Source organism: Ascaphus truei, chromosome 5 (assembly GCF_040206685.1).
Source record: "Ascaphus truei isolate aAscTru1 chromosome 5, aAscTru1.hap1, whole genome shotgun sequence".
Classification (NCBI taxonomy): domain Eukaryota; kingdom Metazoa; phylum Chordata; class Amphibia; order Anura; family Ascaphidae; genus Ascaphus; species Ascaphus truei.
The window spans coordinates 189028208-189172386 of NC_134487.1; the positions used below are offsets into that span (position 1 = coordinate 189028208).

Sequence of the window (144179 nt, forward strand, 5' to 3'; positions counted from 1 at the left end):
GCTTGGATGTCCGGTGTCCCTAGGGGAAATCTCATTGGTCCCTTGGCCCGCCCCCGCACACCTCTCATTGGCCTGAGGCGGAGTGACGGGCCAAAGGACACACAGGGACACACACACACACACACAGGGACACACACACACACACACGGGGACACACACACACAATCCCCTCCCGGTGCCCCTCACTCTCCCCCGTCAGCTGGACCGCACCTCAACTTCCACACCCCCCCCCCCCACCCTCCCTGTGCCCGAACTTACTCGGAGTCCCGTGTACACACACACACACACACACATTCCCACACCCCCCAAGCTCACACATACCTCACCCCCCCCCCCAAGCTCATCCCCCCCCAAGCTCACACCCCCTCCACCCCCCCAAGCTCACACCCCGGCGCCGCTACAGTCAGCGGGGGAGCGGATCGAGCGCCCGGGACACACGCGGGGGAGCGGCCACAACACGCGGCCTCCCGCCTCACATCCACGTGGGAGCGGCCGGATGAGTTGTGTATGTGTGTGTGTGCAGTGTGAGCAGTGAGCAGTGTGTGTGCAGTGTGCAGTGTGTGTCAGTGTGACCAGTGTGTGTGCAGTGTGCAGTGTGTGTCACTGTGAGCTGTGTGTGCGCAGTGTGCGTCAGTGCGACCAATGAGCAGTGTGTGTGCAGTGTGTGTGTGCAGTGTGCAGTGTGCAGTGTGAACAATGAGCAGTGTGTGTCAGTGTGAGCACGGTTCACATCCCGGGCAACGCCGGGTCTCTCAGCTAGTAAACAATATTTACAACTGCAAGAAACCTGTGTGGAACAATGATTATTGGCACAAAGAATCTATATTTTCACACACTATAAGTGTTTATTTTCACATTCCCACAGACAGCTTCGGTTATAGAGTTCACGGTCATATGATAAAGGATCCATACAGGGCGAAAGCATCATCACTACAAATTGCGAACTAAAGCAAGGAACCCTTCACGAAAACATTAAAATTGAGAGAAACACATGCGTTCCCCTAGGTGTGCTTCATGGCCTTCAGGATCACAGAATATGAACAGTATATTCACTGTAACATGATACTGTATTTGTAATACATTACTGTGTTCTTGGTGATCATTGATGGTGACCGTTTTCCAAGGCCGTACCTAACCCCCCGCCCCAACTACCTTTTTATTTTTTTCTGTTCCCCTTCCCTACAAACATTTTCAATAACAATTAAGTGAAAAATAAAAAAGTAAATGATGTCTCCTAAATAACCAAAAACAAATATTGGGTAAAAACTATGGGGCCTATTCACTAAACTTTGATTTGTGCATAAATGCTGGTTAAGTGCCCCCTTTTCAAGCAATATTGCATGTGTAGCTATTCACAAAGCTTCGATAACATGGCAATATCGTAATAAGACAGCTTTTTTTTTTTACAGAAACTGCTATTCGCTAAACTCCGATATGCATATCGTGCTATTCATTCTCACATTCTTTTCTCGCAATCTAAAGGGTGGTGAGATCGGAGTCGCGATTTGCATATCACAGAGTTTATTCTATTTTTACTGTATATGATTAAATCTGGGGTCCCCGGATCTGACCCGCATTCATTTCAGCTCTGGATAACCCCAGATTCCATCCTAAGTAATAAAAATAAAATTACAGCCAGCTCTATTACCTTAGCGGCTAACCGCTAAGGTAATGAAGGGGTTAAATAGCAAGCACTGCTTTGTTGTTGGTAGAGGGGTGGTGAACCTTGTAATTGTCCCATGGTGGGTGTTTAGGTCTCCTGGGAAGGTTACCATTGGAGTTTACCCCTTCATTACCTTAGCGGTTACAACATCTGAGGTAATTAAGGGGTTAACCCCTCACGCTACTACTGAAATCATAATATTGGAATGGACATATTATTGAAAAGGACTGAGGGAGTCTATGGAGAGGAAATTGTTAGAAGTGTTTGGAATCCACTTGTCTGTTTTGTTGTGTCTCATATGCATTTCTTCATGCTGTGTTCCAGAACTCATTACAGGCATACCCCGCATTAACGTACGCAATGGGACCGGAGCATGTATGTAAAGTGAAAATGTACTTAAAGTGAAGCACTACCTTTTTTCCACTTATCGATGCTTGTACTGTACTGCAATCATCATATACGTGCATAACTGAAGTAAATAACGCATTTGTAACAGGCTCTATAGTCTCCCCGCTTGCGCACAGCTTCGGTACAGGTAGGGAGCCAGTATTGCTGTACAGGATGTGCTGACAGGTGCATGCGCGAGCTGCCGTTTGCCTATTGGGCGATATGTACTTATTCGCGAGTGTACTAAAAGTGAGTGTCCTTAAACCGGGGTATGCCTGTATCTGCGTGTGGAAGAATGTGCTTGTTGTGAGTTTCGTAATCAGTTAGACCCATAAGGCCAGGTGTTTGGCTCAACGCCCAGAAGTACCAAGCCTCCAAATATACAAAATAATTGAATAAAATGTATCTTTTATATCTTATGTTTTTTATTATAATTTGTGATTTCTACTGAGCTGTTTTAACCCATTTTTTTATTTGTTTAGTGACCTCTCAGATGATAGGCTTTAGAATAGGGAGCAGCCATTTATATTCTGCCTAGCAGAATATAACCCATATTTGTGAGTTTGCAAACAACGACAGTTTTGACTACGAGGGATAGGATTCCAAAATCTCCGACACATGGACCAGAGGAGACAGATGGCTCGCAATGGAACACTCAACGCTATGATCATTTGTTTGACAAGGTACACGCCTTTTGAAATGCCTTTAGTTTAATATTTGGAGTGTTTCATGGGGCCACAATGTCTCTGAAGTCTTGCCTGGGTGACGGAATTCAGATAATGAGTATATTATTGTAAGAATCAATTTAAATAATCTGTGGGGTTTTAGTGGTTCTTGGTGAGGTAACATAATTCTATAGTTTTTATAATCTGTGTGTGATGGTGAGGGGTAACCAGGCCATCAATAAAGGTATAATGCCCAGCTGGTTACCTCTGAGACATATTTTGGAGTTTAGAGTGTCAGCTCTTGGACCCATTTGTCGTACATGAAATGTATTTGGTTGTGTGACAATAAAACATGTAGATGTGTTTTACCTTTCTAGGGGTGCCAGCAAGAAGAGATTGCTGGGCTATGAGTTTCAGGGGGGATTTTGCGGAGCAAGTCTTATCAGATTGTGCCTAGATAGTCGAGGGCCAGAATTGCTGGGCACCCCAAAAATGTACCCGGAAGTCAGGTCAGGCAGCCCGGCTACATGTAGGCACGTCTCTGGTCAAAATTTTTCTCTGGGAATGCTTTTGCGTCTCACCACTAGGACTCCCTGCTTCAGCACAGACCAGAAAGGTAAGCGGGGCATGGGGGTGTAAAGTATCCCCAGAATAGTACCGGGGTCCCCCCGTAACAGAGGGATCCCCAGTTCAGTGCCCTGTTCACCCGGAACCAGGATAGAGGTTCTATGGGTACTCCGACCATATATGAGGTTCCAAGAGTTTTTATGAAACCTAAGTCCGGTTTTCAAAGGGATTGAGATACAGCCCTGAGAATGAACCTAAGCATTTTTTCATTCTACTCATAGTGGAAAAAATGAGACTCATAGTGGAAAAAAAGTGGAATAAACCTCAAAGAACCGATGCTCCGTCAATAGCCATGATGAAATAAAGAAATGTTGTAAAGCAAATGTCTCTGATTCCTTCTGTTGTGTCAGTGTGTGTGGCGGGATTAAATAAATAAGCAAAGTGTCCTCGGTGTGTTGAGAGTGGACTCAGCCAGGGTGGGGGGTTAATAAGCTTAGTGAATCCACATAACAAGAAATTTCAATGCCATGCAGGCAATGGGATACTCACAGTGTCCTCAGATAGCTTCCCTTACCGCACCCTGTGTCCCACACCATATATCAGCCGGCCGGTAATCACGCTGAGCTGCCCATGTCCGCCTGTTGTCGCTGAAGTTTGATGAAGGACCCCCACACGAAATCTGATCACTGTGCGTGCTCCAGCCGGTAGATAGTGTAGCAAAAAAGGGTAGAAATGGTGGTCACTGCTTCCCCGAATCCTCGGAATCAACCAAGCGCTAAGTAACTAAAAATATTATTTATTCATGAAATAACGAGAAAGCATACAAGATGTACAGCTCTAACGCGTTTCGTCTCCACAGAGACTTCAGATAAAGATAAAGTCTCTGTGGAGACGAAACGCGTTAGAGCTGTACACCTTGTATGCTTTCTCGTTATTTCATGAATAAATAATATTTTTAGTTACTTAGCGCTTGGTTGATTCCGAGGATTCGGGGAAGCAGTGACCACCATTTCTACCCTTTTTTGCATTCTACTCATAGGACTCTAGCACTGAAAATGAACCTAAGCATTTTCCATTCTACCTTGGAACTTAGAAAAAAAATGGGAAAGTATATTTTGTTTCAGAATGTTTTAATAGTACATATGCTTGTGTACGGTATTATGAGCTGGGGACTTCCAGATCCGTGGTTCCGAGAGACCATGTGGCTACCAAGCTTGGTGCCACCAAGTCTACTCGGGTCCCGTACATAAAAGCCTCAGAGGTTGCCAAGGTGTGAAAGCCATTTGGGCACCGGGGCTGGGCTCAAGTACTCATGTCCTGGGATGAATGAGAGTCCTCGGACCACAATTTGCCCCAAGCTAGAATGTGAGGAGCCTAACTCAGTGGGTGGCTTCTGACTGACAAGTGGTAGAGGTGCCAGGTTGGCACATGCCCTTGTCAGATTCCGAATCCGGCTTTGATAGATTGGCAAAGCTCTGATTGGCTGGTAAGATTTCTTACACGCTCGGATTGGATGGAGTATTTCATGAATGAAGCTGAAATACTATAAGAAATCCAGCAGCCAATCCGGTCGAGAGATTCACTCAGATTCGAAGTGCCAAGACAGCAGCGGCAAATTAGAAATCACTAAAAGATGCTCTGAGAGAAATACCAGTGTACCGGTGTGATGGTGAGGGGGTAACTGGGCTCAATAATAAAGGTCAAGCCCATCTGGTTACCCCTGGTCCATATTTTGGGGTTCTAGAGAGTCAGCTCTTAGACCCAGGGTCTGCATATGTATTACCAAGTGTAAATGTAAAATATGCGACATTAGAGATTATTTGTGTTTTTACCTTTCCAGGGGTGCTGGGACAGGAGATTGCTGGGTTATGAGTTTTAGGGTGGGGTTTGCGGAGAAAGTCTTTGTCAGATTGTGACTAAGTAGTGGGGTCCCCGAGTTATGGGATACCCCAAAGATGTACCTGGGAATCAGGTAGGATTCCTGGGTGCATTGAAGCACAGTGCTCAGGTCAAAATCTTACCCTGGAAACGTTCTTGCCACTCACCGCCAGGGTTTCCTGCTTCAGCACAAACGGGAAAGGTAAAAAGGGGCATAGGGGATAAAGGTATCCCTGCAACATACACAGGGTCCCTAGTCTAAGGGGGATGCCAATTATATGCCCAGGTCACCCTGTTTCTGCAATAGTTGTTCAGGGGGTGCCCCAGCTATGTGATAAAGCTGTGAGGCTTTATTTGTGTGATAAATGTAAATTCAGGTTTCTACATTATGGCAGGGATAAGGCCATTAAGTGTAGAGAGTGTGACGGGAGATTTGTGACAGGCTATTAATAATACACCACCAAAGATATAACTCGGTTGAACCGGACGAGACTTAGATATGATAAAATATAATTTATTCCTTGATAAAGGTGAACACACGAGATATACAAATAACAAGCAAAATATGGACACTTACTTAAAGATTAGGACAAGAAAGCCATCAGGATACAGGATGGGCCATTTCTTCCATAATTCAGTTTCAGATGTTGACATCACAGCAATACATGCAGATCATGAAGCACATGAAGACATTTGAGTAAGGGTTGACTCTGACTTAAATACCATGTCAAACTCATCTCTTAACCCTAGATGCCGAGTTGGCTAGAAAAAATCTCTTTGAAGCAGATTTTAGCTTCCATTGTAAGTGTGAAGTATCACACTTACAAACACTCAGTTGCTTGGTTCCTACCCCCAGTATAAACAATTAGGGCAGTTACCTTTTTGACCACTGGCCTATGCTAATTCTGGCAGGATGCTCTCCCTGCCCTATTAGCATAGTAGATGGGGGTCTGCATTTTCAGAGCAGAACCAAAATTCTATATACACTGTAAATAACTTCATAACTTCAGTTAAGTGATACTTACTGGCACGCGAGCCATATTAATACATTCCGTCACGCATGACGCTCCCAATGAGACTAAATATTACCGTGTAATACTAAAATTAAGAGAGATATTAATATCTGTCTGTTAGGACCGGCTAAACCTCAGGTGTCTGTAACCGTTAGTTGCGGATCAGTCCCACGAATACACATATGTAGCTTTTAGCACGTTCAGCCGGGGACATCTCATAATATTCTTATATTTAATAAGGTCACTCATTCTGTAGCCCCACTCCTAAATCAGAGGCATTTGGCCAGTCTACCAAATGGAGTGTCTGGCAGGATACTATGGTTTGTAAGTGTGAGTTATAACGCTCACAACCCACTCCAGCTTCATGCAAACAGGTAGAGTGGCTGAGCCTTTGATCAGGGGTCTGCTTCCTAAACATTTGGTCACTCTCCTGACCATTTGCATTCCTTAGTAGGCAGGCATCTTTGAGGGTAACTTAAACAAAGGGCTAGAATCACTGTTTTAACATTAACCCTTTCCCTCCCGCATCAACCCTAGTGTATGTGTGGGTGCAAACACCAGGATAACACAATACATTTACACAGGGGAATAAACATTTGGATATTGAAGCAAGGCAAAACACATTACTGGACCTCAGTCATGTTAACCCCTTGCTTCCCTGATGAGAGTAGAGGATGGCCAAATGGGGGTGAAACCCCTTAAATCCCGGGCCAAATCATCTTGATCGTGACACCTCCCCTGCTCAATGGGTGCCTGGTGCCCCAGCTGCCTTCCCTGGCACTGGGACACCACTGGCACCCTTGAAGCACTCAATAAGTCCTGAGGGGTTGGCCTGGCAAAATTGTCCTCCGGCATTGTCCAGTACATTGTCCTGGCCACAGTGGATAGTGAAGTCGAGATCCTGCGGAGCAGTGCTCCACCGTGGCCTCCGGGCATTCTGCTTGCCTCCCTCTGCCCCCCACCCAGTGCCTGGTGAACCAAGTCCATGGTGAAGGGGCCCCTTTGCAGACCAGGCTGCACACTGCCCAGAGACTGGCATGTCTCTGCACCCGCAAGAGACCAGCTATCAAGCACAGACCGTCGCTTTCCTGTCAACCAAGTCTGGGAAAGAGCTATATCACTATCCTGTAGGGACCCTACCTGCCCTGGCCCTTTGCCCACCTGTAGCTGCTCTGCTATACCCCTGACTCTGCTCCCTGGTTGCCTATCTACCCACAGCCCCTCCTCTGGGAACCCAGGGGAATCTGTCAGGGGGGTCACTCCTGGCCAGTCAGAACAAGGGACCTCCTGCCTACCTAGCCCATCCCTAGCTTCTGCCAGCTGCCTGACACCCCACTGACCTCCTATCTCCCCCTGCTCCCCAGTTTCTCCCTGCCTAGCCTCCCCTAGGCCCAGCACATCAGCCCCTGTTGATGACTCCTGCTGCTTAACTCCCTGCAGACCACCTGCACTCCTCTCCCACCTGGGCAATCCTAACCCAGACCCTGGAACTACCTGAGTGCACCTACCTCCATGACCTTGTCTCCCCCTTACCAGGGATGAGCTCAGGGGCATCTCTCCCGATGCAACCACCTTAGCTCTTGGCTGGCAGGTATCCCTGGGGTGGCACAAGCTTGCCACTGCCCAGGATACCCCCAGCCCATAGCTATGATGCAACAGGGGGTTGCTGATCTGAAAACCCCCCTGAGGCTCTGCCAGGGTAATGGGGGACTCTAGCTGCCATATCTGCTGCTTTCCCTCCCCGGCTACCACTAGCCCTTCTTCTCCCACTGAGATCTGATGCTGGCTACCTACCTGCAGCCTCCCCTCACTCCGCTTCTCCCTAGCTAATCCTAACCTGGATCCTAGGGACACCTGAGTGAAGCCATCTCCCTGACACTGCCTCCCCATTACCGGGGATGAGCTCAGGGTTGCTGGTGCAGATGCACCCACCTTAGCTCCTGGCTGGCAGGTAATCTGGGGGTGGTCTAGCTTTGCCACAACCCCTGATACCTCCAGCCCATAGCAAGGCTGCAACAGTGGGGCTCTTAACTGAGAGTCCCCTTGCTGCTCTGCCAGGGTAATGGGAAAGCCTGGCTGCAATACAAGCTGCCCTCCCTTCCCCTCCTCCTAGTCACCCCTATAGTGAAACAACGTGGTACAGTCATAGGGAAAAATAAGTCAGGGTCAGTCTGCGACTTGGTCTGGCTTACCTCGCTGTTCCCCGCAGAGACCGCCGCCTTCGTTGGTCCTGATTGCAGGGGGACTGGAGTGGCCGCCACCGGCACCATCTGGGCTGGGCAGCAACGGGCCACTGCCGCGACAGCGCCCGGGTTGGGTACAGATACAACGGTGCAGGACAAGGGTCCCAGGTTTTGTGGAGGAACACGGCTCCATGCAAACTTGGTAAAATAACCCCCTCCCGCAAACCCTGTCCCTCCCCCCACTCAGAAAGGGCTCCGGCACTTTGCTGGAATCGCGGCTCTTCCGCCGCCGTCGCCGCCATGGGCGAGCCCCGGGTAGCTGCCACAGCAGTACCTGGCTTTGATGCAGGGTCGCCGACGTGGATTGTGGGGCTCTGGTCATCGCTGGGAATCGCCGACTCCGCCAAACAATGTGAAACACCCACCTCCCGCACACCCCAACCCTCCCCCCAAATAAAATTGCCACCGGCAGGATGCCGGAGTGGCGGCTTCTTCTCATCCGCCGCCGGTTCTCCGCTGGGATCAGGTGGATGGCCGCTGCACTCCGCCGCTGTTGCCGATGCAGCCCGTCCAGGTTCTCCAGGAGGCGTCCCGAGGAGGGTTGTCGCCCCGGCTGGGCGAGAGCCATCAGAGGATGCCGCTAACTGGGTCATCTTTTCCGCAGCTCGTGAGCGTTCGCCCTGAGGGGCTTCTTCGCCCGACCTCGCACGGTCCGGGCACCGGGCATTATTGTGGCCCGTTTGTTGGCAGGGCCGCAGCGCCTGCCGGAGCTTCTCCGCCACCGGTGGACTAACCAGCAAGGAGCAACAGAGTCCAGAGTGGAGTTGCTCGAGCGCCGGGCTCATTCCGGAGCTTCTTCGCCACCGGTGGACTAACCCCAGCAAGGGGCAACGGAGTCCAGAGCGGAGTTGCTTGAGCGCTGTGCTCTGGGAGGGGGTAAGTGGGTCGGGACAACGCCAGCCTCAGGAGCTCATTCCGCTCCGCCTGGGACCACATCCCTCCCCACGCAGACAACAGTGAAAGCTCTTCCAGGGAAAATGGGCTTCCCGCCGCAGTGGCCGTTACCTCTCCGGCTGTAAAACTTTCGGGGTCTCCGCGATCGCCTGCTCCCTCCACAAGTCTCTGCCGTCCCGTAGCTGGGTTCCTTCCATGCTCTCCGGGTGGTTTGGTGGTTACAGCGGCTGCAGCTGTGGATCTTTGCTCAGCCTGCCGGGTTTCATGCTCACCGATCGCTGACTCTCTCTCAGCCTTGCCGGCTGCTGGTCCCCGCGCCGACTTGATGCACTCCTCCGGTCTCGGTGCCCGGCTCCAGTCAGACGGATGGCCGGCACTTTGGTTCTGGAGGCAATGCTTCTCACAAGTAGGGGAACAGTGAGGAGGTGCCATATCTTGTGTTAAATGTTGTACACTGTGTGTTCAATATCTTTAGTCCCAGGAACTCGCAATTACCATCGAGTTCCCACTATATTACAGTATCCCGCAGTACACTGTAATACAGGTCCAGTTCAATCCCGCCGCTTGCCACCAGTTTTATTAATAAGCCTGTGACGGGAGCTTTGTGACAGGCTATTAATAATACACCACCAAAGATATAACTGGGTTGAACCGGACGAGACTTAGATATGATAAAATATAATTTATTCCTTGATAAAGGTGAACACACGAGATATACAAATAACAGGCAAAATATGGACACTTACTTAAAGGTTAGGACAAGAAAGCCATCAGGATACAGGATGGGCCATTTCTTCCATAATTCAGTTTCAGATGTTGACATCCCAGCAATACATGCAGATCATGAAGCACATGAAGACATTTGAGTAAGGGTTGACTCTGACTTAAATACCATGTCAAACTCATCTCTTAACCCTAGATGCCGAGTTGGCTAGAAAAAATCTCTTTGAAGCAGATTTTAGCTTCCGTTGTAAGTGTGAAGTATCACACTTACAAACACTCAGTTGCTTGGTTCCTACCCCCAGTATAAACAATTAGGGCAGTTACCTTTTTGATCACTGGCCTATGCTACTTCTGGCAGGATGCTCTCCCTGTCCTATTAGCATAGTAGATGGGGGTCTGCATTTTCAGAGCAGAACCAAAATTCTATATACACTGTAAATAACTTCATAACTTCAGTTAAGTGATACTTACTGGCACGCGAGCCATATTAATACATTCCGTCACGCATGACGCTCCCAATGAGACTAAATATTACCGTGTAATACTAAAATTAAGAGAGATATTAATATCTGTCTGTTAGGACCGGCTAAACCTCAGGTGTCTGTAACCGTTAGTTGCGGATCAGTCCCACGAATACACATATGTAGCTTTTAGCACGTTCAGCCGGGGACATCTCATAATATTCTTATATTTAATAAGGTTACTCATTCTGTAGCCCCACTCCTAAATCAGAGGCGTTTGGCCAGTCTACCAAATGGAGTGTCTGGCAGGATACTATGGTTTGTAAGTGTGAGTTATAACGCTCACAACCCACTCCAGCTTCATGCAAACAGGTAGAGTGGCTGAGCCTTTGATCAGGGGTCTGCTTCCTAAACATTTGGTCACTCTCCTGACCATTTGCATTCCTTAGTAGGCAGGCATCTTTGAGGGTAACTTAAACAAAGGGCTAGAATCACTGTTTTAACATTAACCCTTTCCCTCCCGCATCAACCCTAGTGTATGTGTGGGTGCAAACACCAGGATAACACAATACATTTACACAGGGGAATAAACATTTGGATATTGAAGCAAGGCAAAACACATTACTGGACCTCAGTCATGTTAACCCCTTGCTTCCCTGATGAGAGTAGAGGGTGGCCAAATGGGGGTGTAACCCCTTAAATCCTGGGCCAAATCCTCTCGATCGTGACAGAGAGGATATATTCTTATTCTATCCCTGACACCAGAAAGGGGGACTTAGACATTTTAACACAAAACACAGTGTAAAAGTGTATTTTATTTAAGGGTATATTTAATAAAGGTATACAGTATATGCTTTGTGCACAGTAAAATGAGGCACAGGGATGGAAAGTGTCCCTGTAGCTGCCGGGATCCCTAGGTAACATAGGGGTGTATGGTATCCCAAGAACAGTACCAGACTCTGTAGTATGAGGGGTCAGGGGGTACTCCAGCTAGGTGATAAAGCTGAGAGGTTTTTATTAAAATGTAGGTCAGGTTTTGCAGAGTGTAAGGAATTGTCACGGTATCAAGCTTCATTCCTGTAGCCTCTTGCTGTTGGAATCTGTTCACTTATCCTCTGAGAAATTTAGACTATTTACTCAGAGCTGGAACTTCTCAAATGGGACTGAATCTCAGGTGAATCACACAAGATGGAACTGATGGATCTCTTTGATGGAACGCTTAGATGGAACTGATGGAACTGACTTCCCCACTGACTGCACAAACTTTTAAAAACTTCACAGGTCCTATTTTCATAATGTACAGCCAATCTCTGGTGTGGGAATGTTATCCCTGGCCACTCACATGCTTTGCCAGGTGGATAACTCCTGGCATCCTTGGATTCAGAAACGTGACAGAGCATGTGCACGAAGCACCATTTTGCTCACTCACTATTCGAAGAAAAAAAATGCCTGTCACTGGACATATGGCATCTTGCTTCCCTAATGAATGCCCATCAGTCTGTCTCACTCCTGCATGTGAACAAAAGGTTTAACACCTCTCAAACAAATGTCCCTTTGAACAGAGGACACAGCCTTTCCTGCTAAAACAACAGATCGCACCTCTGGGACAAATGTCTCTTTCATCTATTAGCCATAAGCCCCCACTGGGTTATTGCAGACTAAAGATCCTGTCTAATTTAAAGTATCAAGGTTAACCATATCTTAAAACACTGTTGCTTAAACATATACTGGTTTCAATAACATATACTTTTCTACAATTCTGAATTAACATGCACTAACAGTGATGATCCAGCGAAGGGAAGCGGAGCACAGCCGTGGAACAGTGGGGTCACACACCAACAGAATGGGTTAAAATGAGACTTTAATTAATGAAATAGTCATGGGGGGTACACGGAGGTAACTCTGACGCGTTTCAGCCACAAGGGCCTTTGACAAAGGCCTTTGAAAATGAACCTAACCATTATTTTGTAGTGCAACAGGAGGAAGCCACAACCTCCATATTAATGAACAATTGTTAAACTGAGGAAGTTCATAAGCGGCTTGAAAAAATTAAAGTAAATAAGGCACCTGGCCATGATGGCATACATCCAAGACTTCTCAAGGAGTTAAGTTCAGTAATAGCCAAACCATTATATTTAATATTCAAGGACTCAATTTCCACAGGCTCAGTACCACAAGATTGGCGTAAAGCAGATATGGTGCCTATATTTAAAAAGGGAGCTAAATCACAGGTCATTTCAGACCTGTAAGCCTGACTTCAATTGTGCGGAAACTACTTGAAGGTTTAATATGGGATAATTTTCAGGAATGGAAAACAAAATTCTTAGTAATAGTCAGAATGGATTTATGAAGGATAGATCATGCCAAACTAACCTTATTTGTTTCTTTGAGGAGGTAAGTAGGAATTTAGACCAGGGTAATGAAGTTGATGTGGTCTACTTAGATTTTGCAAAGGCTTTTGATACGGTTCCACACAAGGGTTTGGTGTACAAAATAAAGCAAATTGGACTCAGTAATAATATATGCACCTGGAATAAAAACTGGTTGAAGGATAGACAACAGAATTGTCAGAAATTGAACTTTTTCAGGTTGGGCTAAGGTCATGAGTGGTTTACCTCAGGGATCGGTACTGGGACCCCTGCTTTTTAACTTGTGTATTAATGACCTTGAGGTTGCCATTGAGAGCAAAGTCTCCATCTTGGCTGATGATACTAACTTGTGTAAGGTAGTAGAATCAGAGCAGGATGTAATTTCTCTCCAGAAGGATTTGGAGAGACTAGAAACTTGGGCAGGTAAATGGCAGATGAGGTTTAATACAGATACTTGTAAGGTTATGCATTTGGGAAACAAGAGTAAACAGGCAACTTACAAATTAAATGGGGATAAATTAGGGGAATCCTTGATGGAGAAGGATTTAGGAGTGCTTGTAGACAGCAGGCTTAGCAATAGTGCCCAAAGTCATGCAGTAGCTGCAAAGGCAAACAAGATCTTATCTTGCATTAAACGGGCAATGGATGGAAGGGAAGTAAACATAATTATGCCCCTTTATAAAGCATTAGTAAGACCACACCTTGAATATGGAGTACAATTTTGGGCAGCACTCCTTAGAAAAGACATTATGGAACTAGAGAGAGTGCAGAGAAGAGCCACCAAATTAATAAAGCGAATGGACAATCTAACTCATGAGGAGAGGCTAACTAAATTAGATTTATTTACATTATAACAGAGGCGTCTAAGAGGGGATATGATAACTATTGTGATACCATCACTGTCCTCTAGGTGCTGGAATAGGGCAGCAATGGGACCTTTCCAGCTCTCAGAGTGTTAATCCCCTAGAGTAGCTAGCAGCAGCTGCTGCCTAATTAATCAGGCTGGACTCCTGAGTGAATGAGGAAGTGTTTTAAAAGACACAGGAAGCTGCCAGATAGTGAGGCAGAGAGAGACTTTTTTTCCCCAGAGAAGGGGGGGTCATAGAAAGTGCTCCCCAGCTGTAGAAGATGTTGGCACAGTCCCCTAGACCCGCTGGACGGTGGTCGCAGAGTCTGCTGGGATTGCTTGGTCGTTAATCCAAGGAAGAAGAAGGAAGGACGACAGACTATGCTGAAGCGGGGATGACCTATCCTTAATATTGGACCTTCAGAGGAGAGATTCTCTGAGCTCTCGTGGGGACGTGCTGAAGCGAGGACGTCTGTTCAAAACCTGGACTAACAGATAAGCAAACCCCTTTATTGCTGTGTACAGAAACTGTGTATGTTAAACATAAAAGTACCTATTTTGGCGTTGGAACCAGCTTAGCTGGCCATCCAGTTAGTATGGGCTAAAGCTACGGTGTAGATAGTTGTACCTAAAGGGAATAAGTGTTAATTTTATGTGTTGTTTTGACGTAAAGGGACGGTGGGTCTGTTGGTGTATGATTTTAACCCTGTAAATAAACCCCCTGCATAAGAGAAATACAAGGTTTCTGGCCTTATTCTGGGACTAAAAGAGACTGCAAAGTGGTGTGGGCATCACACTAGATATACATATATATTCAGGAACAGAACAAGAAGGTTTCAAAAGAACTATTCATCCCAAGAGTAGTACAAAGGACTCGGGCTATCCCTTAAGGTTGGAGGATAGGAGATTTCACCAGCAACAAAGGAAAGGGTTCTTTACAGTAAGGGCAGTTAAAATGTGGAATTCATTACCCATGGAGACTGTGATGGTAGATATAATAGATTTGTTAAAAAAATGTTGGACATCTTTTTAGAAAGGAAAGGTATACAGGGATAAACCAAATAAGGAAACATGGGAAGGATGTTGATCCAGGAAGTAATCTGATTGCCAATTCTTGGAGTCAGGTAGGAATTTATTTTTCCCTTATGAGATATCATTGGATGATATGTCACTGGGTTTTTTGTTTGCTTTCCTCTGGATCAATATGTAAGTACAGATATAGGATAAAGTATCTGTTGTCTAAATTTAGCATAGGTTGAACTCAATGGGCGCATGTCTTTTTGAAGTGAAACTTCTTTAGTGGCACCTACCACATGAGAAAAATTCAGTGGCAGTGAATGGAGTTGATGGGAACGTAAGTAAGTGGTGACGGAAGTGACGTCACTGCTGGCAGAAGAGGCCATCAGTAACATTCACTGCCACTGAATATTGCCAGCTTCCACCAGCAGGGGTCAGGACACATACCCCTCCCGCGCCCCCCTTCAACAGCCGCCGATTAACCCTCCCAGCCCCCGTGAACTGCCGCCTCCGATTAACCCTCCCGCCCCCCGTGAACCGCCGCCATGAGCACACGCTCCCTGTGAACCGTCGCCAATGCCAATGAACCCTCCCGCCGCCCCCGCGAGCCCCCGCCACCGATTAACCCGCCCACCCCTCGTGAGTCCCCCAGTGAGTGATCACCGATTAACCCACCCCTGTGAGTCCCCGCTGCCATTAGTCGCTGCCGCCAATTAACCAGCCCCCCCTGTGAGTCACCGCCGCCCCCCTGTGAGTCGCCACCAATGAACCCTCCCACCTGGCCTCCCCGTGAGCCGCCGCTGCTCCCCCCATGAGCCGTCGGCTCCCTCCCTCATCCCCTGATCCCCTCTGTCCCTACTGCATCCATTGACCCCCTCTCCTGCACCCACTGATTCCCTCTCCCTCTACTGCACCCACTGTTCCACTCTCCCCCTCTACTGCACCCACTGATCCCTGCTCCCCCTCTACTGCATCCACTGATCCATTCTCCCCCTCTACCGCACCCACTGATCTCCTCTCCCCCTCTACTGCATCCACTGATCCCCTCTCCTGCACCCACTAATTCCCTCCCCCTCTCCTGAACCCATTGATCCCCTCTCCTGCACCTACTGATCTTCTCCCCCCCACTCTCCCCCCCACCCCCCACACACACACACACACAAGGAATTCAGCTACTATAAATATAGAAGTGCAAATAGCTAAAACACACGTTCTAAGTCAAACGTCTTTGCGTTTTGGCACTGAAATTGTGTTTAGATTATTAATTAAAAACATCACCATTACAAATACAATTTCTGTGACAAAACAGTGACAAAAGACAAAGAAGTTTCACTTAAAATGTGCGTGATTAGCACACACACAATTTTTTTCAACCTCATCTACTATGTTACTATGTAACTATTAGGGATTCATGCCCCCACCTGAGCACTAGCTATAAGTCTGAGAACAAAAAAGGGAGGGTTTATGTTATGTGGATGCATGAAATGATCCTTCGGTTAAGAATCATAACGTACCCGAGTGTCCATTGATACATACTTTATAAATATTGTTGTGCTATAAACATTACTGTAGTCTGCTTCCTTTTGTCTGACCTAAAGCCACAGGTGGAACATCACATAAAGAAGGAGGACCCAGGGCCCCACCACAACAGTAGGTGTTAGTCTGAGGCAAATAAGAGGTGGTTAATAGAGCAATGCTCTGATGGTCTCTAAGGCCTCGGCCATGTTACGTGCTTGCTGGCGGAAGCGCGCTGAGGCGCGCTCCCGCTCAGCACTGAGCCCCTACAGCCGCAATTAGAGCGGCTTTAGTAGGGGCTCACCTGCGCTTACGCGCGCTTGCGGAAGCGCAGGTCTTGGGGGAATTTAAAATTCCCCCGCTTGCCGGCGAGACAGGCCGGTCACGTGAGCGGTTCGCCCAATGAGGGCGAACCAGCTCCGTGACGTCACTGGCCCGCCCCCGGCCAGTGACGCGCCCGCCCCCGGACCGCCCCCGGACCGCCCCCTGACGGCTGCTGAGAGCGCTTGCGGTAAGCAACCGCAAGGCCAGGGAAAGCACCCGTTTTCCCTGCGCCTCAGCGCGCCTCAGCACGCCAGCAGGGACCGTGGACTCGGCCTAATAGGAAAGCGGTAAGTGAAGCGACACACTACAGATTTGTAGGGGGGAGGGTTTATGTAAAGCAATGCTCTGCTTCTGGCAGTGGAGGTGTTAATTGATTGATGCTATGCATGTCGTTGGCAGGGAAACGTTTGATGGAGCCACACTGCAGACATTTGTCCGGAGTTAATGGAGCGATGCTCTGCAGATCTATGGCAGCGAAGTGGTTAATGTAGTGATGTTCTGCAGGGGTTTAACAGGGTAGGTGTTCATGATGCAATGTTCTGCAAGTCTGTATCAGAGAATGGATTAACTGAGGCATGTTCTGTGGTTCTCGTTCAGGAGGGGATAATGAAGTAATGCTCTGCAGGTCTCTGGCAGGGAAAGGGTTAATAAAGCAATGTCCTGCAGGTCTGGAGTAGTGATGCTTTGCCGATCCCTGTAGCTCCTGCATATCCATGGTATACGCGATGTATGCAGCTCCTCAGTGTAGGTGCCCCTTGGTCCTGTTGGAGTGGCCGCTAGTCTCCTCATCACTGTGGTCTGAGAGGGGCAGATCTTGGAGGCTGGCCTGATTCATGTAAGACTTGGTCTGCAGTGAGCTGTCCTGGGGCAGAATAACCTGAAAGATGCAACAGTCTGAACGTCAGAGCAGGGATCATATCTTTGTTTATATTTTATTTATTTATTTATAAAAATGTTTTACATATAGCACCATTAATGCAGCGGTGCGCAAATTTGTGGGCGCGATATTAACTGCAGGGGGTGCAGGGTTTACAGAGGCCCCACGCGCTTCCCAAAGTCACTTAAATTAAGTGCCAGGGAAGCGGCGAAGGCCTCTGTAAACCTTACTTACCGTGGTTCAGTCGGCATCTGGAGCGGGGTCGCCATGGCAACGCGGCATCAAATGACGCCGCGGGGTCACGTGACATCACGTTGCTATGGCCTTGGCATAAGCAGTGGGTTGTGGGTATGAATTTGTCTTTTCTGAAGAAGTACATTGTGGGTAGAAATTAACTTTGTATGTGATTAAAATAATTTCTGTTAAATTGCATAGAATGCTGTTTTTTTGTTCTCTGTCTCTCCCTGGGCTCCTCACTTCCTTATCTATTTACTCCCTCTTGTAGGGTTAGAAATGTGCAGCTGTTGGCTTTTGGAGGAGAGGGGGGAAGATGAGTCTGCCATGTATCATATCTTTTCTTTTTCTGCTTAGACTGCTAGAATATATGACAATTTGTATAACAAGGAACTATATAAATGCCGGACCAGCAAGTAAACGCTGTGTTGTAAGACATTATGACATTGTGAAATTATGCATTCACGCATCCTTGCTTAGGGTATAAAACAGACTTTTTAGGGCTAGGACAGCACTGTGCATTATATTCAGACTCAGGTTTGATTATTATATGTACTCTTGCGATAGCTACACAATATGTAATGAAAATTTTCTGACAGACGGTTACCCTAAAGTCTTGAGAGTGGGGTTTTATTTCTTCCACAGCACCCGGGTGTTTCTATGGAGTCACGTGAGTGCACCTTTCTCCCAATTACTACTGAGTAGGTAAGAAGACCAGCACTCACAGTTTGATTAACAATTATTTAATTTAAAAAAAAATAGCTTACTAAGCAAATGATCAACGTATCGTTCTCCTACAGACCTTTAGAAAGGGTCAGTAGAGAATCAATAGAAAGGTCCTTCACCGTTCATTAAATCCGGTGAATGCTGGCCTTCTTATCTACTTTGTGTACACACACATACATATATCCTGTATAAAAAGGTGCTCCTCATGTAATTTCCCCCAATATAAGGTAAGTATTAATGAGGCTTCTCACCATCTTCTCCTCTTTTGCTGGCGGGTTGCGTAAAATGATGCAGAGAGGTGCGTATATAATGTTTAACACACCGATGATCACCATTAACCAGAAGAATCCAATAGTACTGACGATTGCTCCACCAGTGGAAGGGCCTGAGGGGGGAGAATTGAAAACCATGAGGTCAGGACACAGCTTGTCTGCCTCGTAACCACAAGTGGTCAGCTCTTAGATGCAAAGTGGGGCTACTATGACAGCAAGCAGACTCCGAAAAATACCTATTATATAAATGAATCTACAATGGACACTCACGCTCCGTCCTATAAACTGAGACAGAATAGAGAAAAGTCCTATTGTATAAATGGAATACATATTTAAATACACTTTTTTTCAAAATAACTTTTTTCAAGATAAGGTGCATGGTGTCTACTATTACATAAACCATTATAGTGTGATACAAGTAAGTAATAAAGGTGACAAGGAGCCTGCATCTCAATCGGTTAGTGTTGGCAAGTGTAACTGGTGCTCGCCGCAAACTGGACGGAAACGCCGGACCGAGGTGGGGATATTGAAACATTGACCTGAAGCTGCGCCCGGTTTGCAGGTTCGTAGTTGTGTAGCCGGGTCAGGGATGGAGAGGTACTCCCTTGGCTGTGCACTGCTTTTCCCATTTTTCTCTCACAGGGATGTAGAGGTACGGATCGTAGGGATCACTAGCCGTGGTCGAGGATTGGAGAAATCAGTGGTGTCAAAAAGCAGGATAAGGCGAGGCAATACAAACAAGGCAAGGCAGAGTGCTTGCGACCAGCACAACGTCACAAGAAGATTATGCTCAGCCAACTTCCTGGTCGAAGAGGCTGAGCCTAAATAGCAGGAGTGACGAATCAGATGCAGGATTACTCCTGCAGGCAGAAGAGAAGCTGGATTCAATCAGGCGACTGGAGCTTGACGGCGGAGCCTGTGCCCGATCCTCACAGTAAGCATCTGTTGCTGGGAGTGAGTAAAGACACAAAGGGGGGGGGGGGAGGTGGGTGAAATAACAGGGAAAAACAAACATATCAGAAACATACCCAATAAAATATACAAATCAAAGCATTAAAACGAATGGGTGTAGGACTGAGATGGAGTACGTGAGCTTAGGATGGCAAACCTAGGGAGTCTGGGGGGGAGGCAAACATAGGGAGTCTGGGAGGGAGGCAAACATAGGGAGTCTGGGGGGGAGGCAAACATAGGGAGTCTGGGAGGGAGGCAAACATAGGGAGTCTGGGGGGGAGGCAAACATAGGGAGTCTGGGGGGGAGGCAAACATAGGGAGTCTGGGAGGGAGGCAAACATAGGGAGTCTGGGGGGGAGGCAAACATAGGGAGTCTGGGGGGGAGGCAAACATAGGGAGTCTGGGAGGGAGGCAAACATAGGGAGTCTGGGGGGGAGGCAAACATAGGGAGTCTGGGGGGGAGGCATTCATAGGGAGTCTGGGAGGGCGGCAAACATAGGGAGTCTGGGAGGGAGGCAAACATAGGGAGTCTGGGGGGGAGGCAAACATAGGGAGTCTGGGGGGGAGGCAAACATAGGGAGTCTGGGAGGGAGGCAAACATAGGGAGTCTGGGGGGGAGGCAAACATAGGGAGTCTGGGGGGGAGGCATTCATAGGGAGTCTGGGAGGGCGGCAAACATAGGGAGTCTGGGAGGGAGGCAAACATAGGGAGTCTGGGGGGGAGGCAAACATAGGGAGTCTGGGGGGGAGGCAAACATAGGGAGTCTGGGAGGGAGGCAAACATAGGGAGTCTGGGGGGGAGGCAAACATAAGCACTAAGGCCCAGATTCTCTAAACTCCATGAGGCTATTTAACATTACAATTACCGTTATGCTGTAGTCACTAAAGAAAGTAACTTATGTTAACATTACATGAAATCTTAGCATTACATGTAAATAAGGAGCTAGCATAAGAATACACTACTCAAGAAGATCCGTTAATGTTAACGGCAAAAAATGATGTTACATTTTTTTGTCATACCTTAAACTGCCGTTACTTGTAGACATTTAAATTGGGCAAAAGCAATGGGCAAAATCCTATTTCGGTTTCTGGATGGAAGTAATGCCAGGTTTAGGTGTAACTTAAATAAAATAGTGTTATTTCCCTCTCCTCCAAAAGCTCTCTTTCAGTGTCAGGCTTAGCGTAACGGCGAGACTGAAATAACGCCACATTATTTAAAGATAACATCGTGTGATACTGAAACAACATGACATTAGCCTGGTGCTAAATTTGCATATCATTTGTTTTGTGAGTATGCCGTAAATCTCAGAGCAAATAACGTCTGGTCCTGATTTACGTGAGGTCAAGTTGGCCTGAATTTAGGGGGCTGAACCTAAACATTAAATTGGGAATCCTAGGTACCGACATGTAAAACATTTACACAGCCAGTAAGAAAAAGTTCACAAATACTATATGAAACTTTCCCATAAAGCGCTTGCACAGGTAAAGAGAAAAGGGGGGGGGGGGGAGAACCCTCACAACAGCTAAACAAATAATATTTAGGGAGGTGATACAATCAGGGGAATTAATGGGTACACGAACTGAAAAGGATCCCCACTAGTGAGAGCACTCTGATTCCCAAGTGATGATGAGCTAAACTCAAAAGATGAAAAATAGGGGACGCAGAAGGCGACTCAATGAGTAATATATGCTTATAGAGGGTTAATAAACATATATTACTCATTGAATTGCCTTCTGCATATTCTATTTTTTATCTTTTGAGTTTAGCTCTAATAAAGGTTCAATGTTTTTAAATACACCCACTTACTTCATCATCACTTGGGAATCAGAGTTTCCCATAAAGCAACCATCAATATGAGCTAAGACACTCCAACTCCTGATCCAATGTGAGAAAAGTTAATACAGGGAGCAGAAACTTGATGTGAAATTGGGGGAACCCAGATAACATATTTTCATAGTCGGGGTGGAGAGAAGAAGAAGCTGACATAATGTATGTATGTCCCTCTTCGAGCTAGCACAAAAAGGAACAAAGATCCCAGGATTGTGCTGTCTTTATAGAGACTATACATATGTCAGCTTCTTTTTATTTACAGTATGAATCTCTTCACATCGATTTCAGATCCAGTGCCTGCTTCACTTTACAGCTTCTCTCGCACTGGACCTAGGCGTCCTCCTTTTTCATACTTATGTTTGCTTCAGACAGACATTTCTTGTGTCATCTCATCACCTTCATAGTTATTAGTTTTTTGTGGTTTTGTAAATATGTTACGGCGCTATCTGGTTTCCCCGATGTCATAATTAGTGCTTATGATTCCCTTCCAGACACAATATTTGTGCTATTCCAAGCTCACATATTACATCTCGGCCTCCCACCCCCATTGTTTATTTTACATTTATATTCATTTTTTATTGAGTATGATTCAATTCCACTGTCTGATTATATATAATATAAAAACATATATATTTATTTATTTGACTCATTAGCTTAGCACCACTACCAGACTGGGACACCACAATTTGTATCTCACTCAGAGCTTATAATAATCGTAGACACCGTGCACTCCCCTTTAACTTTAAAAAGGTCCCAAGGAAGAACTGAACTGTTGATGGAGTATTAATATAAGCATTGAAATACACTCAAACATTGATAGATGACAAATAAATGCACAGATAGGTACAGATGTTGCAAGAAAACAGTTTTCGTCACCACGGGATTAACATTGTGGAGGATCCAATCTAGAACCATGGACCCCCCACAGCGCGTCTGCAGCAGACAACAGTCTCCTGAACCGTGTATTTATTGCTTTTCCAGCTGTGGCTCCAAACACAGTACTGTAAGTCTACCAACATCTGTAGATAGAAGATACAGATGATATATAGAAGCTAAAGAAGATAGATAGATAGATAGATAGATAGATAGATAGATAGATAGATAGATAGATAGATAGATAGATAGATGATATAGAAGATAGATAGAAGATTGATAGATAGATAGAAGACAAATGTATACGAAGATTGTGCCCTGCAAAAATGGCTGCACATGCAACTACTGTAGATCAGTGGTTGGCCACATGATGTACCCCAAGGGCTACAAGTGCAGCACTTAATCCCTCAAAAGGGTCGGATATATATATGGTGCACAGGCAGAAGATGTTGCAGCTGTGAGTAGGAGCTTCTCCCCTCGGACAGCTTCTTAATGCCGGCACACTGGTGAATGCTGTCTCAAGAAACTATGATCCACGCCAGCAACTTCACAGCTCCCTTTGCACTGGGGAGGAGGGAGAACAACTGCTGTGGTGGCCAGTGGTTGGGGGCCGCATTATCTAGATATATTGCTTACCCACTGCATAGCCCAAGCAGAAAGCAATGTCAGAGATGGCATAAACCCCACCATAAACAGATGTGTGGCGCAGGTCCACCAGATATCCCATTATGGGCATTATAGAGCCGTTCACCATGCCAAGGCCGATGCCTATCCCAGCGACAGGAACAATTAGTTTGTATATATTGTTAGCCAGAGGTATCTGCAGAAGGGATAGAGAGGGTGAGAGGGGTAAAGGGGATCAGTGGGGTAGATATTATGAGAAAGGAGGAAAGATGAGGGGGAGAGCCTAGGAGGGGTATAAGAGAAACAACAGAGTGGAAAATGGGGCAGTGAGAGGCTGAGTGGAGAGATATGTGGGTGAAGCAGGGTGTATTATAAAAGAGGGAAGCGGCATAAATTCCTGCTGTGGTTTATAGTACAAAGAGGAGCGCATAGATTGTGAGCTCCTTGTGACGGTGAACGGGTTAACCAGGCTCACTAAAAAAAGTAAAGTCCACATGGTTACACCTGGTTACCAGTATCCATATGTTGAGGTCCTAGAGTGTCAATTCTTGGACCCAGTTGCAAGAAATGCATTACTGTGACTGTGTGCAAATTATGCGACATTAAAGATTTCTGTGTCTTTTGCCTTTCCTGGGATGCTGGGACCGGGAGATTTCTATGCTGTAAGTTTCAGGGTGGGTTTGCCGGAGAAAGTCTTTACAGAATGTGTCTATGTATCTGGGTTCCGGAGTTCTGGGATACCCCAAGAGTTGGATCCGGGAACCGAGTAAGATTCTCGGATACAGACAAGCACATCAAACTCTGACTCTGAAAACGTTCTTACGACTCACCACCAGGATTCCTGCTGCAGCATCATCCAGACAAGGTAAACGGGAATGAAGGGGTTAATGTACATACCTGCAATCATACACGGATCCCTAGTATAAAGAGGGGTCCCTAGAAAAAGGAGAGGTGCCCAGATACATGTCCAGGTACCCTGAACCTGGTAAAGGGGTTCAGGGGGTGCTCCAGCTATGTGATAAAGCTGAGAGTGATTTCTGTGTGTAGAAATGTTAAACGTTATTTCTAAAGAGTGCCAAGTATGAGGCTAGTGAGTGTAGGCAACATATACTCTCACTCCATCCCTGACACCAGAATAGGGACTTATATATTTTTATCACACAACAGACAGGACACAGTATATTTTATTATAGCGTTATATTTAATAGGTATATCTACTGATAACCAGTAAATGAAGAGTGGGATTTCTAAGTCATGGATTCCGAGAGATCAGATGGCTACCAAGCTTGGTGGCTATGGGTCTATGCGGAGTCCGGACTTGAAAGCCTCAGGGATGCCAAGGTGTTAGAACAGGAGGGGTACTGAAGTTCTGATTGAGTACCCGCATCCTGGGCTACCACAGGGCTATCCGGCCACCATTTGCCCGATCCCAGACTCTGTGGAGCCTGGACAGCGGGGGAGCTCAGTATGCAAAGAGGAAGAGGTGCCAGGTTGGCGCATGCCTCTTTGCAGAAAATGGCAGAATGGCTGGCAGGGAAATTCCCACGCTCTGATAGGCTGTAGAGTTTTGTGAATGGGACACTGAAACCCAGAAGGAGCCTTGCAGCCAATCAGGAGTGGAGATTCCAAGCGCCAAACAGCGGCAAATTCAAAGATGCTCTGTACTAAATAGATGTGAGCCGGCTTCAAAGATTTTGACTTAAGAATTCTTCTAAGTCCCTCTTCTGAAGAGCGTAGTGGACGCATCTTGCATTGCATGCCGAAATCAGTTCCAGGACTTTCGTGAGTACTTACCGGTCATTGGAAAGGGCTCCAACAGAGGTCATTTTTGTGAATTTCTTTTAAGGATAGATTTATTTGTTAGCCCCATTCACAGCACGTGTTTTAACCCTGTAAATTGTGTTAAATTGTGTGTATGTCTTTTCCTGAAATAAAAGACAATTTATTTTACCTCCTTGCTTTGCACAATCAATGATCCCTGTAACGCTTGTACTCACCACGAACAAGGCAGGACCTTGGTACTGAGGTGGGAAAGTATAGAACTGCGCACCCACAGCAGCGGAGGCACGCCTGGAGGGTGGATAGTCAAGATCGCTGGGTCTGGGTTGGAGAGAGTGGGTTAGTATTGATACTTGCCGAGGTCGTAGGTACAGTAGGTGCCACGAGAATAGTCGGAGTCCAAGGTGCCGAGGATAAGGGTTGGAGCCAGTAGAGATGTAGATTGTCCATTTGCCGTGGTAAGGGTTGGAGAAGGTCGGAAGGTCTGATCTAAGCCAGGGTCGATAATCCAGAGCAGAGTCCAAAGTCTAGCCGGGACGGTACACAGAGAGGCAAGCAGCAAGAAGGTTAAAGGAACAGAGAACACAAGGCAGAGACAAGGATGTGGAGGACATGGGAAAACAAGGCTACCAATTACTATGCTCAGCCAAAGAGGAAGTGACAGAGCTGAGCATATATAGTAACAGGAGTCCAATGAGAGAAGGGGGTGGAGCAGAGGTGCGGCCTCTGCGGAGGCAGGGATAAGCTGAGAGAAGCAGGAGACAGGTGAGGAACATGTTAGTGTTGACGAGCAGCTGGGGAGCTTTGCATGCGCATCTCGTGTGCGCCCTGCGTGTGGCGGCCGCACGTCACAAGCGGAGGGGCGGAGCCAAGCTCCGTGGGAATCCTGAAAGCCCTCCATGGATGCGCGCCCTCTGTAAGGTGCGTGGGAGACTGTACAGCAGGAGCCAAGGGGGAAGCGTGCCGCGAGGGACGCGCTCTCTAACCGCTTGCAGCAGAATGCTGTGCAGCAGGAGCTAAGGAGGGAACACGTCGCAGGGGCTGTGTTCCCAGATTCCTTACAATCCCGGCATAAAAAGGTGTTGATAAACCTGGTATCCCATGACACTCCCAAAACAAGTAGTACACGTACACACAATTTACAGAGGGCAGGAGAAAGTACACTGTTCTTTGTCGCAAAAGTTTAGTGCCCAACGGCGAAGATGTCTTAATGGTCAGGATGGTTTCGGTCCTGGGATCGCCTGAGAATCGTGACTCTGTGTGAGAGTTACGGGCTACCAACAGACAGTCGGGCTAAGACGCAACTCAAGGAGGATCTGGAAATTCACGAAGCCGGACTGGCTTGCCCTCTGGATATGGAGGCTACCGTGGCTACTCCAGCCCAGGATGCAGCCATAGATAGAGGAGCTTTCAGAGGACACAGAGTAAACAGAGGGTGAGGATGAGGGCGAAAATGAGCCTGCTGTCCCACCTGCAGTAGCCCCGGTGGCTGCTGCTGTCCCTGCTGCAGATCTTACAGCTCTCATTACAGCTATGGCTGTCGGGTCTACTTTGAGCAAAAATTGCAGCTGATCACAGCTGCCCAAGGTGCTCAGGTGGCTCGTCCCAGTCGTGACCCCAACCAGCCCAGACCCACGGGGGTGTCTCATCACAGTTTTGACAAATTTGTGGATGGCACCTACTGTAGTGCCGATGAGTATTCTAAAACAAATATGGGGCAATCACCAACAAGACCCAGGTACATGCTGGGTACATGCTGCAACATTTCAGTGACATTTCTGCAGACAGACTAATGGCCCATAGGATTAACAGTGGGGGTCCCTGGCAGTTCCATTCAAACTGAATGGGACTGCCAGGGACCCTTGCTGTGTTAATCCGATGGGCCATAAGTCTCTGCAGAAATGTCAATGAAATGTTGCAGCATGTACCCAGCATGTATCCACCATGTACCCAGCATGTACCTGGATCATGTTGGTGATAGCGCGAGATTTTCCAAGGCAAGTTTTAGGCAAGTTTTAGAATACTCGTCGGTGCACCTGTAAAACATCGATGGCTAGCTTAAGGTTTTTGAGGACCAGTGCGGACGGTTCAATCTTCCACCCCGAGACTGGTTGGTACAACTGTTCCCCCTGCTAACCATCTAGGCGATTTTGCTTGATCGGAATGCCCTCAATTCGGAGGCTTATCGGGGTCTGTTCCGATCGGGAAAAAAGACTGGCCTGGACACCCGCTTGGAATTTGGTGGCCCAGCACGGTACCCAGTGGATCAAAGGGTGCGAGGCCACCAAATACCGGGGACTGCTGGATCTCATGTTCATGGAGCAGTTTCTGCAGAAGTGTACACCTGATATCTGAGAGTGGGTCATTGACAAAATACCCGTGACCTACATTGCGGCTGCCAGGCTGGTGGACGAGTATGTGACTACTCGCATACAACTTGCCAAGCGGGCACTCCTCCGAAAAGAAAAGAGAAGAGGTCACAGGACAGAGCACTGGGGTACCCCCACAGAGAGATTGATAGAGGAAGACATGTTAGCTGAAGAGACACTGAAAGTATGATGGGAGAGGTAAGAGGAGATCAAGGATAGAGCTTTGTTACGTTAATATATAAATGGTGTAAAAAGTGTTTGGTCTCCCGTGACATAGGTATCAGGGAGCATCGTACAGTATGCAGGTATCAGGGAGCATGATTTGCAGGTATCAGGGAGCACTGTGTGTAGGTATTAGGGAGCACCGTGTGCAGGTATCAGGGAGGAACGTGTACACGTATCAGGGAGCACCGTGTGTAGGTATTAGGGAGCACCGTGTGCAGGTATCAGGGAGCACTGTGTGTAGGTATTAGGGAGCACCGTGTGCAGGTATCAGGGAGGAACGTGTACACGTATTAGGGAGCACCGTGTGCAGGTATCAGGGAGCACCGTGTGTAGGTATCAGGGAGCACCGTGTGTAGGTATCAGGGAGCACCGTGTGTAGGTATCAGGGAGCACCGTGTGTAGGAATCAGGGAGCACCGTGTGTAGGAATCAGGGAGCACCGTGTGTAGGTGTCAGGGAGCACTGTGTGTAGGTATCAGGGAGCACCGTGTGTAGGTATCAGGGAGCACCGTGTGTAGGTATCAGGGAGCACCGTGTGTAGGTATCAGGGAGCACCGTGTGTAGGAATCAGGGAGCACTGTGTGCAGGTATCAGGGAGCACCGTGTGTAGGTATCAGGGAGCACCATGTGCAGGTATCAGGGAGCACCGTGTGCAGGAATCAGGGAGCACCGTGTAAAGGAATCAGGGAGCACCGTGTGTAGTAATCAGGGAGGAACGTGTACACGTATCAGGGAGCACCGTGTGTAGGTATCAGGGAGCACCGTGTGCAGGAATCAGGGAGCACTGTGTGTAGGAATCAGGGAGCACCGTGTGTAGGTATCAGGGGGCACCGTGTGTAGGTATCAGGGAGCACCGGGTGCAGGAATCAGGGAGGAACGTGTACACGTATCAGGGAGCACCGTGTGTAGGTATCAGGGAGCACCGTGTGCAGGAATCAGGGAGCACCGGGTTCAGGAATCAGGGAGGAACGTGTACACGTATTAGGGAGCACCGTGTGTAGGTATCAGGGAGCACCGTGTGTAGGTATCATGGGGGGCACCGTGTGCAGGTATCAGGGAGCACCGTGTGTAGATATCAGGGAGCAACGTGTGTAGGTATCAGGGTGCACCGTGTGTAGGTATCAGGGAGGAACGTGTGCAGGTATCAGGGAGCACCTTGTGTAGGTATCAGGGAGCACCGTGTGCAGGAATCAGGGAGCACCGTGTGTAGGTGTCAGGGAGCACCGTGTGTAGGTATCAGGGAGCACCGTGTGTAGGTATCAGGGAGCACCGTGTGTAGGTATCAGGGAGCACCGTGTGTAGGTATCAGGGAGCACCGTGTGCAGGAATCAGGGAGCACCGTGTGCATGTATCAGGGAGAACGGTGTGTAGGTATCAAGGAGCACTGTGTGCAGGTATCAGGGAGAATGGTGTGTAGGTATCAAGGAGCACCGTGTGTAGGTATCAGGGAGCACCGTGTGTAGGTATCAGGGAGCACCGTGTGCAGGAATCAGGGAGCACCGTGTGTAGGTATCAGGGAGCACCGTGTGCAGGAATCAGGGAGGAACGTGTACACGTATCAGGGAGCACCGTGTGTAGGTATCAGGGAGCACCGTGTGTAGGAATCAGGGAGCACCATGTGCAGGAATCAGGGAGCACCGTGTGTAGGTATCAGGGAGCACCGTGTGTAGGTATCAGGGAGCCCCGTGTGTAGGTATCAGGGTGCACCGTGTGCATGTATCAGGGAGCACCATGTGCAGGTATCAGGGAGAACGGTGTGTAGGTATTAAGGAGCACCGTGTGTAGGTATCAGGGAGCACCGTGTGTAGGTATCAGGGAGCACCGTGTGTAGGTATCAGGGAGAACGGTGTGTAGGTATCAAGGAGTACCGTGTGTAGGTATCAGGGAGCACCGTGTGTAGATATCAGGGAGCACCGTGTGTAGATATCAGGGAGCAACGTGTGTAGGTATCAGGGTGCACCGTGTGTAGGTATCAGGGAGCACCGTGTGCAGGAATCAGGGAGCACCGTTTGTAGGTGTCAGGGAGCACTGTGTGTAGGTATCAGGGAGCACCGTGTGTAGGTATCAGGGAGCACCGTGTGTAGGTTTCAGGGAGCACCGTGTGTAGGTATCAGGGTGCACCGTGTGCATGTATCAGGGAGCACCATGTGCAGGTATCAGGGAGAACGGTGTGTAGGTATCAAGGAGCACCGTGTGTAGGTATCAGGGAGCACCGTGTGTAGGTATCAGGGAGCACCGTGTGTAGGTATCAGGGAGCACTGTGTGTAGGTATCAGGGAGCACCGTGTGTAGGTATCAGGGAGCACCGTGTGTAGGTATCAGGGAGCACTGTGTGCAGGTATCAGGGAGCACCGTGTGTAGGTATCAGGGAGCACCGTGTGCAGGTATCAGGGAGCACAGTGTGTAGGTATCAGGGAGCACCGTGTGTAGGTATCAGGGAGCACCGTGTGCAGGTATCAGGGAGAACGGTGTGTAGGTATCAAGGAGCACCGTGTGTAGGTATCAGGGAGCACCGTGTGTAGGTATCAGGGAGCACCGTGTGCAGGAATCAGGGAGCACCGTGTGCATGTATCAGGGAGAACGGTGTGTAGGTATCAGGGAGCACCGTGTGTAGGTATCAGGGAGCACCGTGTGTAGGTATCAGGGAGCACCGTGTGTAGGTATCAGGGAGCACCGTGTGCAGGTATCAGGGAGAACGGTGTGTAGGTATCAGGGAGCACCGTGTGTAGGTATCAGGGAGCACCGTGTGTAGGTATCAGGGAGCACCGTGTGCAGGAATCAGGGAGCACCGTGTGTAGGTATCAGGGAGCACCGTGTGCAGGAATCAGGGAGGAACGTGTACACGTATCAGGGAGCACCGTGTGTAGGTATCAGGGAGCACCGTGTGTAGGAATCAGGGAGCACCGTGTGCAGGAATCAGGGAGCACCGTGTGTAGGTATCAGGGAGCACCGTGTGTAGGTATCAGGGAGCACCGTGTGCAGGAATCAGGGAGCACCATGTGTAGGTATCAGGGAGCAGCGTGTGTAGGTATCAGGGAGCACCGTGTGCAGGAATCAGGGAGCACCGTGTGTAGGTATCAGGGAGCACCGTGTGCAGGAATCAGGGAGCACCGTGTGTAGGTATCAGGGAGCACCATGTGTAGGTATCAGGGAGCACCGTGTGTAGGTATCAGGGAGCACCGTGTGTAGGTATCAGGGAGCACCGTGTGTAGGTATCAGGGAGCACCGTGTGTAGGTATCAGGGAGCACCGTGTGTAGGAATCAGGGAGCACCGTGTGTAGGTATCAGGGAGCACCGTGTGCAGGAATCAGGGAGGAACGTGTGTAGGTATCAGGGAGCACTGTGTGCATGTATCAGGGAGCACCATGTGCAGGTATCAGGGAGAACGGTGTGTAGGTATCAAGGAGCACCGTGTGTAGGTATCAGGGAGCACCGTGTGTAGGTATCAGGGAGCACCATGTGCAGGTATCAGGGAGAACGGTGTGTAGGTATCAAGGAGCACCGTGTGTAGGTATTAGGGAGCACCGTGTGTAGGTATCAGGGAGCACCGTGTGTAGGTATCAGGGAGCACCGTGTGCAGGTATCAGGGAGCACCGTGTGTAGGTATCAGGGAGCACCGTGTGCAGGAATCAGGGAGGAACGTGTACACGTATCAGGGAGCACCGTGTGTAGGTATCAGGGAGCACCGTGTGTAGGAATCAGGGAGCACCGTGTGCAGGAATCAGGGAGCACCGTGTGTAGGTATCAGGGAGCACCGTGTGTAGGTATCAGGGAGCACCGTGTGTAGGTATCAGGGAGCACCGTGTGTAGGTATCAGGGAGCACCGTGTGCAGGTATCAGGGAGGAACGTGTGCAGGAATCAGGGAGGAACGTGTGTAGGTATCAGGGAGCACCGTGTACACGTATCAGGGAGCACCGTGTGTAGGTATCAGGGAGCACCGTGTGCAGGAATCAGGGAGCACCGTGTGTAGGTATCAGGGAGCACCGTGTGCAGGAATCAGGGAGCACCGTGTGCAGGAATCAGGGAGCACCGTGTGTAGGTATCAGGGAGCACCATGTGTAGGTATTAGGGAGCACCGTGTGTAGGTATCAGGGAGCACCGTGTGTAGGTATCAGGGAGCACCGTGTGCAGGTATCAGGGAGGAACGTGTGCAGGAATCAGGGAGGAACGTGTGTAGGTATCAGGGAGCACCGTGTACACGTATCAGGGAGCACCGTGTGTAGGTATCAGGGAGGAACGTGTGCAGGAATCAGGGAGCACCGTGTGCAGGAATCAGGGAGGAACGTGTGCAGGAATCAGGGAGCACCGTGTGTAGGTATCAGGAAGGAACGTGTGCAGGAATCAGGGAGCACCGTGTGCAGGAATCAGGGAGGAACGTGTGCAGGAATCAGGGAGCACCGTGTGCAGGAATCAGAGAGCACCGTGTGTAGGTATCAGGGAGGAACGTGTTCACATATCAGGGAGCACTGTGTGTAGGTATCAGGGAGCACAGTGTGCAGGTATCAGGGAGGACCGTGTGCAGGAATCAGGGAGGACCATGTTCACGTATCAGGGAGCACCGTGTGTAGGTATCAGGGAGCACCATGTGCAGGAATCAGGGAGCACCGTGTGTAGGTATCAGGGAGCACTGTGTGTAGGTATCAGGGAGCACCATGTGTAGGTATCAGGGAGCACCGTGTGTAGGTATCAGGGAGCACCGTGTGCAGGTATCAGGGAGCACCGTGTGCAGGAATCAGGGAGGAACGTGTAAACGTATCAGGGAGCACCGTGTGTAGATATCAGGGAGCACCGTGTGTAGGTATCAGGGAGCACCGTGTGTAGGTATCAGGGAGCACCGTGTGTAGGTATCAGGGAGCACCGTGTGTAGGAATCAGGGAGCACCGTGTGCAGGTATCAGGGAGCACCGTGTGCAGGAATCAGGGAGGAACGTGTACACGTATCAGGGAGCACCGTGTGTAGGTATCAGGGAGCACCGTGTGTAGGTATCAGGGAGCACCGTGTACACGTATCAGGGAGCACCGTGTGTAGGTATCAGGGAGCACCGTGGGCAGGTATCAGGGAGCACAGTGTGCAGGCATCAGGGAGGACCGTGTACACGTATCAGGGAGCACCGTGTGCAGATATCAGGGAGCACCGTGTGTAGGTATCAGGGAGCACCGTGTGCAGATATCAGGGAGCACCGTGTGTAGGTATCAGGGAGCACCGTGTGCAGGAATCAGGGAGGACCGTGTTCACGTATCAGGGAACACCGTGTGTAGGTATCAGGGAGCACCGTGGGCAGGTATCAGGGAGCACAGTGTGCAGGTATCAGGGAGCACCGTGTGCAGATATCAGGGAGCACCGTGTGTAGGTATCAGGGAGCACAGTGTGCAGATATCAGGGAGCACCGTGTGTAGGTATCAGGGAGCACCGTGTGTAGTTATCAGGGAGCACCGTGTGTAGGTATCAGGGAGCACCGTGTGTAGGTATCAGGGAGCACCGTGTGTAGGTATCAGGGAGCACCGTGTGTAGGTATCAGGGAGCACCGTGTGTAGGTATCAGGGAGCACCGTGTGTAGGTATCAGGGAGCACTGTGTGTAGGTATCAGGGAGCACAGTGTGTAGGTATCAGGGAGCACCGTGTGTAGGTATCAGGGAGCACCGTGTGTAGGTATCAGGGAGGAACGTGTAAACGTATCAGGGAGCACCGTGTGTAGATATCAGGGAGCACCGTGTGCAGGTATCAGGGAGCACCGTGTGTAGGTATCAGGGAGCACCGTATGTAGGTATCAGGGAGCACCGTGTGTAGGTATCAGGGAGCACCGTGTGTAGGTATCAGGGAGCACCGTGTGTAGGTATCAGGGAGCACCGTGTGTAGGAATCAGGGAGCACCGTGTGCAGGTATCAGGGAGCACCGTGTGCAGGAATCAGGGAGGAACGTGTACACGTATCAGGGAGCACCGTGTGTAGGTATCAGGGAGCACCGTGTGTAGGTATCAGGGAGCACCGTGTGCAGGTATCAGGGAGGAACGTGTGCAGGAATCAGGGAGGAACGTGTGTAGGTATCAGGGAGCACCGTGTGTAGGTATCAGGGAGCACCGTGTGTAGGTATCAGGGAGCACCGTTTGTAGGTATCAGGGAGCACCGTGTGTAGGTATCAGGGAGCACCGTGTGTAGGAATCAGGGAGCACCGTGTGCAGGTATCAGGGAGCACCGTGTGCAGGAATCAGGGAGGAACGTGTACACGTATCAGGGAGCACCGTGTGTAGGTATCAGGGAGCACCGTGTGTAGGTATCAGGGAGCACCGTGTGTAGGTATCAGGGAGCACCGTGTGCAGGTATCAGGGAGGAACGTGTGCAGGAATCAGGGAGGAACGTGTGTAGGTATCAGGGAGCACCGTGTGTAGGTATCAGGGAGCACCGTGTACACGTATCAGGGAGCACCGTGTGTAGGTATCAGGAAGGAACGTGTGCAGGAATCAGGGAGCACCGTGTGCAGGAATCAGGGAGGAACGTGTGCAGGAATCAGGGAGCACCGTGTGTAGGTATCAGGGAGGAACGTGTGCAGGAATCAGGGAGCACCGTGTGCAGGAATCAGGGAGGAACGTGTGCAGGAATCAGGGAGCACCGTGTGTAGGTATCAGGGAGCACCGTGTGCAGGTATCAGGGAGCACCGTGTGCAGGAATCAGGGAGCACTGTGTGTAGGTATCAGGGAGGAACGTGTTCACGTATCAGGGAGCACCGTGTGTAGGTATCAGGGAGCACCGTGTGCAGGTATCAGGGAGCACAGTGTGCAGGTATCAGGGAGGACCGTGTGCATGTATCAGGGAGCACTGTGTGCAGGTATCAGGGAGCAACTTGTGCAGGTATCAGGGAGCACCGTGTGCAGGTATCAGGGAGCACCGTGTGCAGGAATCAGGGAGGACCGTGTTCACGTATCAGGGAGGACCGTGTTCACGTATCAGGGAGCACCGTGTGTAGGTATCAGGGAGCACCGTGTGTAGGTATCAGGGAGCACCGTGTGTAGGTATCAGGGAGCACCGTGTGTAGGTATCAGGGAGCACCGTGTGTAGGAATCAGGGAGCACCGTGTGCAGGTATCAGGGAGCACCGTGTGCAGGAATCAGGGAGGAACGTGTACACATATCAGGGAGCACCGTGTGTAGGTATCAGGGAGCACCGTGTGTAGGTATCAGGGAGCACCGTGTGTAGGTATCAGGGAGCACCGTGTGCAGGTATCAGGGAGGAACGTGTGCAGGAATCAGGGAGGAACGTGTGTAGGTATCAGGGAGCACCGTGTGTAGGTATCAGGGAGCACCGTGTACACGTATCTGGGAGCATCGTGTGTAGGTATCAGGAAGGAACGTGTGCAGGAATCAGGGAGCACCGTGTGCAGGAATCAGGGAGGAACGTGTGCAGGAATCAGGGAGCACCGTGTGTAGGTATCAGGGAGGAACGTGTGCAGGAATCAGGGAGCACCGTGTGCAGGAATCAGGGAGGAACGTGTGCAGGAATCAGGGAGCACCGTGTGCAGGAATCAGGGAGCACTGTGTGTAGGTATCAGGGAGGAACGTGTTCACGTATCAGGGAGCACCGTGTGTAGGTATCAGGGAGCACCGTGTGTAGGTATCAGGGAGCACCGTGTGCAGGTATCAGGGAGCACAGTGTGCAGGTATCAGGGAGGACCGTGTGCATGTATCAGGGAGCACTGTGTGCAGGTATCAGGGAGCAACTTGTGCAGGTATCAGGGAGCACCGTGTGCAGGTATCAGGGAGCACCGTGTGCAGGAATCAGGGAGGACCGTGTTCACGTATCAGGGAGGAACGTGTGCAGGAATCAGGGAGCACCGTGTGTAGGTATCAGGGAGCACCGTGTGCAGGTATCAGGGAGCACAGTGTGCAGGTATCAGGGAGGACCGTGTGCATGTATCAGGGAGCACTGTGTGCAGGTATCAGGGAGCACCGTGTGTAGGTATCAGGGAGCACCGTGTGTAGGTATCAGGGAGCACCGTGTGTAGGTATCAGGGAGCACCGTGTGCAGGTATCAGGGAGGAACGTGTGCAGGAATCAGGGAGGAACGTGTGTAGGTATCAGGGAGCACCGTGTGTAGGTATCAGGGAGCACCGTGTACACGTATCAGGGAGCACCGTGTGTAGGTATCAGGAAGGAACGTGTGCAGGAATCAGGGAGCACCGTGTGCAGGAATCAGGGAGGAACGTGTGCAGGAATCAGGGAGCACCGTGTGTAGGTATCAGGGAGGAACGTGTGCAGGAATCAGGGAGCACCGTGTGCAGGAATCAGGGAGGAACGTGTGCAGGAATCAGGGAGCACCGTGTGTAGGTATCAGGGAGCACCGTGTGCAGGTATCAGGGAGCACCGTGTGCAGGAATCAGGGAGCACTGTGTGTAGGTATCAGGGAGGAACGTGTTCACGTATCAGGGAGCACCGTGTGTAGGTATCAGGGAGCACCGTGTGCAGGTATCAGGGAGCACAGTGTGCAGGTATCAGGGAGGACCGTGTGCATGTATCAGGGAGCACTGTGTGCAGGTATCAGGGAGCAACTTGTGCAGGTATCAGGGAGCACCGTGTGCAGGTATCAGGGAGCACCGTGTGCAGGAATCAGGGAGGACCGTGTTCACGTATCAGGGAGGACCGTGTTCACGTATCAGGGAGCACCGTGTGTAGGTATCAGGGAGCACCGTGTGTAGGTATCAGGGAGCACCGTGTGTAGGTATCAGGGAGCACCGTGTGTAGGTATCAGGGAGCACCGTGTGTAGGAATCAGGGAGCACCGTGTGCAGGTATCAGGGAGCACCGTGTGCAGGAATCAGGGAGGAACGTGTACACATATCAGGGAGCACCGTGTGTAGGTATCAGGGAGCACCGTGTGTAGGTATCAGGGAGCACCGTGTGTAGGTATCAGGGAGCACCGTGTGCAGGTATCAGGGAGGAACGTGTGCAGGAATCAGGGAGGAACGTGTGTAGGTATCAGGGAGCACCGTGTGTAGGTATCAGGGAGCACCGTGTACACGTATCTGGGAGCATCGTGTGTAGGTATCAGGAAGGAACGTGTGCAGGAATCAGGGAGCACCGTGTGCAGGAATCAGGGAGGAACGTGTGCAGGAATCAGGGAGCACCGTGTGTAGGTATCAGGGAGGAACGTGTGCAGGAATCAGGGAGCACCGTGTGCAGGAATCAGGGAGGAACGTGTGCAGGAATCAGGGAGCACCGTGTGCAGGAATCAGGGAGCACTGTGTGTAGGTATCAGGGAGGAACGTGTTCACGTATCAGGGAGCACCGTGTGTAGGTATCAGGGAGCACCGTGTGTAGGTATCAGGGAGCACCGTGTGCAGGTATCAGGGAGCACAGTGTGCAGGTATCAGGGAGGACCGTGTGCATGTATCAGGGAGCACTGTGTGCAGGTATCAGGGAGCAACTTGTGCAGGTATCAGGGAGCACCGTGTGCAGGTATCAGGGAGCACCGTGTGCAGGAATCAGGGAGGACCGTGTTCACGTATCAGGGAGGACCGTGTTCACGTATCAGGGAGCACCGTGTGTAGGTATCAGGGAGCACCGTGTGTAGGTATCAGGGAGCACCGTGTGTAGGTATCAGGGAGCACCGTGTGTAGGAATCAGGGAGCACCGTGTGCAGGTATCAGGGAGCACCGTGTGCAGGAATCAGGGAGGAACGTGTACACGTATCAGGGAGCACCGTGTGTAGGTATCAGGGAGCACCGTGTGTAGGTATCAGGGAGCACCGTGTGTAGGTATCAGGGAGCACCGTGTGCAGGTATCAGGGAGGAATGTGTGCAGGAATCAGGGAGGAACGTGTGTAGGTATCAGGGAGCACCGTGTGTAGGTATCAGGGAGCACCGTGTGCAGGAATCAGGGAGCACCGTGTACACGTATCAGGGAGCACCGTGTGTAGGTATCAGGGAGCACCGTGGGCAGGTATCAGGGAGCACAGTGTGCAGGTATCAGGGAGGACCATGTACACGTATCAGGGAGCACCGTGTGCAGATATCAGGGAGCACCGTGTGTAGGTATCAGGGAGCACCGTGTGCAGATATCAGGGAGCACCGTGTGTAGGTATCAGGGAGCACCGTGTGCAGGTATCAGGGAGCACCGTGTGTAGGTATCAGGGAGCACCGTGTGCAGGTATCAGGGAGCACCGTGTGTAGGTATCAGGGAGCACCGTGTGTAGGTATCAGGGAGCACCGTGTGTAGGTATCAGGGAGCACCATGTGCAGGAATCAGGGAGCACCGTGTGTAGGTATCAGGGAGCACCGTGGGCAGGTATCAGGGAGCACAGTGTGCAGGCATCAGGGAGGACCGTGTGTAGGTATCAGGGAGCACCGTGTGTACTGTAGGTATCAGGGAGCACCGTGTGTAGGTATCAGGGAGCACTGTGTGTAGGTATCAGGGAGCACCGTGTGTAGGTATCAGGGAGCACCGTGTGTACTGTAGGTATCAGGGAGCACCGTGTGCAGGAATCAGGGAGGAACGTGTAAACGTATCAGGGAGCACCGTGTGTAGATATCAGGGAGCACCGTGTGCAGGTATCAGGGAGCACCGTGTGTAGGTATTAGGGAGCACCGTATGTAGGTATCAGGGAGCACCGTGTGTAGGTATCAGGGAGCACCGTGTGTAGGTATCAGGGAGCACCGTGTGTAGGTATCAGGGAGCACCGTGTGTAGGAATCAGGGAGCACCGTGTGCAGGTATCAGGGAGCACCGTGTGCAGGAATCAGGGAGGAACGTGTACACGTATCAGGGAGCACCGTGTGTAGGTATCAGGGAGCACCGTGTGTAGGTATCAGGGAGCACCGTGTGTTGGAATCAGGGAGCACCGTGTGCAGGTATCAGGGAGGAACGTGTGCAGGAATCAGGGAGGAACGTGTGTAGGTATCAGGGAGCACCGTGTGTAGGTATCAGGGAGCACCGTGTGCAGGTATCAGGGAGCACCGTGTGTAGGTATCAGGAAGGAACGTGTGCAGGAATCAGGGAGGAACGTGTGCAGGAATCAGGGTGCACCGTGTGTAGGTATCAGGGAGGAACGTGTGCAGGAATCAGGGAGCACCGTGTGCAGGAATCAGGGAGGAACGTGTGCAGGAATCAGGGAGCACCGTGTGTAGGTATCAGGGAGCACCGTGTGCAGGTATCAGGGAGCACCGTGTGCAGGAATCAGGGAGCACTGTGTGTAGGTATCAGGGAGGAACGTGTTCACGTATCAGGGAGCACCGTGTGTAGGTATCAGGGAGCACTGTGTGCAGGTATCAGGGAGCACAGTGTGCAGGTATCAGGGAGGACCGTGTGCATGTATCAGGGAGCACTGTGTGCAGGTATCAGGGAGCACCGTGTGCAGGAATCAGGGAGGACCGTGTTCACGTATCAGGGAGCACCGTGTGTAGGTATCAGGGAGCACCGTTTGTAGGTATCAGGGAGCACCGTGTGTAGGTATCAGGGAGCACCATGTGTAGGTATCAGGGAGCACCGTGTACACGTATCAGGGAGCACCGTGTGTAGGAATCAGGGAGCACCGTGTGTTGGAATCAGGGAGCACCGTGTGCAGGAATCAGGGAGGAACGTGTGCAGGAATCAGGGATGAACGTGTGTAGGTATCAGGGAGCACCGTGTGTAGGTATCAGGGAGCACCGTGTGCAGGTATCAGGGAGCACCGTGTGTAGGTATCAGGAAGGAACGTGTGCAGGAATCAGGGAGGAACGTGTGCAGGAATCAGGGAGCACCGTGTGTAGGTATCAGGGAGGAACGTGTGCAGGAATCAGGGAGCACCGTGTGCAGGAATCAGGGAGGAACGTGTGCAGGAATCAGGGAGCACCATGTGCAGGAATCAGGGAGCACCGTGTGTAGGTATCAGGAAGGAACGTGTGCAGGAATCAGGGAGGAACGTGTGCAGGAATCAGGGAGCACCGTGTGTAGGTATCAGGGAGGAACGTGTGCAGGAATCAGGGAGCACCGTGTGCAGGAATCAGGGAGGAACGTGTGCAGGAATCAGGGAGCACCATGTGCAGGAATCAGGGAGCACCGTGTGTAGGTATCAGGGAGCACCGTGGGCAGGTATCAGGGAGCACAGTGTGCAGGCATCAGGGAGGACCGTGTGTAGGTATCAGGGAGCACCGTGTGTACTGTAGGTATCAGGGAGCACCGTGTGTAGGTATCAGGGAGCACTGTGTGTAGGTATCAGGGAGCACCGTGTGTAGGTATCAGGGAGCACCGTGTGTACTGTAGGTATCAGGGAGCACCGTGTGCAGGAATCAGGGAGGAACGTGTAAACGTATCAGGGAGCACCGTGTGTAGATATCAGGGAGCACCGTGTGCAGGTATCAGGGAGCACCGTGTGTAGGTATTAGGGAGCACCGTATGTAGGTATCAGGGAGCACCGTGTGTAGGTATCAGGGAGCACCGTGTGTAGGTATCAGGGAGCACCGTGTGTAGGTATCAGGGAGCACCGTGTGTAGGAATCAGGGAGCACCGTGTGCAGGTATCAGGGAGCACCGTGTGCAGGAATCAGGGAGGAACGTGTACACGTATCAGGGAGCACCGTGTGTAGGTATCAGGGAGCACCGTGTGTAGGTATCAGGGAGCACCGTGTGTTGGAATCAGGGAGCACCGTGTGCAGGTATCAGGGAGGAACGTGTGCAGGAATCAGGGAGGAACGTGTGTAGGTATCAGGGAGCACCGTGTGTAGGTATCAGGGAGCACCGTGTGCAGGTATCAGGGAGCACCGTGTGTAGGTATCAGGAAGGAACGTGTGCAGGAATCAGGGAGGAACGTGTGCAGGAATCAGGGTGCACCGTGTGTAGGTATCAGGGAGGAACGTGTGCAGGAATCAGGGAGCACCGTGTGCAGGAATCAGGGAGGAACGTGTGCAGGAATCAGGGAGCACCGTGTGTAGGTATCAGGGAGCACCGTGTGCAGGTATCAGGGAGCACCGTGTGCAGGAATCAGGGAGCACTGTGTGTAGGTATCAGGGAGGAACGTGTTCACGTATCAGGGAGCACCGTGTGTAGGTATCAGGGAGCACTGTGTGCAGGTATCAGGGAGCACAGTGTGCAGGTATCAGGGAGGACCGTGTGCATGTATCAGGGAGCACTGTGTGCAGGTATCAGGGAGCACCGTGTGCAGGAATCAGGGAGGACCGTGTTCACGTATCAGGGAGCACCGTGTGTAGGTATCAGGGAGCACCGTTTGTAGGTATCAGGGAGCACCGTGTGTAGGTATCAGGGAGCACCATGTGTAGGTATCAGGGAGCACCGTGTACACGTATCAGGGAGCACCGTGTGTAGGAATCAGGGAGCACCGTGTGTTGGAATCAGGGAGCACCGTGTGCAGGAATCAGGGAGGAACGTGTGCAGGAATCAGGGATGAACGTGTGTAGGTATCAGGGAGCACCGTGTGTAGGTATCAGGGAGCACCGTGTGCAGGTATCAGGGAGCACCGTGTGTAGGTATCAGGAAGGAACGTGTGCAGGAATCAGGGAGGAACGTGTGCAGGAATCAGGGAGCACCGTGTGTAGGTATCAGGGAGGAACGTGTGCAGGAATCAGGGAGCACCGTGTGCAGGAATCAGGGAGGAACGTGTGCAGGAATCAGGGAGCACCGTGTGTAGGTATCAGGGAGCACCGTGTGCAGGTATCAGGGAGCACCGTGTGCAGGTATCAGGGAGCACAGTGTGCAGGTATCAGGGAGGACCGTGTGCATGTATCAGGGAGCACTGTGTGCAGGTATCAGGGAGCACCGTGTGCAGGAATCAGGGAGGACCGTGTTCACGTATCAGGGAGCACCGTGTGTAGGTATCAGGGAGCACCGTGGGCAGGTATCAGGGAGCACAGTGTGCAGGTATCAGGGAGGACCGTGTACACGTATCAGGGAGCACCGTGTGTAGTATCAGGGAGCACCGTGTGCAGGAATCAGGGAGCACTGTGTGTAGGTATCAGGGAGCACTGTGTGCAGGAATCAGGGAGCAACGTGTGTAGGTTCAGGGAGCACCGTGTGTAGGTATCAGGGAGCACCGTGTGCAGGAATCAGGGAGCACCGTGTGTAGGTTCAGGGAGCACCGTGTGCAGGAATCAGGGAGCACCGTGTGTAGGTTCAGGGAGCACTGTGTGTAGGTATCAGAGAGCACTGTGTGCAGGAATCAAGGAGCACCGTGTGCAGTAATCAGGGAGCACCGTGTGTAGGTTCAGGGAGCACCGTGTGTAGGTATCAGGGAGCACCATGTGCAGGTATCAGGGAGCACCGTGTGTAGGTATCAGGGAGCACCGTGTGTAGGTATCAGGGAGCACCGTGTGTAGGTATCAGGGAGCACCGTTGTAAGGTCAGGGGGAACACCTCTCTCTAAGGGGGTTCCTTCCGCGACTTTACCTGCCTCCGCTCCAGCTCTGCCTCCTTGCCACCGCAGGCGGGATCTTCCTTCTCCTCCGCTTCCCGCGGCGGCTACTGAACGCACGCATGCGCGCGCATGGCCGAGGACCTTTACGTCCTCCCTCAGGAGGAGTTCCCGCCCCCAGCTGAGGCCGCGCGCGTGCACCGCTCACAAGCTGCACATCTAGCGCAGCTGTGGTAAGTTTCTCCCTACCAATCCCTATCTTCCCTGGGGCCGCTCCCTCGTTACTCCCCCTCTCCCTATTGGTCCTTCCTCCTACTTATACCTTTCTCAGCCATTCATTCTTTGGCTGAGCATAGCTTTGTATGACCTGTGTTAACCACGGTCGTGCCTGCCTCAGTTCCTGTCTCTTTGTCTCCTTAGTGATCCCTTGTGTACCGAACCGGCCTGGCTGCGAATCCGCTCTGGAATTCTACCCTTGGTTTGTATCCTGACCTCCTGGACTCCCCGACCCCTTTACCTCGGTTTACGGATTCCGACCTACCTCCTGGATCTGGACCCCAGGCTCTCGGTACCAACTATATTCTGGAACCTCCCTTCTCGTCTGGCGAGTATCTTACTTTATCTTATACTCCCAGAAGGTTCCAGACGCCTATTTTCCACTTCCCAGGCGTGTCCCCGTAGCTGTGGGTGCAGTTTGTTACCCATTTCACCTCAGTTTCAGGGTCCCTCCTTGTCCGTGGTGAGCACAGCGTAACATTATGCTCAGCCCAACGGACATGGACCCTGAAGAGATTGAGCAACCAAGCCCCATGCAGCGACTTCTCCAGCTAGAGGCGCAGCTTGCCTCCATGACACAGGAGCTCTCTAGACTCTCCTCGTTGCAGCATTCCCCAGGCTCCTCTGCCATGGCAGCTGTGGCGTTTTCAGCCCTGGGTCTTCCCGTGGTTGTGGATCCTCGTCTCCCGGCTCCCAACCGCTATGCAGGGGATCCCAACGACTGCAGAGGGTTTCTTAATCAGTGCGAGATGCAATTTGAATTATCTCCTTCGCGCTTCCCCACTGCACGTTCAAAGGTGGCCTATATTATGTCTCTCTTGAACGGAAAGGCCCTAGCCTGGGCATCCCCCATCTGGGAGCGGGAGCCTGCCATGACGCGTGACTATTCTCGCTTTCTTTGAGAATTCAGGCAAGTATTTGATACAAAAAAACAAAACAAAACAGCTGCTGAACCTGGCTGCATGAAGGGAAATCCCCTTGGGAGTGAAAAGACTGACGTCCTGCCCCAGAATCAACTGAGCTGCAGCAGCAGAGGGAAGCAAGCACCTGAATCTACAGCTAACAGCCGAGTGGTAAACAGTGTGATACACACTACATGCCTTTTACCAACCTTTTTTTATGTACGCAGATATATTACCCCCTTTTTAATTCCATAATATATTGTTGAATTTGCTTCACTATTTGGCGTTGTGCGCTGTTTTCTTTTGTTTCCAAAGTATTTGATACGCCTGGTCGCCATATTACGGCAGATTCTTCTCTCTTCCATATTTCCCAGGGTACTCGTCCTGTCGCCGAGTATGCTTTGGACTTCCGGACCATCGCGGCGGAGACCTCCTGGAACGATGGCTCACTATCAGCAGCTTTTTGGCAGGGTCTGTCGGATGCCATCAAGGACCAGCTGGCCACTATGGAGAGACCCACCAGATTGGAGGATTTCATTGCGGTCTGCATCCGCGTGGACCAGCGGCTACGAGACAGAAGACTTGAACACGCTCTTCCTCGTACCACCTCCTCCCGGTCTTCCAGCCGCAGTCTCGTTCATACTTTCCCCAACCTGTGAATGAGCCCGAACCTATACAGCTCGGAGGTGATCGGCTATCCGCTTCTGAGAGACAGTGCCGACGAGATGGTGGACTGTGCCATTACTGCGGTCATCCCGGTCATCTGCTGGTAAGCTGCCCTCTGCGACCGGGAAACGCCAGGACCCAAGGTAAGCTGCCCTCTGCGACCAGGAAACACCAGGACCCAATAAGGTATGAGAGGGTCTCGTTGGGTGTAATCGCTTCTCCTCTTTCTTCTTCTAAAGTACTTCCCACTCGTATAATGCTGCCTATTTCTCTGGCCTGGAATAACTCCCTGATCACCGCTTCTGCATTTATAGATTCTGGGTCTCAGGGAAACTTTATTGATCAGAGTTTTGCCTATAGGAATGGGATTCCCTTCCGATCTAAGGCTGTTCCAGTTGGTCTGGAGGCCATAGACGGGCGTCCACTCCAACCAGCCTTTATTTCCCTGGAGACTTGTTCTCTATCCCTCTCCACGGAGGATGGTCACCAAGAGAAGATTATCTTGGATGTGATCCACACTCCATCGGTAGATGTGATTCTGGGACTCCCCTGGATGCAACTTCATAACCCACAATTAGATTGGGTTAATAAAGAACCCATACGATGGAGCCCCCAGTGCCTTAAGACCTGTCTTCCCCCCAAACGGATGTTAGCCGGAGTGGAATTACCCGCAGAGTATAAAACTTCCCTTCCAACGGTCTACTGGGACCTGGCGGACGTTTTTGATAAGGTACGTTCTGAAGTGTTACCTCCCCATATAGACTTTGACTGTCCTACTGAGCTCCTTCCCGGTGCTACCTTACCCAAGAGCCGTTCTTACCCCGTATCCATACCCGAGACCAAGGCCATGACCGAGTATATTCAGGATAATTTGAGGAAGGGTTTCATCCGCAATTCTTCATCTCCAGCTGGAGCTGGATTTTTTTTGTTAAGAAAAAGGATGGTTCCTTGCACCCCTGTATTGACTACAGAGGTCTTAACAAAATTACGATCAAGAACCTTTACCCCCTGCCACTTATTTCCGAACTCTTCGATCATCTACAGGGGGCAGCAATTTTTTCCAAACTTGATCTCCGCGGAGCCTATAACCTTGTCCGCATTCGTCAGGGCGACGAATAGAAGACAGCCTTTAATACCCGGGATGGGCATTATGAATATCTAGTCATACCTTTCGGCCTGTGCAATGCCCCGGCGGTCTTCCAGGAGCTTGTCAATGAGATCTTCCGTGATCTCCTCGACAGCTTCGTTATCGTATACCTTGACGATATCCTTATTTTTTCCAAATCCCTCTCTGACCACATTCAACACACCAAATTAGTCCTGTCCCGCCTTCAGGAGAACAATCTCTATGCTAAGCTAGAGAAATGTTCTTTTCATCTTTCTTCCATTCCCTTTCTTGGATATATCATTTCTAGCACTGGCTTCTCTATGGACCCAGTCAAACTCAAGGCCGTCTTAGAATGGCCACAACCCACTTCCCTGAAAGCCATACAGCGATTCTTGGGATTTGCGAATTACTATCGTAAATTCATCAAGAATTTTTCTTCTACCGTGGCCCCCATTACTGCCCTCACCAAAAAGGGAGCTAACACAGCAGTCTGGTCTCCTGCAGCTCTCAAGCTTTCGACTCCCTCAAAAAATCTTTCAATTCTGCTCCTATTTTGCGTCACCCTGACCCCGGGCTTCCCTTTACCCTAGAGGTAGACGCATCCGACATCGGTGCTGGTGCCATTCTCTCTCAGAGACAGTCCCCACAGGCCAAACTTCATCCCTGTGGGTTCTTTAAAAAAAAAAATTCTTCGGCAGAACGGAACTATGACGTCGGAAACATAGAGCTCCTGGCTATTAAACTCGCCCTTCAGGAATGAAGACATCTTATGGAGGGAACGGAGACCCCAATTTCGATCTTTACTGATCATAAAAACTTACTTTACATTGAGAGTGCACGTCGACTTGGGGCGCGTCAGGTTCTATGGTCTCTTTTTTTTCTCGAGATTTAATTATCTCATATCTTACATTCCTGGTTCAAAGAATCAAAAGGCAGACGCACTTTCACGACAATTCTTGTTTGAGGACAATTCCGAAGTTATCTCCGAAACAATCTTACCCTCCAAATATATTGTTTCGGCCAACTCTTTTGATATCCTGGATCAGGTCATGGCAGCACAATCTAATCTCCCGAGGGGCCTTAAGGTGCCGGTCGGCCGTCTGTATGCAGCTCCACGCTTCCTTAAGAAGATTCTTGAGTGGGGTCATTCTTCTAGGTCAGCCGGTCATCCAGGTATTAGCAGGACTTCTGACCTCATTGGTCGTACCTTTTGGTGGCCAACCATGTTGCAGGACATTTCGGAGTACGTAAAAACTTGTCCAATCTGCGCCCAGGATAAGACCGCTCATAAAAAGCCGTACGGCCTTCTACAACCCCTCCCTATACCAGAACGCCCATGGAGTCATCTGTCCATGGACTTTGTGGTGGAACTTCCAACCTCTAAAGGGATGAACACCATTTTGGTTGTCGTGGATCGTTTTTCCAAGCAGGCCCATTTCATTTCTCTCAAAGGCCTCCCCAATTCCCCTACCCTGGCAGACATTTTTGTTAAGGAAATATTCCGCATTCACGGAGTTCCTCTTTCCATCGTATCCAATCGAGGTACACAATTTGTCTCAAAATTTTGGCGGGCCTTCGCTCGCAGGATGGATATCACCCTCCATTTTTCATCCGGGTATCATCCCCAAACTAATGGGCAAACCGAGAGAACGAACCAGACTTTGGAGCAATACCTGCGATGCTTCATCGCAGACAGCCAAGACAATTGGGTAGATTTACTTCCGTGGGCAGAGTTCTCCCATAACTCTTTAAAGAACAGCTCCACGTTGAAATCCCCTTTTTTCATTAATTATGGTTTTCACCCGGGTCAGCTGCCCATCACCTCAGTTCCTTCCGGGGTTCCAGCGACCGATGACCGAATCAAGGATCTTCAGGAATCCTGGAAAAGGATCCAAGAGGCTTTGAGAAACGCAACCCATAGACAAAAGGTACAGGCAGATCGTCACCGTCGTCAGGCACCCGTCTTCAAACCAGTGGATAAGGTCTGGCTCTCCTCCAAGAACATTAGACTGAAGACTCCAAGCCAAAAGCTGGCCACCAGGTTCTTGGGTCCATTCTCAGTAATAGAACGGATCAATCCTGTGGCATATCGTCTGGAACTTCCTCCATCCATGAGGATACCCTCCGTGTTCCACGTGTCACTGCTGAAACCTGTGTCCCAGAGTCCACGGTTCCATAGGACACTGATTGACCCTAAACCAGTCATAGTTCAGGGGCAGGAAGAGTTCGAAATTCAGTCTATTCTGGATTCCAGGAGGACGAGGGGTTCGGTACAATACCTGGTTCACTGGAAGGGCTTTGGTCCAGAGGAAAGATCTTGGGTACCCTACCATCAAATACATGCCCCCAGACTGCTGAGACTCTTTCACTCTAAATTTCCCCAAAAGCCATATTGGAGTCGTCCTGAGGCCGCTCCTCAAGGGGGGGTACTGTAAGGTCCGGCGGAATACCTCTCTCTAAGGGTGTTCCTCCCGCTACTTTACCTGCCTCCGCTCCAGCTCTGCCTCCTCGCCGCCGCGGGCGGGATCTTCCTTCTCCTCCGTTTCCCGCAGCGGCTACTGAACGCGCGCATGCGCGCGAACGGCCGAGGACCTTTACGTCCTCCCTCAGGAGGAGTTCCCGCCCCCAGCTAAGCCCGCGCACGCCTCTCCCGCGCGGCGCACACACCTGATGTGCGTCCACCGCTCACAAGCTGCACATCTAGCGCAGCTGTGGTAAGTTTCTCCCTACCAATCCCTATCTTCCCTGGGGCCGCTCCCTCTTTACTCCCCCTCTCCCTATTGGTCCTTCCTCCTACTTATACCTTGCTCAGCCATTCATTCTTTGGCTGAGCATAGTTTTGTATGACCTGCGTTAACCACGGTCGTGCCTGCCTCAGTTCCTGTCTCTTTGTCTCCTTAGTGATCCCTTGTGTACCGAACCGGCCTGGCTGCGGATCCGCTCTGGAATTCTACCCTTGATTTGTATCCTGACCTCCTGGACTCCCCGACCACTTTACCTCGGTTTACGGATTCCGACCTACCTCCTGGCTCTGGACCCCAGGCTCTCGGTACCAACTATCTTCTGGAACCTCCCTTCTCGTCTGGCGAGTATCTTACTTTATCTTTTACTCCCAGACGGTTCCAGACGCCTATTTTCCACTTTCCAGGCGTGTCCCCATAGCTGTGGGTGCAGTTTGTTACCCATCCCACCTCAGTTTCGGGGTCCCTCCTTGTCCGTGGTGAGCACCTTGTAATAACCGTGTGCAGGTATCAGGGAGCACCGTGTGTAGGTATCAGGGAGCACCGTGTGCAGTTATCAGGGTGCACCGTGTGCATGTATCACAGAGAACCAAGTGTAGGTATCAGGTAGCATCATGTACGTATCAGGGAGCACCCTGTGTGCATTAGGGGGGACTATATATATGTGTGTATTGGATGGAGGGCTATATGTGTGTGTATTGGGCGGACTATACAGTATGTGTGTGCATTGGGGGGACTATATGTGTGTGTATTGGGGGACTATATGTGTGTATCAGGAAGACACTGTGTGTATGTGCTACATTTGTGTGTATTGGGGGGGCTACATTTGTGTGTATTGGAAGGACTATGTGTGTGTGTGTATTGGGGGGACTATATGTGCGTTTATTGGGGGGGACTATGTGTGTGTGTATCTGGGGACTAGGTGTGTTTGTATCGGGGGTCTGCATATCAGGGGGACACGGTATGTGGGTATCAGGGGGACACGGTATGTGAATATCAGGGGGACACGGTATGTGAATATCAGGGGGACACGGTATGTGAATATCAGGGGGACACGGTATGTGAATATCAGGGGGACACGGTATGTGGATATCAGGGGGACATGGTATGTGGGTATCAGGGGGACACGGTATGTGGGTATCAGGGGGACACATGTATATCAGGGGGTACTGTGTATGTGTATTGGGGTACTGTGTGTGTCAAGGGGCACCTTGTGGGTGAGTGTCGGAGGGGGCACTGTGTGTGTCAGGGGGGCACTGTGTGCATGTGTCAGGGGCACTGTGTGTGTCAGGGGGGCACTGTGTGCATGTGTCCAGAGCACTGTGTGTGCATGCGTGTGTCAGGGGGCACTGTGTGTGCGTGTGTCAGGGGGGCACTGTGTGTGCGTGTGTCAGGGGGGCACAGTGTTAGTGTGTGTCATTAGACACTGTGTGTGCGCATACATTATGCATTGGAGGGGCACTCTGTGTGTGTATTAGGGGGGACTGTGTGTGTGTCTGTGCATTAGGGGGAACTATATGTGTGTCTATTGGGGGACTGTGTGTGTCAGGTGGGAATGGTGTGTGTATGTCACAAGCATTGATTTGCACTCACACAAACGAGGCTGATCCCCATCACGATCATTCCCAGCAGACAGCAGAGCCACCTGAAGCCAAAACAGCAAACTGAGGTCACAAGGACAGCCCCTGATCACCGCTAAATAAGCCTCATCAGCATCTTCCCCTCCATAAGCCTCTGATCCCTTGGCCTGTGCAGGACGGACTCACCGCCCTATCTTGTGTGACAGGATCCCAAAGAGGTTAGTGCATACAAGGAATGCGATGCTGGCAGGCAGGAAAGCCACACCTGGGAAAAAGAGTCAGAAAGAGACTGAAACCCACGATTATACAGTGCAGGGTATTACTGTATATATGCTCTCAATACACTGGCGACACACTTTATTCGAGCTCGGCTAGTCCCACGAATTCGGGTATACCCGGGTGTATTGAGGTTTGTGACTGTTTTCTGCCCGAGTGCATTGAGGTATTTTCCAGGCAGGGATTGAAGCATTTTATTCCCGCTGGCTGCAATACTGCACAGTATATATATATATACTGCATTACAATTCATGAATTTATGCCATCTGGTAGACACGCGAAGCATTGCAGCCTATTAAATCCTAATCATTATCATTTAACAGATCAGCCGCCCGTCAGCCAGGCATGAACCCAGGCTGGGAAGGCAAACGCAACGGGGCTTGTCAGAGGTGAGGAGCGGCGCATTCCAGGTATCTGCCAGGTACATACTGGGTATTTGCTCGAATAAAGTGTGTCGGTGCAGTATATATACTCACAAACATGTGAGGTTTTGCAGGCACATAAAGGTATCTTTTAAGGCGTTCTTATTAGTCACTCAGTCACCAGGAGATGCAGAAATCAATGTAGCCCCGTATAGATGGACTCCCAGGAACCTTATTAAAAGATACAACTGGACATAGTGCAGACCGTATGTATAATTTATAGAAGGTAAGTAAAACAAGTTTACACTCACATGGTTTCAAATATAGGTAAGCATTTAGATCTCAATGGATCTCTCCGGCCGGGTGGATGGTATCTCCGCTTCCCCTCTCTCGTGGCGTGCGTTCCACCGGTGCGTTCCAAACACCGGAAGTGATGTCATCTGCCGCGTCCACTTCCTGGGGTTCTGGCCATCTCAGGGATAGAGCGTCACTCTACGCGTTTCACCACATAGGTTTCATCGGTCTGCACTATGTCCAGTTGTATCTTTTAATAATGTTCCTGGGAGTCCATCTATACGGGGCTACATTGATTTCTGCATCTCCTGGTGACTGAGTGACTAATAAGAACGCCTTAAAAGATACCTTTATGTGCCTGCAAAACCTCACATGTTTGTGAGTATATATATTGAGAGCAGTGTCATCTTTATTTGAGTTTATCCATTTTACCTTAACAATATTGCACTATCACCATTGTATTCTTTTTTACATATATTGCGCTTCCCGGAGACTTCATCGCTACTATACTTCATGAGGATTGACTGAGCAAACCTCAACTGGGTCACAGCTGCATCTTCTAATATGTTTGCATAAGTATCACTGTATTTTTTACACCATTACTAATGGTTAATATCTGAATATTTAGAGCGCCACATTTTGATAAGTTTCCTTTTGTATTACTGTATATACAAAGCAATATATCACTCCCTTCTTGTTATAATGAGCGTTCCCATTCAGAGCCACAGCTCCTGTGGAATGCAAGACCAGCACATACCAAGCTGCCAGTTGGGTGCGCACATGATTTCCATCATCCTAATGGGTAGGGTGGCTTCCAGCATTCCAATACCCATATTCGAAAAGCAGAGAGACCCTGAAAGGATAGAAGAAGGTGAATGACAAGGCTCACCCTGACTCACGATACAGCCGAAGAGTTTCCCACTAGCCACAACTCCCCCACTGGCCAATGCCAAACTGTAGAGTCTTGCTATTGGTCAGCAGACCCATCCTATTGGCTTGTCCAACATTGTCAAAACCTCCTATTGTTCAGTGCAGCATGGCCTCCTATTGGTAAATGCCTCCTGCAAAATCCTCACATTGGTCAATGCCCTCTTGTAATCCCCTACAATAGGTCAATTTCCTCCTGTAGACTCATCCCATTAATTAATGAGCCACCAGCATACTTTATAACTGGTTAGTGCCTCCCTACAGACTTTGGTCAGTGCATCCTGCAGACAGATTCCATCTTACCAGCAGCCACCAGAATATAGGGATCCTTGAGTAGATTAAAGAAAGATGTTGGAGCAGCACTCTGGGGAAACATGACACGATGGATCAGCACCATTAGCAAAGATCACATCTTTTGTCTCTGTCCTTGTGACATCTCAGACATCTCAGAGCACTTACCCCTCGGGAAAATGTTCCTGGCCTAAGAATAAACAGCTGGAGAGCTGAGGACACAGAAGAGAAAGTGACATTAGTGTGACAATATGAGAGAGCCGAAGAGAGGCTTTGACATTAACGTCACAATATGATGCTGAGCTGAGAAGAGGTCGTGACATGAATGTGTTGGTGTGACAGAGCTGAGAAGAGGCTGTGACATTAATGTCACAATATGATGCAGAGTTTACGAGAGGCTGTGACATTAATGTGTTAGTATAACAGAGCTGAGAAGAGGCTGTAACATTAATGTGTTAGTAAAAGTAAATGAGTACCTGCAGAACACAGAAACAGCTGTGACACCAATTAAGGTGAAACAGAAAGCAATTTAATGCAAAGAGAGAATAAATATGATTAAGCAGAGCATGCTAAACAGGGTATTGTCGGAAGGCAGCTACCCAGACAAATACTCCCCCATAGAGGGGTATACCCAGTAGGCCTGAGAAAGGGGACAAGGGGGACAAACATCACACTAATCTACATACTATAAAACATGTAAACAACACAATAAAGTGCAACAAAGTGCTACACAATGCCAGAAGGCAAAAACACAAAAAATAAAAAAGGAAAACACAGTCCAAAGGCGGGGGTGCTACATCTCGGTCACTCAGCCCTTATTGTTCTTGGCCCATTCCCACAAAAACGTGGTACTTGTCTTCAGGAGGAAAAAAGAGTCCCATAGCTACAATGCAACATATGAATACTTAATCTGTAGGAAAGTGATGCAGAAAGGATCCAAAGATCATCGCATCAACTGCTAGCTGCTCTGCATCGCATCACAACACTATCTACTGTAGCATACTGGACAGTGTGGTGATGTGATGATCTTTGGATCCTTCCTTAACCTATTGTGTGCGGCCATGTTGTTCTATATATATCTATCTATGTATCTATAACAACATGGCCAATTGCTCTCTCTGCTATGTATATCGGAGAGAGTCATTGGATGCGCAATAAACAGTTAATGTATAGCTATGTCTGGTATATGCTGCCACTATGTATAGGGTTTACACATAAATTCACAAATGCATATAGAGAAAATATAACATTGAGCACAAACCTAGACAATATAACTAATAAATAGCCCCAGTATATTGGTGTGAAATATGTTGGAATAGGCAATCTTGGTAGATTCTGAAATAAAGGAAAGAATCCAATATAGTGAAGTACTGTTGGTATATTAGTATCACGCAATAGTGGAATGCTACTAGTATAGATTGGATAGTATAGATTTAGGGTATGGGTAGGCAAGAACACCTTACATGTTTAACTTAATTTAGACTTCTTCAAAGGTATATACATGTGTAGCTGTAGCCTACTATACTGTCTATAGGTACACATGTACTTTGATAGGTTAATTGCTAACCCATGTTGCACCAATCATATGGTCTAGATAGGATTCAATCAATTTACCAAATTGCAGGGCATGATCTGGAGTTAACCATTGTGTCCACAAAAATAAAGCAGTACATTTAATAAACTATATTTAAGCTAACTTTATAAATAAACAATTGTAATAAAATAATACCAACAGTATTAGCATAAAAATAGGGCACTTTAAGTGACCTTTATACTCACAATAAAAGACAGATATAGAAAATCTATACCTACAACATTGTATCAAAGCTGAATACTGGTATAATATATTTGTCAGCATGCATATAGAATATTATATAACATAACATGTGAGTTAGTGTTGCAATAGTATAGTGATATTAACTGAATGTTTTATGAATACGAGACAGATAGAAAGGTATGAGAACTGTGCAATATAGGGGCCTATGCAGAGAGCAGCGAATTTTAAAATTGGCGAATTTATTAAAAAGTAGCTTTTTTGGAGAGTTTTAATCTCCATATGCAGAAAAGTGCGAATTCTGCTATGTTTAACATGGATGCGTGTGGCGAGTTTAAATTGGCGAGATGCGCGCTTCAGAAATGTGTTAAAACAAATTCGCGGCTTTTTTTTTCCCTTTGCAATGGCCGCGAGCGGCAGTTTTTTCTGGCGAGTTAAAACTGAGACAATCGCGCCATTTTATTGGCGCGAACAGCCGCTAGATGCTGTTCGCGCCTCTCTGCATACGGATATTTTTAAAACTGGCGAGATTGAGGTTCTCGCCAGCCGCGAGGCGAGTTTTATAACTAGAAAAGAAAAATTGGCGCGTTTTTCGGAACTCGCCATTTTCTGCTGCTTTCTGCGCGATTTTCTCCAAAAAATGGCGAATTTCGAAATAGCGCTGCTCTCTGCATATGCCCCATAGTATGTGTGGGAACTGAGCTTGTCAGATTGAAGGCAGTGAGGCAATAGAGGGCAAGAGAGACATGGTAATGATATTTAATTGGTGAGAGAAGCTCCCAAATCAATGTCTACATTTAACCCCTGTGGAACAAGTGTCTTAAGGGTGTGAATACACCTGGTTTCTAATTTCGAAATGTTATTTACTATATCTCCTGCCCTCTAATCAGATTGTAATAGTTCTATTCCCACACATGTAATCCCTGTGGGGCTTTGATTATGAAATTCTTTGAAATGCTTAGATAAACTGTGTTGCATAAAACCTTTTTGTATATTGGTGATATGCGCTGCAAATCTAAGTTTTAGTTTTCTGGTATTGCAACCAATATATTGTTTTTAACATGGGCATTGTCATGGGAGACCAGGTACTTTATACACCATTTATATATTACCGGGATCATTCATTAAACAAAACCAGATAGTAAAAGAAATTGCGTTTATTTTGGTAAACCCACGTAGACCAAGAAGAGATATACAAGAAACAGTTAAAAAAAACACTTGCTGAGGGTCAGGGGGAAAATCTAGGCTTTCCTAGTTGCAGGACGCCCGCTTGGATGAGCTTACCCTGACCGGGATATACACCCATGGTGACGGTGAGGGTGTAACCAGGCCATCAATAAAGGTATTATGCTCGGCTGGTTACCTCTGAGCCATATTGTGGGGTTTAGAGTGTCAGCTCTTGGACTCATTTGTTGTACATGAAATGCATGCGATTGTATGACAAAGAATTTATGTGTGTTTTACCTTTCCAGGAGTGCTAACCAGTGGAGATTGAGAGGCTATAAGTTTCAATGGGGGTTTTGCGGTAAAAGTGTTGTCAGATTGTGTCTAGGTAATCGGGGTCCAGAGTTGCTGGCCACCCCAAAAATGAATCCAGGAATCAGGTCAGATTCCCGGGGACATATAGACACACCACCCCGGACAAAATCCTACCTTGAAAACAGTTACGTGACTCACCGCCAGGTTTCCCTGCTTCAGCACAGACCAGAAAGATAAATAGGGGCATAAGGATATGGGTATCCCTTGTACAGTCAGGGGTCCCTAAGTTAGTGGGGGTCCCCCAGTATATGCCCAGATCACCAGAACCGGTATAGGTGTTCTGGGGTGCTCCAACCATCCATAAGGTTGCGAGGATGTTTTTAAGTCTAAGTCCAGTTTTCAATGTATTTTGAATCTAGCCCTGAAAATGAACCAAAGCGTTACAGTATTTCATTCTACTTAGAAACAGTTTTCACTATAGGAAGTTGCTTGGAGATGAGGAGGAGCGCAGGCAGGTGTAGCAAAATATGCAAGAAAGAATAACATATATAGTGCAGATGGTAAACACTGTGCAGATAGATGTAATCTATAGAATAGAACTCACATAAATCGCAGAAAATATCGCGTGTCAGAGATCCTTCTCTCTCTGACTGGAGCCCTTTGAGTGGTGACAGGGAGATCCCTCAAGGAATGGGTATATATGGATAAGAAGAAAAGCCACAATAGTGCATACTATTCCAATATTGTATTATTCAAACAATTAACACGAGTATATTACACTCACATTCGCCATGTACAAATCAGGTGGAGGAGAAAACCGTAGCTCCTGACGAAGCATCTGGCGAAACGCGTAGAGTTTGCAGTGAGGGAACAAGCTCTGAAGGACTGGCAGAATTCGGGCAAAGGTCTCGTCTATTGGGAACTTCCGCCCTCAGCCGTGATGCGACAGCGGAAGTGACGCGACGGCTGTGACAAACGCGGAAGAGAATCCTAAATGCTGTGAAGCTGCCTATACCTGCACAGCCATACAACGAGCTACGGTTCTCTCCTCCACCTGATTTGTACATGGCGAATGTGAGTGTAATATATTCGTGTTAATTGTTTGAATAATACAATATTGGAATAGTACTGCTGCGGCACAGTTTATTCGAGCATTTGCCCGTTCTGTGCCGCAGCAGTAGCCTGGCGCGCGCCCAAGTGTGACGGGCGCACGCCGAAGCAGCGGAAGAGCGCCCTCCGATCGGGGCGCTCTCCCTACCGCTGCCGGGTCCGCCGGGTCCCCCGGAACCCCCTGCCGCTGTCCCGCGATCGCGGGACACCAGGGCTCCCTCGGGGAGCCCCTGGACACGCGTGCAGCGGGCGCACGCTCCCGATGACGCGTGACCGCGCGTCTATGACGCGCGGCACGCCGAGGGGCGGCCACTAGCAAGCCGGGAGATTTCCCGGCTTGCGGTACCGACCACACTTCAATAAAGTGTGTCGGTAGTGTATGCACTATTGTGGCTTTTCTTCTTATCCATATATACCCATTCCTTGAGGGATCTCCCTGTCACCACTCAAAGGGCTCCAGTCAGAGAGAGAAGGATCTCTGACACGCGATATTTTCTGCGATTTATGTGAGTTCTATTCTATAGATTACATCTATCTGCACAGTGTTTACCATCTGCACTATATATGTTATTCTTTCTTGCATATTTTGCTACACCTGCCTGCGCTCCTCCTCATCTCCAAGCAACAAATCTACCCTTCTGGGACCTGGAACTGTCCCATCAGAGGAAGTTGAGCTGCCTTTTACACTTATATTTTTTTCACTATTGGTGTTATATTGTGTGTATATAAGTTGTATTCTTAACAACATTATTGGTCCACCTGGGAGCGCCCAATCCATTTCCCCACCCCTTCCCTTCCCCTTCCCTCACATCCCTATATTTCTGCATTCACTATAGGAAGGGCTGCTTAAAATGAATGTGCACATCTTTTCAGTCAACCCCTGTAACTAAAGGACTTAGAAGAAAAATTTGAAAATATTTTTATTAACATTGTTTTTAAGGGGAAATGCTTATGCATAGTAAATGAACTGGGGACTTCCAGGTCCGTGGTTCCGAGAGACCATGTTGCTACCAAGCTTGGTGCCACCAAGTCTGCTCGGGTCCCGAACATGAAAGACTCAGAGGTTGCGAAGGTGTGAAAGCCATTTGGGCACCGGAGCTATGCTCAAGTACTCACGTCCTGGGATGAATGGCGGTCCCGGACCACCATTTGCCCTAAGCCAGACTGTGAGGAGCCTAACTCAGTGGGTGGCTTATGACAGACAAGTGGCAGAGGTGCCAAGTTGGCGCATGCCCTTGTCAGAATTCGAATCTATGCTTGCCCAGCTTAGATAGACTGACAATGCTTGGATTGACTGATAAGGATTTCTCCCACGCTCGGATTTGCTGGAGCATTTCATGAATGAAGTTGAAATACTATAAGAAAGCCAGCAGCCAATCGGTTCGCGAGATTCACTGAGATTCTAAGTGCTAAGACAGCAGCGGCAAATTCGAAATCACCAAAAGATGCTCTGAGAGAAATACCAGCGAGCCGGCTTCAGAAATTTCAAGACGAGAAATTTTCGACATTTCGGGATAAGTCCCGGTCAACCTAAAGACTTTGTTTTATGGACTGCTTCACCTAGGAAATGCTAGTTTTGCAGCCCAGACCCCCAGTAAGTGTGTTTTCTCTTGTATTTCGTAATCCACTGTGTGTACATCTGTTTCTATAGAATAAATGACAATTTGTTTTACTATTTGGTTTTGCTCAGTGATAGGATCTCGGTATAAAAGAGCAGACAATTGGAGCGTGGGAATTCCTCCCGCCAGCCAATAGAAAGAGGGGCTCGACACTCGGCTGACGTCAGGGGAGTAGGTGTGCCAAGCAGGCTCGAAAAGCTGGGTGAGCGGGAAATATAATTTTAGCCAAGAGAACCAGACTCTATGGCTGCATCCTCTCTGGCTTACTAATTGCCACCTGCGGGGCGGCACCATCAAGTCTGGAAACTACAAAAGGTGTCCCCATGGGGTGCCCTCTGTAGTCTGAACCTGACCTTTCGCCCTTCCCTCGCCCACCAAACATTTTCACACCTCTGGACATCCTCTCCCCTTTGAACTACGGACTCTATGCAGACCTGCTGGCACCTTAATGGGATGCCCAGGTAGACTGTATAGAGTCTTATACTAAATGTATCAAACATTGGAAAACATATTTTAATATTGAGACCTTGGGGAGACTCATGACTGTTATGGATATAAGACTGGGATATCGGGGCTCGAAACGTAGGAGTCCAGGGGACACGGGGCAGCCCCGGTGTAATTCTACTCGCGTACTGGTAAATCATGCCTGCTCGCCAGGTAGAATTAAGATACTGCCAGTAGTCCCGGGCCCCGAACTCCTGCAAACAAAATAATTGCATTCTTACCCAAATATCCCACATAAAACTTACACACAACAAGTTTTATGAGTCTGCGGTAAAGGGAACATGGACAGTGGAAAAGCAGGGCTCACTTTAACTTTTCATGTAAAGATACCTGGCCCCTGGCTTATAGTGCTGGGTAGCTGCCATGGACCCATGGGACACCAGGGCAACCAGAGGGCTTAACCTTTATTATGAAGCCTGGTTACCCTTGCCCGTCACAGGCATTGTATCAGATATACCACATTTATTGAATCGGTTAATGAAATCATTAATGATGTATTCTTTTTTTGTTCGAGTTGAGCTAAATTCTTTAGTTTGTTTCTGTTCTTGTGCGTTTCATTAACACATGTTACATCTAAGACACTTAAAGAATCCTTTGATGTTTAGAATTGACTGAGGTTTGATGTTATTTGACGTTAAACGGTTCGGAACCATCTTAGTTTTCAATGTGTCTGCTTTTATTAACAGAATTCTGGGAATATTTGGAAGATGAGATTTTAATATAGGGTCTTTAGTATAGGCTACAAATACACATGTATATACCTCTGAAGAAGTCTGAATTAAGACGAACCGTGTAAGATGTTCTTGCCTACCCATACCCTAAATCTACACTATTATAGATAGTAAGTAATTCTAATAGAAAGTTATTTCCATATGCGGACTCTCAGCTACATTATTGCCCTGTATCTTGCCTGAACCTCCTGTACCTCTGTGATGTCAGTAACAGCTGATGGGAGGACTGGAGAGGAACCAGTGTAAAAATCAGATCTAAATGCATGAACAGATGACGCACACTGCTCTAACGCAGAGGCAGAGACGCCGATATCTGTGGGCTTCATCACAGTTCAAACAGCTGATCTACACTGCTTCAATACCAAAACAAAGATACCGGTACCTGTGGTTTCCATCGCAGCTTACTGTACAGCTGATTCACACCGCTTCAACACCTGGACAGAAACACCAGCTCCTTTGTTTTTTTCATTGCAGGTAACAGCTGATCTATTGCAGCATTAAGACAGAGACGCTGACATCTGCGGCTTCCACTGCAGCTCTTGGATTATTATCAGACATGACTATAACTTCTGCTATACCCTAAGTAGCATTCCACCATTGCATGATACTAATATACCAACAGTACTTCACTATATTGATCTCTTTCCTTTATTTCACAAGTCTACCAAGATTGCCTATTCCAACATATTTCACACTAATATACTGGGACTATTTATTAGTTATATTGTCTAGGTTTGCACCCAATGTTATTATATATATATATATATATATATATATATATATATATATATATATATATATATATATATATATATATATATATATATATATAATACTGAGTTAAGTTATGGTGAGTAAAAAAAGTGACAAAAACCAGTTGTATTTGCATATATATATATATATATATATATATATATATATATATATATATATAAACACACACACCACTCCTCACCTCCATCCAGCAAAGTCAGGACTGCCAAGATCAAGAATGGAGATGTCTTCCCAACAAACTCATACATGACCGATCCGAAGGGAGCTCCCACTGCAAAAACCGAGATACTTGGGGTGAGAGAATCCCTAGAGGTGGAGAGGGAGTGGGAGAGAGAAAGAGGGAGATAGAGAGAAAGACACTAAGAGAGAGACAGAGACGTGGAGGGAGACCCAGACAGAAAAATGGAAAACCTCAAAGAAATACAGAGAGAGACCCTTAGTGGAAGACAGAGAGGGAGACACGAGAAAGACAGAAAGATTGAAACTCTGAAAGAGAGATCATCAGAGATAGATCTGCAGTGTGAAACCAACACAGAGACAGGTCCTCAGAATAGAAACTATCAAATCTCATGTGGGATCCTTCATGGAGTTGTACTTACAGAGGATCCCCACTGCCAGACCTCCCAATGCTATTCCCATAGCTTGTCCTCTTTCAATGTCATCTGGATACACACTTGCCAGCATGCCCAGACCTGTAGCGACATGAATACTGATGCACGTGTATATGTAAAGAGAGAGTGAAGGAGGAAGAGAATGAGGTGGAGGGAGATACAGTAGAACAGGGGGTGATGGATGGAGAAAGAGGGGATGAAATGGACAGGAGATTAACAATGGAATTTGTGAAGTAGAGATCTGATGGTAAAAGGAGTGGGACTAGTGAGAAGATGTTACCTGCCACACAAGAGAAGGACGATCCAACACCCTGCAGACACCTTGCCAAAAAGAGAAGAGCGTATGTGCCAGAGAAAGCAAACACTGCAAGAGAGAGTGAGAGATACCTCATCACTGGGAGACAGAGCATGAGAGAAAGAGAGAGAGCGATTCACCAAGTGAGAATGAGAGCAGAGACCCTCACTGAGGGGGAGAGACCCCATCACAGAGAAAAAGACTCAGAGAGAGACACCTCATCACTGGGAGAAACAGACCATCACTGAGAATGAGACACCCTATAACTGAGAGACCTTCACTGAGTCAGAATGAGAGAGTAGAGACACCCTTACTGAGAGAGATCCTCACTGAGAGAAAGACGCCCCATCACCGAGAGAAAGACCCTATCACAGAGATAGAGAAAGACATTCAATCATTGAAAGATAAATACAAAATCACTGAGATTGAAAGGGAAGAGCACACAATCACTGAAGGAGAAAGACACAAAGTCCTCTTAGTTCTGGAACAAAGGTGTTTCTTTTCCACAATTAAGCAATTTTGAAATAGACTTGCAGGCTCACGTCCAGGCACGGGAAACACACAGCCTTTACCCAGGCTGTATGTATGCAGGTAACCTGATCACACGGGGCACAGGACTGAGTTACAGGAACTCAAGGAGCAGAGAGAGGCCTTGGAATAAAGGGCAGTTATACCCTGTCCTAATTAGCAGGATGCCAAGCAGTCTGGGCAACAAAAAGGCGTTCACATCCGCCAAGGTTCCTAAGTGTGAAAGGTGTTTCACCCGGCCTGGAAAGGCCAAAGCAACATGCTCATACAGTACATGGGGATCATATTTATAACATGGCGATTTCAGAGACACACAGGAACTGCAGGACACATACTGTAGGAGTGCATTGTACACATTGTATAGGGAATAGATTAACAATATAGGAACTACAGCACAAGCAGGGGCAATGCATTACAGTACAAATATGGGGAACACATTACAAGCATCCAGAACCTAAGGGTCAGTGGATGAGGAGGAGCGCTATTGGATGCAGAGGATGCGGAGGAGGGCTAGTGGATGTGGAGGATGCGGAGGAGGGCTAGTGGATGCGGAGGAGGGCTAGTGGATGCGGAGGAGGGCTAGTGGATACGGAGGAGGGCTAGTGGATGCAGAGGATGCGGAGGAGGGCTAGTGGATGCGGAGGAGGGCTAGTGGATGCGGAGGAGGGCTAGTGGATGCGGAGGAGGGCTAGTGGATACGGAGGAGGGCTAGTGGATGCGGAGGAGGGCTAGTGGATACGGAGGAGGGCTAGTGGATGCGGAGGAGGGCTAGTGGATGCGGAGGAGGGCTAGTGGATGCGGAGGAGGGCTAGTGGATACGGAGGAGGGCTAGTGGATGCGGAGGAGGGCTAGTGGATACGGAGGAGGGCAGTGGATGCGGAGGGGGGCAGTGGATGCAGAGGGGGCAGTGGATGAGGAGGAGGGCTAGTGGATGCGGAGGAGGGCTCGTAGATGCGGAGGAGGGCTAGTGGATGCGGAGGAGGGCTCGTGGATGAGGAGGAGGGCTAATGGATGCAGAAGAGGGCTAGTGGATGCCGAGGAGGGCTAGTGGATGCGGAGGGGGGTAGTGGATGCGGAGGGGAGGCAGTGGATGCGGAGAGGGGGGCAGTGGATGTGGAGGAGGGCTAGTGGATGCGGAGGAGGGCTAGTGGATGCGGAGGAGGGCTAGTGGATGCGGAGGAGGGCTAGTGGATGCAGAGGAGGGCTAGTGGATGCGGAGCGGGCAGCGGATGCAAAGGGGGAGCAGAGGGGAGGCAGTGGATGTGGAGGGGGCAGTGGATGCGGAGGGGTGCAGTGGATGTGGAGGGGGGCTAGTAGATGCAGAGGGAGGGCAGTGGATGAGGAGGAAGGCTAGTGGATGAGGAGGAGGGCTAGTGAATGAGGAGGTGGGCTAGTGAATGCAGAGGAGGGCTAGTGGATGCGGAGGAGGGCTAGTGGATGCGGAGGAGGGCTAGTGGATGCGGAGGTGGCAGTGGATGCGGAGGGGGCAGTGGATGTGGAGGAGGGCTAGTGGATGCGGTGGGGGGCAGTGGATGCGGAGGGGGGCAGCGGATGCCGAGGGGGAGCGGAGGGGGGGCAGTGGATGTGGAGGGGGGCAGTGGATGTGGATGGGGGCTAGTTGATGCAGAGGGGGGGCAGTGGATGAGGAGGAGGGCTAGTGGATGCGGAGGAGGGCTAGTGGATGCGGAGGGGGCAGTGGATGTGGAGGGGGGCTAGTGGATGCGGAGGAGGGCTAGTGGATGCGGAGGAGGGCTAGTGGATACGGAGGAGGGCTAGTGGATGCGGAGGAGGGCTAGTGGATACGGAGGAGGGCTAGTGGATGCGGAGGAGGGCTAGTGGATGCGGAGGAGGGCTAGTGGATGCGGAGGAGGGCTCGTAGATGCGGAGGAGGGCTAGTGGATGCGGAGGAGGGCTCGTGGATGAGGAGGAGGGCTAATGGATGCAGAAGAGGGCTAGTGGATGCCGAGGAGGGCTAGTGGATGCGGAGGGGGGTAGTGGATGCGGAGGGGAGGCAGTGGATGCGGAGAGGGGGGCAGTGGATGTGGAGGAGGGCTAGTGGATGCGGAGGAGGGCTAGTGGATGCGGAGGAGGGCTAGTGGATGCGGAGGAGGGCTAGTGGATGCAGAGGAGGGCTAGTGGATGCGGAGCGGGCAGCGGATGCAAAGGGGGAGCAGAGGGGAGGCAGTGGATGTGGAGGGGGCAGTGGATGCGGAGGGGTGCAGTGGATGTGGAGGGGGGCTAGTACATGCAGAGGGAGGGCAGTGGATGAGGAGGAAGGCTAGTGGATGAGGAGGAGGGCTAGTGAATGAGGAGGTGGGCTAGTGAATGCAGAGGAGGGCTAGTGGATGCGGAGGAGGGCTAGTGGATGCGGAGGAGGGCTAGTGGATGCGGAGGTGGCAGTGGATGCGGAGGGGGCAGTGGATGTGGAGGAGGGCTAGTGGATGCGGTGGGGGGCAGTGGATGCGGAGGGGGGCAGCGGATGCCGAGGGGGAGCGGAGGGGGGGCAGTGGATGTGGAGGGGGGCAGTGGATGTGGATGGGGGCTAGTTGATGCAGAGGGGGGGCAGTGGATGAGGAGGAGGGCTAGTGGATGCGGAGGAGGGCTAGTGGATGCGGAGGGGGCAGTGGATGTGGAGGGGGGCTAGTAGATGCGGAGGGAGGGCAGTGGATGAGGAAGAGGGCTAGTGAGGGGGGAAGTAGACGCAGGGGGGCAGTTTACGCAGAGGGGGGGCAGTGGATGTAGAGGGGGCAGTGGACGCAGAGGGGGGCAGTGGACACAGAGGTGGGGCAGTGGATGCAGAGGGAGAGAAGTGAACGCAGAGTGGGGCAGTGGACGCAGAGAGGGGTAGTGGACGCAGAGAGGGGCAGTGGATGCAGAGGGGGACAGTGGATGCAGAGTGGAAGGCAGTGGATGCAGAGGGGGGGTCCAGTGGATGCGGAGGGGGCAGTGAATGCGGAGGGGGCAGTGGATGCTGAGGGGGCAGTGGATGTAGAGGGGGACTAGACGAGGCGGAGAGGGGGCAGTGGATGCGGAGGGGGGCTAGTGGATGCGGAGTGGGGCAGTGTATGCGGAGGGGGCAGTGGATGCGGAGGGGGCAGTGGATGCGGAGGGGGGCCATGGATCTGGAGGGGGGGGCAGTGGATGCGGAGGGGGCAGTGGATGTGGAGGGGGCAGTGGATGCGGGGGGCAGTGGATGCGGAGGGGGCAGTGGATGCAGAGGGGGCAGTGGATGCGGAGGGGGCAGTGGATGCGGAGGGGGCAGTGTATGCGGAGGGGGCAGTGGATGCGGAGCGGGCAGTGGATGCGGAGGGGGCAGTGGATGCAGAGGGGGGGCAATGGATGCGGAGGGGGAGCAGTGGATGCGGAGGGGACAGTGGATGCAGAGGGGGGACAGTGGATGCAGTGGGGGGGCAGTGGATGCAGAGGGGGCAGTGGATGCGGAGGGGGCAGTGTATGCGGAGGGGGCAGTGGATGCGGAGCGGGCAGTGGATGCGGAGGGGGCAGTGGATGCAGAGGGGGAGCAGTGGATGCGGAGGGGACAGTGGATGCAGAGGGGGGACAGTGGATGCAGTGGGGGGGCAGTGGATGCAGAGGGGGCAGTGGATGCAGAGGGGGCAGTAGTTGCAGAGGAGGGGCAATGGATGCGGAGGGGGCAGTGGATGCGGAGGGGGCAGTGGATGCAGAGGGGGACTAGAGGAGGCGGAGAGGGGGCAGTGGATGCGGAGGGGGGCTAGTGGATGCGGAGTGGGGCAGTGGATGCGGAGGGGGGCTAGTGGATGCGGAGTGGGGCAGTGGATGCGGAGGGGGCAGTGGATGCGGAGGGGAGGCTGTGGATGCGGAGGGGGCAGTGGATGCGGAGGGGGGCAGTGGATGCGGAGGGGGGCCGTGGATGCGGAGTGGGGCCGTGGATCCGGAGGGGGGGGGGGCAGTGGATGCGGAGGGGCAGTGGATGTGGAGGGGGGCTAGTGGATACAGAGAAGGGCTAGTGGATGCGGATGGGGGCAGTGGATGCGGAGGGGGGCAGTGGATGCAGAGGGGGGCTGTGGATGCGGAGGGGAGGCAGTGGATGCAGAGGGGGGCAGTGGATGCGGAGGGGGGCAGTGGATTTGGAGGGGGGCCGTGGATGCGGAGGGGGGGCAGTGGATGCGGAGGGGAGCCGTGGATGCGGAGGGGGGGCAATCAATGCAGAGGGGGCAGTGGATGCAGAGGGGGGGACAGTGGATGCAGAGGGGGGCAGTGGATGCAGAGGGGGCAGTGGATGCAGAGGGGGGGCAGTGGATGCGGAGGGGGGCAGTGGATGCAGAGGGAGGCAGTGGATGCAGAGGGGGCAGTGGATGCAGAGGTGGCAGTGGATGCAGAGGGGGCAGTGGATGCGGAGGGGGCAGTGGATGCGGAGGGGGCAGTGTATGCGGAGGGGGCAGTGGATGCGGAGCGGGCAGTGGATGCGGAGGGGGCAGTGGATGCAGAGGGGGGGCAATGGATGCGGAGGGGGAGCAGTGGATGCGGAGGGGACAGTGGATGCAGAGGGGGGACAGTGGATGCAGTGGGGGGGCAGTGGATGCAGAGGGGGCAGTGGATGCAGAGGGGGCAGTAGTTGCAGAGGAGGGGCAATGGATGCGGAGGGGGCAGTGGATGCGGAGGGGGCAGTGGATGCAGAGGGGGACTAGAGGAGGCGGAGAGGGGGCAGTGGATGCGGAGGGGGCAGTGGATGCGGAGGGGGGCAGTGGATGCGGAGGGGGCAGTGGATGCGGAGGTTGCAGTGGATGCGGAGGGGAGGCTGTGGATGCGGAGGGGGCAGTGGATGCGGAGGGGGGCAGTGGATGCGGAGGGGGGCCGTGGATGCGGAGTGGGGCCGTGGATCCGGAGGGGGGGGGCAGTGGATGCGGAGGGGCAGTGGATGTGGAGGGGGGCTAGTGGATACAGAGAAGGGCTAGTGGATGCGGATGGGGGCAGTGGATGCGGAGGGGGGCAGTGGATGCAGAGGGGGGCTGTGGATGCGGAGGGGGGCAGTGGATTTGGAGGGGGGCCGTGGATGCGGAGGGGGGGCAGTGGATGCGGAGGGGAGCCGTGGATGCGGAGGGGGGGCAATCAATGCAGAGGGGGCAGTGGATGCAGAGGGGGGGACAGTGGATGCAGAGGGGGGCAGTGGATGCAGAGGGGGCAGTGGATGCAGAGGGGGGGCAGTGGATGCGGAGGGGGGCAGTGGATGCAGAGGGAGGCAGTGGATGCAGAGGGGGCAGTGGATGCAGAGGTGGCAGTGGATGCAGAGGGGGGGCAGTGGATGCGGAGGGGGGCAGTGGATGCAGAGGGAGGCAGTGGATGCGGAGGGGGCAGTGGATGCAGAGGGGGGCAGTGGATGCGGAGGGGGCAGTGGATGCAGAGGGGGGGCAGTGGATGCGGAGGGGGCAGTGGATGCGGAGGGGGGCTAGAGGATGCGGAAAGGGGGCAGTGGATGTGGAGGGGGGCTAATGGATACGGAGGAGGGCTAGTGGATGCGGAGGGGGGCAGTGGATGCAGAGGGGGCAGTGGATGTGGAGGGGGGCTAGTAGATGTGGAGGGAGGGCAGTGGATGAGGAGGAGGGCTAGTGAGGGGGGAAGTGGACGCAGAGGGGGCAGTTTACGCAGAGGGGGGGCAGTGGATGTAGAGGGGGCAGTGGACGCAGAGGGGGCAGTTTACGCAGAGGGGGGGCAGTGGATGTAGAGGGGGCAGTGGACGCAGAGGGGGGCAGTGGACACAGAGGTGGGGCAGTGGATGCAGAGGGAGAGAAGTGAATGCAGAGGAGGGCAGTGGACGCAGAGAGGGGTAGTGGACGCAGAGGGGGGCAGTGGATGCAGATGGGGGCAGTGGATGCAGAATGGAAGGCAGTGGATGCAGAGGGGGGGGTCCAGTGGATGCAGAGGGGGCAGTGAATGCGGAGGGGGCAGTGGATGCGGAGGGGGCAGTTGATGCAGAGGGGGCAGTAGATGCTGAGGGGGCAGTAGTTGCAGAGGAGGGGCAATGGATGCGGAGGGGGCAGTGGATGCAGAGGGGGGGCAGTGGATGCGGAGGGGGCAGTGGATGCAGAGGGGGACTAGAGGAGGCGGAGAGGGGGCAGTGGATGCGGAGGGGGGCTAGTGGATGCGGAGTGGGGCAGTGGATGCGGAGGGGGCAGTGGATGCGGAGGGGGCAGTGGATGCGGAGGGGGCAGTGGATGCGGAGGGGAGGCAGTGGATGCAGAGGGGAGGCAGTGGATGCGGAGGGGGCAGTGGATGCGGAGGGGGGCCGTGGATGCGGAGGGGGGCATTGGATGCGGAGGGGGGCCGTGGATGCGGAGGGGGGCCGTGGATCCGGAGGGGGGGGCAGTGGATGCGGAGGGGGCAGTGGATGTGGAGGGGGGCTAGTGGATACAGAGAAGGGCTAGTAGATGCGGATGGGGGCTGTGGATGCGGAGGGAAGGCAGTGGATGCGGAGGGGGGCAGTGGATGCGGAGGGGGGCAGTGGATTCGGAGAGGGGCCGTGGATGCGGAGGGGGGGAAATCAATGCAGAGGGGGCAGTGGATGCAGAGGGGGGGCAGTGGATGCAGAGGGGGGCAGTGGATGCGGAGGGGGCAGTGGAGGCAGAGGGGGGCAGTGGATGCGGAGGGGGCAGTGGATGCAGAGGGGGGCAGTGGATGCGGAGGGGGCAGTGGACGCGGAGGGGAGCTAGAGGATGCGGAAAGGGGGCAGTGGATGTGGAGGGGGGCTAGTGGATACGGAGGAGGGCTAGTGGATGCGGAGGGGGGCAGTGGATGCGGAGGGGGCAGTGGATGCGGAGGGGGCAGTGGATGCAGAGGGGGGGCAATCAATGCAGAGGGGGCAGTGGATGCAGAGGGGGGAAGTGGATGCAGAGGGGGGCAGTGGATGCAGAGGGGGCACTGGATGCAGAGGGGGCAGTGGATGCAGAGGGGGGGCAGTGGATGCGGAGGGGGGGCAGTGGATGCAGAGGGAGGCAGTGGATGCGGAGGGGGCAGTGGATGCAGAGGGGGGCAGTGGATGCGGAGGGGGCAGTGGATGCAGAGGGGGGGCAGTGGATGCGGAGGGGGCAGTGGATTCGGAGGGGGGCTAGAGGATGCGGAAAGGGGGCCGTGGATGTGGAGGGGGGCTAGTGGATACGGAGGAGGGCTAGTGGATGCGGAGGGGGCAGTGGATGCGGAGGGGGCAGTGGATGCGGAGGGGGCAGTGGATGCAGAGGCGGGGCAGTGGATGCGGAGGGGGCAGTGGATGCAGAGGAGGGCTAGAGGATGCGGAGAGGGGGCAGTGGATGTAGAGGGGGCCTAGTGGATATGGAGGAGGGCTAGAGGATGCGTAGGGGAGCAGTGGATGCGGAGGGGTCAGTGGATGCGGAGGGGGGCCGTGGATGCAGAGGGGAGGCAGTGGAAGTGGAGGGGGGCTGTGGATGTGCAAGGGAGGCAGTGAATACAGAGGGAAGCAGTGGCACCCCCAACATCCCCCCCCTTCCACTCAAACAGCCACTAGCGGGTGGCAGCGGCAACCGGGGAAGCGCTGAGAGAGAACCGCACCTGCCTGACCCACTTGTCCGATCCAAGAGGGAAGCACACGAGGAGAGCGGGAAGTCCCGTGCATGCCAACCCCCGGACTCGCTCCACCCCTCCGGTTCCATCTCCAAACATGCCAGACACCCCCCCTCTGCGTGCACCTGCCTGATGGAGCGGCAAAGCACCTGACTGAACCCTGACTACCTCTGGCCCAGCTACAACCAGCAGAAGGGCCTGGCCAGAGGTAGGGGAACGGCCGGCTCCCTCCAGCCAGTGGGCCTGGGACACCAACCCCAGGAGACCACCCCTGTTGGTGGGCCTGCTTGTCAAAGCCACTAGATGCATGTTTGTTATGGTACACCATTTTTGGTTCAGTAGATTTTGGGAGGGGAGGGGGAGTCAGTAAGTTTGGGGCATCACTAGATCATTAGGGTTAATAGGTTTGGGAGAAAGTAGGCATAAGGGATCACCAGGTTTTAGGGGTCAGTTGGTTTGCGAGGTCATGAAATTTGGTGTTAGTAGGTTTGAGGATCGGGCAGGTTTGAGAAGCCAATAAGTTGGAGGAGTCTGTAGATTTGAGGGGACATTATGTTTGGTGGGACAGTATATTTGAGGAAGCAGCACATTTGAGGGGTTAATATATACAAAATCAGAATGCTACTTACTGACAGTGGATAGGAACAGGATGATAAACCCACAAAACATAGGGGTGTCATATCCAACCCTGAGGAAAGAAGAGGTGGATTATACAAAGAGCAGCATATAGAAACGGCCCTGTAGGGAGATATCCTTTACTTGATAGAGATAGCTGTATTTAGAGGGACACAATCTTATGAAGAGGGAGTAATCTCTGCACATACTGTAGCCTTATACAGAGCGAGTTATTCCTGTACACAGCTTGATACGAAAAGAGCTCTACTCCTAAACACAGACGTATACAAAAGGAGTTATTGCTACACCGAGCCTTATACGAAGGGTGGTACAACTGCACACAACTTTATACAGACAGTGTTTCCCATGCATACAGCTTTATACAGAGGGAGTTATCCCTGAACACATCTTTAAACAGGCTAAGTTATCCTTATGTAGAGCCTAATACAGAGGTCTCACCTGTTAGTGAGCAGACCCACAAAGGGACTGGTCAGGAGCTCAAATACGGCTTTGGATGCGAAGAGCAGGCCCACTCGTAAGTTCTCATCCCGTAAGAAGCCTTTCCCTTTATAGCAGCTCCCCTCCTCCTTCTGAGGGACCTGGGTCACATTCCAGCCCACGCTGGGAAGAGGATCCCCGCTGAATATTGTGGCGTTATCATACAACGAGGGGATGGAGGAGAAAGCAGAAACAGAGGGAGAAGGAGAGAGCTGGGGTACAGACGTATTGCCGTTCTTATACTCTGTGTCATACAGGAAACTGGGGATGATTGGAACTAGGGAGAGAAACAAATGTCAGCCAGAGACCTCCTCATGTCTGTGTGTCCCTCTACATCACATGTTCCTGATTGTCACCTATGCTTCATCATATCTCCTCCATTATATATCATAATTTGTCACCTGTTCCTCCTTGTCTCCTGTTCCTCATTGTCACCTGTGTCTCATCACCTATAACTTCTTATTATCTGTCCCTCATTGTCACCTGTGCATTGGGACTTGTCCCTCATTGTCATTTGTCTACAACTTGAGTTAGCTTCTCAAATTCCCCATTCAGCTACACATCCTGCCAGAAAACATGCAAACATACCAACGACTGTAACAAGCATGCTATCCAGCAGCAGAGCAATGGAAACCACCACTAGGACCAGTTTACGGGACCCCCGTCTCTCCTTCAGCCATTTACAGGGGCAACACTCCATCATAGGGAGAGAGCGGGCTAATTTCTAGAATGTGAGGAGAAAAAAAGATGTGTAAGGATCCAAAGAAAGGTATCCACATCCCTGTACAGTATATAAAAGACAAAAAGCCCCAGCACTCCCTCCAATATGACAAATTATGTAGTTAAATACTTATCTGTTTATCTTCTCATAAGCAAGAGTCTTTAGTTTAATTCTGTGGCCAAGGTATTTTAAGCCTACAACCTCATCACAGTACGGCCCATCTGTAGGTCCTAACACTACTTGCAAACATTCACTTTACCTATCTATTGGAGGAACAAGTCTTAATAGAATAGTCATTCACAGGATGCATCACCAGACCTACCATTTAAAAGTCGGCCGGGTGAGCTTAAAATCAGGAAGGAGGGGTTACAAACCTCCAAACAGTTAATACCAACTGAGATTGATAAACATTATACCTATAAACTCAGAACCAAAACCCACCACGCATATATATGTGCCAAGAGGAGGTAAACAGAATGTTTGTGAGTAGTGTTAGGACCTACAGAAGGGAAAACACTAACTTTTTGCCTGTACTCTCCAATAAATACATACAATACCAAGACAGTGCGTTACTTCAGCAATAAATACAAATAGAAAGAGACTGATGAATAAGCTTCATGTATAAATATAAAAATATTATTACATTACGTATATATATATATATCCCACATTCAAATAAAAATAGTCACAAGTACCAGAAAACATCCAGAGTGATTTTATCTGACACAATACACAAGGGTTATATGAACAGTTTCAATTCTGCTGTTATAGTGGTAAAGAACTCCAAAAAGTACTTATCTTTGTAAAGTATTTAATGGATGGGGAGAAATTATAAACTGTGAGGACTCTTTGTTGCTTTTTCTTTTTCCAATAAATAATGTATTTGTAACACATATTCCCCCCCAATCGCAGATAGAGTGCATGTGAAGGGGAACCTATATGAATGTTACCAGGTGTGTGGTGCTTTTACACATCAGGTTCACAAGAGGCCTGAACCTCTGCCAGTGAGAGCCTGGCTGGAACGATCTTACATAAACAGCGCCTCCACCTGTGTAGGATTCTAAGGGTAGAATGACCCCTAGCACAGGACCCACATATATAAACCACATACACCAAAGGTATATATAAAACAGGTTTACTATAGGGGCAGATAAACACAATACAGCATACATCAACAATAAGACAGTGTCCCTTTATAACACTACTAGGCACAACTACCTGGTCACCTTGCAGGGCTTTAACCCACACACCCTGTGTACTCAGGAGTCCCCAAAAGTCACCAATAGTCCCACATCCCACCCAAGTGTGCAACAGCGCTGCCCACTAAGATGAAGTGTATAGGTGGTGCACTTGGTGATTTGAATGATACCTGCCCGGTGCTCCTGCACCCGGGTACCGCAGAACAATGGAAGAGGACCCGTCTGTATCCAGCGCCAAAGCCTCAGCGATGGCGTCCTCCTCCTGGTGGATGGTCTCCCCCTGATGACCTCACCACTCAGACAGTCTCTGTCTCTGCTACTGCAGAGAATGATTCACTGTGTAGCCATGTGTAAAATTGGTGTACATATCTCTTTCTCATGCTGGCAGTAAACCTGGTAAGTATGCAGGAATGCCAGTAGTTATCATGGAGGTTTGCCCTCACACCCTGGTGAGGTGTCATATGTCCCATAGGAAGTGACAACATGCTGGTGTCCACGGTTAGTGACATCAGAGATGTGCCTGTTCCTAGGTGATATAAGACACAGCACTGTCTAAAGTTAGTTCAGTTCCTGTTGTTGGGCTGCCTCTGTTCAGTAAGAGGCACATGGAGGTCTGCAATATTGTTGCAGTAGTCTGATGCAGAGCTGTGAGTCTGGCAGCACAAGGCAGACAGAGAAGCTGGTGAATCTCCCTTAGGGGAGAGGTGGAAGCATCTCTATTAGAAACGGAGGAACCTTTCAGAGGGAAGCAGCTGAACAATGGAGGGCTGATTACACCCATTGTGGAGGGCAGCTGGCCCACCGTACAAATAAAGATGTCCTTGATTAACAACACTCTCGTGTGCAAGTGTGGAGTTATTGCACGGAGAGGGGCACCACAGAGGAGTTCCTCGCCAGGACCATCCCCGAGTGACCGAAGGGACCCTGATGAGGTGGAGGCGCTGCACTGGATATAGGTAGGACTCAGCACACTACCTCAGCTGCCTGTCTGGGTTGGCAAATCCCCACACACCATCATGCGGGAGACTCAGGAGTCCTGTAGCCAACAGGTGCACCACCAGACACTACACCATAATGGGGAATGGTTAGACCACAGGGGCCAATATGAGATTGGGGGGGTCAGACCGGTTCACAAAACCCGTTACAACTGCAACACTGACCCTTCTTGTCAGAGCACGCAGCACTGCAGCTGTGTCCCTGACTAAACTGACTGCTAACAGGGCAAAGTCCCTAACTGCAGGGGCCTTCCCTAGAGCCGCCACAAACTGAAGGGAGTTGGGCCTAGCTGGGGCCTAGGGGGTAACCTGCCCTAGTGCAAGAGCCACTTGCTCCCTCACCCCCCGCAGCATCCCCTACCTGAACGAGGGTGAGTGAGGGAGAAAGGGGAAACAGGGGAGTCAGAGGGGACCTGGCTACATATTTGTTAAATTGTGGTGTAACCCCATTGTAAGTGCATGCAGCAGACGCACATACACTGCCCCTGGCTGCAATAGGACCACGACAACTCCCAGCATGCTGTGCTGCATCAGGCAGTCACTTATGAGGCAGAAGGATGTGGCCCATGATAGACAGATAAGCATCCAATAGGAAAGGCTGTGGACGAAGGGAGGATTTTTTAAGGGGCTGCAACAGCACATGGAGGCAGTCCTCCAGGGAGCCTGAGTGATCTCAGGATGGACTTCTTAAGACTCTGAGTCAGCCCTTCCGGCAAGGAGGCCCAGCAGCATGTGCATAAGCAGAGAGATGCCAAGAGACGTGAGCAATAGCAGTCACACAGGGGCTCATTCTCTAAACTTCAATAAGTGACTTATAGCACTATAAATGCCCTTATAGTGCGATATTGCCTGTGTTGCTATTCAGAAAGCTCCAATAGCAGGGCAGAATTTCACTAAAACGGCTTTTTGAAGTACTATAACACTCTGGAAAAACAAGATGTGCGTAAAGCCAAACAAATCCCAAAATCGCATTTTTTGCCAGAAACTGCTATTCACTAAACTGTGATATGCATATAGTACTATAACAATATACAGGCTGGCGCTAAAGGAATTGTAAGATGCATATGTGGCCAAGTCTCCTGGGACATCTGATTTCCTGGCCTCATAACAATGTACAGTAAGTCCCCTTTATTATATGGGTAGTGTTAGCAGTAAACTATGCTGAGTATGTTATATTGTTCATTTTGCATGTTCAATAAAGTTCAGGGCTTGCCTGTGTTTGTAAGGGGGGACTATGACCGTGAATAGGCCGGCTTACAAGCCACTCCCCAGGAAAGGAAGGGGGTTCTTCAATATAGTGTAGAGTTGAGTAAGGGATTGTGCTATTATGCTTGGAGACTACTGAGTGTGCAGACCCTGCTGAGGCGGAAGCACCGGAGTCGCGGATCATCATTGGGTTTGTGTACCCCACCGAAAGATGCAGCGCGCCCGGGGGCGGACACTCCCGGCTGGTACCCCATGCACAAGTGCACAACACACACTATAGTTAGGTTGACCATTTGTCCCGGTTTTGCCGGGACAGTCCCGTTTTTTTCATTCCTGTCCCGGTTGCCGGTCCGTCCCGGTAATGTCCCGGTTTTTGGCCCTGGTCCCGCTTCTTGTAGCAGGATGCAGTGGCGAGCGATGCGGGGGCGCTGCGCGAGGTGGCGGGGACAGCGCGCGGGCGGTGAGGAGAAGATGCGGTAGCAGGTGAGGATTTGCAGAATGCCGGGGGGTTGGGCTTTTGGAGAATGCCGGCCGGGCCGCAGGGGATTGGTTGAAGGTTGCCGGGGGCGGGTGTTTGTAGGATGCCAGGCCGCAGGGGATTGGTTGGAGGAAGCCGGGGCGGGGCTTTGGAGGATGCCGGGCCGCAGGGGACTGGTTGGAGGACAGAGAACACTGAGCTGCTTCCTTCTCAGAGCAGGTAGAGGTGTGTGTATGTGTGTCTCTCTGTCTCTGTCTGTGTGTGTGTGTGTCTCTGTGTGTATATGTGAGTGTGTGGCTCTGTGTGAGTGTGTGGCTCTATGTGTGAGTGTGTGGCTCTGCGTGTGTGTGGGTGTGTGGCTCTGTGGCTCTGTGTGTGTGTGGCTCTGTGTGTGAGCGTATGGCTCTGTGTGTGAGTGTGTGGCTCTGTGTGTGAGTGTGCGGCTCTGTGTGTGAACGTGTGGCTCTGTGTGTGAGCTTGTGGCTCTGTGTGTGAGCATGTAGCTCTGTGTGTGAGTGTGTGGCTCTGTGTGTGAGTGTGGCACTGTGAGTGTATGTGTGGCTCTGTGAGTGTGTGTGTGGCTGTGTGTGTGTGTGTGTGTGTGTGTGTGTGTGTGTGTGTGTGTGTGTGTGTGTGTGTGTGTGTGTGTGTGTGTGTGTGTGTGTGTGTGTGTGTGTGTGTGTGTGTGTGTGTGTGTGTGTGTGGTGCTCTGTGAGTGTGTGTGGGTTTGTGTGTGTGTGTGTGTGTGGCTCTGTTATTGTGTGTGTGGCTCTGTGAGTGTGTTTGTGTGTGGCTCTGTGAGTGTGTGACCCCACGCACAAGTGCACAACACACACTATAGTTAGGTTGACCATTTGTCCCGGTTTTGCCGGGACAGTCCCGTTTTTTTCATTCCTGTCCCGGTTGCCGGTCCGTCCCGGTAATGTCCCGGTTTTTGGCCCTGGTCCCGCTTCTTGTAGCAGGATGCAGTGGCGAGCGATGCGGGGGCGCTGCGCGAGGTGGCGGGGACAGCGCGCGGGCGGTGAGGAGAAGATGCGGTAGCAGGTGAGGATTTGCAGAATGCCGGGGGGTTGGGCTTTTGGAGAATGCCGGCCGGGCCGCAGGGGATTGGTTGAAGGTTGCCGGGGGCGGGTGTTTGTAGGATGCCAGGCCGCAGGGGATTGGTTGGAGGAAGCCGGGGCGGGGCTTTGCAGGATGCCGGGCCGCAGGGGACTGGTTGGAGGACAGAGAACACTGAGCTGCTTCCTTCTCAGAGCAGGTAGAGGTGTGTGTATGTGTGTCTCTCTGTCTCTGTCTGTGTGTGTGTCTCTGTGTGTGAGTGTGGCTCTGTGAGTGTATGTGTGGCTCTGTGAGTGTGTGTGTGTGTGTGTGTGTGTGTGTGTGTGTGTGTGTGTGTGTGTGTGTGTGTGTGTGTGTGTGTGTGTGTGTGTGTGTGTGTGTGTGTGTGTGTGTGTGTGTGTGTGTGTGTGTGTGTGTGTGTGGCTCTGTGTGTGTGTGTGTGTGTGTGTGTGTGGCTCTGTGAGTGTGTGTGTGGCTCTGTGAGTGTGTGTGTGGCTCTGTGTGTGAGTGTGTGTGGCTCTGTGAGTGTGTGTGTGTGTGGCTCTGTGAGTGTGTGTGTGTGTGGCTCTGTGAGTGTGTGTGTGTGGCTCTGTGAGTGTGTGTGGCGCGCTCTGTGTGTGTGTGGCGCTCTGTGAGTGTGTGTGTGGCACTCTGTGAGTGTGTGTGGCACTCTGTGAGTGTGTGTGTGGTGCTGTGTGTGTGTGTGTGTGTGTGTGTGTGTGTGTGTGTGTGTGTGTGTGTGTGTGTGTGTGTGTGTGTGTGTGTGTGTGTGTGTGTGTGTGTGTGTGTGTGTGTGTGTGTGTGTGTGTGTGTGTGTGTTGCTCTGTGAGTGTGTGTGTGGTGCTCTGTGAGTGTGTGTGGGTCTGTGTGTGTGTGTGTGTGTGTGTGTGTGTGTGTGTGTGGCTCTGTTATTTTGTGTGTGGCTCTATGAGTGTGTTTGTGTGTGGCTCTGTGAGTGTGTGTGGCTCTGTGAGTGTGTATGTGGCTCTGTGTGTGAGTGTGTGGCTCTGTGAGTGTGTGTGTGGCTCTGTGAGTGTGTGTGTGGCTCTGTGAGTGTGTTTGTGTGTGTGTGTGGCTCTGTGTGTGTGTGTGGCTCTGTGAGTGTGTGTGTGTGTGTGTGTGTGGCTCTGTGAGTGTGTGTGGCGCTCTGTGAGAGTGTGTGGTGCTCTGTGAGTGTGTGTGGCACTCTGTGAGTGTGTGTGGGTCTGTGTGTGGGTCAGTGGGTCAGTGGCTCTCTGTGTGGGTGTCTCTGTGTGTGGCTCTGTGTGTGGGTCAGTGGCTCTGTGTGTGTCTCTGTGTGTGTCTCTGTGTGTGGGTCAGTGGTTCTGTGTGTGTGTGGGTCAGTGGTTCTGTGTGTGTGTGGGTCAGTGGTTCTGTGTGGGTCAGTGGTTCTGTGTGTGTGTGGCTCTGTGTGTGTGGCTCTGTGTGTGTGGCTGTGTGTGTGTGTGTGTGTGTGTGTGTGTGTGTGTGTGTGTGTGTGTGTGTGTGTGTGTGTGTGTGTGTGTGTGTGTGTGTGTGTGTGTGTGTGTGTGTGTGTGTGTGTGTGTGTGTGTGTGTGTGTGTGTCTGTGAGTTTGTGGCTCTGAGTGTGTGCCTCTGTGAGTGTGTGCCTCTGTGAGTGTGTGTGGCTCTGTGAGTGTGTGTGGCTCTGTGAGTGTGTGTGTGTGGCGCTCTGTGAGTGTGGGGGTCTGTGTGTGTGTCAGTGGCTCTGTGTGTGGCTCTGTGTGTGGCTCTGTGTGGGTCAGTGGTTCTTTGTGTGTGGGTCAGTGGTTCTGTGTGTGTGTGGGTCAGTGGTTCTATGTGTGTGTGGGTCAGTGGTTCTGTGTGTGGCTGGCTCTGTGTGTGTGTTTGGCTCTGTGTGTGGCTGTGTGTGTGTGTGTGGCTCTGTGTGTGTGTTTGGCTCTGTGTGTGGCTGTGTGTGTGTGTGTGGCTCTGTGTGTGGCTCTGTGTGTGTGTGTGTGGCTCTGTGTGTGTCGGTCAGTGGCTCTAAGTGTGTGTGGGTCATGACAACAGGACGCATTATGGCGCCGAGGCATCATGTGATGCCACATTGTCATGGCAACATGTCACCGCCTTATGTCAGTGTCTCGTTGTCATGGCAATGGGGTGCGTCACGTGATGTTATTTGTTTTATAAATAATTTTTTAATGTGTCCCGGTTTTTCATTTTTGAAAATCTGGTCACCCTAACTATAGTGGCAGCGCTGACCACATATAAGGGTGAGGGGTTATCTCCTTGTGGACACCAGGGTGGTTGGGTGCCCGAGGGCCCCGTCAGGTACTGTGGGGACTGTGGACAGGAGTGTGGGACAATTGGCGGGTGGTTACGGCCGTGCGAGGCCTGGCGGGTAGGCGGTAACCAGTAGATATACTCTCGTTCTGTAGTAAAGCTGTTATTTTATCTTTTACCCAGTGTGTGGTTATTGTATAAGTATATATATATATAGGTCCTGTAACGGGTAATTCCACACAGTAGAATCAGTTACAGATGGAGGCGCTGAAGAACACTGTACCAGTATACACCCCAGGCTCCCTGCAGCGGAGGCTCAGACCTCCTGTGAGCCACAGGTATTACACCACACACACACCGTAGCCACACATCCTCCAAGGGGGTGGGGGAAAGTGCATTACATACAGTATATATATATATATATATATATACACACACACACACACATATCATGTGAAAAAGAAAGTACACCCTCTTTGAATTCCATGGTTTTACATATCAGGACATAATAACAATCAACTGTTCTTTCGCAGGTCTAAAAATTAGATAAATACAACCTCAGATGAAAAACAACACATGACATGTTGCACTGTGTCATGATTTATTTAACGAAAATAAAGCCAAAATGGAGAAGCTATGTGTGAAAAACTAAGAATACCCTTACTGCTTCCATAGGAATTAAGATGCTAAGTAGCAGACAGGTGCTGCTAATCAAATGCCCTTGATTAATTGATCATCAGCAAGTGTGACCACCTCCATAAAAGCCAAAGTTTTAGCAGTTTACTGGTCTGGAGCATTCAGGTGTGTGTTAACACAATGCCACGGAGGAAATACATCAGCAATGATCTTAGAGAAGCAATTGTTGCTGCCCATAAATCTGGGAATGGTTATAAGGCCATTTCCAAACAATTTAAAGTCCATCATTCTACATTGAGAAAGATTATTCAAAAGTGGAAAACATTCAAGACAATTGCCAATCTTCCCAGGAGTGGACATCCCAGCAAATTCACCCCAAGGTCAGACCGTGCAATGCTCAGAGAAATTGCAAAAAAACCAAGAGTTAAATCTCAGACTCTACAGGCCTCAGTTAGCATGTTAAATGTTAAAGTTCATGACAGTACAATTAGAAAAAGACATAACAAATGCACAGCGCCACGTTTGTCGAAAACCAAACACAGCATATCAGCACAAACACCTCATACCAACTGTCAACTACAGTGGTGGAGGGGTGATGATTTGGGCTTGTTTTTGCAGCCACAGGACCTGGGAACCTTGCAGTCATTGAGTCGACCATGAACTCCTCTGTATATCAAAGTATTCTAGAGTCAAATGTGAGGCCATCTGTCCGACAGCTAAAGCTTGGCCGAAATTGGGTCATGCAACAGGACAATGATCCCAAGCACACCAGCAAATCTACAACAGAATGGCTGAAAAAGAAAAGAATCAAGGTGTTGCAATGGCCCAGTCAAAGTCCAGACCTCAACCCGATTGAAATGCTGTGGCTGGACCTTAAGAGAGCTGTGCATAAACAAATGCCCGTAAACCTCAATGAACTGAAGCAACGTTGCAAAGAAGAGTGGGCCAAAATTCCTAACTACGATGTGTGAGACTGATAAAGTCATACAGAAAATGATTACTTCAAGTCATTGCTGCTATAGGTGGTTCTACAAGCTATTGAATCATAAGGTGTACTTAGTTTTTCACACATGGCTTCTCCATTTTGGCTTTATTTTGTTAAATAAATCATGACACAGTGTAATATGTCATTTGTTGTTGTTCATCTGACGTTGTATTTACCTAATTTTAAGACCTGCTAAGGAACAGATGATTGTGATTATTTCCTGATATGTAAACCATGGAATTTAAAGCGGGTGTACTTTCTTTTTCACATGACTATATATATATATACATATATATATATATATATATATATATATATATATATATATATATATATATATATATACATATATCCAGAAAAGAGATGAATATAGTAGCGCCACTTATAAACCAGTGAACAATTGAATAACCTTTAAAAATTACTATGCTCAATGATAAAAAACAATCCTATAGTACATATAATTGATAATAATATTAACTAGATAGAACACTCTATTACAAAAATATACAATAGTATTGAAATATTAAATGAATAAAATGTCCAATTGTAATAGTCCAAACCCCAAATATGATCCTGATTGGTTATACAGGAACTGATTGCAGGATCCAGGGGTCCACGGCTGCTCTCACATGGAAGAACCACTTCCAAGGCAAATTCTATAGAAACAAAAACAAAACAGAGAGCGCACGCCCCATAGTGTGATCCTGTACAGTTTAATGGGGAGGGGTTGGTGAGGGGGATTAAAAACACTTACAAAGTATAAGTGAAAAATGAGCAATTTGTGACAATATCACCACTGATGCAGGCCGTCCCGTGATGTCTTGGAATCCAACTGGAACCCTTGTGCTGTGCATCCGACAGTGTCCGTTCTTTTCCGCGATCAAATGAAGTCCTCCACGCAATGTGTCATCAGAGTAGGCCTCAATTCTGATCCTGCATGCTCCGGTCGTAAGCACGCAGACAACGTGGTGACGTAATGTCGTCATTTTACGTCCCTGACGCGTTTCGTCACAATACTGCAACTTTATCAAAGGGATTTGTACACGAACAGTAGTGGCTGGATGTCAGGATGAGCTCACCACAAACGAGGCGGGACCGCGGTGCTGAGGTGGGATAGGATATAACGCCACCCACAGCCACGAGGGCACGTCTTGAGAGTAGAGTGGTCCGGGGGTCCGAGTCGGGCAGGAGAGGTACGGATGGTAGAGGGTGCTGTTCGCCAAGTCCGGGGTGCCAGAGGTGCGGGTAGTCGTAGAGGAAGCCGGTTCGCTACACGAGGAAGACTGCAAAACAAGACAGGATAGGACAGAACTAGGGAGGCAGAGAGTGATGAGACCAACTGGTTCTATGCTCAGCCGATGAGTTAATGAAGCTGCAGGGTATATATAGGCAAGAGGGTCCAATGCCCGAGAAGCAAGGTGGGGGTGTGTGAATGGGCCAGACTGAGGCAGGGATAGGTCCAGAGGAACTCCTGGAGGAGGGAGTAGACGAACAGATGCATTTGATTGCAGCATTACAAATGGGAGATATGCCTTTAAGAGGCTGGCGCTCCTCTATGTGGGCGCGCCCCCATGTGGCCGTCCCTGCAGGCGCGTGACCAGACACACGCCCAGACCCGACACTAGAAGGGAAGTGCTGGCGCGCGTCTAGGCAAGATTGCGACCGGCGTCCTGGAGGGAGGATCGCTACAAGGCGCAGGAGAGCCCGGCGGGACCGCGGGTAAGTGAGGAGCACGCCGAGGGCGGCGTGACTCCCAGGTCGTGACAGTACCCCCCCTTCAGGGGCGACCTCCGGGCGTCCATGACATGGCTTGGAGGGATTCTTACGATGGAAAGCCTGGACGAGTCGAGGTGCGTGAAGATCCCGGTGGGGAATCCATGAACGTTCTTCTGGTCCGAACCCCCTCCAGTGGACCAGGTATTGTACTCCTCCTCTGGAAATCCTAGAATCCAGGATATACTGAACCTCGTACTCCTGTTGACCTTGGATCAGAAGGGGAAGTGGAGGAGAAGTCGTCTTAGAAAAGCGAGGACTCTGAAATGCTGGTTTAAGCAAAGATACATGGAAGACTGAAGGCATCTTCATCGAGGGTGGAAGGCGCAAGCGATAAGCCACAGGATTAATCCTTCTGACCACGGGAAAGGGACCAAGGAACTTGGGTGCTAGCTTCATGGTAGGAACCTTTAGTCGGATATTCCTGGAAGAAAGCCAAACCCTGTCTCCTGGGGCGTACTCCGGAACCTGGCGTCGAAGGCGATCTGCCTGGAGTTTCTGTCTCCCTGTGGCCATAAGTCTTTCAGCCGGGAGATACGCTTGTCAACCGCTGGTACTCCTGAGGATAGAGAGGAGAAAGGTAAACGGGAAGGATGAAAGCCACAATTTATGAAGAAGGGAGATTCCTGAGTGGAGTCATTGCGAAGGGAGTTAAGAGCAAACTCGGCCCAAGGAAGCAGATCCACCCAGTCATCCTGTGTATCGGTTATAAAACATCGCAGGTATTGTTCCAGGTTTTGGTTGGCCCTCTTCGTCTGCCCATTGGTCTGTGGGTGGTATCCCGAGGAGAATTGTAGTGAAATACCCAATTTTCGGGAAAAAGCTCGCCAAAATCTTTACACAAATTGGGACCCCCGATCAGAGACGATGGTTGCAGGCACTCCGTGAAGACGAAAAATTTCCTGAACGAAAACATCCGCAAGCCTGGAGGAATTCGGAAGACCCCTCAAGGGAACAAGGTGCGTCTGTTTGGAAAAACGATCAATTACCACAAGAATCGTATTCATCCCTTTGGAGTTTGGGAGCTCTACGATGAAGTCCATAGAAATATGGTTCCAGGGCCGGTCTGGAATGGGTAAAGGAATGAGAAGGCCTGCTGGTCTGACCCGGGGTACTTTGTTGCGAGCGCATGTGCCACACGCTTTTACAAACTCCTCCACATCCTTAGCCCTCTCTGGCCACCAGAAGGTACGTTGAACAAGGTCGTTGGTTTTCCGTATCCCTGGATGTCATGCCGATTTAGAGGAATGGCACCACTCGAGAACTCTCTTGCGGTGTTGGGGTGCTGTGTAGAGTCTTCCCTCCGGAACCTTGAACCCCATCGGAGCCTGTGATTTCTCGGATTGAATCTTGTCCATGATGTCAAAGGAGTTGGCGGACAGAATACATCTAGAGGGAATAATCGTCTCTAGCTGCTCTTCAGACTTGTCCTCTGCAAGGAACTGTCGAGACAGGGCGTCCGCCTTCAGATTCTTGGAGCCAGGAATGAAGGAGATGAGGAAATTGAACCGTGAAAAGAATAGTGCCCAGCGGGCTTGACGAGAGCTCAAACGACGTGCCCCTTTTAAGTAGAGAAGGTTCTTATGGTCTGTGAGTATGGTTATGGGTGTCTCCGTACCTTCTAAGAGGTGTCTCCACTCCTCTAATGCCAACTTGATAGCCAAAAGCTCCCGGTTCCCGACATCGTAATTCCGTTCTGCGGACGAGAATTTCTTTGAAAAGAAGGCACATGGGTGTAGTCTGGCTAAGGGAGAAGTCCTTTGGGACAGGACAGCCCCAGCCCCGATGTCAGAGGCATCTACCTCCAGGGTAAATGGAAGTTTAGGGTCTGGGTGGATGAGGATAGGGGCAGACACAAAAGTCTCTTTTAGAAGATTAAACGCCCGTATGGCGGTCTCAGACCATGATGAAGGATCTGCACCCTTCTTGGTTAGAGCAGTTATGGCAGATACCGTAGAAGAAAAATTGCGAATAAAGCGCCGGTAGTAGTTTGCATAACCTAGAAAGTGTTGCACGGCTTTCAGGGTGGTCGGGCGGGGCCAGTCCGAAATGGCCTTAAGTTTTTCTGGATCCATATTGAAGCCGGAGTCAGAGATAACGTATCCCAAAAATGCCACGGACGTCAGATGGAACTGGCATTTCTCCAATTTCGCAAAGAGATGGTTCTCCCGGAGGCGTAACAGCACTTTTTGCACGTGTTTGATGTGTTTTAGAGTGGATTTAGAAAAAATTAGGATGTCATCTAGGTAGACGATAAGGAATTTGTTAAGAATGTCCCGAAAAATCTCATTGACGAAATCCTGAAAGACTGCTGGTGCATTGCACAGACCGAACGGCATGACCAGGTATTCATAGTGGCCGTCATGGGTGTTAAAAGCAGTCTTCCACTCGTCCCCCTCACGTATCCTTACTAACTTGTAGGCACCTATAAAATCCAGCTTAGAAAAGATAGTAGCTCCCTGAAGACGGTCGAAGAGTTCCGGTATCAAGGGCAGCAGGTAGCGGTTCTTGCGTGTGATGTTATTCAAACCCCGGTAGTCGATGCACGGACGAAGAGCATCGTCCTTCTTTTTTACGAAAAAGAAGCCTGCTCCGACTGGGGAGGAAGACTTTCGGATGAAACCCCTCTCTAAATTCTCTGCAATGTAAGTGTTCATAGCTTTAGTCTCTGGGAGAGAGAGAGGATAGGACCGTCCTCTAGGAAGAGGTGCCCCGGGCAGTAGGTCAATCGGGCAGTCGAAAGGACGGTGCGGAGGTAGAACCTCGGAACGTGCTTTGTCGAACACATCGCGGAATTCCAAATACACAGATGGTAGGGAGTCAACCTTCTCTGGCAGGGTAGTCAACCCACCAACCTTCTGGAAAATCCTAGTACACGTCTTGGCACATGGAACACCCCACTGGATGGGTTCCCGATCCGTCCAGTCGATGCAAGGATTATGGACTTGGAGCCAAGGAAGACCCAAAATTAGCTCAACAGAGGGAGTGTGGATAGCATCGAGGGTAATGATCTCCATATGAAGGTCAACGAACTGCAGTAGGAGAGGCACCATCTGTAGCGTGATGAATGCCGGCTGTAGGGGTCGACCGTCAATGGCCTCCAAACCTACTGGCGTCCTTTTACTGATAAGTTGAATATTGTTCCGTCTTGCAAAGCTTTGATCGATGAAATTGCCTGCGGAACCGGAGTCTATAAATGCCCGTGCTTGAGTCTGAAACCCCTCTCCAGACAGTGTTACTGGCAACAGTATCCTGGTTGGAAGGACGTCTTTGATGATGGGAGAAAGGGTCAGTATTCCCAACGAGACTCTCCGGGATCTCATTGGGAGTTGGCGTTTCCCGGTTTGTGGGGACACTGGATTACTATGTGACCGGAATTGTCACAATACATGCAGAGGCCAGCATTGCGCCGACGTTGTTTCTCGGCAGAAGACAGCTTGTTACCTCCCAACTGCATTGGTTCTGGAGCGTCCCAGGAAGGAGGTGTTGGAGAGACGAACGATGGGGCAAGAGACCTTGAAACCCGTTGACGGTAACGAGAACGTTCAGTCCTCCACTCCTGCAGATGCTGGTCCACCCGAACACACAGATCGATCAAATCCTCTAGGTCAGTGGGACGTTCCCGCGCCGCGAGCTCATCCTTTAGGGATTCGGACAGACCTTGCCAAAACGCTGAAGATAGTGCTTCATTGTTCCATCCCGTCTCAGCAGCAAGTGTGCGGAACTCCACAGCGTACCGGGCTACGGAACGATCTGCCTGGGTTATGTGATGAAGAGAAGATGCTGCCATTAATTGCCGTGCAGGGGTGTCGAAGACTCTTCGGAACTCATGGGCGAAGAGGTCGATGTCCTGTGTGATGGGCCCTTGTTGTTCCCAGATGGGAGAAGCCCAGGCCAGCGCCTCATTGGAAAGAAGAGCCACGATATAGCCGACCTTAGAGACGGAAGAGACGAAACGAGAGGGCGAGAGTCGGAATTGGATGAGGCATTGATTAAGGAAGCCCCTACATCCTTGGGGATCCCCAGCGTAGTGTTTGGGAGCAGGAATACGGGGTTCCAAAGCAAACGGAGGTGCTGGAAAGGCTGTTGCAGCGGCTGTGGGTGAAGGTTCCCGACTGGAAGCTCGGACTTGAATGGTAAGGGAATGAAGATTCTGCTGAAACATATCCATCCGCCTATCAGCTTGTTGCAGATAAGTCTCTAGCCTGGTGAAAAGATTTGTGTGGGAATTTAAAGTACGCTCCACCTCAGCGGAGTACATGTTTGTAGGGCTGAGCATAATGTCAGGACGAGCTCACCACAAACGAGGCGGGACCGCGGTGCTGAGGTGGGATAGGATATAACGCCACCCACAGCAACGAGGGCACGTCTTGAGAGTAGAGTGGTCCGGGGGTTCGAGTCGGGCAGGAGAGGTACGGATGGTAAAGGGTGCTGTTCGCCAAGTCCGGGGTGCCAGAGGTGCGGGTAGTCGTAGTGGAAGCCGGTTCGGTACACGAGGAAGACTTCAAAACAAGACAGGATAGGACAGAACTAGGGAGGCAGAGAGTGATGAGACCAACTGGTTCTATGCTCAGCCGATGAGTTAATGAAGCTGCAGGGTATATATAGGCAAGAGGGTCCAATGGCCGAGTAGCAACGTTGGGGTGTGTGAATGGGCCAGACTGAGGCAGGGATTTGTCCAGAGGAACTCCTGGAGGAGGGAGTAGACGAATGGATGCATTTGATTGCAGCATTACAAATGGGAGATATGCCTTTAAGAGGCTGGCGCTCCTCTATGTGGGCGCGCCCCCGTGTGGCCGTCCCTGCGGGCGCGTGACCGGACACACGCCCAGACCCGACACTAGAAGGGAAGTGCTGGCATGCGCGCGTGCGTCTAGGCAAGATGGCGACCGGTGTCCTGGAGGGAGAATCGCTACAAGGCGCGGGAGAGCCCGGCGGGACCGCGGGTAAGTGAGGAGCACGCACAGCAGATGCTAATGCCAATTATTTACTATGGAGACATAGTATATGGCTCGGCACCTCAAACCCACCTTAGCAAACTTGACACCCTCTACAATTCAATTTGTCGTTTTCTTCTCCAATGCAACTACAACACACATCACTACGAAATGCTCAAAGAACTAGATTGGTCATCACTAGAGTCTAGGCGCAAAGTTCACCTTTCCTGTCTTGCCTTTAAATTCTTTATGGGCAAGCTACCCAGCTATCTGAACAAGCTCCTCACCCCTACTACATGCAGCACTTATCACCTGAGATCAGACTCCAAAAGACTGTTCATGGTCCCAAGGCTCAACAAAGTATCCGGACGTTCCTCCTTCTCTTACCGTGCACCCCAAAACTGGAACAACCTACCAGAGACTCTCTGTAACAGGGGACTTATCCCTGTTCAGTAATGTGCCTTTAATCTAGCAGTGTGGTAGTTAATTACTAAACACCACCTGCCTGATTAGATTGCTTACAAAAACCTGTCTGTTCAGACAGGAAGTAACTCCTCCCTAGCTCTAACTGAGAGCTGACCTTTGGAGAGACAGAGCAGAGGTTCTTGAGTCCCAGGAGAGACTGACCAAAAGAAACCCAGATCTCTTGAGCTGACGGGTCTTGAGCTCTGCACAGCAGAGCTGAATTCAAGACACAGGGAAAACTACTACACCTGAAGCTGAACCAGGAAGTGAGATTTTCCCTTCAAGAAACAGATAAGACTTTTAAGTCTTTAAGAGACTGCTTATATCTGCTTATTTCATGTTATATGTTTTGGGGCTGCGAGAACTGCTTGACTAAGGGAGATGTGAATTATTGCATAGTGTTTCACTAGAAATACTCCCAATTGAATGGAAGCTTTGTCCCCCCCCCTGTGTTTGGATAATTTTCCTGATGAAAAGGAACAGGCACAATAAAGCCTAATATAATTTCACATTATAAAGCCTCCTAATTGTGTACCTCTGTGAACGTCCTTCTACATATGGTGTCCGAGGTGGTACAAGAGGTGTCTTTGTAGTTAAAAAGGACCAGAGATTTTTATGTGAAATTTTTCTTATGCTTTTTGCCTACAAGCAACTTAGAAAGAAAAAAAAAAACACCTCTCCTCATGCAGCAGAGGCAGAGTTAAAGGGACACACAACTGAAACCACACTGCACTGAAACTTACAAAAACCACGGATGGACTCTTTTCCCCAATCCCAAGAGAATGCTGAAGCAGGTAAACCTTTAATTGCCTATCACAAAGTGTAATACGGTCATTGAAATAGGGGTTTTGCCTTCCAGCCATAGTCAGGGTTCAAGAAGTGAGTCAGCCCTTGAAAAGGGATAGGTGTTTGTTGTTTTCAAAAGTTTCGCTGAAGCAGTGAATACAGATGGTGACCCATGAGGGGTACTGATTTTGCAAATAAAGGTTGCCACACCGCATAGGGCTACCAGCTGTGAATGGAGTATATGCAGAAAAGTGTGAAAATTGATACAAAGACTGTGCTGAAGCAGGGGAATTTTTAGCAAACAAATGCTGAGTGTAAAATTGGCCTATAAAGGAAAAAGGGTTTTCAAAGCCAATTGCTGAGTGTTGAGTCACCCTGCCGGGAATGAAAGAAATAGTCCACTGCAAAGAATGTTTTTTTTCTGCAAGTAAAAAAGTCTGCCTATATATATCTCGGGAGCAAAAACAGACACCCAAAGTGTGAAGTGTGAATGCCATAATACCCAAAGATGAGACTGAAAATTACTGAACTCAGGCAGAAAACCAAATTCTGTTGCTGAAGCGGGGAGATTGCACCCTGCAAGAAAATGGTGTAAAGCAAATATACTTTTTTACCTAGCAACTGCACAACTTGTATACCTGATAAAAGATAATGCATGCACAGTACTGCTGATATTAAAAAAAATTTTATCCAAGAAAGAAAAGTCTACAGAGATGCCTGTGAGAGCTACGACCTCTACAAGCAAAATATGCCCATCTGTAGGACTACCACAATTGGGGGTTCTAGCAAATACAGTGGCAACAGCTGCAATAGCGCCTCCTGAGGTCAGGAAGAAAATGACACCTGATAGCCTAAAAATGGAGGACAAGATGCAGCGTTCCTGTAATGAACCCTACCCCACGGAAGAGTGGCCCTTCCAGTCCAATAAAGAGGAAGACATCCCTTACGGGGAACCCGAACCGAGTCACACCCACAAAACACCCCAAGAATGGTGGGGTGCCTGAACTCGGCACGAACAGAAAAGACCGCTCCCTTTGATGACGAATATGATCAGCAGGAGACAGAGCGGGAGCAGTGGATCACCGAATATTTCTGTCAGCTAAAGCAGCTGCAAGAAAAGCCTGGCATATATAATGAAGCTGCTAAAACTTCAAATGAAGATGGAGACCCCAGTATCCCTGAAGGGACGGTGTCATCCAAATCAAAAAGGAAGAAAAAGAAAAGCAGATCTTCACTTACCGTGGAAGGAACAGACACGTCCGCAGATCCTGTGGAGGAAAAGGGGGACCGAGTTGCTCTGCAGCCTAGAGAAAATGGAGAATTCGTCCCACGGTTAACCGAATATCCAGAGGGCCCAAGGCAGAAGTCGTGTACCCCGAAGAAGTGTCTGTCCGATGCTAACAGTGAGGAACCCTCAACTAGTCATCCCAGGGAAGCGGAGCCGGAACCAGTGAGTGACGATCCCTTGACCAGCCCTGAAGACGCCCTGAAAATTGCCAGGCATGACTGTGATCTGCTCTTTGAAGAATTGGGAAGAGAGAGAAAAAATAATGCTGAGCTACAGAAGACTGTGCTCGCAATTTACTCTGCGGCCAAGACCGAATTGGAGGATCTCAAGACTGAGCTAGATACTGCAAAGGCTACTATTTCCGCCATGGATGAAAAGCAGAGCCAATCTGATAAAATGGTGGCTACGCTAAAGCAGAAGTATGAGGAGGCACTGAAGCAGATGACAGTCTTCCAGCAAGAGGTTCACACTCTTCGTATAGAGCTTGATGCCTCACATCATGAGACCAACAGCTGCCGCACAAACCTGGATGTTTCCAGAAGGGAACTACACAGTCTCACTGAGGAGCTGGACATTGCTAAAGAAACTACTGTCAATCTTGATACAGATCTCAAAGTCTCTCAGAAGGAGCTTCAGACCCTCAACCTAGAGAAAGAAGTCTCACGCCAGGAGATTGTCATTCTCAAAGCAGATGTGCGTATATGGAAGGAGGACTGCAAAGAAGCCCTGAAGAATACAGAGACTGAAAAAAGAGAAAATTCAAGATTAAAAAGAGAAAACTTAAAACTGAAAGAAGAAAATTTTCAGTTGACAGAAGAAGTCAAGGAAAAGTTTGACGCAGAGCACCGACTGCAGAACCAACTGCAAGGTCTGCGTACACACCTCCAGTATGCTGAGGAGAAGCAGCAAACGCTACAGGAAGAAAAACTGCAGGCTGCTAAAGAGGTACAAGCTCTGCAGGAACGTCTGAATACAGGCATACCCCGGTTTAAGGACACTCACTTTAAGTACACTCGCGAGTAAGTACATATCGCCCAATAGGCCAACTGCATCTCATGCATGCGCCTGTCGTCACGTCCTGAACAGCAATACCAGCTCCCTACCTGTACCGAAGCTGTGCACAAGCGGAGAGACTATAGAGCCTGTTACAAATGCGTTATTTACATCAGTTATGCATGTATATGACGATTGCAGTACAGTACATGCATCGATAAGTGGGAAAAAGGGAGTGCTTCACTTTAAGTACATTTTCACTTTACATACATGCTTCGGTCCCATTGCGTACGCTAATGCGGGGTATGCCTGTACCCAGTACGTCCCCACAGAGCAGTATGAGGAGCTAAAGGCCACGCTGCATGTCTTCAGAGCATCGTTGGAAGCAGAGCTTCGATACCAGGTGACTCTGTATGAGAGGGAGCGTGAGAAGGCTCAGAAACTGGAGCAAGAGCTGGAGAGACTGTTCCATTCCCTTTAGTCAGTACACCAAGGAGAAAACAGATGCAGCGGCAACCTTGAAGACAAAAATTACAGAGCTCCAGAATATGAAGGAGACTCTGATACAGATTCCTCCAATACGGAAAAAGGTATTGGCTCTGCCCAAGCACCAGTATCCCACATTAACTAATGCCCATAAGGACAAGGGTACAGTGAGAGTTGGGGACTCCATGCAACTTCAAAACAAAATTACGAAGTTTGAGCCACCAAAGAAAGCACTAGCCAAACCTACAGCTGCCCAACAGGCAACAAACAGAGGTAGGAGTGCAGAATCAAAGCCAGAAAAATCCTTTGCTGAAGAAGCTGAACTGGCGACTCCGTGGTGTGGAGAAGCTGCAGAAAGACCACTTCAAGAGCAGAAAACTCTAAGGGCTATTCCTAACTGCTCTACAACTGTTGCCATACACTTTGTCTACAAAAAGAGGAGTGCCCGACGCAACAGAAATCTCAAAACCGCGCACGCGATAAAAAGACTTTACGTGGACAAAGTCCTCCTCGAGCGACTGAGGAGTGCTGATCTCAAGCATCTTCGGGAGGAGACAAAAATAAACTGGAGAAAGGGCTCCAATCCCAGCGGGACAGAGGGTTCTCTTCCTCCATCCACTCTCATTCAAGTCACAGAGATATCTAGAATGAGAGTGGAAGGATGGGCTTTGGCCGTGGTAAGCCCGAGCTTCCCACAAACAGGGGAGGTATGTAACAGGGGACTTATCCCTGTTCAGTAATGTGCCTTTAATCTAGCAGTGTGGTAGTTAATTACTAAACACCACCTGCCTGATTAGATTGCTTACAAAAACGTATCTGTTCAGACAGGAAGTAACTCCTCCCTAGCTCTGACTGAGAGCTGACCTTTGCAGAGACAGAGCAGAGGTTCTTGAGTCCCAGGAGAGACTGACCAAAAGAAACCCAGATCTCTGGAGCTGACGGGACATGAGCTCTGCACAGCAGAGCTGAATTCAAGACACAGGGAAAACTACTACACCTGAAGCTGAACCAGGAAGTGAGATTTTCCCTCCAAGAAACAGATAAGACTTTTATTCTTAAGAGACTGCTTATATCTGCTTATTTCATGTTATATGTTTTGGGGCTGCGAGAACTGCTTGACTAAGGGAGATGTGAATTATTGCATAGTGTTTCACTAGAAATACTCCCAAGTGAATGAAAGCTTTGTTCCCCCCCCCCCCCCCCCCCTGTGTTTGGATAATTTTCCTGATGAAAAGGAACAGGCACAATAAAGCCTATTATAATTTCACATTATAAAGCCTCCTAATTGTGTACCTCTGTGAACGTCCGTCTACACTCTCACATCCACCACCAGTTTAAGTTCTTTCAAATCTAAGGCTGTCTCACATTTTTATCTGGTCTGTAACTGTTTCATTCGCCCATAACATATATTTTCTTTAACTGTGCATGCAATGTCTTGTACTGTATATAATGTATACCCTGTTCATTTATGTAACTATATTTGTAAGCATGTATTATTTGTCTTAACTCTGTGCCCAGGACATACTTGAAAACGAGAGGTAACTCTCAATGTATTACTTTCTGGTAAAATATTTTATAAATAAATAAAATAGATGATCATACTCGCCTCTATACACTCATAGAACCCCTTTGGTGACAAGGTGCCCAGAGTGTAGATCCAGAATGTTTCCTTGGCACACAGCCAATCTCCCCCTAAACCTATCTCCCCCTAAAATTGAAGGTGGGATAGCCTCCAGACCCATAATGGTCATAGTCTTTGGGTATTTTTGATGTTTTTCCAGAAAGTGTCTGGAAGCCCCTTATAACATTACGACGGTGTTCAAGAAACTGTGTTGCCAGTGTACGCATTGTCCTACCAATGTATTGTGGTCGCTACAAGAGATTGCATAGACAACATATGTATATAGCCCCGGTCCCCTATGGCTCCCAGAGACTCCCCTCCTTGCGCCGAGGGGTCGCGGGCGCCGCCGGGGGCAGCGAGGGACCCGCCGGCATACAGCAAAGGTGGGGGCCGGAGCAGGGAGCGTTCCGAGCCTCAGGAGGCTCGGCGGCGCACCCGGCTAGCGGGGGCCGCCATTGTGGTTGCGCGCGCATGCGCCGTGATCACGCATGTGCGGGTGAGGCTAGGGAGCTGCGGTGGCCATTTGACAGTTGCGCATGCGCAGTGGAATCGCGCACGTGGCCCCAAGTGTATAGAGGCCTCCACGGGACTACAATTCCCATGAGGCTAAGGGAGGAAGGCACCAGGTGTCCCTGAGTGGCCAATAGGGCTGAAGGATTGTCCTTCAGGGAGAATGGATACATTTTACGGGGTTTGGAGCAGAGAGTCAGTCGGCGCCAGGAGAAGCTAGGGGAAGGAGGTAGGGTGTAGGAGTCAGTGACTCCCTGCACTAGGCCAGCAGCCCCCAAGGCCCCAGGTAGCCCTGAGCCACCCAGTAGTGTGAGTTGTGTCAGGGACAGGCCCCAGGTTAGGGACCCTGCCCCTTACTATCCAGAGCCAGATAGAGCCAGCGGGAGGAGGAAGGAGACGGAGCTCCATATTTAGGGATTGGCCCCAGCCAGGTTCCAGTTCCCCGTACTGTGCATCTACAGATTATAAGTTCAGAGACAGTTTCAGGTTGAGCAGAGGTCTGGGCTCAGACCCCGCTACCGTTGCTGCAGCCATCCTGGTGGATCGGCCCGGACGGTAGTTCCTGTATTCAGCCATCATCAGGATCCTTTGTGTAGTTCCTTGGCAGGCTCGGGCACTGGAGTGCTCGGCAGGTAACCATCAAGTGCACCAACTATACCACCTATTCATACAGGACATAGTGGCTGCGCAGTCACACATACATATCTCACTTGAAGGGTGGGGGAAACACTTGTGTGGTTACTGGACACGGGGTGGGAGCACCCGGTGAAGGAGGTAGCGTCCTTCGAGACGCAGTAGTTAGTGTCTCCTCTAGGGAGGGACACCTGTTGATATATGCATACTTATGGTTGTGTCAGTAAAGTCCTTGGTTATTTTACATGCTGTGTGTGGAGTGATATATATTTGTCCTACGAGGAACCACTCCCCCTATGGTGGGAGCCATCGCAGGTGGAGGCACTGCACCAATAAAGAGGTTATCAATATTCCTACAAGTGCCCCAGGCTCTCTGTGGCGGAGGCTTTGGCCTCCTGTGAGCCTAACAGGTAAAGCACCACACTGGGTAATACACATAGATCCCCTCACATGCACCCTATCTGCGATTGGGGGGGGGGAATATAGGTTACATTTGGAGGCGCTGCTGAGATCAGACCTGGTGTGCCCTATTCTATTTTTTTGTCAAATTGTCCACCATGGTTGTAAAGTCTGGACACGAGGTCCTTGCCTGGGCCTTGAGGCAATATCTGGGACTCCGCCAGGTGGTGGCGGTAGGAGGCCTTCCCAAAACTATACCTGCTGCAAGGGTCAGGTATTATATGTGTAAAATTCCTGGGTGGCCGCACGCCTGTGTCTTAGATGAAGAACACGATCCCACGTCCACATGGAAAATGATACTTTTCGTGGCAAGCCACACTGAGGATATATGCCTGTCAGAGGCACCGTCCGCACTGATTATGCCAGAGGGCCCGCCTTAGGGCTACCCCCTTGTATATGCAAAGAGTCATAGTGCAGTTGATAGGACTGTGATCAAAATGGAGTCTCCCTCATCCAGTGGGTCCCACCCAAAATGGTGTCCCCCGCCAAGTCAGGACATGTGGCTGACCATCAGTCTGCACCAAAATGTTCTGCAAAGACCTGTCCGGGTTTGGCGCGAAAGCCAGAGTCCCGCTCCCGCAATGTGAGTGGCGCAGCGCAGAGCCAGAACCAATCCTTGAAAGAGCGTGCCCCTTCTCTAGAGTCCACCAGGGGGAGTGAACACAGTGAGCCTCAGTCAGTAACTTCTGTTCCCCCTAGGAAAGGTAAAAAGGAGACCAAAAGCGCACCAGCCCAAACGGAGCAGGAAGGACCCAAAACGGAAAATAATTAAAAGGGCACTTTAATGTGACAAAAGACCCATCCAACGCGTTTCGAATGTCACAGCGTTCTTTTTCAAGGATAAAACACAATGTAATGACATCCATTATATACCCTCTTACCTGTGGGCCGTTTCGCGCCAAAAATCGGAACCTGATGACGTGATGACGTTGCGCGCGTCATCGCGCATGTGCAGAGTGACTCAGTGCCGATCTAAGGGCAAAAGGAAGTCCCACAGACAGTGTGGCCATTTTGGATAAGGGCAAGTATAGGAAAACACTGCCTAGCCAATACTAAACATCCCTACAAGACATATGTATAGTGCTACTCACTGGGCATGCGCATTACGAGGGAATGAATCTAAACAAAGCTAAGATACAATTGCTAAGGAATACAAATGATAACAAAAGGGAAAAGCATAAGAAAAATTGAAGAAAACCTATTGAATTACAACTTAAACTACACATAAGGGAAAAATAAGAATATAGAAGACATATGAAAATAGTTTGAAGAATAATATGTGACAACAAAATAACTTAAAAACATGTTAAAACATACATACTGCATAACACAGATTGTAAGCCTAAATCCTAGGAACCAGGGAAATACAACAATTATCATATATAAAACACATTGTATAGAGTATTATCAACACAATACATCAAAGAACCGATTTTATAAAAAACTTTATGAGATTTATTTATAACATTTTATTTATAAAGCTTGAGTTTCAAGGGCTATTTTTGATCAAACCTTATTGTCTGAAATCTTATCAGCTGATCGTGATTGACCTAAGGTACAATCGATAGTTAACAAATTGTAAAACATTACAAGAAATGGGTTAACTGCCAGTCAATATTCAGACCCATAGGGAAGCGTGTTTGGAGAATAAAGTAAATATGATCGGGACAGATGACTATGAAAAGAACCAAGTTTACAATTGGCAGAGGATAAATTCCATTCAAGATAGATCAAATAAGAAAGATAAATCATTTATTCAGTTCAAGTCTACTCCCAATAAGTCTATTTTAAAGTCTAAGAATGTGGATTATCAGAGTGGCGAATCTGATGTTTCAGATGCAGAGACTGCTTCTACCTCTCATTCTGTATCTTTTGTCAATACATTTGAGAATGATGATCATCGTGGTCTGGGAGCTCCCTCTAGAGGGCGGGGGAGGGGTGGTCGTACCTTTTGGGGCCAGCCACCTAGGTCTGATTCTGGTCAGGACCAGTCCCATGATACTTTTTCTTATCAAAATGTTAATCAACAGAGACAGCAACAACAACAAAAATCTTTCCCTTTATTTCAAAAGGACACAAGAGAATCAGAAGAGGGAAGAGGGGGGGGAGGAGGAGGGGGCTACAGGTCCGCCTCCAAAAGGAAGAAGTTTTGAATGATGTATCAAATGTTATAAATATATCAGGAACTGCTCTCTCCCCTATAGAGTTGTCACTACTGGATAAAGGCCTGAAATTTTCACCTTCAATGAACTTTAATTTGTTTGAAACCACTATTGATGTGTATAAGTTTGTTCGGAAATTATCCTTGAAAAAGTTTTTTGACAATTTTATTCCAAATGTTTCTGGGTCGACCGGAGATGGGGACTTGGATGGGGGGCCACCACTCGCTATCGAGAGTGATGTCCCCTCATCTGACTCTGTTCCTCCGGTATCTATTGCTTTACATACATTCAATGATTTCTGTACCCTGCAAGATATGAATGATCTTTTGTCTGAACAGACTTCTGATGATATTAGTATTCCTACCTTTTCAGAATGGAATTCGGCCTAAAAAAGAGCTCTATCTTCTACCCCACTCATGTTAAGGGTCAATTTCTAACTATGTTTGAAAATTTGGTTATTAGGGACCTTCGTCTTCTAGCTCAGGGATTTTCCCTATCACGTATAGATCATGACAATTTGAATCAAAGTGAACGTTTAGCTTTAAAATCTTTGAAAAATAACCATGCTTTGGTCATTAAGAGTGCGGACAAGGGGGGTGCGGTGGTGGTGCAGGGTAGAGATGGTTACATCAGGGAGGCTTTACGCCAACTGGATGATGGCCGGTCCTATCGTGTACTACCCGCCGATCCCACTCCTCACTTCTTGGAGGTCCTTGCAGAACTGGTTGACTCAGGTGTTATTATGGAAGTTTTATCCAAGGAAGAGGTTAAATATATTATACCATCTCATCCCATTATTCTTATCTTCCACCATCTCCCAAAGATCCATAAGACATTGGTCGACCCTCCAGGTCGTCCAATTGTCGCTAGCATTGGATCTTTGGGAGATGGTCTGTCAAGATATGTAAATGGTTTTCTTCAGCCATTTGTTAGGAAGTTGCCCTCATTTATACGGGACTCTGGTGATCTTATTGATCAGATCAAAAATGTCAAATGGGGCAATCATTACTTGTGGGTAACACTTGATGTTACCTCTCTGTATTCAGTTATACAACATGATCATGGGATGGCAGCTGTCCGCCAATTTATTGAGATACCAGAAATTTCAATTTTTCAGTCGGCTTTTATTTTGGACGCGATTCACTTTTTACTCACGCACAATTTCTTCACATTTAATAATAAGTTTTATTTGCAACTAATTGGCACAGCTATGGGCACACGTTTTGCTCCTTCTTTTGCTAACTTATTCATGGGGTGGTGGGAAGCACTCTTTATTTATTCAAGCACTAATTCTTTCCGTTTCAATATTGTTTTTTATAAAAGGTTTGTGGATGACTTAATTATTATTTGGAGAGGGGATGTCACTACACTTCACGCTTTTGTATCTTATCTTAATGACAATATTTACAACTTAAAATTTACATTAAATTTTCATTTTCATCACATTGAATTTCTGGATCTACAATGATTTGTGGATATAGACAAAAAAAATCCAAACGGATGTTTATAGGAAGTTAAACGCTAGAAATAAATTTCTTAGGGCGGACAGCTGCCATCCATCTCATATCATAAAAGCCATACCTAGGGGACAGTTCCTCAGACTGAGAAGGAATTGTTCCACATTCAGTGGTTTCCTTTCTCAGTCTGAGGATCTTACGAAGAGGTTTTTGGAAAGGGGATACCCTAAATCCCATATAGCAATTGCTTTCAATAATGCAGTACAAACAGAGAGGGCATCATTGTTGCCCACACATTCAATTGGGGATTCTCGCCTTGTCAATAATAATGAGACAATTGTTATCAAACAGGACACACATGAATTGGTAAAATCAAAAAATAAATGTCCTCTTTTTATTTCACAGTTTAATAAACAAAGTGGAAAGATTAACTCCATAATCTCAAAACATTGGAATATCTTATCCATGGACCCTGTCCTTAAAAAATATGTTGAACCTGGTCCTACTTTTGTATGTCGTAGAGCGAGAACAATTGGATCTTATATCTCACCAAGTGAACTTAATACTTCTGGGTCTACAAGACCTTTTATCACTAGGGGTTCCTTTAAATGTGGCTCTTGTAGTGTATGCAAAAACATGAAGCCGGCAAAAAGTTTTCTACAATATGCCTTGCCACTGCCACATGGTGTGAATAAATTAAAGAATAAGGAATATAAGATCAATAGTTTTATAAATTGCAATAATCAATTTGTGGTTTATCTCATAACATGTGGTTGCGGCAAGAGGTACGTGGGGAGGACGACTAGGGCCCTTAAGGTCAGGATGTTAGAGCACTTGAGGCTCATAAGATTGAAAGATACCAATCATCCTGTTTCTAAACATTTCACGGAATGTGGTCAGGGAGGAACTAGCAATTTTTCCTTCCTGGGGATTGAATCAGTTAATTGTAAATCTAGAGGAGGTGATCATGTCAACCTTCTGGACCGTAGGGAGGCGTATTGGATCTTTATTCTCCAAACACGCTTCCCTATGGGTCTGAATATTGACTGGCAGTTAACCCATTTCTTGTAATGTTTTACAATTTGTTAACTATCGATTGTACCTTAGGTCAATCACGATCAGCTGATAAGATTTCAGACAATAAGGTTTGATCAAAAATAGCCCTTGAAACTCAAGCTTTATAAATAAAATGTTATAAATAAATCTCATAAAGTTTTTTATAAAATCGGTTCTTTGATGTATTGTGTTGATAATACTCTATACAATGTGTTTTATATATGATAATTGTTGTATTTCCCTGGTTCCTAGGATTTAGGCTTACAATCTGTGTTATGCAGTATGTATGTTTTAACATGTTTTTAAGTTATTTTGTTGTCACATATTATTCTTCAAACTATTTTCATATGTCTTCTATATTCTTATTTTTCCCTTATGTGTAGTTTAAGTTGTAATTCAATAGGTTTTCTTCAATTTTTCTTATGCTTTTCCCTTTTGTTATCATTTGTATTCCTTAGCAATTGTATCTTAGCTTTGTTTAGATTCATTCCCTCGTAATGCGCATGCCCAGTGAGTAGCACTATACATATGCCTTGTAGGGATGTTTAGTATTGGCTAGGCAGTGTTTTCCTATACTTGCCCTTATCCAAAATGGCCACACTGTCTGTGGGACTTCCTTTTGCCCTTAGATCGGCACTGAGTCACTCTGCACATGCGCGATGACGCGCGCAACGTCATCACGTCATCAGGTTCCGATTTTTGGCGCGAAACGGCCCACAGGTAAGAGGGTATATAATGGATGTCATTACATTGTGTTTTATCCTTGAAAAAGAACGCTGTGACGTTCGAAACGCGTTGGATGGGTCTTTTGTCACATTAAAGTGCCCTTTTAATTATTTTCCGTTTTGGGTCCTTCCTGCTCCGTTTGTGCTGGTGCGCTTTTGGTCTCCTTTTTCCCTGTATTGAATATTACAGCTGCACAGCCTGCCTGCCTACCTACTACCAGGATGTGAGTATTGCATATTTCCAGGGGAACTTGCCGATGAGACTGAGGGTGAGTGGGCTTGTACCATCTACCACCTGTCTTCAGGAGGATAGTACCCATACTATTACACATTAAGTACTATGTCATTTATTAGTACCCTGGTTTAGTGGTTTGGCTTATTTTTGTTCAGTACACCTACATTTGAGCGCTTCAGCTATTTTCTACACCCCCTAGGAAAGGTAAAAGATGTAGTAAACAGCATCCTCGGTTGTATGGAGCCTGGCTGATGAAAGGAGGGGACGTATCCTTTCTGCAAAAGGACTTAAAATTGTCTGGTGGTATGGACTTTGACCCCTTTAAGCTACTAATATAATATCAGGCGGCAGAGGTGGATGAAGAGGGATGCATACGAGGTGTCTGTAACAAATGTAACTTCCCAGGTGGCAAATTGACCTGGCGACCCAAATGTGCCTGCTGCGGGGCACAGTTCCTGAAGCCCGTGCTGCTGTGGCCTACGAAACTCGCCAAGAAAGGAGTGGTCAACTTCAATACTAGGCCAGTCAATGCAGGTAACCGATCTACCTCCCTCACAGACATTTCGGAGGACTCTTGCACTCTAACCGTGGTTCCAGATCCGGTTCCAGAGTCGGTCCCAGAGCCAGAACCCGCAGAGGAAGATGCGAATGACCTCTCTACTGGGGTAATCGATGCTGTTAACCCCTCTACCTCAACCACGGAAGTTTCGGAGGGCCCACGTGCTATAACCACGGTTCTAGACTCGGATCTAAAACCACAAGAGTTTAAAGCTACATTGCCCAAAATGGACAGCTGCAACGCGGTGGTCGCACCGAGTCAGTGTGCTGTAGCAGATGTTCCAGGGGGTTCGTGCACCCCGGTTCTAGACTCAGTTCCACACTCAGGACTGCAGATTCCTGAACCACAGATTCCGGAATCACAGGGTAAGGTGTCTCTACCCCCATCCTCTCTTAGTGATTTCAGCTACCAACAATCAGCCGTGGTGATGCGCCCGCTGGCGGACCACCCAAGGGAAGCTGAAGCATCTGTGGCGGACCCTGCTGTGGGCCCGCTGCACATCAAGGATGGCCACTACTTAGACCTGGTTTTCACTAAAAACTTCTCTCTCTCTGATTTCTCCATTTCCCCTTTTCCTCTCTCTGACCATCATCTCATCTCATTCTCTTTATCTCGCTTCTCCCCTTCTCCACCTCCATCTACACCCCGGTTCTGCAGAAACCTGCGCTCTATTCACTTACCTGACTTTGAGTCCACTTTACACTCCTCCCTCTCCTCTCTCAGCTCTGCTACAGACCCTGACAACCTGGTCAGAAAGTACAACTCTGTCTTGTCCTCGTCTCTTGATCTACATGCCCCGCTTTCTCTCTGCCGCCCTCGCCCTTCTAACCCTAGACCCTGGCTAAATTCCCACACGCGCATGCTGCGTTCCTCCACTCGTTCCTCTGAACGCCTATGGAGGAAGTCTCACACTCTCGCAGACTTCCTTCACTACAAATTTATGCTATCCTGTTTCAACTCTGCCCTCTCGCAAGCTAAACAAGCCTACTTTTCTGCACTAATCAACATGCACAAGTCTAACCCACGCCGACTGTTCTCTGTCTTTGATACTCTACTCAAACCACCCTCAGCTGCCTCTCCTTCCTCCATCTCCGCTCAGGACTTTGCTGACTATTTTAAGGAAAAGGTGGAATCTATACGGCAGAACATCCCCTCTGTTTCTTCCCCCCATCCTACACCTCTTCCTAACTCTCCTCCTGCCTTCCTTGAGTCTTTTTCCACTGTCTCAGAGGAGGATGTGTCGCTGTTGATCTCCTCTTCTCCCTCTACCACTTGCCCTCTTGACCCCATTCCCTCCCATCTCCTAAAACCTCTAGCTCCTACTATAATCCCTACGCTTACACACATTTTTAACTCCTCCCTCTGCTCTGGAACCTTTCCATCCTCCTTCAAACATGCAACAGTCATACCATTACTCAAAAACAGCAAGCTTGACCCTACCTGTCTTTCTAACTATCGACCTGTCTCCCTCCTGCCTTTTGCCTCTAAACTACTTGAACGTCTTGTATTCTCTCGCTTGCTCCATTTTCTCAACACCTATTCTCTCCTAGACCCTCTACAATCTGGCTTCCGCACTGCTCACTCCACGGAAACAGCCCTCACTAAAATAACTGACGACCTCCATGCTGCCAAAGACAGAGGTCATTACACTCTGCTCATATTACTCGACCTCTCTGCAGCATTTGACACCGTGGACCACCCTCTTCTCCTCCACATTCTCCATACTCTAGGTATTCGGAACAAAGCTCTATCCTGGATCTCATCCTACCTCTCCCATCGTACTTTTAGTGTCTCTTCTGCTAACACCTCCTCCTCCTCTATTGATCTCTCTGTGGGGGTACCCCAGGGCTCTGTCCTGGGACCTCTTCTCTTTTCTCTGTACACACTCTCTCTAGGTGACCTAATAACATCTTTTGGGTTTAATTATCACCTCTATGCCGACGACACACAAATATACTTTTCAACACCCGACCTTACACCTGCTGTACAAACCAAAGTTTCTGAATGTCTCTCTGCTATATCATCCTGGATGGCCCTCCGACGCCTTAAACTCAACATGGCTAAAACAGAGCTCCTCATACTTCCTCCCAAACCTGGCCCTACTACCTCCTTCCACATTACTGTTGGAACTACAATCATTCACCCAGTAGCCCAAGCACGCTGCCTAGGAGTCACACTCGACTCCTCTCTCACATTCGCCCCTCACATTCAAAACATTTCTAAAACTTGTCGCTTTTTCCTCCGCAATATAACTAAGATACGCCCTTTCCTCTGTTGTTCGACTGCTAAAACTCTGACTCAGGCCCTCATTCTCTCCCGTCTTGATTACTGTAACCTCCTGCTGTCTGGCCTTCCTGCCTCTCACCTGTCTCCCCTACAATCTATCCTAAATGCTGCTGCCAGAATCACTCTACTCTTTCCTAGATCTGTCTCAGCATCTCCCCTCATGAAATCCCTCTCCTGGCTTCCGATCAAATCCCGCATCTCACACTCCATTCTTCTCCTCACTTTTAAAGCATTACACTCTTCTGCTCCTCCTTACATCTCAGCCCTAATTTCTCGCTATGCACCATCCCGACTCTCGCGTTCTGCTCAAGGATGTCTACTTTCTACTCCCTTTGTATCTAAAGCCCTCTCCCGCCTTAAACCTTTTTCACTGACTGCCCCACACCTCTGGAATGCCCTTCCCCTCAGTACCCGACTAGCACCCTCTCTATCCACCTTTAAGACCCACCTTAAGACACACTTGCTTAAAGAAGCATATGAATAGCACTGTGGATATTCTGAACACAGGATACATAAAGATTGGCCCCCTGCAGACGCACTTACCAGAACTCCCTCCTACTGTCTCTGTACGTTCTCCCTACCTACCAATTAGAATGTAAGCTCCTCAGGGCAGGGACTCCTCTTCCGAAATGTTACTTTTATGTCTAAAGCACTTATTCCCATGATCTGTTATTTATATTATCTGTTATTTATTTGATTACCACATGTATTACTACTGTGAAGCGCTATGTACACTAATGGCGCTATATAAATAAAGACATACAATACAATACAATACAATACAATACATCGACACCCCTCCGCAGCAAGTGCTGGTGCGGCCGGAGCCGCGGAAGAGTCCCATGGCCGTGGCGTTGCCTACTTTTCTTGATTGTGTGCTCTTGCTGCTGGAGGCCCCCCCCCCTCTTCCTCGACTCCGGCATTAAATTACCATGCGGGGTTACGTGACATTGCGTTGCCATGGCGACATGATGTCACATGACCCGGCGGGGTCACTTTACGCCAGAGCCGAGGGGAGGGGCGGGGGGCGCCGGCAGCAAGAGCACAGAATCAAGAAAAGTAGGCAAAACGGAATTAAGAAAGGTAGGAGATCTTCTGCTTTTTGGCTTTTGAAATCGAGAGCCACGCTCAAACTGCGTTATAAGCGGATATGCGTTGTAGCAGATCGCGCTATAACAGGGTTGAGCTGTATTGTGTTTTCTGTGTAATATGCCTGGCCACACGAAGCAGTGCCCTTTGAGGAAGGAGCGTACCTGCGTGGCCCCCCAAAAGGAACCGCAGATGTGGTCATGGTGTAAAGCAGCGTTTCCCAGATGGTGGGTCGCGACCCAGCACCGGGCCACGAAAGCAAAATGCCGGGTCGCCTAAAAAAAACTCTCGAAAACCTAGGTGTTTCGTTTTTGGGTTTTCGTTTTTTCACGATACTCTAAAATACGAGTAAATAACGTTGAATCGGGACTATTGAATAAATAATTCAATTAATCGAGATAAACAACGCGCTCCATCCGCGTCCACGCCACCTCCGCGCCACACCATTTTGGAGTCTCGTTGTTCGCAGCAAAGTAGCCCAACCAATGACGAGGCTGCGCGGCGGCGTTAGAGACACACGACCGCGCTTCGGCGCCACCACGCGAATCGTCTGGCTTTTGTTTGACCACTCCCTTATGACACACCAATTCCTAATCACAAAATAATGTGTAGGTCTTAAAAAATACCTAAAGAAGACAGAAATCTCATAAATCTCCAATAGCTACTATACTATCAAATGAAGTAATACAGCTCCAAGGATATGGGTATTGTCACTGTAGTGCTAATAATATTTACTAAAAACAGGAAAGGTTACATGATACCTATTACCAGTACTGATTCCTTGATACTTGATTGAGCTGTATATGATGTATCTCAATTATAGCCAAATAAAATAAAAACTGTTCTATCTGCTAGGTATATATTGGTAGACGTATTTATAACGGAGTAATTAGCCGTTATAAAATCACTATGCGAACACAGTACATAAGGGAGTGGTCAAGGACATTTAAACCATATCCCTCTGTATAACATATTTTAGTACATATTTTATTAAAGTGTATTTTTAACTCATTCATCATTTCTCACATTTTGATCTGAGTGCATTCATTGGGGAATCTGTGTTTATTTTTTTAATATTACCCCTATCCCTATTTGCACCTCATCATTATCTTTACTTTTCAGAGTTTACTACTGATTATTGTTCTGTAATTTAAGCTGATGCGGAAGCTTCCCTCTCTTTTCCCTCCCTTTTGGTTCGCTCATAGATATAATCAACCCTTGATGCACCGGTCACCTACCTTTTTTAACATATGCAAAAAGCCCAGGAAGCGCACAAAAATAGCTATAACCGTAATGCTAGGATCAGAGTGTTTCAACCTAATGATAGGGTATTAGTGCTGGTACCTTTCAGAAACACATCAAAAACTATAGTATGGTTTTTAGTGATTACAGTGATATGTTTGTGTGATCTAATATGGTATATACTGTAATCATGACTGTATTAAGTACAGGCATACCTCGCTTTAAGGACACTCACATTAAGTACACTCGTGAGTAAGTACATATCGCCCAATAGGCAAACGGCAGCTCGCGCATGCGCCTGTCAGCCCGTCCTGAACAGCAATACCGGCTCCCTACCTGTACCGAAGCTGTGCGCAAGCGGGGAGACTATAGAGCCTGTTACAAATGCGTTATTTACATCCGTTATGCACGTATATGACGATTGCCGTACTGTACATGCATCGATAAGTGGGGAAAAGTAGTGCTTCACTTTAAGTACATTTTCGCTTTACATACATGCTCCGGTCCCATTGCGTATGTTAATGCGGGGTATGCCTGTATAGGTGTACAATAATGTATATTCATACATACCTGAACAATAATAATTAATAATTAATTTGTATTAATGTGCAATTAAAATAAATCAAGGAAGGACACAAAAAATAATGAAAAAGGTTAAGTGTAAAAATCTAACATTCTCAATATATAATAAGATTTGCATTAGCTTTTGGTTTCTCATGTATCTCGAGCTTAATAACATACATTAAAGTTTGACCAATGTGCATGTCCATTGCGTTGGTTAACTCGTCTCTGAGAAATGAAAATCACCCTAAATAGTGCTGCACCTTTACTAACAAGCGTTATTTTTGCATCTCATTAGCTTTCAGGATACCCGTTAAAATGAAGAAAAATAACATCCATTCTCAATTACGGTAACTATCGTTATAGCACAAATTTAATGCACTTCTGAGGATCAGAAAAGTGAAGGCTGTTTATAAAACCAGCAATGCTAAGGTATCCATCAGAAAATAAGGTGTATGTGATCTAAGTTTGGGAGCTTATTGGATAAAGCAGCACAGGAATATAAAGTCAGAGCTGTCACTCTGAAATGGACAAAATCTGTGGTATTTGGGGATTGTAGACCAAAAATAGCATTACAAAATATACATATGTTTTCTTTCTAAGTGAAGTCTACCAAAAAATGATCCTAAAAAAACTGTGAGACTGACCACAAATGAGAGTGGACATGTCTGTAATGTATCTTCTGCCTGTATTTTAGGGCACCTTAAGGCTGACATCTAAGTGTGCAACTGTATAAAAATAAAGATATATGGGTCGAGATGGCTGACAGCGGGGGACATCCATGTCAGGTTTCCTGTGTCCGGTGGAGGCCCTGGGCCCTGGCAAAACTCTTAGCAAAACTCTTAGCCGGCCTTTATGTGTCTATTTGCAAAGCAAAACAGATACAAAAAGCATCATTTGTATTTTTCTCCTCTGTGTCAATGCATCAAGGTCTTTTTTCCCATTTTACTCCATGTGCATCAGTTTTGGATTTGAGGAGTTAGGGAGGAGTTAGATGGTGCACAGATTGTAATGAGATGTATCATATTCTGTGTGTACAATAGAAGGAGTTGTGGAGAAGTTACATGATGCACAGATTATAATGAGACATATATTCTGTGTGTACAATAGGAGGAGTTACATGATGCACAGGTTATAATGAGATGTATCATATTCTGTGTGTACAATAGGAGGAGTTAGGGAGGAGTTACATGATGCACAGGTTATAATGAGATGTATCATATTCTGTGTGTACAATAGGAGGAGTTAGTGAAGAGTTACATGATGCACAGGTTATAATGAGATGTATCATATTCTGTGTGTACAATAGGAGGAGTGAGGGAGGAGTTACATGATGCACAGGTTATAATGAGATGTATCATATTCTGTGTGTACAATAGGAGGAGTTAGGGAGGAGTTACATGATGCACAGGTTATAATGAGATGTATCATATTCTGTGTGTACAATAGGAGGAGTGAGGGAGGAGTTACATGATGCACAGGTTATAATGAGATGTATCATATTCTGTGTGTACAATAGGAGGAGTTAGGGAGGAGTTACATGATGCACAGATTAGAAAGAAAAGCCCAGAGGCTCTAGTTCAAGGGGCAGCATGACTTCTGCCGAGGGGGGTGGAGGTTAAGGGTTAGATTTGATTGGGGGAAGAAGAGGAGGAGGAGGAGTAAAGGAAGGGTATATAGGCGGGCCCAAAAGTTATGCCTACCTCTTCGTCAACCAGACCAGTTTGAAGTACCACCCTCACTCTCTGTTTTTCAAGAGTTTTGGTTTCAAGTTTGCGGTTCCAGCATGTTGGGAAAGTTAAGATGGGTTGGGACCAAGGAAACGTTTGCTCCTTGTGGGAGGTCTAAGGCAGCGGGGCGCAAATTGGGGGGCGCTTGATTGTCTGGGGGGCGTGCGGGTGTTACAGAGGCCCCGTGCTTCCCGAAGGCATTTAAAATTAATGCCGGGGATCGCGTGCGGCCTCTGTTACTGGTTCCAATGACGCATCTCCATTTCAACTGGCATTAAAAGACGCCGCAGGGTAATGTGATGTCACGTTGCTATGGCAACGTGACATCACATGACCCCGCAACGTCATTTGACGCCGGGGCCGTGTGGGAGGGGGAGGGCGGGCGCGAGCCGGAGGGGAGATGAGAAAGGGGGGTGCATGAAGATACGTTTGCGCACCCCTGGTCTAAGGTACCTCGCAAATTGTTGGTTATGGATCTGGAAACCTGTGTCCTTCCAGTGGTGTGTTGTAATTTGGGACCAAATTGCCTGGGCTCCTGTTGGCATATAGAAGAACAAGCTGCGGGTATCCCCCCGGACTTTATGTTCTTGTGGGTGGGGCAATTTAGATGAGTACCCCTAGTTTGGACAGATGTTGTTTTTATAAATAAAGCTGCAACCAATTTCTATCATGGTATTGTTTGTGTATTATTTATGGGTGCTATGTTATTGATTGCTGTGATGGTCTGTCACGGAGCCAAACCCCCAACCCTAAACTCGAGGTATGGGGAAGTCATGAGATGTATCATATTCTGTGTGTACAGTTTGTATTACAGTACACAGCTTGGGGCAGAAAGGAATCCCAATGCATCAAAGCAAACGTGTATGTGTGCGGATGCACAGACCCTATACATTTTGTGCAGGGCCCGCAGGTGTTGGCAGATGGAAAGCTTCTTTTTTTTTTTTTTAACAAATTATTAATGATTTCATTGAAAGTTTCAATCCCCCTAAATTTAAGACGTTCACCAATTTACTTCCTGTTCCAAAAGAAATATGTTTCTATTTTCTGCGGGTCCCACCCAATCTTAATTTTGGACATTGTTATCGTCCTTTATCTTTTTTGCTAATGATGGCAGCAGAATTACTTGAAATAAAACATCTAAAGGGAATAAGTGTGAATCCACAATGCACCAGTATAACAGCTTACACACAGTCTTATTACAAAAGAAAATAAGGTAAATGTCGTAACAGTCCTCCCCAAGGCATCTAGTTACTACAAAGACATTGAATATAATGTTTATTTGTTTAATTAATATAATCTATCATCTTTCCCTAACTGAGTCTCACTTTTGTACCCCGTTTTATAAAACGTATTAAATAAATAAATACTAAGTAAAAATAAAATATGTAAAAAAATACTTACTGTATACACGTCTGATTACCTAAAATGGTGTCAATCACCTACATTTAATTTATTAAAACATGTCACTGCTGTTAAATCCCTTTGATATAAGCAAGGATCCGCCCTTTCAATGAGAAATAGACAGTGGACAAAATAAGAAAGTAGAAGTTGGTCGGCTTTGCTTGTATCCCAATATGATGGTACTGAGTACCACTACTTTTTTTATTTTACAAACCAAGAGTACCATTACTTGTTTTATTTACTCCCAGCTCCCCTTTCTTTTTAACTGAAAATGGGTATGTTTTCAAAGCAGTAATAGAATTATAGTCCTATTATTTAACAAGTCCTGGAACAGAACTGTTCCTTTTGCTTGTCCCCTGGACAGGAGTAACAGTGAAAGGACGAGAGGTAACAAGCTACAGCAGCACAGAGCACAGATAGACCTTACCTTCTGCTCACTCAGCTGTAGCACTGACCTGTTGCAAAGCCTCAGTATCTTCTATCTGTCAGGATGTGAATCTTCCTCCCAATAAACATTTAATTGTAACCTCTGTGTCTGTGGCAAAGGGAGAGTGGGCTAACAAGACAGAATTCTGCCTGCTATCCATCAAAGTTTTTGTCTCCCATTACACACCTCACTTTGCCGGTCGAAATCAAGAGAGATATCTGTGATGTGACTTGCAGGACGATCTGTTTGCTCGTCTCTCTGGTAGCACGGGGCTGTTTAACATGTTCTCTTTGCCTGCAGGTAACAAAGAGAGATATCAGAAAGAGACTCCATATGGAAAAGAGATAGAGGGGGGAGGGGGAAGAGCCTGGGAAGTCTCTGTGTTAAATCGCAGGAGAGGGCAGTGCCCAGGCAATATACAGTTGTGTGAAAAAGAAAGTACACCCTCTTTGAATTCCATGGTTTTACATATCAGGACATAATAACAATCATCTGTTCCTTAGCAGGTCTAAAAATTAGGTAAATACAACCTAAGATGAACAACAACACATGACATATTACACAGTGTCATGATTTATTTAACAAAAATAAAGCCAAAATGGAGAAGCTATGTGTGAAAAACTAAGAATACCCTTACTGCTTCCATAGGAATTAAGATGCTAAGTAGCAGACAGGTGCTGCTAATCAAATGCCCTTGATTAATTGATCATCAGCAAGTGTGACCACCTCCATAAAAGCCGAAGTTTTAGCAGTTTGCTGGTCTGGAGCATTCAGGTCTGTGTTAACACAATGCCAAGGAGGAAAGACATCAGCAATGATCTTAGAGAAGCAATTGTTGCTACCCATAAATCTGGGAATGGTTATAAGGCCATTTCCAAACAATTTAAAGTCCATCATTCTATAGTGAGAAAGATTATTCAAAAGTGAAAAACATTCAAGACAGTTGCCAATCTTCCCAGGAGTGGACATCCCAGCAAATTCACCCCCAGGTCAGACCGTTCAATGCTCAGAGAAATTGCAAAAAACCCAAGATTTACATCTCAGACTCTACAGGCCTCAGTTAGCATGTTAAAGTTCATGACAGTACAATTAGAAAAAGACTGAACAAGTATGGTTTGTTTGGAAGGGTTGCCAGGAGAAAGCCTCTTCTTTCTAAAAAGAACATGGCAGCACGGCTTAGGTTTGCAAAGTTGCATCTGAACAAACCACAAGACTTCTGGAACAATGTCCTTTGGACAGACGAGACCAAAGTGGAGATGTTTGGCCATACTGCACAGCGCCATGTTTGGCGAAAACCAAACACAGCATATCAGCACAAACACCGTATACCAACTGTCAAGCACGGTGGTGGAGGGGTGAGGATTTGGGCTTGTTTTGAAGCCACAGGACCTGGGAACCTTGCAGTCATTGAGTCGAGCATGAACTCCTCTGTATATCAAAGTATTCTAGAGTCAAATGTGAGGCAATCTGTCAGACAGCTAAAGCTTGGCCAAAATTGGGTCATGGAACAGGACAATGATCCCAAGCCCACCAACAAATCTACAAAAGAATGGCTGAAAAAGAAAGAATCAAGGTGTTGCAATGGCCCGGTCAAAGTCCAGACCTCAACCCGATTGAAATGCAGTGGCTGGAGCTTAAGAGAGTTGTGCATAAACAAATGCCCACAAACCTCAATGAACTGAAGCAACGCTGTAAAGAAGAGTGGGCCAAAATTCCTCCACAACGATGTGAGAGACTGATAAAGTCATACAGAAAACGATTATTTCAAGTTATTGCTGCTAAAGGTGGTTCTACAAGCTATTGAATCATAAGGTATACTTAGTTTTTCACACATGGCTTCTCCATTTTGGCTTTATTTTTGTTAAATAAATCATGACGGTGTAATATGTCATGTGTTGTTGTTCATCTGAGGTTGTATTTATCTAATTTTAAGACCTGCTAAGGAACAGTTGATTGTTATTATGTCCTGATATGTAAAACCATAGAATTCAATGAGGGTGTACTTTCTTTTTCACACAACTGTACATATACACTGTTATACACCATGTTCATAAAAATCATACAAAATTCTTCTAAGTCTCTCATGCCCTAGGATCTACTGAAAAGACGCGCACGTCCATTTTCAGAGCTCCTAGACTTTCCTATTAAAAGTTTTAATAAAAGTTGCTTCGAATAATGCTTAGGTTCATTTTCAATGTGGCTTCAATTGTACCGAAGCTGGACTTAGAAATAATTTTACTCTCGCAACCTTATACATAGTTGGAGATACCCCAAACCCCTTTACCGGGTCCGGGGGTTTGGGCATATACCGAGGGGGACTCCCCCTAATCCAGGGACCCAAACTATACCAGGGATACACAAATCCCTATGCCCCTTTTTACCTCTCATCTGTGGCTCTGTTCTGGGGCCCCTACTCTTCTCAGTGTTCATCAATGATCTTCCCACAGCTTGTAAGGAAGCCTCAATACACATGTATGCAGATGACGCAATCCTATATGCACACAGCCATAGCCTCTCCGACCTTGAACACATACTTCAGTCTGACTTTTTGAGACTCGAAAAATGGATTTCCCAAAACAAACTGTTTTTAAACACTGACAAGACTGTAACAATGGTATTAGGGACCAAGACTAAATTTTTAAAGCTTCCAGCAACTGAGCTCCAGATTAAAACCAACACTAACACCCCCCTAACCCCTGTCACTAGTTTTAAATAACTGGGCATATGGTTTGACTCCCACTTAACATTCGGGATGCACATTGATACCCTTCCAACCAAGACCTATGCCAAACTAGGGGTACTTTACAGGAACAAATCCTCCCTAAGTCTCCTGGTCAGAAAGCGTATCGCACAGCAGATGCTAATGCCAATTATTGACTATGGAGACATAGTATATGGCTCGGCGCCTCAAACCCACCTTAGCAAACTTGACACCCTCTACAATTCAATTTGTCATTTTGTTCTCCAATACAACTATAACACACATCACTGCGAAATGCTCAAAGAACTAGATTGGTCATCACTCGAGTCTAGGCGCAAAGTTCACCTTTCCTGTCTTGCCTTCAAATTCTTTATGGGCAAGCTACCCAACTACCTGAACAAGCTCCTCACCCCTACCACATGCAGCACCTATCATCTGAGATCAGACTCCAAAAGACTGTTGATGGTCCCAAGGCTTACCGTGTACCCCAAAACTGGAACAACCTACCAGAAACTCTCACATCCACCACCAGTTTAAGTTCTTTCAAATCTAAGGCTGTCACACATTTTAATCTGGTCTGTAACTGTTTCATACGCCCATAATATATATTATCTTTAACTGTGCATGCAATGTCTTGAATATAATGTATACCCTGCTCATTTATGTAACTGTATTTGTAACCATGTATTATTTATCTTAACTCTGTGCGCAAGGCATACTTGAAAACGAGAGGTAACTCTCAATGTATTACTTCCTGGTAAAATATTTTATAAATAAATAAATAAATCTGTGCTGAAGCAGGGACTCCTGGTGATGAGCTGCAAGAACGTTTTCAGGGTAGGATTTTGACCGGAGCATTGTGCTTGAAAGTATCCGAGAATCTGACCTGATTCCCGGCTAACTTCTTGGGGTACCCAGTAACAGTGGAACCCCGCTACATAGCCACAACCTGAAAATACTTCCTCCACAAAACTCACCCTGAATCTCATGGCCTAGCAATCTTTGCTTGCTGGCACTCCTGGAAAGGCAAAAACGCAAAAATTCTTTATTGTCGCATATTTTCACACAATGCATAGCAGTACATAAACAACAGCTAGGTCCAAGAGCTGAAACTCTAGGACCCCACTACTATACTGAGTTCTGGGGGTTTGGGCATATACCAGGGGACCCTGGAATGTGATTTCCCCCTGCCCGGTCTTACTGTTCTGGTCTGTGCTGAAGCAGGGATATCTGGCAATGAGCTGCATACTGCTTCCTAGGGAGGATTTTGTCTGGTGGTCTGTGTCTTCATGTCCCCAGGCATCTGGTAGGATTCCTGAGTACATGTTTTGGGGTAACCAGCAAGTCTGGCCCCCTTCTACCCAAGCACACACTGACAAAATGTTACCGTAAAATCATCCCTGAAACTCATGCCCTGTGAATCTACGCTGGTTAGCACTCCTGGAACAGTAAAACACACACATATCTTTATTGAAATACAGTGCACATGCCATAACTGGGTTGCAGAGCTGACACTTCAAACTCCCCAATATGGCTCAGGGGCACCCAGCCGGGCATAATACCTTTATTATTGGCCTGGGTACCCTCTCACCGTCACACTCCGAGCTCCCAGAAATCATGGCACCGTGGTGGGCCCTCATGTATGCCTGGAGAGAGCGAACGATGAAATTGATGTCTCCCAACTTCTCAAGGGCCAACTGCACCTTCCTTTTTTTCTGTCCATAAAGGGTATTTTCAAGGAAACGTGTGAGTTCCCTAGCGGGGATAATTGGTTCATCCCCGGCCTCCTTCTGGCTGAGGAGATTGTTATCCCCGCCCTCCTCTGTGGGGACTAGCCTCCTCAGCTTGATCTTAATGGACTTCCCACTTGGCGTTTGAGCAGGAGAGTCCATTTCACCCTCTATAGTGGGACTTGAGGGTGGTACTGATTGTGCCGTATTGGGGGCACGTTGGGGAGTGGCTGCAGGCACAGCAATAGAGGGTGTGCATCCCCGGTTGTCACGGGAGACCAATGCTTTTAACACTAAAATACCCGGATCTTTTGATTGAGCAAAGCAAGAGATAAAATAAATTGCAAATTATTTACAGAATGAACATACACACGATTGTTTGCAAAAAACACTTGAAATATACTTACTGGGACGGGGCAAAATGAAATCTTCTATTTCCAAAACAAAATCTTTAGAAATAGAGTCTTTAAGCAAATTTCCCAGGAGCAGGAGTTTTGCGCAAATAAAGCCGAAAACAGTCTTTGGATAGGGGCACCTCTTGCAACCCCTGTTTCTCCTCCGCAGCTGCTTACTTCGTTCTACCGCCGTAGAATTGGTTCTGGATTCCTTAGTTCTTACGAACTCTTGACTTGGGTTACGATATTGCAAAGTTTAAAAATCCAGCTTAGATGAATCTGACTCCCGATTGGATGAAGGGATTTCTATGCAGTAAAAATCCCTATATGTAACCTCTGCAGCCAATCTCGTTTGTGGGAATAATATTCCTATCTATCCCAGGGTTGCCCTTACTTGGCCATTCCCTGAACCATGAGGGGCTCCCTCTTTCCCCTGCTCTATCTCCAGACCCTCGTCCACTATAACCCATGCAGGGTCTGGAGGGAGAGGTGTGTGGTCTGGCACCGGTTCAGCCACCAGCTGTTTATGGTGGTACATACTGGCCAGACAATGCCACCTGGTAATTACTCCTGTTTTTTTGGATTTAAAGGGAGGTGTCTCATATAAAAGCACCTCCCATTCCTCAGCCGTCCCCTGATTTGTTTTTCTAGTCCTCTCCCAGAAGAAGAAGTGTCACTCCTAGAAGAGGAAGGGCCACTTGCTGTCAACCCCGCACCACTAAGGGTCTTATAATGGGGTAGGGTGTGCTTCAAGGTCAGCAGTGACCTCGGGGGCCAAGGTGGCATTATTCCCCTTCTTCCCTTTGATGGTAGCAGTATGTTTTGCCACAACCACTGATGGTAGTGACTGGGAAGAAAAAGGTTTGGGGGCTGCCTTGGTGGTGGGAGCAGCAGCCTCCTTTGAGCTCCCAGGGGGGTCCTTTTTCTTTGAGGGCCCCGCTATGATGGACTCAGCGGGGCACTGTAACACATGAGGTGTTCTGTGTTGAAGCATGTGAGGTGCTAGGTGCTGGCGCTAATGATTTTGATAGCCCCCGGGGGCAACTCTTTCGAGCATGCCCCAGCTCCTTGCATAAGAAGCACCGCACTTCCTCAGAGCTGTAAAACACTCTGTACAGTTCCCCCTCAAAGAGAACCCAAAGGATCCCTCAATGGTATCTGCGCCCTGAGGCAGCTGCAGCTGCCTCTGTTCTCTCTCTGCAACCCAGCGGTATTTCAATAATGGGGGACTTTAAGTCTCCCAGGGCCTGCAGGTGGGGGTGCAAAAGGTGATCTGGGATGAAGGGGGGCACATTGGATAGCATTACCCTTGTGCCCAGCCCTTCTAGGGGTTCTATTGGGACAAAGGTCCCCCCTATAGTGATGCCCCTCTGTATGATATTGTGGGTGGCAGCCAGCGTACGCAGAAACAGTACAGCATGGCCATACATGCGGCTGTCTGCCACCACATTACAGGGGCCCACTATATCAGGCACAGCCCTTAAATATTCCCCAATGCCATGGGACCCTGACATATAGTACTGCACCCCATGCTTCCTGCTCAGCTGTACACCAGCGGTGACAGTGGGGCTGGTAGCACTTCAACTGGACACCACCTGTGCCCATGATGTAGAAGGGGCCACAGGGTCATGGGTGCTACTAGCAGGAGCAGAAGGGGTGCTTGATGCTGAGGTCCCTGGCTTCGGTACTGCAGGGATGTGACTGATTTTTTCGGTGGCCACTTTTTGTCCCTGTGGCTTCTTAGTACCCTTCCCCTTCATAACAAAACAACCAAAATGTAATGTGAAAGGAGAAGGGATTCTTGGGAGAGAGAGAACTGCTTAGTGTTGTTACAGTTCTGGCAGTGAGGGAGTTAACAGCTGGGTGTTGCTTGCAACAGTGTTTTTATAATGAGTCTTTTATTTTTTTTCCCCACTGCTTGTTTTCTCTCCCAGGTAAGAAAAAACAAATATTTAAGTAGTGTAAACTTTTTTCCCCACCCTAATAATAAACAGTGTGCAGAATAAACAAAATGTAATATATCATCTACCAAGTAGATTGTAAGCTCCTCGAAGAAGGGACTCCTCTTCCTTAAAGCTACAGTTCATGCAATATCCTGCATGTGTGGGTTTTTTTAATAAATCAGTTCTGTAGTTAGAAAAAATACTTTTAGCATTTTCTATAAAAAAGAAGAAAGGAGGATACCTGGCGCTTAAAAATAGTCACTGTGTCCATAAGAATCAATCCGGTCTTTAAATAGTGTCTCAAAGTCCAAAACTTGAAGTGAATGACTGTAGTTTTTCTTCACTGCTGCTGTTCTTTAATACACCTGAAATTGATAGAAGGGTACACCATTGCGCAGTACTACTGATGTTGTATGTTAACCCCTTAATATCAGTAGTACTGCGCAATGGTGTAATTTCACAGTGACTATTTTTAAGCGCCAGGTATCCTCCTTTCTTCTTTTTTATAGTTCTTTATGCAAATTGAGATATTTGCTTTGTGGGAAGCCTAAGGCAGCTTTGACCTCTTGTTAATCACAATTGGTATTTGTTTAATCACGTGTATGTCACACATTAATAGGTTTAGCGCTTGAGTTAGGGTATCACACTTTTTTATTTTAGCATTTTCTGTTTTAAAAAAAACAACTTTGAAAGACCAATTTTCTTGTATTCTATTTTAACAAGCATGCTTGTTCCTATAGCAACGATTTACATTCCCCATATTTAAAGATGTCGCCAAACTTTGCCGATCAATAGACGGAGAACGAATTGACCGGCAGCTATGCAGTTTTTTTTAGGTAAGTAGAGATTGCCCAGGAAAAAAGAAAAAACACAAAAGCGCACCAAGATTGAGATATGATATGTATTGACAACAAATAAAGATAATAATATGCACTTACATATATAAAAACTTTAATGGTCCAGATCACGATCGTCACTTCTATTGGTAGGGCAACAAATGGGATGAAGAGGGGGGTAATCTCAGTCTTCAGGAACAAGCCCCGCGCGCTGGGGCTGTATTCAGAGGTTGCGCTGCGTCTCTGCTTCACACGCTTGTCGGCGTGATGATCTGCGTAGTGCGCATGCGCGGCAAATGAGGCCCCCTATAGTAGTCCCGGAAGTGCCCGCCCGTTTTCTGTTTCGATCGAAAATGGCAATAAAAATAGCAATAAAAATAAAAACACTTGTGTGAAGACTGGCTGTATGTGATAAACAGACCAGCGACACCCTTCGCGACGCGTTTCGAATACAAAAGTATTCTTCCTCAGGCGATATCAGGGGCACCTGTTTGGGGTCCTTTATATACCACATAGATGATTGGTTAATACCAATAAAAGAACATCCAATCCACTATTGGTTAAATAGAAAAGGGGGATGGTTCAAATTCACCAAGCCTGCCCCTTGATGTTAGAATGAACAGGATATTGATGCTGTATTATAGTGGTGGCACTTTGAGTAATAATTAGATAATAAGAGACAAAAGTGCCACTCACCAGTGGAAATACATAAAGAGATACCTACAGGTGGCCCTTTTAACAAGTGTCACATATAAAATACATTTGAAAATATATGTAAAAAAGTAGTATTAATAAAACATTGTGCTATCACATAAAAATACAACAGTTAAACATAAGACATATAATATAAAGAAATAGATGTGGAGAAGAAGGGGGGGGGGAAAGGGAAAGGGGGGAGGGAAAGGAAAAACATGTGCAAGGTAAAAAAAGACATAAAAACAAACAAAAATATCAATGACATGTTGAATAAAATTGGCTAAAATAGAATGCATCTCAATTCTGAAACTTTGCTAAATTGATAACAAATGATAAAAAATGATAAAAACAGACTGCAAAGAAAAGATCACCTATCATTTAGTTACCGCAAGAAGGGAGTCAACTCCACATAATCATTTAACCCCCCAGGATGTTTAGTTTGGAGTGTGTATATCCAGAATTGCTCCCTCCTTGCGATAAATAAATCCTTATCACCACCTCTAGTAGTAGTGGTGATATGTTCTATACCCATGTATTTGACCCCTGTGGTGCTGCATTGATGGACATCCTTAAAATGGGACAGCAAATGGGTTAATGGTTTACCAGAGGCCAATGTTTTAGGAATGTTGACAATATTTCTTAAGTGTTCCATCACACGTATTTTAAGATGGCGTTTTGTGCGACCTACATATTGTAGTCCACACCCACATTGTAAAATATATATAACATATGTGGACAGACAGTCAATATAATTTTTAATCTCATATTTGTGATCTGTCATCTTGGACTTAAAGTGATCTTGTGTCAGCATCCTTGGACAAATTTTGCATCTATTGCATCTATGATTACCTTTAAGCCCCAATAGATCTCTAAGGTCCTTCTTCTTATTGGGGACACTGCCCTTTAGAAGGCTCGGGCCAGCATGGTTTTAAGATTATCACTTTTTGTAAAAACAATAGGTGGTCTTTCTGGTAAAAACTTTGTCAAAATGGGGTCCAAATGTAAAATGTACCAATATTTATTAAGAATATGTTTTATCTTATTATGTGACCTATTAAATTTGGTAATGAAATACGGTGTCTTGTTATCCTTGTCTGGTCTGTATTTTTCCCTGTGTTTCTTTATTTTTGGCCTCACAATTTGTGGTGCAGTGTTAGATGTAATGGCTTCACTGTCAATCGTATCTTCCACTAAATGTATGGGTGTATCCTGGCTCCCAATGTCATTAACGTTTATATGGTGATCTAAGTTCTTACTTTTGGGGCAAATTAATTTCTCCCTATTACAGCGTAATGCCTTATTAAATGCTTTCTTAACAGTGGTTCTATCATATCCCTTATGTAGAAATCGTTCTTGAAGTATTTGTGACTGAGATTTAAATGTCTCTAAGTCAGTACAATTTCGCCTCATCCGCAAGAACTGGCTGTAGGGGATATTATCAATACATCTTTTTTCATGGCCACTCGTGGGGTGCAAGAAAGAGTTTACATTAGTGCTCTTAAAGTGGGTTTTAGTGAGTAGCTTGTTTTCAGAAACATATATCTCCAAATCCAAGTAGGTGATAGTATTTGGACTCAGCTCACTTGTGAAGGTGAGGTTGAATTCATTCTTATTCAACCCATCCACGAAGTTATCAAATGAGGTGCTATCGCCATCCCAGATGGCGATCACATCATCGATGTATCTCCGCCACATGACCAACTGCGGCGGAGATACATCAGCACCCCATATATGTAACGATTCCCACCATCCCATGTATAAATTTGCAAAAGATGGTGCAAAACGTGTCCCCATAGCAGTGCCACACAGTTGTAAATAAAACTCGTGCTCAAATAGAAAATAATTATGTGTCAAAATAAATTCAATTGAGTCGTGAATAAACCTACGCTGATGAAGAGGTAAAGTGCCATGTAGTGATAAGTAATAATTAATCGCATCTAATCCCCCTTTATGGGGAATAGACGTGTACAGTGTCTGAACATCTAATGTAACAAGTTTATATGTTGGTTTCCAATTAAATTCAGTGAAAATAGTGAGTAAAGAGGTGGTATCAAGTAGATGTGAAGGTAAAGTGGATACTAGTGGTTGTAAAAAGAAATCTACATAAGAAGAGAGGTTAGCAGTGAGCGAATTAATTCCCGAAATAATAGGTCACCCCGGTGGATTAATAAGTGATTTGTGAATCTTTGGCAAATGATACATAATAGGGATGGTGGGAGCCGTACAATACAAATAATCAAACTCATGCTTTTTAAGAACATTAGACTCATAAGCAGAGTTTAGCAACTCTTTGAGATCATTCTGGAACTGTACTGAAGGATCTTTGGGAAGTTTACAGTAAGAGCTAGGGTCTGAAAGCAATCTATTTGCCTCCAGACAATAATCTGTTCTATCTTGGAGTATGATGCCTCCACCCTTATCTGCTTCCCTTACAACTGTATTGGGATCTTGACGTAATACTTTTAATGAATGTCTTTCCTGACTAGTCAAATTCATGTTCCAGTTCTTCTGAGTTGACTGTGATTGTTCTAATGCTTTAAAGTCTTTCTCTACCATTTTATTGAAAGTATCAATATGTAGTCCCCTAGAGTAGTAAGGGTAGAAGGTAGACTTGGGCTTAAATAATGAATGCTGTGTCAGTATATTTTCCCCTTCATTGGTTATCCCCTCATCCATGAGGCACATTAAATCCACCAATTGATTTTGTTCGTTAGTGGATAACGTGTCGACAGTGGGGTTAATGATGACTGGAATTGAATCATGACCCCCATTATCAGATACAAAGTGTCTGCTTAACGTTAATTTGCGATTAAATTTTTGCAGGTCTATATAAAGATCGAAGTTATTGACCCTCCGCGTGGGGGCAAATGATAATCCTTTCCCCAAAACATTCATCAAAGTGTGATCTATTTGAAAATGGGATAGATTAAAAATACCCTTAGATTTTAATGTTAAATCATCTGGACAGGTTTTGGTGGGGAGATTTGCTGATTTATCTCTTTTTCCACTCCCTCTAATTCCTCTCCTGAATCCTGTCTTTTTCTCACAGTATTTTTGGTGGTTCCTAACAGGGGTGGGTGGTTGGAATCCCAGGTTGATATTGATTTTCTCATTTTTTCCAACCTGTTTAAAAAATCCTGATTTTCAGTCTCTTCCTTTCTATCCTTCAGTATTTCAAATTTATTATATAAAGGAATATCTGGTGTTCCCGTTTCGTGTCCTCTATATGTATTGGGATGTTTATTGGGGGCATTAGTATGTTTCCTAACATGTGGTGTATGTGGCTTATTCTGCCTCCTATTTTGTTTATGATAATGGGGAATCCATTGTTGTTTTTTCTGGATGTTCTGATCCCATCCTACGGGTTCTATATTATCATTCCGTTGGTATTTAGACGGAAGTCTAGTGTGTTTTTCATGTGTAGGTCTAGCATGAAAATTGGGGTCTCTAGGAGTTCTAGGGATAGTAATATTAACTTTGGGATTAGTATGCTTAGTTTGGGCTGCCCCCTTTGGAATATGAACATTAGGATCATTGGTGCCTTGTGTTAAGGGGTCCCCATTTGTCATAGCTTCCTTTCCTGTGTCCCAACATCTTTGGATATTGAGAGCATAATCTTTCTTATCCCTTAAAAACTTTTTGTTCTTATTAATTAAAATTTGGTTCTCTGATTTTCTCAATTTAATATTCATATCCTTAGTCAGTTGCGGGAGTTTGTCCAAGCAGGGAACTTCAAGAATCTCATTTTTAACCTTAGTTATTCTGCTGTCTACTTCAATTATTTCTTTTTTCCTTTCCAGGATTAATAATCGCATTAATTCTAAGGAACAATGGTCCTGGATTCTTTCCCATTCTTTGACAAACTCTGGACTGTCTGTATTATAGGTTGAGGGTTTTAGAACTCTCAGTCCCCTAGGAATACGACCCACCCTAATATATTCCTCTAAGGTGGCCATTTCTAACCAAGACTTAGTTTCCTTCTCCAATAGTTTATACAGTACAGCTCATTCATAAGAGATGGCAAACTGGGAGTAATAACTTCTTCTATTGGTATGTCTGAAAACATCTTACTGAATAATTCTGGTTTGTTAAACCTGTTTTGAAGACAATCTAAAAAATGACTGGTGTTGGAATCAGCCATAATCCGTCCATATAAGGAAGGTGAAAGATGTGGGGAGGACTGAGGAAGGGGAGATGGAGAGGGTATTTGGGAAGGATGGGAGGGGGAAAAGGCGGGGGAAAAGGGAGGAAAGGAGGACGAAACATTAAAACAATACAACAATAATGCACAAGTTAAATACAAATCCCAATATCACAATAATATGTTAATTGGGCAATGAATCATAAGAGTCTAATAGTTGCTGCGTGACTGTGGGAGAAAGAAAGGACAAAACAGTGTGACATAACAAGTGGGTCACACAGATTACCAGTGTAGAGAATTGAGTCCAGTCCGCGCTCTTGCTCTTTAGGATAGTGGAATGGTGGTTCCTCTCTAATCTCTTGCAGCTCTTAGTGTTGAAGGTGTCTGCCCCCACCTCCAATATGGATCCCAGCAGGAAAACTCCAACAGTGATACCAAGTCCCAGGAAAAAAGAAAAAACACAAAAGCGCACCAAGATTGAGATATGATATGTATTGACAACAAATAAAGATAATAATATGCACTTACATATATAAAAACTTTAATGGTCCAGATCACGATCGTCACTTCTATTGGTAGGGCAACAAATGGGATGAAGAGGGGGGTAATCTCAGTCTTCAGGAACAAGCCCCGCGCGCTGGGGCTGTATTCAGAGGTTGCGCTGCGTCTCTGCTTCACACGCTTGTCGGCGTGATGATCTGCGTAGTGCGCATGCGCGGCAAATGAGGCCCCCTATAGTAGTCCCGGAAGTGCCCGCCCGTTTTCCGTTTCGATCGAAAATGGCAATAAAAATAGCAATAAAAATAAAAACACTTGTGTGAAGACTGGCTGTATGTGATAAACAGACCAGCGACACCCTTCGCGACGCGTTTCGAATACAAAAGTATTCTTCCTCAGGCGATATCAGGGGCACCTGTTTGGGGTCCTTTATATACCACATAGATGATTGGTTAATACCAATAAAAGAACATCCAATCCACTATTGGTTAAATAGAAAAGGGGGATGGTTCAAATTCACCAAGCCTGCCCCTTGATGCTTGGTGAATTTGAACCATCCCCCTTTTCTATTTAACCAATAGTGGATTGGATGTTCTTTTATTGGTATTAACCAATCATCTATGTGGTATATAAAGGACCCCAAACAGGTGCCCCTGATATCGCCTGAGGAAGAATACTTTTGTATTCGAAACGCGTCGCGAAGGGTGTCGCTGGTCTGTTTATCACATACAGCCAGTCTTCACACAAGTGGTTTTATTTTTATTGCTATTTTTATTGCCATTTTCGATCGAAACAGAAAACGGGCGGGCACTTCCGGGACTACTATAGGGGGCCTCATTTGCCGCGCATGCGCACTACGCAGATCATCACGCCGACAAGCGTGTGAAGCAGAGACGCAGCGCAACCTCTGAATACAGCCCCAGCGCGCGGGGCTTGTTCCTGAAGACTGAGATTACCCCCCTCTTCATCCCATTTGTTGCCCTACCAATAGAAGTGACGATCGTGATCTGGACCATTAAAGTTTTTATATATGTAAGTGCATATTATTATCTTTATTTGTTGTCAATACATATCATATCTCAATCTTGGTGCGCTTTTGTGTTTTTTCTTTTTTCCTGGGACTTGGTATCGCTGTTGGAGTTTTCCTGCTGGGATCCATATTGGAGGTGGGGGCAGACACCTTCAACACTAAGAGCTGCAAGAGATTAGAGAGGAACCACCATTCCACTATCCTAAAGAGCAAGAGCGCGGACTGGACTCAATTCTCTACACAAGTAGAGATTGCCCACATGAAACTACTGAAGATAAAAAAAAACTAAAAAAAAAAAAAAAAACGGGAGCCTGAACTGCAGCTTTAATGTTACTTTTATGTCTGAAGCACTTATTCCCATGATCTGTTATTTATATAATTTGTTATTTATATGATTACCACGTGTATTACTACTGTGAAGCGCTATGTACATTAATGGCGCTATATAAATAAAGACATACAATATACAATATATATCAAAATTGCAAGATAAAAACGGACCGGTGGGGGAGGGGCTGGGGAGTGGGTTGGGGAGGGGCTGGGGAGTGGGTTGGGGAGGGGCTGGGGAGTGGGTTGGGGAGGGGCTGGGGAGTGGGTTGGGGAGGGGCTGGGGAGTGGGTTGGGGAGGGGCTGGGGAGTGGGTGGGGGAGGGGCTGGGGAGTGGGTTGGGGAGGGGCTGGGGAGTGGGTTGGGGAGGGGCTGGGGAGTGGGTTGGGGAGGGGCTGGGGAGTGGGTTGGGGAGGGGCTGGGGAGTGGGTTGGGGAGGGGCTGGGGAGTGGGTGGGGGAGGGGCTGGGGAGTGGGTTGGGGTGGGGCTGTGGAGGGGCTGGGGAGTGGGTTGGGGAGGGGCTGGGGAGTGGGTTGGGGAGGGGCTGGGGAGGGGGTGGGGGAGGGGGTGGGGAGTGGGTGGGGGAGGGGCTGGGGAGTGGGTTGGGGAGGGGCTGGGGAGGGGGTGGGGGAGGGGCTGGGGAGGGGTGGGGGAGGGGCTGGGGAGGGGGTGGGGGAGGGGCTGGGGAGTGGGTGGGGGAGGGGCTGGGGAGTGGGTGGGGGAGGGGCTGGGGAGTGGGTGGGGGAGGGTCTGGGGAGTGGGTGGGGGAGGGGCTGGGGAGTGGGTGGGGGAGGGGCTGGGGAGTGGGTTGGGGAGGGGCTGGGGAGTGGGTTGGGGAGGGGCTGGGGAGTGGGTGGGGGAGGGGCTGGGGAGTGGGTGGGGGTGGGGCTGTGGAGGGGCTGGGGAGTGGGTTGGGGAGGGGCTGGGGAGTGGGTTGGGGAGGGGCTGGGGAGGGGGTGGGGGAGGGGGTGGGGAGTGGGTGGGGGAGGGGCTGGGGAGTGGGTGGGGGAGGGGCTGGGGAGTGGGTGGGGGTGGGGCTGTGGAGGGGCTGGGGAGTGGGTTGGGGAGGGGCTGGGGAGTGGGTTGGGGAGGGGCTGGGGAGGGGGTGGGGGAGGGGGGTGGGGAGTGGGTGGGGGAGGGGCTGGGGAGTGGGTGGGGGAGGGGCTGGGGAGGGGGTGGGGGAGGGGCTGGGGAGGGGGTGGGGGAGGGGCTGGGGAGTGGGTGGGGGAGGGGCTGGGGAGTGGGTTGGGGAGGGGCTGGGGAGTGGGTTGGGGAGGGGCTGGGGAGTGGGTTGGGGAGGGGCTGGGGAGTGGGTTGGGGAGGGGCTGGGGAGTGGGTGGGGGAGGGGCTGGGGAGTGGGTTGGGGAGGGGCTGGGGAGTGGGTGGGGGAGGGGCTGGGGAGTGGGTGGGGGAGGGGCTGGGGAGGGGGTGGGGGAGGGGCTGGGGAGGGGTGGGGGAGGGGCTGGGGAGTGGGTGGGGGAGGGGGTGGGGGAGGGGCTGGGGAGTGGGTTGGGGAGGGGCTGGGGAGGGGGTGGGGGAGGGGCTGGGGAGTGGGTTGGGGAGGGGCTGGGGAGTGGGTTGGGATATGTAACCCAGGAAAGTCAGCTTATCTGGGCTGTGTGTCTTCACTTCCTGGATGAAAACAAAAACGGATTTAAACTAAATAAAACCAACTAAAAAGTCCCAAATTGTAAATCAAAATGTGCCCTAAAGGTTTATAAACACTAATATAACAAAAAACACCACTTAAGATAGGGTTTTATGTTCTTTTGAAGGCGTTATGTGGGAGCTCAAAGCCCACATATCCTCTCCATGTGCTGCTTGTATTAAGTGTGGAGTTAGAACCAGATATATTTTTAAGCCTTATACAATCAGGTAATACGACATCTGATTGGCCGAGAGACCAACCAGAAAAAGTTAAGGCTCAAACTAAAATAAATTTGGGCTAGAAACTAGTGCAACTATAAATAAGAAAAACAGTGCACTAAATAAGGTGGTTAAGCTTAAAAGAAAAACCATAGGGGGATACCGAGCAGAGCACCCCGCTTAAGGCCCACTAGGAAATGAACGCAGTGAAGCCAGCCAATCAGGAAGTACAACATTTGGTTAGCCAGTTAGGACCAACCAGAAAAGGGTTTAAAACAAATATTGGTTTATATATTTGTAGCCCCCAGTAAACAGCACCGGCTATACCTATCTCCTTCCTACTGTGGTAAGTCCTGTTAAGGGCAGGCACCAGTAGTGATCATGGGTTTTCCTCGCCTTAAGCCCTGACTTGATTGGTGGAGGTGGGCCCCCTGACTCTGTGTGCAGGCAGAGACACAAGGGAGGGGTCTGCTGACATCATGATAGGCGGGGCTGTCTCAATTTAGTGGGCTGCTCCTGTGAGTCTAAGCTGGTGTTAGGTGTGCTGAAGCAGGGAGAGGTTGCTGAAGCCGATTCTGAGCTTGGAGCATGCAAAGGAGAGGAGAGACTCAGCCACTTTGCGTAGAGCTGATAGCACCATAGACCGGTGGACCAATGCCCCTCACCCCAGTACTGGGGTGATGGGGAGAATCCATCCCCCACCCAGAGGATAACCTCTGAGGTGGGCAGCGGGGTATTGACGCCTCAGTCAGACTATCCTGTCGGAGGATAAACTTGGAGGGAAGGAGAGGAGGAAAGACCTGTAAAGGGAGGAGGGTCGAGTGATAAGCTGGACATTGCTGTTGTTGTTGTGGCTACTGGTCGTCCACTACATTTGGATGCGCTGATCCGACAAATAAAGAGAGACAATACTTTTATATCAAGACTGTGTGTGATTCTGGAGTATCCACCCTGGGACCAGGGTTCACTCTTCTATACAGGTCCTATCCCATATCCCTGGGAGTATAGAGGATGGAGGCGCTGCACCACTAAAGCATGGAGGCTACTACCCCAGAAGCCTGGCCCTGTGATCCCCCACACCATCGCGGGAGACTCAGGCCCTCCTGTTCCACGCAGGTATGCACCACCCAGTCCATGTAATCCACCCTCACGCACCCTAGATATGTCAGATGAGTCTAGGGGGGGGGGGGGAATATGGGTTACATATTGTATTTGGTTTATATATTGTATTGTATTGTATGTCTTTATTTGTATAGCGCCATAAATGTACATAGCGCTTCACAGTAGAAATACACACGGTAATCATATCAATAACAAATAATATAAATAACAGGTCATGGGAATAAGGCCTCGTTCAGGGTGCTGGCTTCGGAGGGAGGGCGTGCTTACGTGCGAGCTGCCGTGGGACACAATGTATTCAAATTGAATACTGGTTGTCAGGGTAGCAGCTGCCCTGTCTCCGAAGCCCGGAGTTGACGCTGGCTACAGTTTCAATAAACAAGCCAGGTTGTTTTTTGAAGCTGCAGCAGCGTCACTGGGACCTCGGCAGCCAATGAAATAATTCTTGAGAATGATTTCAAGACTGCAACTTCAATCCCTAACCTCAGGTCTGTAGCCCCGCCCCCTCCCCGCCTCCTCAACACCTGAAAAAGTCTGCTGGGGAGGATGTGCACACATCGCCCAGCAGACTGCCGCCCGCCCTCGCGAACGCCCGCCCTCCAACTCCTGCCTCTGGCACCCTGGACGAGGCCTTAGTGCTTCAGACATAGACGTAACATTTAGGAAGAGGCGTCCCTGCTCCGAGGCACTTACAATCTAATTGGTATGTAGGAGGAATGTACAGAGACAGTAGGAGGGCCTTTTAGTAAGTGCGTCTGCAGGGGTCCAAGCTTTATGTATCATGTGTTAAGTAATATCTACGGTGCTAATCATATGCTTCTTTAAGCAAGTGTGTCTAAGGTGGATAGAGAGGGTGCTAGTCGGGTATTGTGGGGAAGGGCATCCCAGAGATGTGGGGCCGTCAGTGAGAAAGTTTTAAGGCGGGAGAGGGCTTTAGATACAAAGGGGGTAGAGAGAAGACATCCTTGAGCAGAACGCAAGAGTCGGGATGGTGCATAGTGAGAAATTAGGGCTGAGATGTAAGGAGGGGCAGAAGAGTGTAAAGCTTTAAAAGTGAGGAGGAGAATTGCATGTGTGATACGGGATTTGATAGGAAGCCATGAGAGTGATTTCAGCAGGGGAGACGCTGAGACAGATTTACACTGGCGACACGTTTTATTCTGTGTTGGCTAGTTCCGCAAGCCGGGAGATGTCCCGGCTTGCTAGCCAAATCCCCTCGGCGTGCCGCGCGTCACCGATGCGCGGTCACGCTTCATCGGGTGCCTGCGCCCCATGCACGCGTGCCCAGGGCTCCCCGATGGAGCCCTGGTGTCCCGCGATGTGGGGGACAGCGGTGGGAGGTTCCGGGGGACCCGGCGGACCCAGAGAGGGGAGGGGGAAGCCCCGATCGGAGGACCGCTCCGCGTGCCCGGTTACTGTCGCGGCCGAGACCAGGCAAAGGTAAGAATAAACTCGGCCGCGACAGTAGGAAAGAGTAGAGTGATTCTGGCAGCAGCGTTAAGGATAGATTGTAGGGGAGACAGGTGAGAGGCAGGAAGGCCGGACAGCAGGAGGTTACAGTAATCAAGACGGGAGAGAATGAGGGCCTGAGTCCGAGTTTTAGCAGTCGAGCAACAGAGGAAAGATAGAAAGATATATAGATATATATATATACTTGGAGAACAGGGTCACCACCCCACATGATGACGAAGTGAGGTGGCTGAAGAAGACCCTGCCTCGCCACTCCAGGTGCCAGTTGACTTCAGCCTCTGGAGTGGTATGGGTCCCTGTCGGAAAGTCACAGAGCACCCTCCCTTTTGCATGTTGGAGAGTACCTCGAACCTGCGGAGACCGTCCTTACAGCCATTAACATTGAGCGTGCTGATGTGCAAAGCCATTATTTTTGTGTGTCAGGAGTACTGCTTGTACCAGCCACAGAGGCATTTCTCATGAGGCCTGGTACTCTCGCAGCTGGTTTACAAATTTCCGGGCTCGGAGATGCTCCGAATTCCCAGAAATCTTTGCCCTGTGTGCCTCATGTACGCTTGGCCCTCATGTACGCTTGGAGAGAGCGAACGATGAGATTGATATCTCCCCACTTCTCGAGGGCCAACTGCACCTTCCTTTTTTTCCATTCATAGAGGGTGCTCTCTAGGAAACGTGTGAGTTCCCTAGTGGGGAATGACTGGTTCATCCCCAAGCTCCTCCTGGCTGAGGAAATAGTTATCCCCGCCCTCCACTGCAGGGACTAGCCTCCTCGGCTTGATCTTAATGGACTTCCCACTTGGCATCTGAGCAGGGGAGTCCATTTCACCCTCTATGGTGGGACCTGAGGGTGGTACTGATTGTGCTGTATTGGGGGTACGTTGGAGAGTGGTTGTAGGCACAGCAGTAAAGGTTGTGGCATCCCGGTATTATTGGGAGCCACAGAGGCATGAAGTACCTTAATGGCCTCCTCCATGGCTTCCTGTGCAACCTGGATGTCACAGGGCTCGGTGGTTTCTTGTGGAGGGATCTCTACAGTGGGACCCTCCAAGATATTAATAGAAGGGCCCACTTGATCCCCCTCGTCCATATCCACCTCATCACCTGCTTTATTCTCCCCTTCAGCCCCACCCCCAGTATCCTGAAAGGTTAATCCCATGGCATCTCCCTCCATAGATGGATGTTCCTGAGGAGATATAGTTGCCCCAGGAGAACCACTGGTAAGTGGCAGTGGAGGGATAACCACGGGCTGTCCTCAAATGTCACCTCATCAGGGACAGCAACCTCCCATTCAGCAGGGGTAGGGTTGGGGATCCCCTTAGAGTCCAGGTGCAGGCCTTCATGCATTGCGGCAGTAGCCTGCAGTTCATTCCCTGAACCTTGGGAGGCTCCCTCATTCCCCTGCTCTATCTCCAGACCCTCGTTCCCTATAACCCCTGCAGGGTCTGGAGGGAGAGGTGTGTGGTCTGGCACTGGTTCAGCCACCAGCTGTTTAAGATGGTACATACTGGCCAGACAATGCAACCTGGTAATTACGAACTACAGGAGGGGGACAGGGGTAGGGACGGGAAGGGGAAACCCTCGCTACTGCTATGAGTGTGGGGAGTGGTGGTGCTACTATCAGGGGTAAACAATGGATAACAACGACGAGAGAAAGGACCCCAAGGAGAGCACTCGCACACTCAATATGACAAGTGTACACGTGGACAATGTGGTGTAAGTGAGGATTGGGTAATTTAAAACACTTTAATATGAGTCGTAACTCAGAAAATTTTAATAAAGTTGAACACTGTGGGTCAAAGTACAGTGTGTATCAGTGTGTGTGTGTATGGAGAGTGTGTGTGTGTGTATATAGGGGAGTGTGTGTGTGTGTGTGTGTGTGGGGGGGGGGGGGGGAGTGTGTGTGTGTGTGTAGGGGAGTGTGTGTGTGTGTGTAGGGGAGTGTGTGTGTGGGGGGGGGGGGCGACAGTGTGTGTGTGTGTGTGTGTGTGTATCAGTGTGTGTGTATGGGGAGTGTGTGTGTGTGTGTATAGGGGAGAGTGTGTGTGTGTGTGTGTGTGTGTGTGTGTGTGTGTGTGTGTGTGTGTGTGTGTGTGTGTGTGTGTGTGTGTGTGTGTGTGTGTGTGTGTGTGTGTGTGTGTGTGTGTGTGTGTGTGTGTGTGTGTGTGTATCTGTGGGTGGGTGTGTATAGGGGTGTGTGTATAGGGGTGTGTGTGTGTGTGTATAGGGGAGAGTGTGTGTGTATCAGTGGCTGTGTGTGTGTGTGTGTGTGTGTATAGTGGAGAGAGTGTGTGTGTAAGTGTATGTATAAGGGAGTGTTTGTGTGTGTGTGTGTGCGTGTGCGTGTGCGTGTGTGTGTGTGTGTGTGTGTGTGTGTGTGTGTAGGGGAGTGTGTGTGTGGGGGGGGGGGGGGGCGACAGTGTGTGTGTGTGTGTGTGTATCAGTGTGTGTGTATGGGGAGTGTGTGTGTGTGTATAGGGGAGAGTGTGTGTGTGTGTGTGTGTGTGTGTGTGTGTGTGTGTGTGTGTGTGTGTGTGTGTGTGTGTGTGTGTGTGTGTGTGTGTGTGTGTGTGTGTGTGTGTGTGTGTGTGTGTGTGTGTGTGTGTATAGTGGTGTGTGTATAGGGGGGTGTGTGTGTGTATAGGGGAGAGTGTGTGTGTATCAGTGGCTGTGTGTGTGTGTGTATAGTGGAGAGAGTGTGTGTGTAAGTGTATGTATAAGGGAGTGTGCGTGTATCAGTGTGTTTGTGTGTGTGTGTGTGCGTGTGCGTGTGCGTGTGCGTGTGCGTGTGTGTGTGTGTGTGTGTGTGTGTGTGTGTGTGTGTGTGTGTAGGGGAGAGAGAGAGAGAGAGAGTGTGTGTGTGTGTGTGTGTGTGTGTGTGTGTGTGTGTGTGTGTGTGTGTGTGTGTGTGTGTGTGTGTGTGTGTGTGTGTGTGTGTGTGTGTGTGTGTGTGTGTGTGTGTGTGTGTATAGGGGAGTGTGTGTGTATCAGTGGCTGTGTGTGTGTGTGTGTGTATAGGGGAGAGACAGAGAATGTGTGTTTGTGTGTGTATATATAAAGGGGGTGTGTGTATCAGTGGCTGTGTGTGTTTGTATGGGGGAGAGTGTGTGTGTATGTATCGTGTGTGTGTGTGTGTGTGTGTGTGTGTGTGTGTGTGTGTGTGTGTGTGTGTGTGTGTGTGTGTGTGTGTGTGTGTGTGTGTGTGTGTGTGTGTGTGTGTGTGTGTGTGTGTGTGTGTGTGTGTAGGGGAGAGAGAGAGAGAGAGAGAGAGAGTGTGTGTGTGTGTGTGTGTGTGTGTGTGTGTGTGTGTGTGTGTGTGTGTGTGTGTGTGTGTGTGTGTGTGTGTGTGTGTGTGTGTGTGTGTGTGTGTGTGTGTGTGTGTGTGTGTGTGTGTGTAGGGGAGTGTGTGTGTATCAGTGGCTGTGTGTGTGTGTGTGTGTATAGGGGAGAGACAGAGAATGTGTGTTTGTGTGTGTATATATAAAGGGGGGGTGTGTATCAGTGGCTGTGTGTGTTTGTATGGGGGAGAGTGTGTGTGTATGTATCGTGTGTGTGTGTGTGTGTGTGTGTGTGTGTGTGTGTGTGTGTGTGTGTGTGTGTGTGTGTGTGTGTGTGTGTGTGTGTGTGTGTGTGTGTGTGTGTGTGTGTGTGTGTGTGTGTGTGTGTGTGTGTGTGTGTGTGTTTCAGCCACAGCCACTGTGTGTATCAGTTGCTGTGTGTGTCTGTGCAGGCCAGCAGTGGCTGTATGTGTTTGGTGAGTGTTTGTAGGTCAGTGACTGTGTGCGTCTGTGCAGGTCAGAGAGAGAATGGGGGGTGGGGGGGTGGGAGAGAGAATAGAGGGGATTGGGAGAATATATGAAATCTGTATGGACATCCATAACTGTTTTATTTTACCCATAGGCGATAAAAATTTTAGTGGGTCACGAAGGAGAAGTTCAAAAATAACCAGGTCACGGAAAAAAAAGTTTGGGAAACGCTGCTTTAGAGTAAGGACAGTGCATTGGTCACAGCTATTATTACGTCCAGTTCCGTTTTTATAATTCGCTGTCATATTGGCTCACATTAAGTATTGTACTTTGACCCACAGTGTTCCACTTTATTTTAATTTTCTGAGTTATGACTCATATTAAAGTGTTTTAAATTACCCAATCCTCACTTACACCACATTGTCCACGTGTACACTTGTCATATTGAGTGTGCGAGTGCTCTCCTTGGGATCCTTTCTCTCGTCGTTGTTCACCTGGTAATTACTCCTGGTTGTTTTGGCTGTGAAGGAAGGTGTCTCATATAAAATGGGAATTCCTCAGTCGTCCCCCAATTAGTTTTTCTCTTCCTCCCAGATGTCACTCCTAGAAGAGGAAGGGCCATATGCTGTCAACCCCGCACCACTAAGGGTGCTTATACTGGGAGTAGGGTGCGCTTTAAGGACAACAGTGACCTCGGGAAATGTGTTTTGCCACAGCCACTGATGGTAGTGACTGGGAAGAAGGAGGTTTGGAGGATGCCTTGGTGGTAGGAGCAGCAGTCTCCTTCGAGCTCCCATGGGGGACCTTTTCTTTGAGGGCCCCGCTGTGATGGGCTCAGCGGGGTGGGGTGCTGTAACACATGAGGTGTTCTGTGCTGAAGCATGTGAGGTGCTAGGTGCTGGAGCTGGAGCTGATGATTTTGATAGACCCCGGGTGCAGCTCTTGCGAGCGTGCCCCAGCTCCTTGAATAAGAAGCACCTCACTTCCTCAGTGCTGTAGAATATTCTATACAGCATCCCCTCAAAGAGAACCCCAAAGGATCCCTCAATGGAATCTGCGCCCTGAGGCAGATGCCGCTGCACCTGCCTCTTAAAAGAGAGCACATGTTTTAGTGCTCTCTCTCTGCAGCCCAGTGGTATTTTAATAATGGGAGACTTTAAGTCTCCCAGGGCCTGCAGGTGGGGGTGCAGAAGGGGATCCGGGATGAAGGGGGGCACATTGGATAGCATTACCCTTGTGCCCAGCCCTTCTTGGGGTTCTATTGGGACAAAGGTCCTCCCTATAGTGATGCCCCTCTGTATGATATTGTGGGTGGCAGCCAGTGTATGCAGAAACAGTACAGCATGGCCATACATGCGTCTGTCTGCCACCACATTAGAGGGGCCCACTATATCAGCCACTTCCCTTACATATTCCCCTATGCCATGGGACCCTGACATATTGCACCACACCCCATGCTTCCTGCTCAGCGGTGACAGTGCTGGGGCTGGTAGCACTTCCACTGGTCATCATCTGTGCCCATGATGTAGAAGATGCCACAAGGGTGTGGGTGCTACTAGCAGGAGCAGGAGGGGTGCTTAATTCTGAGGTCCCTGGCTTGGGTACTGCAGGGCTGTGACTAATTTTTTTTCAGGAGCCATTTTTTATCCCTGTGGCTTCTTAGTTCCCTTCTGCTAGAAGAGAGAGAACTGTGTAGATTGAATTGTTTGCAGTCAGAGGGTTAACAGCCTCTCCCTGCTGTGTGCTGTTATTTTTTTTTTTTCAACTTCAAATTTTCTTTATTGGGGTAACATACTCATACATTATATCACAGCCCATTGTATTACTTCCCAAATATTGTTTTTGAACAAACATATGTAATCTTTTTAACTGCAAAAATACCAACCGATGACAAAGATGCCAATGACAAAGACAAAACAAACAAGACAAACAAGACGGCTGACAAGGGGGGGAGGGACGGAGAGGGGAGGGAGGGGCGGGGGGGGCGATCAGCACCGGGACATCATATTTGCATGTTCTCTATTGTCTTCTTCCTTGTGAGGATTCAGGGATCGCGGCGCCCGCGGCCCGGCCCCTCCTCATCTTCTTTACCTCCCGCTGCTGAGGCCCGTGTCCCTCGCTGGTACCACTTACCTCCTGCTGCTCTGGGGGTTCCCCGCCGTCCCCGGCGGTCTCTCGCTCCTGCTGGCTCTTCCCTCTCCCATGCGGCTGCCATGTGTCCCGGCCGCGTGCGTGAACAGCGCGCGCCGGGTGAAGATAATTTATTCACTGCTCTAGCAGTGAAACCACGCCCCCAGCAGACGTACAGGACCCCCTGCCAAAATAAGAGTTCTCACCTGCCTGCCAATCAAGTGGACCTATCCAAGATAGCTCCACGCAGTCCTCCAGGCCTGCCTCCACCTCTGATTGGTCAGCCGCACTTTATATTGCCTGTCCTCCCACTCACTCATTGCTCGACATAGTTTCCACTAGGATTACTACTCTGGCATTCTCTCTCTTATTTCTCTCAGGTTACGACTTGGCTTGGCGGACGTATGTCTCTGGCTCTCGACCCCTGCTTGGACAACGACCTTCCGTAATTCTCCAATCCCTGACCTTGACTAAAACGGCAACGACGACGGCACTTCTTTACCAGTACCGGCAAGTATTGCTAGCTAACACCACCTGGCCTGGCAACGCCTAAAACACCACACTCCGGACACGCTCCTTTTGCTGCGGGTGCGTGCCCATATACGTTCCTCACCTCAGTAGAAGGGACGGGTCTGGTCTGCGGGCAGCACCGGCGTAACATTCCTGTCCTATAGTTTAGCACTCCCTGCTTCAACCACGAGCCCAGAGTGTCTTCCCCATTATCTTTGGGACCCATTGCAGAAGGGGCCGTCGACTACCTGTTCGTCTCTATTTGTTGTCAGGTCTCTGACCCCTAAAGGAGAACGCATCTGAAACTATTAAAACAAAATTGCAGTAGCATCTACCACGGGGATATCTGTCTGTGCCAGCCAAGGCGCCCAGACTTTTAGAAAATTTGTGCCGGTGTCATTAACTAGACTCGTTAATTGTTCCATCCGACAAACGTACCAAATCCTGTTTCTAAACTTGGGGATAATTAGAACTTCTGGTTGCTTCCATAATGCTACAATCTCGCATCTCATGGCTGTTGCAAAATGCGCAATCAATTTATGCGTCGCATTTGACATACCCTGGATCCGCCTGCCTAGAAGGAACACCCACGGGTCCAGGGGGATCTCCCAACCGAGAATACGCTGTAACCAGTCTTTAATCTGTTCCAAAATCGGGACCACTTTTGTGCAAGACCACAGCATGTGTCGCAAGTCTGCCACCTCTCTGCACTGCTTCGGGCAGAGCGGAGAGTAGCCCCTAACAAATTTAGCTAATCGAGCTGGGGTGTAGTACCACCGCATAAGGACCTTATATGCATTCTCCTTCAGTGTGGTACAGATTGAGCTTTTTGCTGCTGCTTGAGTAATCTTTTCCCAGTCTTCGTCCTATAACGTCTCCCCTAGGTCAGTCTCCCATTGTCTGATGTAGCGTAACCTGTTCTCGCTAGGCGTCTCAGGACAGATTACTTCCCTGTACATTCTAGATGTGAATCCCCTCGGGTCCGTATCTCTGGAACACAGCTGCTCAAAATTGGTTCTTGCTGGCCTGATTGGGGTTTTGTTATAAAAGTCTCTGATCTGGAGGTACCTAAAGAATTCCTTATTTGGGATAGCCTTTGTGGACTTAATTTGCTCAAATGTTTGTATATATTTCCTGCCCTCCAGGTCAATCGTGCACAACATGTTTTCTCCAACTCCACCCATTTCCTTAAGCTTGGGTCCGTGTGCCATTGGAGAATTTGAGCCAATTGGGCCGCTTTGTAGTAAGCTAACAAACAAGGTACCGCCAAACCTCCTCTCACAGTGGGTCTCATTAAGATACCCGTTGCAATTCTTGGGTTTTTTTTATTCCAAATAAATGTCATGATTAGTGACTGTAGGGAGAGGATGTCAGAATATACTATAGGTATAGGCAGACTCTGGAAAAGATATAACATCCTTGGGAGGAGATTCATCTTCACGCTGTGTATCCTACCAATCCATGAGATGCCACCTTCCATCCACAACCTGAGATCCTCCCCCAAAGTCTTTATTAACCTGGGAAAGTTTGCTTTATATAGTGTTTTATAATCCCGTGTAAGATATACCCCTAAATATTTGATAGCGGAGGGTTGCCATTTAAAGTTGGGATCAATCAGTTTTTCTACTTCTTTGGGAAGATTTATATTGAGGGCTTCTGATTTGGACTGATTAATCTTAAAGCCTGAAATTTGGTTGAATTTACCTAGGATTCCAAACACGTTGGGAAGGGACGTGAGCGGTTTGGATAGTGTCAGGATGACATCATCCGCATATAATGATGCTTTGTACTCCTGCTCTCCATTAGAGATTCCTGATATATCTAGGCTATTTCAGATGTGCGCCGCTAGTGGTTCTATACAAAGGGAAAACAGCAGCGGCGACAGCGGGCATCCCAGCCTCGTTCCACTTTTTATGTGAAATTGGTCAGAGGAGAAGCCCTGGTGCCGCACCATCGCCGTCGGGCCCTCATATAGCGCCAGGATGGCCCTCAGGAGGCGTCCCCCGAAGCCAAACGCTTCCAATGTTTCTGTTAAGTAGGGCCAGTCTATCCTATCGAAGGCTTTCTCCGCGTCCAGACTTAGCACCATAGAATGTGTGTTTTTCTTTTGAGCCAGATCAATCAGATCAATGATTCTCCTGGTGTTATCTGCCGCTTGCCTACCTCTGATAAACCCCACTTGATCCGCGTGAATTAACCTGGGAAGGACACTACCCACCCTGTTCGCTATAAGTTTAGAATATATTTTAATGTCTGAATTAATCAGTGAAATGGGCCGGTAGCTCTGGCAGTCTGCCGGGTCCTTTCCAGGTTTGTGGATCACAGAGATTGATGCTTGGAGCATTTGTGCTGGGAAGGAGGCCCCCTCTAAAATTCCGTTAAATAGTTTTAGCATATGTGGGGCTAGCGTTTTGGCATATTTCTTATAATATAGATTTGAGAAGCCATCGGGCCCTGGCGCATTGGCAGGTTTTAATGCTTTGATGACTTCAGATAGCTCCTCCAGAGTAAAGTCAGCCTGGAGCACCTCTCTCTCGGCCCTTCCCAAGGTAGGTAATTTTGCCTCTTTCAGGAAGGTGTTCAATAACTCTCCCATTTTAGTATTATGAGTGACCTTATTTCCATTGTAAAGTTTCTCATAGTAAATTTTGAATTCCTCTACAATTTTCCCAGGTATGGAGGTAAGGTCTCCCCGTTGGTTCCGAATAGCGTGAATAGGACAATTTTGAAGCTTGTTTTTAGCTTATTGGCAAGTAGGGTATCAGGTTTGTTCGCTTTTTCATAAAATTTCCGCTTAGACCAAGCCATTTCCTTCTCAGCCTGGGAGGCGAGGAGGAGAATGAGTTTTGTTTTGGTGTCTAATAATTGCTTCAACGTGTGGTCCCGCTTATTGTTTTTGTGCAGGGAAGAGAGCTCTGCTAATTGTGTTTCTAGGTCCTTAATTTTTTTATCTCTTTCCCGCGGCCAAATTCATTAAAACCCCCCTGAGAGTTGCCTTATGGGCTTCTCACAGTATGGAGTGTGACGCTACACTCCCCTCGTTCTCCTCAAAATATGCTTAAATTTTTTCCCCTACCTCCCTCTCGAGATCTGGAATTTTCAAAAGGATCTTGTTTAGCTTCCAATTCGCTCTAGGTCTGTCTAGCGGTACCAGTGTGCACCGCAGCTCAATAGGTGCGTGGTCGGACCATGAAATATCATGGATCTCTGAGTGAGAGACCCCAGGGACCAATCTATTGGACACAAGGAAGTAATCTATCCGACTGTAGGTGTTATGGGGGTGGGAGAAGAACGTATACTCTCTCACTCCCTGATGTTGCTCTCTCCATATGTAAAGTAGCTGGCAGTCTTTAAGGCCCTTTGTGATTGTTAATACGTCCTGTCTATGAGATTTGGTAGTGGTCGTAAATCGGTCTAGATTTGGCTTTAGAACCCTTATCAGGTTACCCGCTACTATGATGTTCCCTTTTTGCGACTTTACGGAGCTTATCAAAGAAACTACTGAAGAAGGTTGTCGCGTTGTCATTCGGGGCATAGATTGTTGCAAGAGTTATAGGGTGCTCACATATGGAGCCTGTGATTATGAGGTATCTCCCCTCCCTATCGCTATATGTTTTGTCGTGTCTGAACGGTATATGATTATGGATTAGGATGGCGACCCCTCTCTTTTTGACCTGTGCTGAGGATAGGAAGTGTATCTTAAAGTCTTTATCAAAGTACTTGGGATAGTTATTTTGGGAAAAGTGTGTCTCTTGCAAAATAGTACTTCTGCGCCTTTGTGTTTGTAGTCTCTGAATGCGACCCTTCTTTTTGCAGGGCTGTTGAGACCTTTAACATTATGGGATAATAACAGTATTTCCTTACTTATTGGAAGGGATATGCCGGTCTGTCTGTCGCAGATTTTTCGTGCCTTGCAGAGCGTGTCTACTACTGGGGCTCCGGCTTACTCCGATGACCCATCTCTCTCTGTGCCCGCCTGAAGAAACAAAGGGAAGGTGACACACACAAAGGGAAACCGGGGTAATCAAATACACAACACAACATGTAATAACAAATAACATTTCTCGGTGTCCTCTCGAATCGCTCCTCCTGCCGAGACGTCCGCCTTTGGGTTCATAGTCCTTGTTCAGGATGTCCAGTCCTGGGGTGAGATGTTTGACGACCCCTCCAGGAGTTCTGTCCCAAAGGGTTTCACTAGTGCTCCGAGGAGATTCTCTCCCCAGCACTAGCACCTGGCCCATGCAGACTTTGGAGCAGGCCTCCCGCCCCTGCTACCGCCTCACTCTACATATAACTCTGATACTTCAAACCAACTGAACTATGTTAAATCAAACCAAATCCCACTTCGCCTGGATCCCCTTCTACGGTAGCTCCCTCTATTCCCTCATGTGTTTTCTCCCTTCTACATTCCTTAACCTTCCCTCTCAGTGGAGTCTGCCTTAGGTCCTCATCCGTGCTGTCTCTCTGCTAGTATTCGGCCCCTTTAGAGTAGCTGCCTACCTCCTGCCAGTATCCATCCTTGTCTCTCTGATGTGTGTCCTCCTTCCCTATTTCCCACGCTCCCCCCGTCACTTACTTACTACTCTCAGCTTAAGGTTCCACCCTCTCGTCCATCCCTTCTACTACATGCTCTTACCTTCGGCTACCTTCCGTTTTACTGCTTCCCTCTCTTCAGCCTCTCCATCCAACTTCCCCCTTCCCACTCTAGCACTTCCTTCTCGCCTTCATCTCTTGGTTCCCCCCTATTACTTTTCCTCCTTCTACGTACTTTTTCTGTCGGCTTCCTCTCCTAATCTACCTCCCTTTCCTACCCCTACTCTTCACTTCCCTGATCCCCTTCTATTATCTCTCCGCTTCTTCTATTCCGTCTATCTACCTCCTCGTCCTCTCCCTCGTTCCTCTTCCCCTCTCAATCTTGCCTATTACACCCTAGCTTCCTGACCCTCTAATCTCACCTTCTTGGGCCCTCCTAGACACTTCCCTATTTCCTTCTTCCGCTACTTCCCTCCCCCTGCTCTTGACCTGGAAACCTACCTTCTACCCCCTCCTCCCTTATCTGACCTTCGTCTCATATTATCCTCGCCTCGCAGCTTCCTTGCTTTATTTCCTACTCTCATTGTACCTCTGTCCTGTTCCTACCCTTGCCTCGCTTCCGCTGTCTACCGCTCCTGCGTTCTCATCTCCTATCCTTCTGTTCTCTTCTCCCTGCTTTAAATGTCCCGCCGCTGCCCTAAGCTGTCTATTCTCTGCCTACTGCTCTGGTTTCCCCGTGTTCGGCGCGCTACCGCCACCTCCCGGCTCCTTCAGTCTCCTTCAGTCTGCTGGCTGACTTCATCTGTGTGCGCCGTTGGAGATCCAGCTACTCGCCCCCTCCAAGATGGCACCTGCGTTGTCGGCTCCGCCCCCGCCCGATGACGTCCTTCCGGTTCGCCACCTTTTTGGATCCTGCATTCTCTCCAGGACAGAGGTGTGTTCGCGCTCTCCAGGCTCCCACCATATCTTGCCTTCCGGCTCCTGCGTGCCACCGTGGACTCCGGCTCCCTCGTGCTTCTCCGCCATCTTACCCACAGGGGACCATCGTCTGGGCAACAGGGAAAAAAACGGTAAAAACTTCACCCACCGACCGAGGCTCACGGTCCTTACCCTCCATTGGTAAGTTTATTTCAGTGTTCAACTGTCCGGGAGGGCATAACTACGTGGGACCCCTTCCTCGTGTAATCTTTGGGATTTGGTTTAATTTTTGAAGCAGCTTAACCAAACAGCTGCGTAACTCCTAACTGGGATTATATCTCTTCCTCCTAGACCCTCTCTCGTTGTGCTCTGGGGGATTTCAAGGGCTGTGACCAAATGGGGTCTGGGGGTGAGCCCGTAGGGTCTGCCTCCGCGGGGGCCTCTCCCAGGCCCAGCTTGTGCAGAAAGGAGGGTCCGTCCTCCGGTTCTTTTGCAATGAAAGTCTTGCCGCCTCGAGCGACCAGGAGGCCAAAGGGGAAGGTCCACCTGTACCTGACCCCCTTCTCTCTCAGGGCCCTGGTGATTGGCATCAGGTTTCTCCGGCGGGCCAGCGTCACGGGGGACAAGTCTTGAAAGATTGTTAGTCTCGCTCCCTCATACTCCACCACAGGTAAGGGTCTTATTTTGTGAAGTATTATCTCTTTTGTCTTGTAGTAGTGCATGCGGAGCACTATGTCCCTCGGTTGTTCATTTTGTAGTGGTTTAGCCCGCAGGGCACTGTGGCACCTATCCATCACCAGTGATTCCTTAGGGGTATCAGGGAGCAGTGTTTCCAACCATTTCGTAATATACTCCTCACAGTCCAGTACACTCTCCGGGACCCCTCTGATCCTGAGGTTATTCCACCTGTCACGGTTTTCAGAGTCTTCCTGGCGCTCTCTCAGATCATACATTTATTCTTGTAGGTCTGAAGATTTTTATCCTGCCTTCAGATTGCTCTGATTGACTGGTCTACTTTAGTTTCTAGGACTCCTGTCCTTTCTCCCAGCCCAGTCACTTCCCTCTTCAGCGCCTTGATCTCGGCTTGAAGAAGCGTTTTGAGGTCAGTGTACAGTCTTGTGAAATCGCACTGCCTTACAGGCATTAGCACTTGGGGCCTCATGCAGTAAGCGACGAAAATGTGAAATCGGCAAGCTTACCGATTAGCCATGTTATTGGCGATTTTCCCTCTCCGTATGCAGTAAGTGCCGAATCCCTTCAGAATCAAGCCGAAAACCATTCCGCCCACTCTCACGATGATTTGCCGATCACACACAGGTGTATCGGCGTGCATGGCGGGGTGCTGTTAGGTTCGCCAATCAAAATTCTTGCTGAATCAGGCGAAGCAAGCATGTATTGGATAGCGCGCCATATTTAAAGGCAACGTGTACTGTTAATCATTCTCTGTGTTGTTGGGAGTGAGAGAGAGAGAGACGCACAGAGCTGGGCGATTTAATATTTGCATATTGACTGAGAGACTTGTTGTGTATTGTGAGAGATTTGTCCTTTGTTGTTTTGTTTACATCTTTGTCTTGCTTTGTATGTGGAAGTGTTTCGTGTGATTGGCTGTACATTTGTTTTTTGTTTTTTGTGAGTGCTATAAGTATGCCCGCAAAGCGTGGGAAGAGTGATGCTGGTGTGAGTGGTAGTGCTACTCGTGCGAGTACGCGTCGGAGTGAACATACTGTTCAGGGGAATGATGTTGCTAGGAGTGCGAGTGCTGTTGCTGGGAGTGTGAGTGCTGTTGCTGGGAGTGGGAGTGCTGGTGCTGGGAGTGCTGCTGGTGGCGCAGTTGCTGATGGGGTGTCTGGTGGTGGCGTGCTTGCTGGTGGCCAGCTTTTGGAGTCTCTTCCATTGGAAGAAGGAGAGTCCAGTCAGCAGCAGCCAAGCTCTGAGCCTAAACCTGCTCGGAAGAAACGTGTGGAGAAGCCACGTAATCCTCGCTTCAATGACAACGAAAAGACAGCTCTTGTCACTGGGATTCTGGAGCACTATGACAGTCTGTATGGACATTTAGTAGGTAAGTGTACCTTTCCATTCATTCTTCAAATACATGTGATCCTAGGTCATGTGAGTTTTGTTAATATGCAAATATGGGTCCATAATATCTTTCAATGTTAATTATTGTGGAAACACATCTTTTTATCATGCGTTACAACGACAAGAAAACTCAGGCGTTCAATTTACGCTAACTACATACAATATTAATGCAAGCTTCCTTACATGTATAGGTTTAGAAGTGAATGCTCATGTGCTTCACATATTACACCTAAACCAGCATGTTTGCTATCTCTTGGAACAGCTAGCAGTGTAGGAAACTGGTGGTTGTATTATTATGAATTAACGTCATATATTTTGTATGTATTTCTAGTGCGGACAAGTTCATCAAGCAAAAAAGAAATGTGGGACAAAATAATAATTGGTGTGAATGCGTGTGGGAATCGGGTCAGGGACAAGATGAATTGTCGCATGAGATTTGATGATATTAGGGCTAAATTAAAAAAGAAAATACAAGACCAACGCGTGCATGCTTCTGCCACTGGAGGTGGGCCGCCAGCACAACGTCTCATCTTAACTCCATTGGAGGAGCTGCTTTGTGAAAAATTACTTCCCGTCGTCGTGGAGGGTTTGCCCGGTGACAGGGACATCGGAATTTATTCCTCACAATTTCCTGCAGGTGAGAAATGTTACTGGCGTGTCGTTGCTTACAGTTATTTTACACATTTCCGCTGCTATTTGTACTTTCTTCCCAATATAAGCATACCTACATCTATATATGTATATATGTCTCTCTCTCTCTCTCTCTCTCTCTCTCTATATATATATATATATATATATATATATATATATAAACTAAATATACATATAAGTTGTAATCATACTAAAAGCAGTAAATAATATACCACGTGGCATTGCGTGCTCATTTGCATGTCAATTCCCACAATCCTTTGCTGCAGTGGAAGCAATTTATGGTGGACGATTATGGGGAACAACAGGGTAGCACACATGTGTAAGACATGCTAATGAGAAAATATTACTAGGTACTGGTGCAGAACATATATATATATAATATTAATGTGTATTTTATTTATTTAACTCCTACAAACACGACATTACTGCCTCTTCAAATCATGCATCTAATATATTACATGAAACGGCCAACAAACATCACTTGCACTAACAAATGTGTTGAGGTTTATTAAAAGGTCCTTTTTTGCTTCATATCATATACAGACATCATAATGAGGCACACGTCGCATATATTATGTCATTGTGTTCATAGCTTGCACACTTCAGAGTAATATTTTGCTCATCTACCATTGTGTTAAAGCAGCTGCAATTAATATGTAATCACAGCATACACATCAACAGAGGGGGTGGGGTTCAGCACACAGCCAAATAACAGGGTCATGTTACGGTCAACTTTGTTGACACCATTTTCACCTGCTTCAAGTAATTGAAAGGTCTGGTTGATTACTGTTTTTGGGGGAGGGACTACCGTTCTTACAACCTGACTAGCAAAACAGAAGGTAATCACAGTCATTTGAAAGGTTCACTCTAGGTACTAAATCACCCAACAAGCCATTAGCTATGAAACCGTACGTCACACATTCGTTCACTCAGATCTATAGTTCAACTGATATCAACAACACATTATCACACACAGCATGTGTTGTGTTGTTGAGTGGCAGCCACATTCAGCCGTGCAACAGCTTCTATTAATGTACCACACATATCCTCTAACAAAAACTATTACTTTTCCAATATGACTTTCTTAATGATAAGCATTGTGAAAGTTCATCTCATGATAGTTATGTACATTATTATTGTGATATGAGTACACAACATATGCAGTGTATGCCCAATATTAATTATATTATCCTAACACATTACTGCATAAACATAGTTTGTTGTATGTTACAGAACTAAAAAGCCCTAAGTACACTGGCATGTACATTGTCATTACAAATATTTATGTTCACTTTGCCACACACATTTTCAGTTCAGGAACTGATGCTGTTAGTTAGCCATAAAAACTCAACATACTGTACAATAACTCTATCTTCAATATTTTCACATGTCAATTAACAACTGATGTTATTGTTCTATATAGTTGCTCCTGGAGGACATGTGTCACCTGAGACGGAACAAGTGTCTTCACCTGGGTCATGCAGCTCATCACACCTGGAAGGAGAGTGTATGAGGTGCAGAAAATATAATATGTTCACTTCTATATTTTAGGTTAAAAAAGTTCATTATTTGTTTTGCACATGTTATTTAAATAGGATTAATTACTGTCAGTGAAAATGTGTTTTTTTTACACAACATGTATTGTGTTTGTGATGTTAAGTATCATGTAGGAGTTGTGAGTTTTGAACAACTTTTCATTCATTCTTATTTCACACTGAGTCCAAACAGAATTCGTAAGTCAAGGTACATTTTAATGTGACGTTATAAAACGTATGAAAACATGTTAGGTGTTAGTTATCACAGTGTATAATTACATAGTAAAACAGCTCAGATTAACATGCCATTTCATTATGTGTACATTTATTTTTAGCACATGATGATGATGATGATGATGATGCCGCCAAAGACACAGAAATGCAATCAAGTGACCATGACGAGGTTTCCATTCAAAGAGTTACACAGGCTATTCCTACAGCAACTAGCACATACGCTGCAATAGTAGCTTCTGAAGAAATAATTGTTGAAGCAGAAAATCGTCGCCATTCAGATCTGATGTCAGTGCACGAAAGGATGATATCACTGCAGGAAGAAACGATATCACAATTGTCACATCTCCATAGAGTGTTCATTGAAGTGCCTAAACAAATGCAAAAAATTAACACGTCATTAGAAGCAATAGTTGTTCAGCTAACTCAAGCTAATCACTTGAGAATGACTACAGCAGCACATCCATTCAGCTTTACACCATCAGAGGATGGATGTTTACATGCTACTACTTTTTCACCCCAGTCATCTGATGTTCATTCCCCAGGTCGGGATGTTACCGGTAAAGTAGCTGAAAGTTCTCTGCATGTTCCTGACAACATCCTACCGCTGCCATCTGTAGAAAATCTGGAACTGACACCTACAAAGGAGGAGCCAAAAACAAAAATGCACAAGCAGTTACTACTGACCAGTTTTTGGACACAAACCAAAAAACCCAAACAAGAAACGGAGCAAGCATCAGTTGTGAACAAGTTGGTACACAGTGCACAAGTGTCACTGGCCACAAGCCCTGCCCGTGAACAGTCACTGGCCACAAGCCCTGCCCGTGAACAGTCACTGGCCACAAGCCCTGCCCGTGAACAGTCACTGGCCACAAGCCCTGGCCGTGAACACTCACTGGACACAAGCCCTGGCCGTGAACACTCACTGGACACAAGCCCTGGCCGTGAACACTCACTGGACACAAGCCCTGCCTCTGAAGTGCCACAGGCCACAAGCCGTGCCCCTGAAGTGCCACAGGCGAGTCAAAGTGGCTCTGTTGTGCTTAAAGTTGTAGCCAAACGGAAAAGAAAAATCCAAGAGACAACAAGCAGGCCTGTGACTCGGTCTCAAAAGGAAAAAAAATAATAAATGTTATAATTAACTACAGGCATACCCCGCATTAACGTACGCAATGGGACCGGAGCATGTATGTAAAGCGAAAATGTACTTAAAGTGAAGCACTACCTTTTCCCACTTACTGATATATGACGATTGCAGTACAGTACATTTAAGTGCACAACTGATGTAAATAATGCATTTGTAACAGGCGCTATAGTCTCCCCGCTTGCGCACAGCTTCGGTACAGATAGGGAGCCGGTATTGCTGTTCAGGATGTGATGACAGGCGCATGCGTGAGCTGTCGTTTGCCTATTGGGCGATATGTACTTACTCGCGAGTGTACTTAAAGCGGGGTATGCCTGTATATCTGTATTTGGCCTTGTTTTGTTCACTTTAGATTATCTAATTAATATTGTATGTATGATGAAGACCTGTTGTTTCCAAACATTCAA

General features: G+C 48.5%; 1 protein-coding gene and 1 long non-coding RNA gene across 2 annotated transcripts in view; both read right to left on the reverse strand.

The window, feature by feature from the left end:
- Window positions 1–11326: 11326 nt before the first annotated feature.
- Window positions 11327–107807, reverse strand: LOC142494519 (chromaffin granule amine transporter-like). Its single transcript, XM_075598995.1, has 16 exons — window positions 107550–107807; window positions 69750–69885; window positions 69123–69438; window positions 68678–68736; window positions 59955–60038; window positions 59663–59755; window positions 59245–59334; window positions 51241–51284; window positions 51085–51145; window positions 50612–50707; window positions 49109–49187; window positions 48936–48987; window positions 22966–23149; window positions 18655–18788; window positions 17349–17443; window positions 11327–11721 (listed from the first exon to the last, which is right to left on the reverse strand). Exons 2-16 carry the CDS (start codon window positions 69862–69864, stop codon window positions 11628–11630), a joined length of 1596 nt encoding a protein of 531 aa, XP_075455110.1. The 5' UTR covers window positions 69865–69885; window positions 107550–107807; the 3' UTR covers window positions 11327–11627.
- A 34967-nt stretch (window positions 107808–142774) lies between these two features.
- The window catches only part of LOC142494520 (uncharacterized), a 1792-nt gene continuing 387 nt past the window's right edge, over window positions 142775–144179 (reverse strand). The window contains exons 2-3 of the long non-coding RNA XR_012801504.1: window positions 143187–143266; window positions 142775–142999 (exon numbers count right to left, since the gene is read on the reverse strand). This is a non-coding gene — a long non-coding RNA (uncharacterized LOC142494520). The remainder of the gene's footprint in view (window positions 143000–143186; window positions 143267–144179) is intronic.

What these genes read in the sequence shown, in the direction of transcription:
- LOC142494519 (XM_075598995.1), bottom strand. Translation starts at nt 69,864, where the DNA reads ATGATGGAGTGTTGCCCCTGTAAATGGCTGAAGGAGAGACGGGGGTCC. An exon ending in CAGGAACATTTTCCCGAGGG is followed by an intron (nt 51,146 to 51,240) that starts GTAAGTGCTCTG and finishes ATGTTTCCCCAG; the next exon opens with AGTGCTGCTCCAACATCTTT. An exon ending in TCAGACCACAGTGATGAGGA is followed by an intron (nt 11,722 to 17,348) that starts GACTAGCGGCCA and finishes GTTCCATCAGTT; the next exon opens with CCATCTAAGCGTTCCATCAA.